At 34.6% G+C, this 144,179-nt stretch overlaps 12 protein-coding genes and 4 long non-coding RNA genes across 17 annotated transcripts in view; 3 read left to right on the top strand and 13 right to left on the bottom strand.

The window, feature by feature from the left end:
- Nucleotides 1–9,503: 9,503 nt before the first annotated feature.
- LOC130512651 (uncharacterized) lies at nucleotides 9,504–10,207 on the bottom strand. Its single transcript, XR_008946219.1, has 2 exons — nucleotides 9,944–10,207; nucleotides 9,504–9,810 (listed from the first exon to the last, which is right to left on the bottom strand). It is a non-coding gene; the product is annotated as an uncharacterized LOC130512651 (long non-coding RNA).
- Nucleotides 10,208–12,415: 2,208 nt separating this feature from the next.
- LOC108863469 (uncharacterized) lies at nucleotides 12,416–14,741 on the top strand. Its single transcript, XM_018637901.2, has 7 exons — nucleotides 12,416–12,724; nucleotides 12,803–12,913; nucleotides 12,994–13,092; nucleotides 13,188–13,298; nucleotides 13,392–13,695; nucleotides 13,764–13,903; nucleotides 13,979–14,741. Exons 1-7 carry the CDS (start codon nucleotides 12,578–12,580, stop codon nucleotides 14,513–14,515), a joined length of 1,449 nt encoding a protein of 482 aa, XP_018493403.1. The 5' UTR covers nucleotides 12,416–12,577; the 3' UTR covers nucleotides 14,516–14,741.
- Nucleotides 14,742–18,991: 4,250 nt separating this feature from the next.
- Nucleotides 18,992–19,951, bottom strand: LOC108858233 (nucleolin 1-like). The gene has a single exon (XM_018632188.2). It carries the CDS (start codon nucleotides 19,890–19,892, stop codon nucleotides 19,197–19,199), a length of 696 nt encoding a protein of 231 aa, XP_018487690.2. The 5' UTR covers nucleotides 19,893–19,951; the 3' UTR covers nucleotides 18,992–19,196.
- A 7,929-nt stretch (nucleotides 19,952–27,880) lies between these two features.
- Nucleotides 27,881–39,448, bottom strand: LOC108859835 (uncharacterized). The gene is made up of 4 exons (XR_001950540.2): nucleotides 38,837–39,448; nucleotides 30,306–30,362; nucleotides 28,289–30,082; nucleotides 27,881–28,152 (listed from the first exon to the last, which is right to left on the bottom strand). It is a non-coding gene; the product is annotated as an uncharacterized LOC108859835 (long non-coding RNA).
- Nucleotides 39,449–40,884: 1,436 nt separating this feature from the next.
- Nucleotides 40,885–43,390, bottom strand: LOC130512447 (uncharacterized). Its single transcript, XR_008945967.1, has 3 exons — nucleotides 42,412–43,390; nucleotides 42,233–42,332; nucleotides 40,885–42,038 (listed from the first exon to the last, which is right to left on the bottom strand). It is a non-coding gene; the product is annotated as an uncharacterized LOC130512447 (long non-coding RNA).
- A 10,158-nt stretch (nucleotides 43,391–53,548) lies between these two features.
- LOC130512831 (uncharacterized) lies at nucleotides 53,549–55,128 on the bottom strand. The gene is made up of 7 exons (XM_057011223.1): nucleotides 55,067–55,128; nucleotides 54,885–54,941; nucleotides 54,689–54,770; nucleotides 54,550–54,611; nucleotides 54,335–54,391; nucleotides 54,020–54,064; nucleotides 53,549–53,845 (listed from the first exon to the last, which is right to left on the bottom strand). Exons 1-7 carry the CDS (start codon nucleotides 55,069–55,071, stop codon nucleotides 53,770–53,772), a joined length of 384 nt encoding a protein of 127 aa, XP_056867203.1. The 5' UTR covers nucleotides 55,072–55,128; the 3' UTR covers nucleotides 53,549–53,769.
- Nucleotides 55,129–73,632: 18,504 nt separating this feature from the next.
- On the top strand, nucleotides 73,633–91,689 carry LOC130512351 (uncharacterized). The gene is made up of 2 exons (XM_057010232.1): nucleotides 73,633–90,910; nucleotides 90,989–91,689. The coding sequence occupies exon 1, from the start codon at nucleotides 76,750–76,752 to the stop codon at nucleotides 77,794–77,796; it is 1,047 nt and encodes a 348-aa protein (XP_056866212.1). The 5' UTR covers nucleotides 73,633–76,749; the 3' UTR covers nucleotides 77,797–90,910; nucleotides 90,989–91,689.
- An 855-nt stretch (nucleotides 91,690–92,544) lies between these two features.
- LOC108857698 (heat stress transcription factor C-1) lies at nucleotides 92,545–93,864 on the bottom strand. The gene is made up of 2 exons (XM_018631707.2): nucleotides 93,640–93,864; nucleotides 92,545–93,549 (listed from the first exon to the last, which is right to left on the bottom strand). The coding sequence occupies exons 1-2, from the start codon at nucleotides 93,862–93,864 to the stop codon at nucleotides 92,830–92,832; spliced, it is 945 nt and encodes a 314-aa protein (XP_018487209.1). The 3' UTR covers nucleotides 92,545–92,829.
- A 1,646-nt stretch (nucleotides 93,865–95,510) lies between these two features.
- Nucleotides 95,511–96,384, bottom strand: LOC130494853 (uncharacterized). Its single transcript, XM_056985671.1, has 3 exons — nucleotides 96,204–96,384; nucleotides 95,883–96,104; nucleotides 95,511–95,801 (listed from the first exon to the last, which is right to left on the bottom strand). Exons 1-3 carry the CDS (start codon nucleotides 96,366–96,368, stop codon nucleotides 95,511–95,513), a joined length of 678 nt encoding a protein of 225 aa, XP_056841651.1. The 5' UTR covers nucleotides 96,369–96,384.
- Nucleotides 96,385–96,423: 39 nt separating this feature from the next.
- Nucleotides 96,424–97,707, bottom strand: LOC130494852 (uncharacterized). The gene is made up of 4 exons (XM_056985670.1): nucleotides 97,690–97,707; nucleotides 96,872–97,149; nucleotides 96,661–96,790; nucleotides 96,424–96,576 (listed from the first exon to the last, which is right to left on the bottom strand). Exons 1-4 carry the CDS (start codon nucleotides 97,705–97,707, stop codon nucleotides 96,439–96,441), a joined length of 564 nt encoding a protein of 187 aa, XP_056841650.1. The 3' UTR covers nucleotides 96,424–96,438.
- Nucleotides 97,708–97,994: 287 nt separating this feature from the next.
- On the bottom strand, nucleotides 97,995–99,986 carry LOC130512843 (uncharacterized). The gene is made up of 4 exons (XM_057011242.1): nucleotides 99,861–99,986; nucleotides 99,686–99,785; nucleotides 99,194–99,583; nucleotides 97,995–99,129 (listed from the first exon to the last, which is right to left on the bottom strand). Exons 2-4 carry the CDS (start codon nucleotides 99,776–99,778, stop codon nucleotides 98,833–98,835), a joined length of 780 nt encoding a protein of 259 aa, XP_056867222.1. The 5' UTR covers nucleotides 99,779–99,785; nucleotides 99,861–99,986; the 3' UTR covers nucleotides 97,995–98,832.
- A 12,581-nt stretch (nucleotides 99,987–112,567) lies between these two features.
- LOC108859747 (ABC transporter A family member 3-like) lies at nucleotides 112,568–116,867 on the bottom strand. Its single transcript, XM_018633654.2, has 16 exons — nucleotides 116,772–116,867; nucleotides 116,324–116,690; nucleotides 116,142–116,221; nucleotides 115,895–116,039; nucleotides 115,649–115,768; nucleotides 115,429–115,553; nucleotides 115,181–115,339; nucleotides 114,903–115,065; nucleotides 114,699–114,824; nucleotides 114,540–114,623; nucleotides 114,093–114,439; nucleotides 113,817–114,017; nucleotides 113,623–113,732; nucleotides 113,436–113,520; nucleotides 113,243–113,371; nucleotides 112,568–113,157 (listed from the first exon to the last, which is right to left on the bottom strand). The coding sequence occupies exons 1-16, from the start codon at nucleotides 116,841–116,843 to the stop codon at nucleotides 112,663–112,665; spliced, it is 2,808 nt and encodes a 935-aa protein (XP_018489156.1). The 5' UTR covers nucleotides 116,844–116,867; the 3' UTR covers nucleotides 112,568–112,662.
- Nucleotides 116,868–125,639: 8,772 nt separating this feature from the next.
- LOC108857726 (multiprotein-bridging factor 1c) lies at nucleotides 125,640–126,312 on the bottom strand. The gene has a single exon (XM_018631736.2). The coding sequence runs from the start codon at nucleotides 126,199–126,201 to the stop codon at nucleotides 125,755–125,757; it is 447 nt and encodes a 148-aa protein (XP_018487238.1). The 5' UTR covers nucleotides 126,202–126,312; the 3' UTR covers nucleotides 125,640–125,754.
- Nucleotides 126,313–131,420: 5,108 nt separating this feature from the next.
- On the bottom strand, nucleotides 131,421–132,603 carry LOC130512807 (uncharacterized). Its single transcript, XM_057011172.1, has 2 exons — nucleotides 132,297–132,603; nucleotides 131,421–132,088 (listed from the first exon to the last, which is right to left on the bottom strand). The coding sequence occupies exons 1-2, from the start codon at nucleotides 132,324–132,326 to the stop codon at nucleotides 131,618–131,620; spliced, it is 501 nt and encodes a 166-aa protein (XP_056867152.1). The 5' UTR covers nucleotides 132,327–132,603; the 3' UTR covers nucleotides 131,421–131,617.
- A 119-nt stretch (nucleotides 132,604–132,722) lies between these two features.
- On the bottom strand, nucleotides 132,723–135,680 carry LOC108861901 (heat shock 70 kDa protein BIP2). Its single transcript, XM_057011171.1, has 6 exons — nucleotides 135,526–135,680; nucleotides 135,104–135,371; nucleotides 134,810–135,024; nucleotides 134,488–134,730; nucleotides 133,619–134,336; nucleotides 132,723–133,365 (listed from the first exon to the last, which is right to left on the bottom strand). The coding sequence occupies exons 1-6, from the start codon at nucleotides 135,578–135,580 to the stop codon at nucleotides 132,855–132,857; spliced, it is 2,010 nt and encodes a 669-aa protein (XP_056867151.1). The 5' UTR covers nucleotides 135,581–135,680; the 3' UTR covers nucleotides 132,723–132,854.
- Nucleotides 135,681–143,603: 7,923 nt separating this feature from the next.
- LOC108857168 (uncharacterized) overlaps nucleotides 143,604–144,179 on the top strand; it is a 1,613-nt gene continuing 1,037 nt past the window's right edge. Inside the window, exons 1-2 of one of the 2 annotated variants that reach the window (XR_001950319.2) lie at nucleotides 143,604–143,763; nucleotides 143,996–144,179. The exon at nucleotides 143,996–144,179 is cut by the window's right edge and continues 94 nt beyond it. This is a non-coding gene — a long non-coding RNA (uncharacterized LOC108857168). Of the gene's footprint in view, nucleotides 143,832–143,995 lie in introns of both variants that reach the window. The other variant, XR_001950318.2, reaches the window with a different exon arrangement.

Genomic DNA, 144,179 nt, shown 5'->3' with positions numbered 1-144,179 from the left:
ATAGGATTCAAGATGAATCTCTCCTCTTTCCAGAAAGCTCTATATCAGGAAAAATGGCTTTGGGATTATGAAGATATGATCCTTCCACCAAAACCGGCCAGACCAAAGGCAGCAAAGTGTTCACCACTTGAGAAACCGTTGGAGCTGCTGATTCTCAAAGAACCAAAGGAGTCTCCTCAGTCCACTTCCTGTCCAAACCAAAAGCACTGTAAGGATTATGATTTGATTGTCTCTGCTCTTCATGAAAATGTTTTGAAACCGAGAATTTCTAAGCACAAACAAGTCTTTACTTGGTTGAAAAACGTTTTGCTTAAACCTTTTCATGAATTGTTTTCATTGAGCTGTGCTTTGAAAGAGATTTGGTGTAGAAACAAGCATGCACCAAAATTGCTTAGGCCAAAGAATTCTTTTGATTTCGTTCATGATGAGAATTTTACAAATTTGGCATTATCTCATTCTTTTCCTAGCAGTTTCACACCTTGGCCTGATTTTGAATTTGATAAACCGATTTTTGGCACTCAGTTTACTTGCTTGATGCTTGCCCACGTGCTTGATGATTATCCTAAGAGCTTGGATCCTGTTTTTGATGTTTTAAGGATAGAGAAACCCTTTGATTATTTCTTTCGCAGATTTGATGTGGTTTCTCTAGTTGTTTTGAATGAACATGATAAGCATGATCAGTTTCTAAGGAGAGCAAGCAATGATGGATGCCAAAGGACTTGGAATTACTTGTGGGAAACGAGTTCAATCCACCAAGGAAGTTTCTGTCCAAACTTTTCATTCACTGATTTTTCTTTGAACTTTAATTCCTCTGAATCTGATTTATTTCCTTTTGATACAGGTACAATCGATTTGAGGACAAATCAGTTTGAAGAGGGAGGGAATGATAGACCCCGGCCCAAGGATCAGTACATAGAACCAACTCAGCATGGAGTTCAGGACGTCCAGATCAGTTCAGCCGAGGTTCATCCATCCGGCCGTACCAGACAGACAGACCGAGCCGTGTACCGGATCGACCCACGTGCACCCGGGAAGGACCTTAGGCCATATCCACGTCCGGACGATGGAATTGATCGACCCACATCACTTCTTTCTCGACCCATTCATCATTCTAGGGCCAACAGTCGAGCCAGAATCCATGATCATCGTGATCATCGTGATCAACACCCGGATCATCGTGATCATCACCCGGATCATCATGATCATCACCCGGATCATCGTGATCATCACCCGGATCATGCTGATCACGACCTTTCCGACCACTTTGATGATTTCATGATGATCGATGCTTCTAACTTCTCCAAAAGAATGTTTCTTAAGCTCTCTAAAGATTTGGGTCAAGAAAAGTTGTCATCCGTTCATGAAGATTCACTGAACAGCCCGCGGACAGCCCTTGTGATGAACTTGATCAACACATCAAGGTTCATTGAACCTGGACAGAAGAATTTGAAGGATTCAACTGCAGTCAACATGAGATTTCGTGCCTTTGACCAGATCTGGTCAATATTTATATTTTCTATGGAATATTTTCTTTTTCTAGGATTACATTTCCCATGATTATTTATGTCTTTCTTTGACTTGTAATCCTATAAATAAGGCCTATGAGCCACGAAATAAGACAGACATTTTTCTCCTTTTTATGAGTTTTAACTCTTTGTTCTTGGTTGAACATTTCTTAGTTTTTTGGTGAGGTTATCTCGAAGTCTCGATCCTTCCTTTGTTGGACCGGTGCGTCACAGCCGGCAACATTTGAAGTCTGGTAGTATCATTGGGCCTTTCCGCATCCCATTGTGTCACCAATCATCCCACCAGTTCTCTATCCTTCCGGATCAGAGTCCATATCAACCTTACCGAAAGAGTGATCCCGATTTTGGTTCTATCAGAAGGGATATCCAAAAAGTTCGTATTATCCATGATCCATTCTGTCTCAAACGGATATCTATGTTTGTGATTCGTTTTGATCCAAATTTTTTTTTAGATACTGGACTTTCGGATATCCGGAATTTTTTTAAATATTCCCTGACTATTTGATTCTATCCGCCAATTATATTAAAAAGTAATACAAAATTAAAATCATTTTTTGAAATATCATTTTTTAAATAAAAATAATCAATATCATACTAACAAATTAACATTTTTAGTAGAAATTGTAAAGAAAATTTTGAATATTAACAAGCCTAGTAAAAATGCTCATATCGTTAACAGTTGACTCAACATAAAAATTAAATTGGATATGCAATAACCTAAAACCCAAAATTTAAAACAACTTAAAGTAAAAAGAAAAGATTAACAAAATTATATCATAAACTATGTATGGATATAATATTTATATATACAATTACATTACATATTTACAAATATATAGATATCCAGCTTTCCAAAAAACTATGTATGAATATAATATCCAGCTTTCAGTTGTCCAAAAAAAAATATCCAGCTTTCCAAAATATAATAATTGTGATTTGCCTTATTTTTTACGGATATCATATTTTTCTATTTGCTTTGATTCGAAACTCTACGAATATCCAGAATTTTCCGTTCAAATCGAAACGAATAACAAATCATATCAAATTTAACAAATTTAAAAGATAATTTGCCCAACCCTAGATATGAATGTCAAACATCTCGCTAAGGACATACGTTAATTACATATAATGGTTTCACGCGAAGTTTGTGAACAAAATTTTGTGACCATGCCCTTTTGCTAGATTGGATTAGGCAACCTCACCATTAGCAATAACTGCGTGCCTAAAGCCTTCTCGTTTTCTGTTTTCTTTTCCTATAACCTCGTCCCCGATTTGGCCTTGGAATTAGATGAATTTATTTACACGTTCTATTTGCCCAAAAAAAAAAATTTACACGTTCTATATCTTGTACTTCTAATATCTATACTATTAAAGTACAAACACATTTGAATTTTTACTTTTTTTACCCCTACTAAGAAGCATTTCCTTTGTATTCATTAAGGGTATTCTGGACGTTTTACGCCAGTTTCTTCTTAATTATTTTTTGGTTTGTCATTAATCACCGGTTTCCTAATTTAATTTCGGTCTGTGATTATTTCTCTGTTTGATACTGCATCGATTATCTATATTATTAAAGTACAAGCACATTTGGATTTTTACTCTTTTTACCCCAACTAAGGAGCCTTCCTTTGTATTCATTAAGGGTATTCTGGACGTTTTACGCCAGTTTCTTCTTAATTATTTTTCGATTTGTCATTAATCACCGGTTTCCTAATTTAATTTCGGTCTGCGATTATTTCTCTGTTTGATACTGTATCGATTATTTCCATGTTTGATACTGTCATTAACCACCGGTTTTCTAATTCTAAAATTATTAATTTTGAGAACAATCATTATCATTTAAAACGATTTTGAGAAATATAAATATATTTTAAACAAATTTCCAATTTATTATCACCGAATTTGTCTTATCATTAGAAAAAAATCACAATATTAAAAATACCGGGTTACCAACCGGTAATTCGTTCAACCGCAGGTCCGAGTCGGGTTTCAAAACACTGATCAAAACTATAAAACTGTTATATTGATTTATATTTAAAATATCTAATTCAAAATAAAAAACCTAAAAATACATGTACAATATAGTTTTAACCGAACATAAACCCGGATATAAAACACATATATGAGACGGGTTATATAAATGCATATACAAAACGGATTATATAAATGTGATTATATAAAAAATTTACCAAACATAAACCCGCGCTTCTAAATCTAGTTTTTCTTTATATCACATGTTTCAAATGTTCTTACCGATGCCTTATAAAACTCGAACGTGCGGTGATATGTTCTCCCAAAACTTTAGTTATATTGTTTTAGATTTAAAATCTAGGACCCTAATACTTTACTTTTAGCAAAATATGAGACCTGAATTGTCTAAAGAAAAAGAGGATCCTGTGCAAATGTGCCTTACTGCCTTTGGCACATGGGCTAAACCGGCACTGTATGGTTCCTAGTTGGTTAGCTCGTGATTCATGAAACCAAAACATTTTTGAGTAATCATAAAAATATATAAATATAGTAGTTATCATATATATATATATATATATATATATATATACAGTGACGGATCTAGCAATTTATTTTGTATGGGGCATACAATGTAAAAAATATTAGATCAAGGACATTCTGCATAAATTTATGCTAATTACTAAAGGGAAAAAAAATTGTATGGGACAGGCGCCACAACCAAGGCCTTACTCCGTATATATATATATACATATATATATCTACTTTGTCGCTTATTTTTTTTCTTGAGAATATGATTTTTTGTCCAAATTGTTGGTTTAAAGTTGGTTTTTTAAAATTGAAGATACATATTGTAATTTAAAAGTTACCTGCTATATGAATTATAACACACAATAATGCATGACTATTTAAAAAAAAAATTACATCTAGGTTAATCCTCTAAAATGCATTTGGAGAGGAAGATGGGTTATGTTCACTCATCATCTCCTAGTTTCGAAATAATCCTCTATCCCGCACTTTGAATAAGGTTTGCTCCTGGTCTGCTCCTGGTCTATCTTTCTTATCCTATGTGGCTTTATCTTGTGAAGCAATATAATGAGGGTCAGATGTGGAGGCGTCCAGAGGAAGGTGCGTTTGATTTAGGAGTTCTCTTGGGAGTTTGTTTCTTCCCGGTGGTATGTCCTAGGTTTCTGCCTTGGCTCCGGAGTAAGGATTTGGTTATTGTCATCGTGAACATGTGGTTCAGATGAAGTCTCTGTAGTTCGGGTGTTATCATGGTGAACAGGTGGTTCAGATGAGGTTTTTGCTCTTCATGAAGTTGTCTACTGCGTTGCGTGTTATCGTGCTTAGTTCCGGCTAGTCATAGATTATTGAGTCTTTCTTATTTTATCTTTTGATGGTTTTCATTTGGGTTTTCAAAGGATTGTAGGAGTTTGGGTATGTTGTGGATGTTGGTATGATGCCCATGCGTTTGGGTTTTAGTTTCCCTCTTTTGGGTTTAGTTTCCTGGGATTTCTATGTATTCCCGCCGACTTTAGGATTTCACAGTGTATCCTTTCCAATGTTATCAATGAAAACTCTAGCAACAAAAAAAAAATCCTCTAAAATGCATTTACAAATTTCATTTAAAAGCAATTATTTAACAAATTCAATACAAATATTGATTTGTTGATCTGGTCATAAAGAAATTGTCTTTTAGTCATTAAACTTTTGCAATCTCTATTAAATTGTTATTGCTAATTTTTTTTTGAGTATTGAATAGAAAAATACATTTGATTCATTATTGTTCTAAAGCACAAAGTCGGATTCTATGAACTCAATATTGCATTCTCGTTTCTTTAGCTTGATCTGATTACACATTTGATACTTTTTGTAGTATTAATTAAAGTATACATTAGTTTCATGAAAAGCTCATTGTTCCCATTATTCAGTTTTGGCTTAATAAAATAACACAACTAAAACGATCAAAACAGAACAGAATGTCAATAAACACCTCCCTTCAGACTTAAATAACATTGTCCCTAGTGTTATACAGTCCGAGATTGGCAAAAAGAAACAAAGAAAACAGGTAGAAGCTAAGAAAGTAGAGGATGGCATGATGGACAAGTCGATTTTCGACGGCGACTCATGGGAGGGTGAGGATGTCGACTGACATTGGGTACTCTATGACACAAACCTTTTTGGATGAAAACATACCAAACAATGGGTTGCCCCACACTCAGCTCTTGTTTACAGTCATTAGGTAGACTTTGGAAACCAAATTTAATCCAAATATAAAGATTAAGAAGTAATGTCGAATATCTTCAGTTTCAGTACACTGCCCATGAAACATCTCTTGAGTGAAAATTGCTTGAACCTTTGCCAATGTCAGAGAAACTTATGTTGTGCACCTTGTACTCAATTACTCAGTCTGAGAAGTTCTCAGGAACCAGTGTCAAATGAGAATCACCATTGATCTTTTTTTCTCTTCCCCCGTACTTATGTTATTGTGTAGTAATTTTTCCATCCATGACTTCTTTGATATCACTTTAATCAATTAAACCTTTTCTGATGACCACTGCAACAACTGAAACAATAGCAGAGACACCAATTCAGTAAGCTAGATGCATACCTCTGTTTTTGAGTACAACCTTATAGTAGACATTCTCATCAATGTTGGTAAATGTTATCCTGCCTTTTTGAATATCAACAACTGTTCCTGTTGTAGGCATAAAAGCTCTTTCCAAGATGAGAGCTCTGTTTGAACCATTATCCAAATTCAACACCTTAAAGTTTTCAAAAACTATGCAATTCCCAACACTCACTCCTAGATCTTTGACAACACCTTGTGGAATAATCTGTAAAAACAAGATGAATTTTAAGAGTTTCTGTAACAAGATCTAATTTCTTAGCGATGTCTATAGATATGATGCTAACTGAAGACCATATATCACATATATGGCCAGCTCTGAGTTAAAGTCCAAGAAGTAAGAACTTTAAGCCCAAAATTTTATGATAATCTAAGAGCATTAAGATCTGTTAATATATCCATGTATCCCAAGGACTTTGAGTACTTTTCTTTCCTAAAAGACGAATCTGAATATTGCAAAAGGACATATATATATATATATTTTTTATTGGGCTTTAGACGTACAATTAGACTGAACCTAATCACATAGAGCATCAGAAAATTTAACTCATAAAAATGCATGAAATTACAAACTGTTCAAGATTTGTTAGCCTTGTCAGTTCCTTAACAGCAGTTTCCTAGCTTCTAACTTCATGTTACAGTTTTCAGTGATCGTCTATGTCAGAAGAACGTTTTAGTGGTCTTGATGTGTTATCTACTGAAAAAGTGGTTGAAAAAATGGATTATCTGAATTATGGGTTGGATTTGGATATAGGCAAGTGAAACATTGGTCTTGACCTCTAAAATAATTGGAGGTTTTTAATATAGATATCAGCCCCCAAATGTTTTTTAAATTTGTTTATTAAAATTCTTTAAAAAATGTTTCAAGCCTTCAAATTTTCAGATCCGGTCCTGCCTTAATTTGATGAATGATTTTGCTAGAGAAAATGCTAAGAGTACACGATAGTTTGTTACTATTTTTATTTTTAAAAAGTTAATGTTTTGTTATATTATAGTAATGTATTTAATTATATTTCTATAATAATCAAACGTATAGGCTCCTATTTTTCTGTAGCCACAAGTATTGCATGATAGCTATCTGGATACACATAGCTTTCATTTCAGACATAATAAACATTTTTCCATTAATAGTAGAGGCATTTGCATAGTTAATACAGTGTGGTGGCAATATTTGCGGAAATGGAAAAATAGGAGGCCCAAGCATCAGGCCCAGTTATTGTGTGGGAGAAAATACATTGCTTCCCTTACGCAGACTCTCTCTCTTTTACGTAGGAAGCTCAAAAGTTTGTAATGATTACATGCAAAGTAATGATGAGGAAAAAATGCAAAACACATATAGCTTATATGCTCTACGCCATACAGTTTCTAGTGCCGTCCAATCTGACCAATGATATTGCCTAAAAAATTAAAAACTTTTTGCAAAACACACAGACGATATGTATTTGAGTAAGAGAAATTGCAGTAAGAAAATTATTCGACTCCCTCATCTCTAACTTCCTTTGTCTTCCTCTTCATCCTGACAGAGCCACCAAAAATGTCTAGCTATGCCTCAAGCTTCTTTTTCTCCGCCGGTTATCGGACCATCTCTATTGTCTCACACTGCCGATGTGGTCATGTTCGGATTCAAGTCTCGCTGTTGTGCTTATCTTTGATGTCTCTGTCTCGTCACGGAAGAGATCGAGCAACAATGACAATTTCTTATGTTTTGTATAACACAGGCCCTCCAACCTTTAGATATTCTCAAGTTGTCCCCAATATTTCTAAGTGTACAAATAGATTTATGAATCAGCGCCAAAATTTCATATTCTACATTTCAAACTCTTTAAATATTGCCCAAATGGTCCTCATGATACTCTTGGATTTTTTCAATTTGGTCCTGAAACTTTCTAAATTGTATAAATTCAAGTAAAATCTTAGTCGGCTATTTCAAAAATTACATCAGTGATTAGTATATATTATCGGTTGACTATAATAATGTCAAGATAATTTGTATATATTACCGGCTAACTATAACAAAAAATCAAGTAAAATTTTAACTGACTATTTTACAATTTATATCATTAAAGAAAACTAAAAGTCATTTCCAATTTCAACAAAAAGTCAAGTAAAGTCTTAACCGGCTATTTCACAAATTATATCATTAATTAGTGTACATTACCGGCTAATTATAACAATGTATGAATAATTAGTATATATTACCGGCTAATTACAACAATATCTAATAAAATCTTAGCCGACGGTTTCATAAATTACATCATTAAAAAAAAAGTGAAAAACATGCTTTGAATCAGCGCCAACATAAGTGGACTTCTGGCTAGTACTTTTCCTCTTTCTTTTATTTCTTGCTAGGACTGAAACATTGGCCTCTTCTCTCATCCGCTCTCCGCCTGTCAAAATTTTTCTTTGTAAAACGGGTACCGTCTCTGGTAAGACTGACCATTTTATCTACTCTTTCGTCATGTTCCTCATCAGGAAAACATAACTCCCCTACGTCAAGCTCGAAGTCTGTGTCCAGCTGAATAATCGAAGTCACATGTAACTATCAAATAATTAATAAAAATTTGGATTAGATGGCTATTTTATAATATTTATGTTTATTTTCGCGGTTATACAGTCTCTGGAAGTTATAAATGCTACCGTGCACAAACCCTAAAATCTACCGGTCAAGAAGATCTTCAGCGTCTAAGAGGGAGATGTCCCGAAGAACCGCCATCCCCAAGAGATGTTCGTCGACACCAGAATCTTCACAGCGTCACGCAAAGATAATATAAAAATTAGCCAGCTAACATGAGTTATTAATGTTTACGTATTTGTCAGTTTAGCCGGATAACATTCGCTAAAATTAGTTAGTTTAGCGGACTAGGAAATATAGTTTCATGTAATTGAATCAAATCTTTTCACGCAGTATATTTGTTAGTTTAGCCGGCTAACATATATATATTTATCCTGATACTCTACATTTTAGATGGCGTATGATTTATATTTAATTTACCGGCTATTTGATCTGTTAAGGTTGTTATCATGTATCAATTCAGATAAACGAAAAAATTAACTCTCTAATAAATCACACAATATATGATTAGATTACAGATTCGGCTAAACATAGAATTAACTCATTAACAAATCATAATATATATGATTAAAAAGGTTATTTAGCAAGTTAAGATTTTACTTAATTGTTTTGTCATACTTAGCTGGTAATATATATTAATTATCTCGACATTGTTATAGTTAGCCGGTAATATATCCCAATTAATGGCCGGTTAACACTATAAACACAAAACAAAAGATATATTGAGTGATTAATATTGTGGTCAATTTTAAAGCCATCAAGAAACAATGTAATGTTTTGCAAATACAAGATGAGCTGGATCGCACAATTGAAAGATTTGGGATTGATTCACGAGGTTATTTCAGTAAATCTATAACATTTGAGATCAAATTGACAATAACCAGAATGTCAGGGACCTGTTGTGCAATAACATATAAAGTCACCATTGGAGAGATCAACCAGAACAATCTCCTTGTAACCACGATTTCATCTTCTTCCAGAATGTCTAGGATATGGCTATGATATGGTATCACTCTTAGCCCGACAAGTTCGTTGTTGGTAGCAAAAAAATATCGTGGTAACTCGTTGGCTCCATCTTGACTCACTGAGTTAAGTACTGAATCTCTGAAATATAACTATAAAAAAATCATGTTAGTGAGATAAAGAATTAAACTGAGAAAAAAAGTTCTTCCCCACAAACGATTTCGCTAAGAATTGAAGGACAAAGATAAAAATAAAGAGGTTATGCATGAAATTGAGGAAAGAAACCTCGGTTCATATGGTTGTGTAGCAACGGGTCCGGCGAGAATTTGAGTTCTATTAGAGAAAACAAAATACTGAGACGGAAAGAACAATGAGAAATGAGGAAATGGAAAGATTTTTCAATTTCTAGAAAATACATGTATTGGTTACTGTGCTTCTCCTGGCAATTTTTCGCGCATGATATACAAATACATAGTGTTTGTAAAGATGTAAAGATAATAGAGTGTGTGAGACATCAAATAGGGGCAGTAATGCCATTAAAAAAATACACATCAGCTAAAAAGTCTAAATTCCATCTGTGCAAATTATGAGATTATATTTGTATATGCACTGCAATTTCTCTTAATAGTATGTATGTATGCATATCTACAAGTAGTTTCAGAAATTATATTATATGTTTTAGCCCATGCTCGAAAACTCTTTAAGTGTTATTTGTGCAGTGTATATGGGCCTAACAATTTATTAGAAACGCATGAGTAAATTGGAGAGGAAATTTTTTATTTTTGATGTATAATATTTTGTATATACGTATAATACATATTTTTGTAATACATCATAAATATTTAAATTCATAATTTATAAAAAGTATCAAATTGTATGATGTTTAGGAATTTGTTTTTCGCAATTAGAGTTTAAGAAGGAAAAAAGGAGAAATGTAAGTAGAGAAAAACAAGAGAAATTTTGTTTTGTGTGTGGAAAGACGAGAGAATTTACTATTAGTTGAGCTTTGGTTTAACTTTATTGAGCTAATAGGAAAGAAATGACGAGTTGGACCAAACAAATTCATTAATAATAAAGCCACATCTACGTATTAAGAGAGAGCTCGTGACATGGCCTAGCGTAGAAAGCATCTGATTTGGCCAATTTGCCACGTTCAACCTACGGGTCACGTGTACTCGGCCGAGTAATCGGCTCCGAGGCCGACTTTTTGAACGAGGGTTTTAGCTAATGAGAGCTATAGTTCTTGTGAAAGTTCAATGAAGTAAACTAGTCAATCCGAAGGTCCAATGAGTAAAAACAATTCCCATTCATTCAACTTCAGTGTGACAAACAGAGAAATCATTAGAGTGGAAGCCTAAGGTAGATCAGATTTCCTTTCCACGACTCTGATGCATTCTGAATATAAGACATATGTGTAGAAGCCGGAAACTCGAATTGAAATAACCATAATAAATAAACGCGATGTTAAGGAAAGAAACAGAAGTAAACACGAAATGAAACCCGATAAGAAACCGTTCATGGAGTCGAGATATGATATCTCTTTCCTTAACTCTTTATATTCGCTCCGTAGTGAGACGGGACTGTACAAATATAGAGTCCCAGGATAAAACCATGGCGACGATTCACGCTTCACTCGTGAACGCCCTATCGAACTATAAAAGGTACGAAACACTCTCGAAACTAAAGACTTACGCTAAGGGATTTTTTGCTGTGATATCGATGTGAAAAGTTAGTGAAAAACGAGAGAGGAGGAGACCACTATTTAAAGAGACGGACGCGAGCCACTTTCCGCAACAGTCTCTGCACGTGGACGGAAATCTCGCGGAGATCGAGGGAAGTTGAGTTTCGAAAACTTATTCCCCAAGACTCGCTCTTCCCAATCTTATCTCGTTTAAATATCTCGAGAGGATAAACTGCATGTCGTTTTTATTTTCTAGACAACTACTTGTCGTTTCAAAATAAAATGCATGTTGTTTTTTGAGAATTAAATGGGTCAAACGTTGGGCTTAACTTGGTCCAAAAAGAATAATCTTATCGGACCGGAGGCCCTCCACCAAAACCGAAGACCGAAGACCGAAGACCGAAGACCGAAGACCGCGCCGAGCCGGACGGACGGCGGCGCGCGCGTGGGAAGTCTTCCTCTCTCTCCAAACTGTTTAAACTTTTATGTCAAGAAGACATATTTATACAACTCAACATCTCCTCATTTCCCGATGTGGGACTTTCACATATACATAATTGACTTATTTTCTGGGCTTATATCACATCTACCCCAAGCCAATTTTTATTCACATTACACATAAAGCCAATGGGCTTTATGGATCCAACAATATGAACTCAATATTACATTCTTATTTCTTTAACATGATTCTATTACATCATTTGATACTCTTTATTAAAAGGAGATTCCTTTATAAACGAGACAAGTGTCTTCACACTTGTAAGCGATGGATCATTAACCATGATACAAAAAAATCAGGGAATCTTTAGTTATTTGCATTTGATGAGGTATTGCATATTTGCATTTGATCAAAAAAACCCATTGGGCTTGAGTTATTCGTATTGGCCCAAAAAAGCAAAGCAGATTACTTTTAAATCCTTTTTGTTATACTATACTAGTTAGGACGCAAATGATTGTATCATATGATTACCACTAGTCTGATTAAGAAGCTTAGCTGTATTTAGTAAAGCGCCAGGAGGTGAGGGCAAAAACGTCATTAAAAAAATCAGAAAATGATAAAAAGGAGAAGAAGAAGAAGAAAAAAAGAAAGACTAGTTGGTGAAGAGGAAGACGCGGAGATACCTCTCCCTTAATAAAAATCTATTTCTTCCTTGTACGCAAGAAACACTCTCCGGAAGATCCTCTCCTCTTAAAACCAAATAAAAGATTCAATTTTTGAGGAATCAAGGATCGAACAAATGAAGCGACAAGTCGGCGGAGGAGTACAGCGGATGAGATCCGCAAGACCCACCACAATTCACGATTGCGCTCTCTCCGGCGATCTCATTTCGTTGCAGAAGCTTCTCAAAGACAACCCTTCTCTCCTCAACGAACGCAATCCCGTCGTAAGATTTTGTGTTTCTGAATCTAAAGATCCGATTTTTTGGTTTAGTCTCAAAATCCGATCTTGTTATGTGTGGCAGATGTATCACACGCCACTTCATGTTTCTGCTGGTAATGGCAATGTTGATATTGTTAAGTATCTCTTAGATTGGCCTGGATCCGATAAAGTTGAGTTGGAAGCCATGAACACTGTAAGTCTCTGATTCTTTTTTTTTTTTTTAATTCCAGAGGGTTTGATTTTGTATTGATCTATATATTATGTTCTTTCCAGTATGGTGAAACCCCATTGCACATGGCAGCCAAGAACGGCTGCAATGAAGCTGCTAAGCTACTCCTTGAGCGTGGTGCTTTTATCGAAGCCAAAGCCAGCGTATTTTCCTCTTTGATTTATTTATTTTAAACAAACTAACTTGTACTGATTTGGTTTGGTTTGGTTTGGTTTGGTTTGGTTTGGTTTAAATGCAGAACGGTATGACACCATTGCATCTTGCGGTTTGGTATTCTATTACCTCCAAAGACATCTCTACTGTTAAGACATTGCTGGATAATAACGCTGATTGCAGCGCTAAAGATAACGTACACGACTCTCTTAAATTCTTTTTTTTTCCATTAGGACAGGAATGAATGATCATGTTCTAAGCTGTGGGTTAATTTTTTTTCATTTTCCAGGAAGGGATGACTCCTTTGGACCATCTACCGCAAGGACAGAGCAGCGAGAAGTTGCGTGAACTGTTGCGTTGGTTTCTCCAAGAGCAGAGGAAAAAAAGTGCCCTAGAGGCTTGCGGTAAGACCAAAGCCAAGATGGATCTACTCGAGGAAGAGCTGTCCAATATCGTTGGACTAAACGAGCTCAAGACACAGCTGAGGAAATGGGCTAAAGGAATGCTTTTAGATGAGAGGCGTAGGGCCCTTGGAATGAACATTGGTACTCGAAGGCCTCCGCATATGGCGTTTCTTGGAAACCCTGGGACTGGTGAGAGAATTGAGTTTTGTATATTTTTAACATACCCATGCATGAACTGTTTGTTTTGTTTCTGACAGGTAAAACCATGGTTGCTCGAGTTCTCGGGAAGTTGCTTCACACTGTTGGAATCTTACCAACCGATAAGGTAACAGAAGTTCAGCGCACAGACTTGGTCGGTGAGTTTGTCGGTCATACAGGGCCAAAGACAAGGAGAAAGGTAATAAACAATGTTCAAACTAGTCTCACTTGTGAGTTTAGTCATCTCAAAAGATCTTTTCAATTCTCTGGACAGATCCAAGAAGCTGAGGGAGGAATCCTCTTTGTGGATGAAGCATACAGGTTGATCCCAATGCAAAAGGCAGACGACAAGGACTACGGTCTAGAAGCTCTGGAAGAAATAATGTCGGTCATGGACACGGGGAAGATCGTGGTGATATTCGCGGGATACAGCGAGCCGATGAAGCGTGTGATTGCATCTAACGAAGGGTTTTGCAGAAGGGTCACAAAGTTTTTCAACTTCAGCGACTTCAGTGCAAAGGAACTGGCGCAGATACTTCACATCAAGATGAACAGCCAGGGAGAGGACACTCTCTTCTATGGTTTCAAGCTGCACGAGTCTTGCACCCTGCAGGAGATAGCTTCAGTGATCGAGAGAGAGACGACCGAGAAGAAGAGGAAGGAGATGAACGGAGGGTTGGTGGACACGTTGCTGGTTAACGCAAGGGAGAATCTTGATCTCCGACTTAGCTTTGATTGTGTTGACACTGAAGAGATTTGTACCATCAGGTTGGAAGATTTAGAGGCTGGTCTTCGTGTTTTCTCGCAGTGAGAAGATTAGAGATTCAATATCCTGAAAAATGGCCCGAGTATTGGTTAGTATTACAAAATTGTACTGATTCAATTCTTTACATATCATATTCTTTATGTTTTGCAACTCTATAGATCTTACCGGAGGGAGAAGCTATGGTTTTTCACCTTTCATTGTCTCTGATCGATCTATTTGTGTTGTGTTGCTACATTATTTCTCATTTTAATTATACTTCTATTTTGGGTAATTAAGTTTTTTAATTTCTATGAAATTATCAGAAACATTTGGACTCCGGTCCATTCTTTTTTTTTTGATATCTCTGGTGTCTGGGCAGCCACTTTCCCAAATATCCCCCGAAGGGGTCCAGCGCCCCAGCAGTAAGGATGTTAAATCGCTGTGGCCGGGTTTCGAAGCTGGGTGGCGGACACCTCAGCCGAGGTTCCATTACCACCAGGCTACGAAGCCCGGTTTCCGGTCCATTCTTTTACATATTAATCATGAGTTTGCTTAGTGATATAAGTTAATCGTATTGTGTATTCCCAAAAATCATGGGCTGGACTCAATGTTTTGAAAACCAACCCAAACACTCAACCAGATGATAAAATAAAATATAGAAACTAAAGATAATATTCCCTCTGTTTCTGAATAAGTGTCGTTTTAGAGTTGTGCACACGGATTAAGAAATCATTAAATTTTGCATATTTTCCATACAAAAACATCATTACCCATACATCTCAACCAATAGAAAAATAAAATACAGAATAAAATTAATAAATTCTGCATTGAAATACTAAAACGACACTTATTTTGCAACGAAAAATTTTCTCTACAATAACACTTATTGAGAAACGGAGGGAGTATGTTCTAAATCAATACTACTAAAACAGAATAACTTTTTATCTACTTGCAAATGATATAGGTTGGATTATTACATTTATTAAATTTCCTAATATTTCTTTTATAACTAACTTAATTATTATTAAATATATAGTACATCTAATCAACAAAATTGAGGGTTTAATAGAATTTTTAAATAGAGTTTAACCGGATTATATATAGAGTCATCGATGTTATCGATTTAACTGCGGATCTGGACCGGGTTATAGAACACTGAATATAACATTTCATGTGTAACATTTAAAAGTATGTACACAATCAAAATTGCGGGTTTAATAGAACTTTTAAACAGAGTTTAACAAGATTACATATAGAGTCATCGATGTTATCGTTTTAACTGCGGGTCCAGACCAGGTTACAGAACATTGAATATAACACTTCATGTGTAACATTTAAAAGTATGTACGCAATCAAAAAAAAAAATATATCATTCGAAAACAATCCTGCCCTTTTAAGAACGGATCAAAATCATCAAAATGTAAACTTTTAAGATTGATTATAATCTCAAACATTTAACAAAAGTGGAAGATCAATACATAGGATGATGGAAAAAAAATGTTGTCCGCTCTTTTAAAGGGCGGGTCAAACTCTAGTGTTTTTTAAAACATAAAATAATACTTTGGATATGTATATATGTATTTTATGTTTAGAAGCATTTACTGTAAATAAAGAAGAGATAATGTTTTGATTTATGTGTTTATTCCAATTTTATTTAATACATAATAGTTACTCAATTTTCAGTTATTCAATATATTTATTATTTCATAATATATAAATAAATAAAAAATAAATAATATTATGTAAAGATAATTTGTATACATCTTCTCTATTAAAAGAGAATTACGATTTTTATCTACCATCTATACTATTAAAGTAGCTGACATTTTTGGAACTTGCCCCTGAACTTTTTTAGTAAATGCAAAACAGTTCTACTTATTTACAAAACTGCACATTTCATTAACTTTTTAATTCAAACGAAATGGGCTGCCGAATTTGTTTCAATGGGCTTCAAATGTCTACCTAACCCATTTTCGATTTTTAAACTAACCCATTTAAATTCTGACCCTATACCCTAAACTCTAATCTAACCCTAAACCCTATATACAAACCATCCAACCCTACGTTAATGCACTATTACAGTCGAAAATAATTTTATGAACCATAACTCAATTGAAATTAGTCCAATAGTAATACAAACCTATTATTTGTTAACCTATAGTCACATATTTGTTTTGTAGACCATTCAGAAAAGCATCAAAAATATTCAAACCAAACAATGTCAATGATCAATTGGAAGTTCACGGTTTTGTAATGTCAATGATCAAGCATCAAAAATACACGGTTTTGAATCCAATTGGAAGTTCGGGATATTTGTTTAAAATATAGCATTGAATATTCTCTCTAATAGTTCTATACTCTCTGTAATTGATACCAACTATTAATTATCAGAATAACACAATATAGAAACAAATATTAAAAGATCTTCCGATTTAATGTCATCAATTCAAAAGTAGCAACATAAAAACAGAAATTTATTATATTGTGGCTGCTTTACGGGATCATCACGCACAAAATCTCATATATGGTAACTAATTAATTAAATTTACCAATTTTTGAATCCTAAAAATAAATTCGATTATCAAGCAAACCCGAAAAAGATCACCGAATATACCACGAGCACAAATTAATTCTATTTTCCAAATACTAATCCTAAAATATAGTCTAACAGTAAATAATATCCCTCAACTTTCTCCCCAAGTTTCTCATAAACCTAATCACGTTACTTATTATTTAAATTAAAAAACAAAACTACAATCAGTGTAAACTACGTCATAACGGGTTAAATAAATAAAATCATATTACAGGTTAGAATTATTTAGAGTCTTCAAAATTTTATTCATATTTAAAATAACAAAAATAAGTCATATAAATAAATTTAAAATAAATTTCATAAAAATTTAAAATATATAATTTATCAAAAATCATAATTTTTATTACGTAAAATAATTTTTCCAACAAAAAGTACTGTTTCCAACAAAACATATACCCACCATATCTTTCTGAAAAATCTTTCACATTATTAATTATTTGAAAACATTTATTAAATTAAACCTCAAAATAAAATCAAGTCTAAATAAAAAATAATTAAATTAATGAAATCATAATACGGGTCTGAATTATCTCAAATCCTTAAAAAATAGTTTCATTTAAAATAAAAACTAAATCATATAAAATAAATTTAATAAAATTATAGAAAATGTTTGAAATGCACAAATGAATTTTTCAATACAAGAGTTTTGAAAATATATAAAATATTTTATTTAAATTAAAAAATCAGTGTAAGATAATTTTAACTTTGGTTTAAATAAATAAAATCATATTACGGGTTATAATTATTCAGTTCTTAGCATTTTTGAAAATTTTGTTTCCTAAATGTTTATACCATATCTTTCCAAAAAATCTTTCATGTTATTAATTATTTGAAAGCATTTATTAAATGAAACCTCAAAATAAAATCAAGTTAAAATAACAAATGATTAAATCAACAAAATCATAATACGGGTCTAAATTATCTCAACTCATTAAAAATTGTTTCATTTAAAATAAAAATGAAATCACATAAACTAAATTTAATAAAATTATAGAAAATATTTTGGAACGTACAAATGAATTTTTTTAATACAGAGAGTGTTGAAGGTATAAAATATTTTATTTAAACTAAAAAATCAGTGTAAAATAAGTTTAACTTAGGGTTAAATAAATAAAATCATATTACGGGTTAGAATTATTTAGAGTCTTCCAAAATTTAGTCATATTTAAAATAATAAAAATAAGTCATATAAGTAAATTTAAGATAAATTTAATAAAAAAAAATTAAAATATATAACTTATCAAAAATAATAATTTTTATTACGTAAGATAAATTTTCCAAATTTTTATGTCAAAACAAATTTTATGTCAAAAGTCTAATAACATGATATGAACAAATTTGTTTTGACATAAAATTACGATTCATTTAGAGTTTTGTAGAAATTAATTTTAAAAGTAACTGTACAAATTATTTTTCTGCAACTAATTGTAAGTTTAATTAGTATAGATGTAGTCCCTAATAAAAAAAAAAATTTACAATACAAACATTTTTGTATAGATTAAAACGTGTTAGACACCTAAAAAAAACTTCTAATAACAAAAAAAAATTAATACACTTGATATATATATTATGTCAAAACAAATTTGTTACAAAAAAAAATATTACGTAAAAAGGAAACATACCCGCCCTCTGAGGGCGGGTCAGGCTCTAGTAAGAAGTTATAATAGATCAATTTCATTAATTACATAATATGACATAATAAAAAATAAAATATTAATAATAAATCTATTTTAACTAAAAGTTGAATTTTATTTTGAGTTATAACAAAATTTGTTGGAAAAAATATAATAAAATCCTACTAAACTTTTTAAATATTTTTTTAAAAACAAACTATGTTTTTTGGTTAGACCATCCTATAAATCAAAATAAAAAAACAGGTGACGGCAAAGACATGAAAAATAAAGGTGAATGAGAAAAGAGGCGTTGAACCCAAAGCAAAACAAATAAAATGACTAAAAGGGTTATAATCACAAAGAACCAACAGCAGAGGTGAAAGTGTTTTAAGCTTAGCAAATTTTAAAGAAACTGAAATATTAAAACGATGCATATTACAGGCTTATTTATAGAGACTTTTTTTTTTTGTAAACTCTTCTCCAGGCTTATTTATAGAGACTTGAGAACACAAGAAAACACTCTTCTCCCCAAGGGTTTCTTCTAATCATCAGAGGTGCCTGAGAAACCACGGCCAGCTTGAAAGGGCAAGGTTTCGACGGACAGCGTGAAGCCTCCTCCGATGTCGGTTTGATGCAATTTGGCAGCTCGCTGCAGAGAGCCTAGCCCATACAGGTGGACAAGGGTATAGCTGTCTCGGACGAAGATGTCCGTGATTTCACCACACGCAGCGAAGTGCTTAAATAAAGCACTCTTGAGATCTTCTTGAGGAAGAGAAGGGTCATATCCAGTTACGCGTATGACTTCGCTCCTGTTCTTTTGGAAGTTGGCCACGTACTTAGCAGCTCGAACTGATGTAGTCAACCCATCAGTGGGCTCAACTGCTGAGAGAGTCAGGGTCCTTTCTCCAACTTTGCTACCGTTGAGAAGTAAAGCTTTCTCTTTGGCACCTTGTCCGAGAAGATTGACAAGGCAAGACCTGATGAGTTTTGACTCCGGATCTACCCTGATCTCAATGTGCTCCACTTCTCCACACGGTTCGAAGAGGTCTTTCAAGGCCCTGTAGAGCACAAGGCGATCAGAGGAAGTGTTGAATCCCTCAACCCTAATCATAGTCCTGCTCGCACAGATATCCATCCAAATCTTCATGTGTTGGACGAAATTCTCCGTGCGCTGAGCATGTGATGCTTCTGGAACCCGGCGTCTCGGCAACGATAGGGGGGATCCGTCTCCGTCCATCTCAGAAGATGTTAGGGTTTTCGAGAGCCGCGTTGATTTTTTCTATCCTTTTAAATATTTTTAGTTAAGTAATTCATTAATTAATTTCGTAATTAATAATATAATATTAATTAATTTTATTAAAAATAAGAAAAACATATGCTATTTTTTATAAGTTTATAATTATATTCTGTATTATGTTAAAATAGAAGTACTATAAAAATAAAATATGAAAATATATTAAATTAGTAAATTAACCTATTTATTTAAACAAATTTTATCCTTTAGGATTTTTAATGCCAAAACCCCTCAATTATGTTTCATCTGAATAGAAACCCCTCAATTATTAATTCAATGTAAAACCTCCCAAGTCACTTATCTTAACAACTTGACCCCTCCCGTGTAGTGACTGTTAAAAAATGTGATTTGTCGTTAAGTCTAAAACACAGTGTTTCACTTATGATAAAAAAACATCACATCATTCATATTTCTCTTCATCCCATTTAAAAGTCTCCAAATTGAAAATTTTAGGGTTCATGAAAGTTCTCTCCAATCTTCTTCTTTGTTCAGGTAAGATAAAGTAGCTATTTTGGTTCTTATGTTTTCGATTTTGGTACTCATTTTTAACTCTGTTGATTTCGTTTCCAAAATTCTTACTTTCTGTTTATTTGTAGTGGAAAGAGATTGAAGTCACAATAGATTTAGGTCGGAATACCCAGGAAGTATCATGTGAATCATTGGTCGCGGAAAAACAAGCTATGGTAGAATTGATAGACAGGTTCCTTCTATAAAAGACAAACACTTTGTTCTCACAAAAGGGGGCTCGGGAACGGACCAGAGAACAGGAGCACGAGCTCTAAAAGACCAAGGATTTTACACGTAACATTGTCTATGGTGATCCCACTTTTTCAACAAAGAATGTCACCATAATCGAGACCAAAACCTGAAACACTTTTTTACCCATGACTTTCATCCAGCGACACATCAGCCTATGTTTTCTTTACGTGATGATAATAAAAAAAGGAGAGATATGAGACAACGTAATGGGTGGAAGGAGGTGTTGGAACTATTTTTTGAGCAATGTATTCATATGCTAAAAATAGAGTTAGTGTGAATGAGAAATGGAAGTCTAATATGTGTGATTTGAGAAACTTGTATAAAGTTACAAATATATACATTAGATATTTGGATTTGGGTTTTGATTTGTTAGTTGGACTTCATGTTCATTAACTTAATCTTATAAATCAAATATATGTGATCTTTTATATTGATAAAATATAAAAAAGAAATCTATTTAAAGTATATTATTTTGTTTGAATGAGTCAAATAATAATAATTATACTCTTTAATTTCTTGGTCAAAATGTGAAATGAATTCACATAATAATGACAAGAAATAAAGACTCCATTAGTGCACCATGGGAGGTTTCATTTTATGTTGAAAAATGAAACTTGTGCTTCTCATTATTTTCTATATAAAGCCTCATGGCAATGTAGAAAAAGATACACATCTAAAACCAAAAGAAAAACCACATTCTCCCATATTGAAAAGTTATGTTAGTATTTTTTATTTCTTGAGCCTAAGAGTGCAACACAAAACTAGGGTCGATAGATTCTGTTTTTCGGTGATGGTAAACAGAAACAATGCTGTAGTTGTATCCTGGGAATCTGAGCGCTATGCAACCGTCACACTACGGGGCGTTTAAAGATTTAAGGAAAGAGATTAACCATCTCGACTCTGCAATTTTTTCTTCATTCATTTGTTTCGGTATTGTTTTTTTTTGATTTTTGTTCTTATTATTTTTATAAATATCAGTTGTCCATATCGTAATGAAATAAGGTTCCTCACTCTTAAATCTTTAAATTCTGCAATTTAATATAATCAATAATCAAACACCACAACCTGCAATTTCTTTTCCCGTTCGATTGCTAGAATTGATTGAGCACGAATAAAGCTAATAACCAATAAATCATTCAAATCACAACCGAACACATAAGTGCAGGAGAATTATTTTAAATAATTTAACCGATCCTGCAAAAAAAAATGTTAGTTCAAGAACACAAGCTTTACACAATAGCAGAATTGGTTGGAGAAAGCACAACTCCAGATTTTGTTTCAAGACTGTTGATTAACCTGTTCTTAAAAAACAGAACTTTTAACAACTATCAGTATTGTTAGTGCAAAGCATAAACAATATTTAAAGATTTAAGATAGCTTACCAAATCACAACCGAACACATAAGTGCAGGAGAATTATTTTAAATAATTTAACTGATCATGAGAAAAAAAAATGATTAAAAAGTTTCAAATATATGGTGAAACCATATTTATAAACAGAATTTTGATCTTTTGAGATCAAGTTGTATGGATGGAAATAAATTTTGTGAGTCGACGCCTCAAATTAAGTTTGGGAGAGGTCTGCCATATATAAATCATTTGCCATAAGAAATAAAATGTTTGTTGATATTGATCAAAACATTTGTATTTCGCCAATGCTTAAATGCACCTTTTAAAAAGGTTGACCATGCAAAACCAATGAGAATTTTCAGACCAATATGACTGAAATTGACATGTGTATTGTAGTTTCTAAAGTCAATATGTTTGAGAATAACCATAGAAAATTGTGGTTTTGATGGTACAAATAATATCATCTAATGATATGTATATTTGCTAGAAAGCAAAAATATATTTTGAAAAAAAAAAAATCAAAATATATACAAGTTGGATTTCGAAATCAACTTGAGAGAACTATTAAAATAGTTGTATCCAAAATGTGATTTTCCGAGAATGAAATACATTCTAAAGGAAGTTGTAGCAATTTTTGAAATTGTTTTTATTATTCATTTAAATCTAAATATGCATGGAACTCGTTTTTGACGAAATGGTTTAAGACCATTTTCCGATATGTTTCTGGACGAAGACGTTCGTCGGAATAACCGTGTTTGACACTATGAAGTAGTGTACTCGTATGTCAAAATCAGAGTTGGTTTTGAATAAGAAATGGAAGTCCAAAATGAGTTTGGCTAAATATTAAAAATTAGCAAATGTCATATATTGGATATTTGGGTTTGAATTTGTTAGTTGGATATTATGTCTATTACTTATTCATGACTATCTTTATGTTTGTATAAACATAAAATGCAAACCCAACTTAAAAGAAATATTATTTATGTTTGATTTGGTCAAATATATAATATATTCTTTATTGCTAAGTCATTAAAAATTGAGTCAAAAGGAATTAAATTTTTTTAATGACAACATTGATTTTTTGACTTTAAGACTCCATTACTCTCTTGTATGTTATGACTTCTCAAAAGTATAATGTGATGTTTTGTATTTTCTATATAAAGGCTTGTGAGCCATTTAGAAAAGAATAGAGTGAGACACACTTGAAAACCAACAACAAATACAATTCCTCCATGTTATAGTGATGTTTTTATTTTATTTATTTTTGTGTCTGAGAGTACAATACAAAACTAGTTTCGCCAGGCTTCTGATAGAGTGACGCAAATTCAGAAGATTGTTTGCAGTTGTATCATGGGACTCATTACGTTATCGAACCGTCGCACTACGGGACGTATTTTGAGTTAAGGAAAGAGATAATATCTCGCCTCTGCAGTTGTATCATCCTTTTCTTAATCTTTGGTATAATTTTATCAATTTTTATTTTACAATATTCAGTTCTCCGTAGTTTATAAAATACGGTTCTATCAGTTCGAGATCAATTGTTTAAAATACGGTATAATAGTTCTCTCAAGCTGATTTCGAAATCCAACTTGTATATATTTTGATTTTTTTTTCTTTCAAAATATATTTTTTGCTTTCTAGCAAATATACATATCATTAGATGATATTATTTGTACCATCAAAACCACAATTTTCTATGGTTATTCTCAAACATATTGACTTTAGAAACTACAATACACATGTCAATTTCAGTCATATTGGTCTGAAAATTCTCATTGGTTTTGCATGGTCAACCTTTTTAAAAGGTGCATTTAAGCATTGGCAAAATACAAATGTTTTGATCAATATCAACAAACATTTTATTTCTTATGGCAAATGATTTATATGTGGCAGACCTCTCCCAAACTTAATTTGAGGCGTCGACTCACAAAATTCATTTCCATCCATACAACTTGATCTCAAAAGATCAAAATTCTGTTTATAAATATGGTTTCACCATATATTTGAAACTTTTTAATCATTTTTTTCTCATGATCAAGCACTTAATAATTAAATTAAGCTGTTCCAGAAAAATCTGAAATCACAAAATCAAAACGTTAATCACATTCTTGATAATTAAAGCAAATAATTATCTTAACTAAGTCAAAGCATTAACATGCATTTTGACTAAAAACGTTTTATTCTAGTCACATTTTTGACTAATATTAAAAAAAAAAGATTGTAACCACTCGATCCATCAATTAGTGATTTTAATCTCCATAAAAATCATCAACAAAAATAATCTGATGGAATGAACAGATTCTTTATCACCATAAAATCTCCAATTCTTGTTTTCATGATAAAACACTTCACAAAATAATCAGTTTTCTTAGTATAATAATACAAACAAAAATTTACTAGAAAGATTATTTTGAAATAATTCTATAGGTCCGACTCCAGCATCTTTCCCCAAGATCAATCAACCTGTTCTTACAAAAAAAATACTTTTTTACAATAATCAGTCCGGTTAGTGCAAAGCAATAAACAGATATTTTGAGTTAAGACTGATAGAACCGTAGTTTATAAAATACGGTTCTAACGAAAATAGTCTTAAACCATTTCAGCTCTATACACATGACTCAAAAGAAAAAGAAAAAAAAAACTTTTGAGAGTATGAACGAAAAATCCACTGCATGATGAGTTGGTAGCAATTTTTCAGCCTTGAACCAGTCATTGTTAATAGCTATCGGATTTACTCGGCCAGGAGGTGGCCACGATGTCTTGAACCTCCCGGGCTTTGGTGTAAACCTAGACGTAGCAAAAGAAGGCTTGTTAGCATGATAGAAGGACATACACATCAAATACCAAAAGAAAAACCACAATCTCCTATTTGAATAGTCATGTTAGTATTTGTTTTTATTTCTTGTGTCTGAGAGTACAACACAAAACTAGTTTCGCCAGGCTTCTGATAGAGTGACGCAAATTCAGAAGATTGTTTGCAGTTGTATCATGGGACTCATTACGTTATCGAACCGTCGCACTACGGGACGTATTTTGAGTTAAGACTGATGGAACCGTATTTTATAAACTACGGATTACTGAATATTGTAAAGAATAAAAATGATAAAATTATATCAAAGAGAAAGAGAAACAAAAATAATATGAGGAATTGTTGAATTCTGTGAACGTGTGTCTTTCTCTACACAAATGATCTCTTATTTAAAATACAAAGAGATTAGCACACGTTATAGATTAGTGGAGGCACCAACGTTTATATTGAATAGCCACAATGAAAATTGATTCTCCATTGACTCATTCATGTTGACAAAAATAATTATTGCTTCTTGACCAAATCAATTCAAAGCCAATAAATTATTTTTTTATGGGTTTTCGTTTTTATGCTTTAAACAAAACATAAAAGATTATCACAAATAAAATTTGAATATTAAGTTAATGGACATATTGTCCAACTAACAAAATCAATTTCAAATTCAAACCCAAATATTCAAAATAATCCATTTGCTAAATATTTTATACTTAGCTAAATTTAAAGCTTTATAAACTTTGCATAACACTCATTTTGGACCTCCATTTCTCATTCAACACAACTCTGATTTTGACCAACAAATACACTAACTCATAGTGTTCACGGTGACTATTAAGTTTCGGTTTTTCCGACAGACGTCTCCGTCGAAAAACCCATCGGAAAATGGTCCATACCACTTTATCAAAAAACGAGTTCCAACAGGAGGAGAGCTCGAAAAGAGCACGAATATTACTTAAAAAGACCAATATATATATTTCCATCACCATATCATTGAATCACTACACGCACATGACGATCACTCACATTTAAAATATCAACATAAACATGAAGCTTGTTAAAAGGAAAAAGAAGAGTAACGGGGTTCTTATGACCTTAACTGGAGGTAATTTGAAACACCAAAAGAAAGTTTCAGTGACCTTAAGCCGGGACAAAATGAAACCACAAAACAGGTTCTAATGATCTGAGATAATCCTAAATTACAGCATCTAAATGTTTTCCACAGGAACAAGAGCTCAAGCAATGATGAACTACGTGATGTTATAAGTAAATGTCGTGTTGTTTTATTTAGAAATCATGTGGTTTACAAAATAATCAAAACACAGTGTTTTGTTTAAACGGTTCAGTTAACAGAGAAGCTATTACATTAACATAAGTGACTTGGGGGGGGTGGGGGGGGGGGTTATATGTTAAATAAATAATTGAGGGGTTTATACTCAAATGAAACATAATTGAGGGGGTTTGGCCTTAAAAATCCTAAAGGATAAAATTATATATTAATTGTATCAGACTAAAAAATGTAACAATAAATAATAAAGTTTAAAATACAGAAAATTACTATATATTAATAAAATAATAAGAATCCTTTTAAATAAGCTTTAATATTTATTCAATACATACCACTAAAATATAAGTTATATATTAAAAATATTATGATAGTAAAAGTTTATAAAATGAGAAAATACCCGGATTTTAAGCTGGTATTTGTTGTAAAGAAAGGAAGACTATTTGATTTTTGGAAAGATTTTAGTAAGTTGTAAAACATATCCATATATTACGAGTATTATTTTTATGTCTTTTATAATGAATTAAATATAATATTATTAACATGGATTATTAACATGGTTCTCCACGAAAAATCACTCATGAAGCATTTAGGCGATATGTAATCGTGTACGGTATACCTATGTAAAAGAAAATAAATTATGAGAGCAAAAACAAAAAATTACCATAGACAAATAGCAAAAACAGATTCACAATAAAAAGTGCTTTCGACTTGACATTCTTTTATCAATTGTATAACCCATTCATTCGGTTTGCAGGGAACATATGAAGGAAAATGATACTGTACATGAGTCACTACACGCACATGACGATCACTCACATTTAAAATAAACATAAACATGAAGCTTATAAAAAGGCAAAAGAAGAGTAACATGGTTCTTATGACCTTAACCGGAGGTAATTTGAAACACCAAAAGAAAGTTTTAGTGACCTTAAGCCGGGACAAAATGAAACCACAAAACATGGTTCTAATGATCTGAGATAATCCTAAATTACAGCATCTAAATGTTTTCCACAGGAACAAGAGCTCATGCAATGATGAACTACGTGATGTTATAAGTAAATTCCGTGTTGTTTTATTTAGAAATCATGTAGTTTACAAAATAATCAAAACACAGTGTTTTGTTTAAACGGTTCATTTGACAGAGAGGCTATTACATTTATACTCAAATGAAACATAATTGAAGGGTTTTGGCATTAAAAATCCTATATTATATAGATAGTTGATTAAGAGTCAATAAGGTTAAGTTCATTATTTCAAGCTTTAATTGTTGTGTCTATTCTGGCTGGGATAAAACCTTGTTAACACGTGCCAAAATAAAAAGTTCACTACGCTGGCGTTGCCATTACACTGAACTTTTAGCATCAAATGATAGTCTACATCTCGACAAAAACATGACTCGCAATCATTGGAGAATATATAGACAAGATTTATACGAGTTCTAAATATGTTAAATTTATAATAAAAAGAAATTGTAAGAAAATTTAACAATCAGATAGTATAGAAATTTATATAAGATTGTTAAATTTATATAATCTAACAATCAAATAAAGAAATATGTTGTAATATAATACCTTTTAGTAAATTCTTACCATTTCTATTTATTTATCAGTTAATATTAAAAAGATAAGAAATAATATAGAGACAAAAGAATGGACTCCATATCATCGCCAACTAGATATGCTTTGAGGCTAAGTAAATTTGAGGCCTCTTGTTAATTTTGACATCATTGTCATTTGAGGCTAAGAGAGTGCACTAGCTTAATTAATTTTGGGTCCAAATTTAACAATTAAACGTTTGGGGGTTATTTATGTATTTTCTTAAACTTTGGGGAGGGAGGGAGGGGGGGGGGGGGGGGGGGGGGGGGGAAGGGGGGGGGTAATTGTAATTAAACAAAACTTAGAGTCCACCATTGTTCGAAATCGTAACTAACTAACAACGCCGGCGACTCTTGGTGATTACGACAGCGAGTCTTCATGATTTCGATGGCGACCTGGATTCCGGCAGCTGCAGAAGCGACGGAAACAAAAGAAGAATAAGAAGAAGAATAAGAGAACTTCCATTGAAACATCAAAGATGATAACTTTTTCACATTCAATATCAAAAGATCAGATCTTTTCTAGAAAACAAATTTGAAGATTACCTGAAAGAAAATGACTGAACCGAAAGTGGTGGTGGTGGTGGTGACACGGCGGCGATGGTTCTGAGAATGATGGTTTTAGGCGGAGAAGCCTCCTCCATATATGAAACGGAGGCTGATCATTATCTCAATCACGACGTTGATAATCAGGAGGAACCAAACGAATCCTTGCCACTTCTTCCTGCGCTCTGCGTCAGATGGCTGCGGCGCCTTCGTGCATTCTGCGGCGGATGGCTTCCTTTTCCTCCTCTGAGGTGGATCGAGAACGTCGGTTAGAGCTGGAGCGACGGCGGCGAGCCATTGTCGAGACTTGAAGAAAGTGATTGAGCGGTGAGAGTCAACAAAACGAAAGCTTTGGTTTATATAGGCGTTGACCGGTTAAGAGGATCCACCTATAATCAATTAGCAACCTGAATAGTGGGCCTATCGCTTATTTCCACAACCGGGCCGGACATTAATAGATGTTTGCAGCCCACTCTTTAATTCTTTTAACCCAGCCATCAGTTTACATTAATTACTTTAGGACAAATTCTTCGATTTAAATAGTTTCTAATATCTATCTTATTAAAACAGAAACATTGTGACTTTTTCTAGGTAGATTTTTAAATTGGACCTACTATTAGATATGATATATTTTCTGATCCTATTAATTAACAATTAATGTTAGTAAATTATTTCCTTATTCTATGCTAACTTAATACTTTATATACATTCATTTTATCAGTTGACCGATTTTTTTTCTATTCAAAAAAAATATTTTCTTTCCCAATTGATTGCATAACCAACATGCAGTAATGTTAACTTTGAGATTTCATAATCACCATCCAATAAGTCCATGCGATGATCACCATGCAATACATTACTCCTTAACCAATTAATTTTATATAATAGTCGTACTATATGATATAGTGAAACCTCTATAAATTAATAATGTTGGGACTACACCAAACCTATAATTTTTTATTAATTTATAGAGATTATTAATTTATCGAGATACTAATTGAACCAAAAAATCAATTTGAGGCTATGTAATTATATTAATTTATAGAGATATTAATTTATAGGTTATTAATTTATATATTCAAAGTGGATTCAAATCAAACTTATTAACCCATTACCTTTTAACCAATTCAAACTTGATTATATATCTGATTACCGGGTTTACTGGCTCGACGATCTAAATTGAATTTAAAAATGTTGATTCAAACACAGTTTAATTTTTAAATTGACAAAATTCTTACATATTAAATATTTGTAACATTGTTAACAAAATTTTGAATCATAAAATATCCCGCACTTCCGAAGCGCGGGTCATGATCTAGTTAGTTAATTAAGAGTCAACAAGGTTAAGTTCATTATTTCAAGCTTTAAGATTGGATAAATAAATATGGTGAACAGCAGTCTCAAATATTGTATTTGCTTTTGTATCTATTCCTTGAAGAGTAACATGAAAATCCTTTACGATATGGTAGATTAAAACAGTTGCTTGTTTATAGAGCTAATTATCATAAAACCATAATTCAGAATTTTTTTTGAAAAAAATTACTCTGAAAGATTAAAATTTAAACAAAAACTAAAAAGAAAAGAAAACACACTATAATCATCCAGACTAGGTATGAAATTCCAGGCTCATGAGTTTTAAAACATTGGAACTGTTATGATACCTACGTACCAGCTGGTGAACAATATCACTGCATCACTAACAAGGATACCTATGACCACCATTCGCTTCAGTTTTTTTAGTTGCTTGAGTCGGTTGTATTCTATGTCGTGCTCATAAATAGGCTGTCCCCTCTCCTGCAATTTTGTTTTGTTAATGTAAATTTTTTTGAGACCCTAGACTATAATCAATAATCAGGAGTTTGAGACTAATAGCAATCAATAGAATGATTTCCTAGAGCTAATTTAGATTCAATTTGATACAAAAAAACAAAAGCTGACATAGCGTCTAATGATGGAATTAAACAAAGATGAAATATATCAAATCTTCCTCAGATAATAAAGGGGTAAATCCACTTACCATCGTTACTCACAGAGTTGCTCCGGAAATCACACGATATTAAGAATGTCTTCTTAGCTGGAAACAATACATTAAAGAAAAACAAATTAGAAATAACTTCACGAATTCTATAGCAAACAAAATCACATAATAGCGTACACGAAGATTAGGGTTTTTGAAGAAACTAGTCTCTCGCCAATAGATGTTATAAACTAAAGAGAATGTGGAGAGTGATTTGTGAGAAAGTTGTGTGTATTTTTCTGTAACGCCCCGACCGCCCACGGCTAATGGGCCACCCACGCCCGCTCTCTCGGCCCGTGGGCCCCATCCCATCCGACGGTCGATCGTTAATTTTTCTAAGGCTCAGAATCATTGTTTACTGACCCTGCAATCACCACCCGACCTTTCCCCGTGCTTTGGCCTCACTCACACGCTATCGCGAATCACTTCCCGATAGGTCACCCATCCTTCCACTACTCCAGCCCAAGCACGCTTAACTCTGGAGTTCTTTCAGGATGTGCTCCGGAAAAGGTAAGTCAACTTTGGTGACATAGGTAGCCAAATCAATTCTCTTAAGCCTTTTTCACATATCACAACTCGGGATGTTACAATTCACCCCCTCTCAAAGAACGCAACGCCCTCGTTGCGCCTCACGACAGGTCTCAAGACGCCTCTCAGGTCAGAACTGAGACGGCTAACCAGCTCTGATACCACTTGTAACGCCCCGACCGCCCACGGCTAATGGGCTACCCACGCCCGCTCTCTCGGCCCGTGGGCCCCATCCCATCCGACGGTCGATCGTTAATTTTTCTAAGGCTCAGAATCATTGTTTACTGACCCTGCAATCACCACCCGACCTTTCCCCGTGCTTTGGCCTCACTCACACGCTATCGCGAATCACTTCCCGATAGGTCACCCATCCTTCCACTACTCCAGCCCAAGCACGCTTAACTCTGGAGTTCTTTCAGGATGTGCTCCGGAAAAGGTAAGTCAACTTTGGTGACATAGGTAGCCAAATCAATTCTCTTAAGCCTTTTTCACATATCACAACTCGGGATGTTACATTTTCATTAGCCAACACCACAATATATAGTGGTTTGATACAAGGGTTTACAAATGCTTTACAAGGAATAAAATCTACACATTGATTACATTGACTACATTGATGTCATAGAGAAAACTTGGTCATGGTGATATCTCCAAGGTTGACTGAGTCTTCTGATCTCGGTCCGGTTTGTAGATGAACCGATGTAGACCGGATGTAAACCTCCTTGCACTTCCTCTTGTATATGTTGGACTTGTATAGTACTTGGTTAAGTACTTGGTTATGGTCCATCCACACAATGGATTTTATAACACTCCCCCTTGGATGCCATAACCATATGAGTTCATAATATGCTTGATGTTGCCTCATTAAAACCTTACTAGGAAAACCCATTGGGATAAAACCATAGTTAAGGAAAAATAGTACAACACATACTACTCCCCCTGATTTGAACATCACTTGCTGAATAGATGTTCATGGATTCTTACTTGAACAATCTTGTATTGTTCGGACATATCATGTCTCTTAGAATCCTGATGATACTTTAGAAAATGTACCACTTTGATATCGACCACTTAAGTACTTTAGATAAAATGTACTATTTTATATTCTGGTCGTTTGATTATGGTCTTTGACCAAATCACTTTTATATGCCTTTCCATAATATTGGTCGGCTAGTACTTTAGATCCTTTATATAACATGGATCATCATTATATCAAGTATGAGCTACTTAGCTCTTTAGGACTTATGGACATGCCTTAGCTTTATGAGTATAATATTATTTGCCATAGACAACTTTATACATAGGTCATGTCTGTTAGATCATGATCCTTATATCCATAGTTTATCTATGATCGATCTAAGTCATTTTGCAGTCTTAGTGTGCCGGCAATTCGTACACATATATATATATGGACGATTAGACTGATCTAGGCCGGACATGGTCATGACATAGAATTGATCTAATTGATCCTCAAATTTATGTCTAATGACATCCATGATCTACAGCTTTATCATGGACCAAATCTTATAATATGGTCGGACCCGTTGGGTCGCATATGGACGCATAATGCGGTCCTACACCTTTTTGTTCAAAGATGAACTTTGATCTTATAGCTTATCTTTATGATAGCTTATTCATTCATACCACAGCTTGGTTGGTTCATGCTGAGAATTTTGACCAACCATAAGTATTACCAAAATTTGGCTAATTTGTGGTGATGGTCTATAACCTTTCTAAGGTTTGATGAATAACCATTTAACCTATCTTAGGCTGGTTAGTATATCACAAGAAATTTAAAAATTCCTCTATGGACTGATTTGAATTGTTCTTATAGACCTTTTTCATTTGCTTACATGTAGCAATTTAATTCAGTCCATGGACAGCTTTAGGAAAATGCTGTTCATGAGAACTTCTTTTCTCATCTTATGATTCTGAGCTCAGTATATTTTGGTAAACCTTTTAGGTACCAATAATATTATCATCATCCAGTGAGTCATATATAACATACTACATCTTTTGAATTTCTTTCAGACATTATATGTAGTGACATATGTAGTATTATCCACCACTTTGGATTATATAGACCTCCCTTGGTCTGTCTCACGATTTTATCCTTCTTTCAGGATTTATCTATTCACTGGGCATCATATGGCGTTTACATATTCATGGCCAATTCAATACGCCTTTAATTTGTCACTTTAGAAACCCCACGTTTCTTTCTTTATTCATTATTATGAGTACTCTTGCGTGGGTTCATGATCCTCGATTCATTATTCATGTGCTACATATTCGCGCTTTTTCTTATGAATGTATTGTGTCGACACATTTATATATATATGGTTTCCTTCCAGACATCAAATAATTCATTGAGATCTCATCATTATCAATGCCTTCAGTACCATGAGGCCCGGCGTCCCGAACCCCAAGTGTTGATACTGACGGCATAGCCATTTCGGCCTTGTATGGAAAGTCTATGACCTCGGTTTCTTTTTGCACATTTCTTTAATTTCCGAGGTTCCTTTTGGAACATATATTCGGTCTTATATTAGACTCTGTAGCAACTTGGTTGTGTCTTTAAGACATCAAAACCGTGTGGTGCTAAGCTGGGATGACATAGTCATTCTTTCTCAGGTCAATGTGTCTGGCATTTTATTTTGCTATCATTGTAGCATATGGACGTCTATAAATCTTTTCTAGTCCGAGGATCTTTGCCAAGACAATGATGGTTGATACCATTCTTTACCAGCTTACTACTTCTCCTTTCAAATGTTGGATATTGGGATTCATAAACCCTATGTAATCCTTGTTCTTTGGCCTATGATTAAGTCAACCATTTTGGCTCAAGGTTTCTTTTAAACTTATGGAGAACGTATATTCATAATATATATCCAACATATATTTCCAATCCTCCTTATGAGATTCTAAGATCATATGATCTTTAGATGGCACATATATTTGTGGTGGATTCATTCATAATATCTTAATTCATAATATCTTAATATGATATATGTCTGGACTCATGACCCGTATTAGTCTGAGGTGGGAATATTTATTATCACTTATATGGCCTGATATAATATCTATGGCCTGATGCAAGTTAATCTTTTATAACTCATGATGTCCCCAAGCATATGGACTTTTAGATTTTGAACCTTATAGGTAATGGTCATATCCTCATAAATTCAACCAATATGTAATATGGTTGTGGACCATGTTTCACGGATTTTAGTATGGTCATGTATCATGGGATTTGTCCTCACTCCCCCTCATGAACATATTCTAATTCGTGGTGCTTGGGACAATAAATTCCCTTGTGCATAGATATAAATTGCACAAACGTGAGATCTTATGGGATAGCTTTTGTGCCTTTTTAAATCTTTGCATCATAATTCAGATGGCTAAGTATGGTAATGCCATCTAAGTGATAATTTTCGTGGGTCAATCAAACATGATTATGATTGCCCTGGCTATTTGCCTAATATCATATTGATCTCTAGATCAATAGAGAATGTAGTCTCGACCACTTAGGCGATTTTAATTTAGGTACTTTTATTCCTTTTTTGTCCATTGTTGGAAACCATATTTTCTTCTTAATTCAATGGGTCTTACAGGGTGAATATAATGCCTTTTAGGCAATGCCTTGGTCGGACCTCATTTCCTTTCTTTCAAGGAATGTCCAAATGAGTTCAAGAGTATTTTTATGCATCATAATAGAGCCTGGATGGCCGAGCATGTCGTGCCATATGTTATAGGCTTCTCTGAACTCTTTGGAAATTGATTTGGGGTACTTAACCCACAATCATATTTATCTTGGCTTAATGAAGGCCTATAGATATACTAGGTATAATCTCTAGGACTTTCCTTTGGCCTTGGGCATTTTCATAAATCATAAGGAATCCTTTCTTTCCTTTGCCCATAGTTTCAATATGTAGACCATTCATATGAATGTCTTTGAAACTTTGATAAATTTTACTTTGATTTATGTGGAATGTAATGCATCAGAGATTTTTAGATGCGTGCCTTTAGGCATCATGAGGTTGAACTAGCCATGACCTTGAATAAAATATTTTTTTGTCTCATAATGTAATGTGGCTTGGTCCACAATAGAGAACAAAGACAAAGTAAAATGATGTCAAAATCTAATTGGCCTCTTTAAGGCAATATGAAGTCTCGTATTCAAGCTGATCATCATTCTTATGGTCCAAATTATTCGCACCATCTAGATGGACCCAATGGGCCATAGGGTTCTATCCCTTTATGCTCTCCTGGTAGAGTTCAATAAGGTGTTTGGGAGTTTTACATTGGTTGGCCCAATGATTATTCATCCCACACTGATGGCAAGCAGATTTGGTCGAGGCCTGGGTTTTTAAAATCGGACTTATTCCCACGGACTTATACCCACGGCTAGGTTGATAACCTTGGCCTCGGCCTCGACTAATGTTGTAGGTGATATCCACGCACACCCTTGTCATCTTTCCATGGCCTTTCGCATGGCCATGGTTTGACTCTTTCATATGGCTCTGTGGCCGTATGTGCCTTAGGCAATGCCTTAAAATCCAGGAGGCCTCATTTCACTATTCCTCATGAGTAACTCATTATTTTGCTTAGCAAGCAACACACAAGAGATTAAATTTGCATATGTGGAGGAACCATTTTTTGGTATTATTGCTGAAGCAAAACATTGCTTGTGGAATGTAGAGAATTTCTTCTCTAACATGTCAGCATATGTGATAGTCTCTCCACACAGTTTCAACTATGAGACTATCATGAATTGAGCCGAGTTATACTCATCCACAGACTTATAGTCTTGGGTCTTTAGGTCCCTCAAATCATATAGGACCTTTGGTAATAGCACCGTATTATGGTGATCATTTCTGGATTTTAAGTTTTATCCAAAGGTCGAGAGGATTCTCAATAGTGAGATATTGATCATTGAGACTTTCAGTAAGGTGATGGCTTATGATTAAGAAAATCGCCTTGTATCTATCTCAAAAGTGAGAAATTTAGATATAGTCACCAAGATTTAGATTTCAAGATGATTTTCAACATCTGAATTAACATTGCTTTCAAGCATCAAGAATTTATGCAAGCAATAGAAGCCTTAATTTATATGATTTAATTTATATGATTTAATAATAATTTAATAAGGCTTCCCCCAAATCATATAATATATTTGCTTTAAGCATTTCTAGTATGACAATGATCAATTGATCACTGCATCTAGTGATCCTTTTAATTATAACTAGATCTTGACCCGCGCTTTGGAAGCGCGGAATATTTTACGATGAAAAATTTCACTAATAACGTAACAAATATTTTGTTAACTTTTAAAGAGTGTGTATTTAAAATATTTTTGTATTTAAATCAGTGTTTTTAAATTCAACCCGATTGTGATTATACCGGTTAATCCGGAGATCTAACAATTCAATTTAGTTTTTTAAAATATTTATATTAAAAAGTCACTAAAACCCGAGACTAACCGATTGAACTGATGGATGACCGATATGTAATCTAATTTGATTGAAATTGTAATATTTTCATAATTTGTAGTCTTATAATCCAAATTTTAAAATTCATTATTTTGTAATTTATGAAATTATGACGTTTCTACAAAATTTTAAAGAGAAAATGATGGATATAAAATAACTAAGATTAATTATTGTATCGTTTGGAAACATTGATAGTAGTATATAAAATATATTGTTTGGAAACATTGATAATAGTATAAAGAAATAAGTATATTGTTTGGAAACATGGATAGTAATATAAAGAAAAGAACATTAGTGATTTAATGTAGGTTTAACTATAAAGTATAAAAGTGTATTTAATTTAAAAACTTACAAAATAAATGTTAGGTCCAACATAATGTTTCTGTTTTAATAAGATAGATGATTGTGATTATACCGGTTAATCCGGAGATCTAACAATTCAATTTAGTTTTTTAAAATATTTATATTAAAAAGTCACTAAAACCCGAGACTAACCGATTGAACTGATGGATGACCGATATGTAATCTAATTTGATTGAAATTGTAATATTTTCATAATTTGTAGTCTTATAATCCAAATTTTAAAATTCATTATTTTGTAATTTATGAAATTATGACGTTTCTACAAAATTTTAAAGAGAAAATGATGGATATAAAATAACTAAGATTAATTATTGTATCGTTTGGAAACATTGATAGTAGTATATAAAATATATTGTTTGGAAACATTGATAATAGTATAAAGAAATAAGTATATTGTTTGGAAACATGGATAGTAATATAAAGAAAAGAACATTAGTGATTTAATGTAGGTTTAACTATAAAGTATAAAAGTGTATTTAATTTAAAAACTTACAAAATAAATGTTAGGTCCAACATAATGTTTCTGTTTTAATAAGATAGATTCATATTTGGATTGATTATATATATGTATATAATTTCATATAGGGTTTCCAAGCCCTTTAGAATTTTGAATAAGGATCAATCATAATTTTAAATGAGATCAAGCAATATGGATGAAAATCAATCACAATAGTCGAATGATAAATGCATGGCTCAAGAACTAATCGGATGTTCTGTCCTAAGCATTGGACCAAAAATAATATAAATGTGATTCTTAATGCATGAGGATATTTGGTTTTCAAAAAATCATAAAATAATAACCTTTTCAGGAAATGTCTAAACCAAATTCAATCAGATTTTTAAATCAATTGGTTTCAAAGAAGGTTTATATTTTAATAAAAGTAAGGATGCTTAATTCTTAATAAACTATATGACAAGAAGATGCATGGAAATGATCAGTTCATGATATGTGAATGATCTAACAATTTACTTATCCATGTTTGATCGGTTTGAACAGGTTTATAATTCCAATCAAAGCAAACATGCTAAGTTTAAAAAAAAAACCGATTTGGTTTAATTATATGCAAGCAGTGTGAATTATTTAGATGCAAGCAATATGAACCATTTTTTTAATTTATATGAACTATTATCAGGATTGTCAATGATATGCAAACATAAAATCAGTCTTAGCAATATGACAATTATGCATGGTCAGATTTTAAACAATATGACAATTGCATTAAAAGTTGGTTCAAGATGATTCAAGATGATTCAAATTTTTACTAAACTGATATATGCTTATGCAACATGATCAGTATACAATTCAATCATCAGTTTCAAGCATGGTAAAAGATCAAGATTAACTATCAACTTATGTGATCAATATTTAATATGATATGAAATCTATTCAAGGTTGGTTCAATTATTTAGCTATCAACCTATATGATCAAATGATTTCATGCATATTTATTTTATCTTATTAAAATCAAGACTATATGTTATAAATTTTTTATAAACATTTTCAGTCAAAGATATGCATTTAATAAAATCAAATATGCATTTATAAAATCAGATTTTGCATTTATAAAAATCATAAAACTTTTAACAGTTACAAAGCAAACATCAATATTCAAAGATATGCAATGATGGGATTTAATTTCGATTTATTTTTGGTTGACTGGATTCATGGTTTTGATCTTTGGATTTTCGATTTTGCTGGTTGAAAAACCAAGCAAGAGGTTTAAGGGTTTTGATGGTATTGATAAACGACTTATACAACCTGCTGGAACAGCTGGTGATGCGAATGAACAAAGGTTTGATTATTGGTTTCAATCCTTTAGACAAATCCGGATTTAAGGCCGGATCATATAGGAGAAAGGTAGAGCTGATTTATGGCTTACAAACCAAGAAGGGGATTTAGGATTTAACATTTTATTTTATAAGAATTTTATAATCAAGATTCATATAGATCTTTAAATATTTTAATCTGATTTGAGATATTTAGAACCTTTAGAGAATTACAACTTTTATGGATTCAAAATAATTCAGAATCAAGTTTCTTATGGATCAATGGATCATAGAAACAAGTTTAATATTATGGATTCATATAGATCCTTAGATTTCTTTTCAAATATAATGGTGTTCTTGGATTTTATGGATATATTAGTTTACCATTTTACACCACAAGAATCTGAATGGACCACCATGAGAGAGAGTTGATCCACAGATGAGCTGGTTGAGAGAGAGGTGGAGGAGCTGGCCGGAAAAACCATGAGTCGGCGGCGCGAATTGTATATGCTATTTACGACGCGTCAGAGATCGGATCGACAAGCCGTCTTCGGCAACGGATTCCTCTCGTCTTGGGCTTCAGTTTGATAGGTGGATCGTCGTCTGGCTCCACAGGGTTTGAGAGATACGGCGGTTTAAAGTTACACCTGAATTTAAGATTTTCTGGCCGGAAAAGATGGCCGGAAAAGAGAGCTCAGGTGGAGAGAGACTTCTCAGGTGAAGAGCACTATAGTGCTGATAACGTGTTATAAACTAAAGAGAATGTGGAGAGTGATTTGTGAGAAAGTTGTGTGTATTTCTCATTAGCCAACACCACAATATATAGAAGACTTGGTCATGGTGATATCTCCAAGTTTGACTGAGTCTTCTGATCTCGGTCCGGTTTGTAGATGAACCGATGTAGACCGGATGTAAACCTCCTTGCACTTCCTCTTGTATATGTTGGACTTGTATAGTACTTGGTTAAGTACTTGGTTATGGTCCATCCACACAAAGGATTTTATAACAATAGAACTGTAGTTTTAGTTTTCTTTTGCGTGTACTTTATATATATACGTACATATAAGTCGGCAAATATCAGAAGCAAAGCATTAACGTCATTGCTTGGGCTTACGCAACACCATTCTCAGCCCAATAGCAAATATGTTTTAGAAAGAAAAAAATATTACTTTTTAAATCAACTTTTCCTAAAGAAGAAAATATACCTAACGCCATTCGGGTCTGTATAGATCTCAGGTTTTCGAGGTCAAAAATTTCAATCTCATTCGGATATTTTTAAATTTGGTTCAAGTTTGTTTCAGATCTTTGTGTGTTCCCTAAACTATATACCTTAAACTCTAAAACATCAAATCTAAACCATAAATCATAAACCTTCAAATCTAAACCCTTCATTAAAAGTAGTGGTAAAAGTGGTTAGTGTAAACATGAAAAGTGGTACTATGAAAATGGTATTTTTGGCAATTTCTCTTTTTTAAAAGTATTATCTACTTTAATTTCCTCAAAATCTATAAAAATAATATATTACATTATGATTTTAATAACATATATCAGAATACTAAACTTAATATATAAATTGGGTTTGTTTAAATATTTGGATTGAGAATCAATATTTTTTTTTCAATTTTTTTGGTGTTTTGAGTATACTTTAACTATTTTAGATATTTATTTTTGACTATTTGTATATATTTTTAAGTATTTAAACCAACTTAAAAATATAATATATATTCTGGATGTTTTATATAAATTAAATCGTAAAATAATTAATATCTATATAAGTATATAAACCAATATTAGATACATTCGAGTACCAAAGGGGGTTTCGTGGGAGCCAAGTGACGTAGATGCACAAGAGTACTTCGCGCCATAACCATTTCTTTTTCTACGTTCTACGGACCGATGCCTGCTGCAGATTGGATTCGGTTTTGGTTTTCTAAATACCAAAATTTTGATAATATTTAATCAATTTCGATTTGAGTTTGATACTTCTTTTTTGATCGGGATCGGTTCGGTTCTCCGGATTTGAAGTTTTTTTCCATTCTTAATATTGACATGAAAAAAATAGTAACATATTTTGAAAAGATACATCAGCGCAGATGCCCGGATCAAAAACTAGTTATTTCTTAAATTAACTTTTCGTAAATAATTAATTTTTATAGAGTGTCCACGTCTGATTCTTTTTATGATTGTGGGTCCCGCATCTTTTTGGTTTAATTTGGTATGATGATTCGTTGTTTGGTCTGACTTAAACACGATTCAATTTGATAATCCAACAAGTTACTGTTTGGAGTGGGCCTCCGTTTTTTTGTTTGATCATGAAGCAAATTATTAATTGTCACGTATTGTATTTGGGACCCACAACAGTTTTTTTTTTTTTTGTCATCTAGAATTTTATAAAAGGTCTTAGTCCAAAAAGGATAAGCCCTACACTAACAACAACATACAAACTAAACAAAACCCAAAATAAACATAACATTATAATTATCCAGGCCTTAAGCCCACCCACAATCAACGTGGAATACACCATCTCCACCCACAACGAGAACTTCTGTAACGAACGGCCGTCACGAGCTTCCTCCGAAGTCGAAGAGCATGTACGCCGAATCACCTCCATCAACGAAGCCAAACTGGAGAAAGGGATTGAATCCAAAGCTTCGATCTTCCAACACGCAGAGAAGAACCAAAGATTAACTGAAACTCGGCCGGCGAAAAAAGTGTAGAGGAATCACTTCTTCCCGGAGACGAAGCCGGCAAAGATAGTGTTATGAGAACCACTTCTTCCCAGAGACAACAGCCTCAACCATGAAGAGACATAAAACAGAGCTCCTTCGATTAGCAAGAAACCAAGCAAGAGATGAACAGAACGGCCCCAAACACCAACCACAAACGACTCAAAACGACAATGACTTGACCAAATCCGATGGAAGAATTAGCAACCCACATCAGAGACGGCATCAACCAGCACCGTACACCAGAAATAATTACAGATCTGGCCAAATCTATCAAACGAGTCACCGCAGCGACGAAGAGCACAAACCACACCACATCTTACAAACTAACGAAGGATCTCCTCAACACCAAAAGAACTACACAACAGACATCTACAACAGAGAAGAAAAAAACGAAAAAAACACAAGAAGCAAAACGGATCTTAAAATAACTATGCCGAGAAGATTTATAAACATGGAAGCCGACGCTATGGAAGCCGTCGGAGCTGCAAATCTGAAGGCCTGAAAGTTTTTGGTAAAGAGAGAAGATAGAGCGTTTATGAGAGAGAGAAAAAAAAAAGGTTGGACCCACAACAGTTTCATTTGTTTAATTTATTTTACGGTTGATAAATAATATGAAAAACAAAACTACCTCTCATTGTTATAGTATATAAAATACAAAACATATAAACACGTAGAGATGGCAATTGGGTTGTACCGTCCCGCCTAGTCCCGCCCCGCCGCGGTCATGTTCAATGCGGGTCTTTGCAGTACAGGCCCGCACGGGACGCAGTCCCTAGAAGTGCTACCCAATCCCAATCCGCAGCTTGCACAAGCCTTGGCGGTACGGCCGCGGGACGCAGATCTTCTTCACATGTCACCTGCAACAAGAAAATACCAAGAGAGATGAGATTATAACATAAGTCAGTTCTATAAGCAAACGGAACATTACTTGCGTTGGGTCGTATAATTATATAAGCTTCATGTTTTAGATTTGAAACAACATCAAATTAAGACAAACTTAACAAAACAACAGAACAAGACAAGCTTAGAATCAGATTTCACAGTCCAATACCTCTACTAGACCTATACCACGTGTTGCTTCAGGCATCCTCTCTGCTGAGAACTTTAACCTCCCCCCCCCCCCCCAAATACATTATAGGCACACGAGGAACCTTCAAAATACCAACAAAAATTTTCAGCAATGGACATTTAATAAAAAGGTATTTGATGTATCATCAAACTATCTTTAACCTTTCTAATCATTCGCTTCAAGACTCTATCACAAGTAGCCACCATGAAGCACATATGCTCATATATAACAAGACAAACTATATCAAAGAAACATAAAAAAAAAGATAAAACATATACAACCAAGAACCATGAGACTAGAGCAATCCTGTGAACCTGCAAAGTGCAAACTATAACTGCCTAAGGCCAGACTCAATCATACACAGTAATACCATTTCAAATCTTCCGAGATAACCATGTACATTCACAGTCTATTAGTAACTTTATCAACTCTTCTAAAAGATTAAGAAGGCACTTAAACTACACTTGAATAAAGCTGCATTCCATATAAGGTTCCATATGTTCTCGAACATCCAAATCAGCTACCACACTTCAACCCGTTGACAATTATAATGGTCCACCAAGAAAATATAGTAAATAAAAAATAATGTTTTGAGAACTCATATTCGAGAATGATGATTAAGTTTCCAGAAAAACAACAGCAAAAAACAAGTCTTGTGTACACTTTCTTGTCGGCACCCACACTCACTTCAAAAAAAAGAAACCATTTTTCCTTAAGATGAGTTACAAAGAAAGTGAATGAGTTTGGGTCAACATTACAAAGCTTGAAGACACGATTCTTTGATTGAATACGAACCGGAAGAGGCATGGCTAAAGTGAATGAGTTCTGGTCACCGGTTTGGGGAAACGAGAAGCAAAGATGAGAAATCACCATCACCATCATGGGTCTGTTCTAAGCTTTTTGTTGGTGTCACCAAAGAGACGAAATGAAAAAAGCAAGCGGGCCACGCATTTGTCCCGCATCCCGCTTCGGTCCAACCCGCTTCGGCCCAATACTGCAGCGGTTATACCCGCGAGGCCCGCTAACAAACGGGCCGTAAAATCTGTTCCCAATCCCGCCCCGCACTGGGTCTTTACGGGCCAGGCCCGCAGGCAAGCCAAGTATAGCCCAGGAGAGAAGGAGCTAGTACTTTATTATTATTTTTTTGTCACAAAGGGAGCTAGTACTTTATATTATAGGGTTTTTAATGCTAAACCCCCTCAATTATGTTTTATATGGGTAGAAACCCCTCAATTATTGATTCAATGTAAAACTCCCCAAGTCACTTATCTTAACAACTTGACTCCTCCCGTGTAGTGACTGTTAAAAAATGTGATTTGTCATTAAGTCTAAAACACAGTGTTTCACTTAAGATAAAAAAAAACATCACAGCATTCGTATTTTTAATTCATCTCATTCAATAGTCTCCAAATTGAAAATTTTAGGGTTCATGGAAGTTCTCTCCAATCTTATTCTTTGTTCAGGTTAGATAGAGTAGCTATTTTGGTTCTTATGTTTTTGATTTTGGTACTCATTTTTAATTCTATTGATTTCGTTTCCAAAATTCCTACTTTATGTTTGTTTGTAGTGGAAAGAGATTGAAGTCATAATGGATTTAGGTTAGAATACCCAGGAAGTATCAATGTGAATCATTGGTCGCCGAAAAACAAGCTATGGTAGAATTGATAAACAAATTCCTTCTATAAAAGACAAACACTTTGTTCTCACAAAAGGGGGCTCGGGAACGGACCAGAGAACAGGAGCACGAGCTCTAAAAGACCAAGGGTTTTACACGTAACATTGTCTATGGTGATCCCACTTTTTCAACAAAGAATGTCACCATAATCGAGACCAAAACCTGAAACACTTTTTTACCCATGACTTTCATCCAGCGACACATCAGCCTATGTTTTCTTTACGTGATGATAATAAAAAAAAGAGAGATATGAGACAACATAATGGGTGAAAGGAGGAGAGCTCGAAAAGAGCACATATATTATTTAAAAAGACCAATATATATATTTCCATCACCATATCACTACACGCACATGACGATCACTCACATTTGAAATGTCAACATAAACATGAAGCTTGTTAAAAGGCAAAAGAAGAGTAACGGGGTTCTTATGACCTTAACTGGAGGTAATTTGAAACACCAAAAGAAAGTTTTAGTGTCCTTAAGCCGGGACAAAATGAAACCACAAAATATGGTTCTAATGATCTGAGATAATCCTAAATTACAGCATCTAAATGTTTTCCACAGGAACAAGAGCTCAAGCAATGATGAACTACGTGATGTTATAAGTAAATGTCGTGTTGTTTTATTTAGAAATCATGTGGTTTACAAAATAATCAAAACACAGTGTTTTGTTTAAACGGTTCAATTAACAGAGAGGCTATTACATTAACATAACTGACTTGGGGGGTTATATATTAAATCAATAATTGAGGGGGTTTATACTCAAATGAAACATAATTGAGGGGTTTTGGCATTAAAAATCCTAAAGGATAAATTTTGTTAACTATGTAATATTTTTATACCAAAATAAAGTTATTAACATATGTTGAAGTTTTATTTTTCCAGCTATATATTTTTCAAAATCATATGTTGAAGAAGATTCTTAATTTTATTATTTCAAATTATATATTAATTGTATCAGACTCAAAAATGTAACAATAAATAATAAAGTTCAAAATACAGAAAATTACTATATATTAATTAATAAAATAATAAGAAACCTAAATAAGCTTTAATAGTTATACAATACATAACACTAAAATATAAGATATATATTAAAAATATTATGATAGTAAAAGTTTATAAAATGAAAAAATACCCGCACATAGTAGTGTTTATTTCATTAACTGTATGGATTTAAAGCTGGTATTTGTTGTAAAGAAAAGAAGACTATTTGATTTTTGGAAAGACTTTAGTAAGTTGTAAAACATATCCATATATTACGAGTATTATTTTTATGTTTTGTTATAATGAATTAAATATAATATTATTAACATGGTTCTCCACGAAAAATCACTCATGAAGCATTTAGGCGATATGTAATCGTGTACGGTATACCTATGTAAAAGAACATAAATTATGAGAGCAAAAACACAAAACTACCGTTGACAAATAGCAAAAAACAGATTCACAATAAAAAAGTGCCTTTGACTTGACATTCTTTTATCAATTGTATAACCCATTCATTTGGTTTGCATGGAACATATGAAGGGAAATGATACTGTACATGACGAAGTAAAAAGATAGGATAAAAGAACAAAACAGTTTTCACTGCACTTTCCTGCACTTGGCTGTACTTCAATGCACTTGAGGATTGCACTTTCCTGCACTTGGCTGTACTTCAATGCATTTGAGGGTTAGACACATATTTGAATTCAAATCTGATATAGCTGTTGCAGATTGATACATGCTTTTGTCCATTGTGTATTTTAGTCACTCTTTCTCACTTATTTATCTATATACGTGTTTGTATGCAGAAACTAAATCTGGATCTAACTCTCTTTTTTCACTGTTCTTGAGTGTTCTTCACTTATTCATCATCTTTTCTTAGATGGTATCAGAGCCTAAAAGCTCTTGAGAACCCATTTCGCTTCCGCAAAATATTTCTAAAAATTTCTGTCAAATTTCTTTTCATAGTTTTCTTGGATACATTCTTTTATCCACTGGTCCTCAAAGGTCTTCCAAGAGGGAAGAACCTCACCAGCACTCAAGATACATGTGTATACCTTGTTTTGGAACACAAGAAAGCTTCAGCTAAGTTTAGCAAGCTCCAGTGTAGTTTACTTTCTGCAAAACCAGTGAGAACATTTTATTGTCCACTTATCCAAAAATCCTCAAGATGAAGAACACAACAGTTTAGGTGATTTCAGAAGCTTTTTCTCTATCCAAGGAAGCTGGAGGAGAGGATGGTCCATAATTTACTCTCAGTGACCCCTAATGAGCTGGAGATTCAAAAAACCAGCTCTGGTTTCTTGATAGTAAGCTAACCCTCCTACTTTAATAAGAGTTTGTGTAGTTATATCTGGTTGTGCTGAGTGGTGTGTTTGGTATACTTGGGACATATTCAAGTTGCTAGAGTTGTTGAACCTAGTTTCTATCCCATGGTACTTAAGTTGTGTGTTGTTCTGTTTTTAAATTTATTTCTAGGTTTCCTAGCATGGTTATGACTAGTTTTTAGATTAATTGTTTATGTTGTCTCTGGTTTAAGCGAGTTGTTTAGCTATTGTTTATGTCTTGTTGCACTGCTAAAGGTATATGGAAGTTTTCTCATCTTGTATTGCATTCATGTGTTAGTTAAGGTGATTAGATGAGTTGTTTTGTCATAAAATTCATAAAAATAGCCTAAATGTCTTGTAATTATTGAGTTATCATACTTGAACATTCAGTGAGTTGGTTACATGGATTTGAACTGAATGAGTTGTTTAGATTTTCTCCATTGCTTTTCTTAAACATTGGTGAGTTATCAAGAGTTAATCCTAGTGTGTGTGGTCTAATTCTTTCTGGAGTTTGAGTGATGTTTCAGGTACACAAGTGTTGTTATCTGTCCATCATCAAATCAAAACAAAGAAGAAGGCTTTGCCCATACTGTTCAGAGTCTACACATGTGTACATTCCTGTATAATCCAGAGCCTACACAGTGTGTATATTCCTGACCATGGAGAGATTGTTGGTGAGGAGTCCAGGTGGTAGTAAGTCATGGCTGAAATAAACTATGGTTGTGCTTTGAAGATACTTCAGGAAGGAGTATTGATGAAGAGGCAGACCAGTGTTTGATCAGCCACACACCAAGCTGGAGCTTCTCATGTATTGCAAGAACCAGTTGAATTAAATGCAAATCGTTTGGTTGTTGAGCTCCTGCTTCAAAAGACACACAAGGGACAATGGAGAAGAGATCAAGGGAGGAACTGGTAGACTTAAGAACAAGTGAAGAACAACTATAGAGGTGATGCGCTCCTGGTTTCAAAACTCAGTGTTGCTCACTTCCAAGCTTGGTCCTTAACTCACTTTCTCCGGATCAAGCTTGAGGAGGGGTAATCATGAGTTATCCTGAAGGTTCAAGTCTTCCAGTGCCTTGCCTCAGTTCAAAGGAGGATTCAAGTATCCAAAAGACACTCCTCATCTGTCTTATTCACTTATATGCAAGGGGAGTAACCAATTCAATCTTTGAGTTGAAGTTCGATTGGTTTATGCCTTGATAATTGATGCAAGTGTTTATGCATTGCATTATAAGTACTTGGATCTCTCTATATAGAAGAAGCTGGATGTCCCTAAACCCTTTGAAGAGGCGAGTGGTCAGAAGAAAGGGGGAGACACCAAACTGGCCTAGAGAAGTGATATGAGATGTTGGTGTGTGCAAGTTGTGGAGTTTACCCTTGCAGCACAAGTTATGCCATGATTCAGAGTCTAAAGAGTCTACCTCAAGTCATCTTAAACTCCTTAGACTCACTGGCCGATCTCTAGGCTGAGATGCTTCACTCTTTTTCCCTAAGTGTTGGTTTTATCCAATGAGGTTTTACACACTTAGGTTTTTAATGAAGCAAGTGCTCTCAGTTCCAAGCTTACCCAAGGATCCCCTATGGTCAAACTTGAGTAGGAGTATTAACATGAAGAAGTAAAAAGATAGGAAAAAAGAACAAATCAGTCTTCACTGCACTTCCCTGCACTTGGCTGCACTTCACTGTGAGGGTTAGACACATAATTGAATTCAAATCTTTAATTTTTTGAACACCTCAGATTTATGCTTAATGAAATACACCTAAACCTTCTTAGAGAAGTCATCGATGAATAATATGAAATATCTTGATTCTCCCGATAACTGTACCCGAATTGGCCCCCACACATGAGAATGAACATAGTTAATAAGACCTTTTGTTGTGTGTTATCCCATCTTAAAAGATACCATGAACTGTTTTCCCAGAAGACCCTTTCTCAGGAGTTTTTCAATCCGTGTTCCCCAATGTGATCCATACGCAGTGCCGGCTTAGATAGGGGGACAAGCGGTGCGACCGTCCCGGGTCCACTTCGTTGTCCCCCTACTTATTAGTAGATAAGGGTCCAATTTTTCAAAAAATATATATATTTTTATATTAAAAATAAAAAGAAGGGGTCCAAATTTTTTTATATGAATGTATTTTTGTTTTACCACAGTTTTTTCTTAAATACTTCTGATATTTTTTAAAAAAACACAAATATCTCTCAGATTTTTTAAAGAAAGATATTAGTTAAGAAAAAATCTTTTTTCGAATGCTGAGCTTTTTCTGATGCACAAAGATTTAATACACACAGATGCAACACAATCACAAATATATATATACTGTATCATTTTTAAAACTGATTTAAAAAATCAAAGGTTAATCTTTCCAAAACCTAATTCAATCCTTGAAAATTTTCATCAAAACAAAGAATAAGATGATGATTATTTGTGTTTTTTGTTTTTGGTTTTTGGTTTTGGTTTTTCTAAAAACCATGTTTCATCCAATCAAGTTTTAGCTTTTGGTTTTTGTTTTTGAAAAAACAATATCGGATTTTTCAATCAAGTTTTCTAACAAATAGATTTCTTAAAATTTAGGAAAACTAAAATTTAAAATTTCTACCAATTTGTGAAGAAAAGCCAAAAACCAACTTTAGTAAGTTTTCAACGGAAAAAGGAATCTTGTTTATTTGGTATAAAATACTATATTTTAATTAATTAATAAATGAACAAATTGTATTTTCATATAGATAGATTTCCCATACAATTTTTATCATATAAACATTATATCTGTAAATAAATATAGATATTTTAATATTAAATATAAACAATAAGCTATTTATTCTATAAATAAAACAATTGAATAATATTTATAATTATTAGACACACTAAACAACAACTTAAAATTACAAAAACTAAAAAAAAACTTGGCGTCTCAAAATAAAGAAAAGAAGAAAAAAAACTCATAAATTATCAAAAATGTGAATAAGATAGAGAAACTCTTAAATTGGAAACCACTGACTGGGATTTATTTTTGTTCCAAAAAAAGGAAACCACTGACTGTAAAATAAAATAAAACTATTGTAGCTCAATATATAATAGACTGAGAAGGAACTAAATCTTATTGGCATCTTCAAATACAGTCGAAACAAAAAAAACATAACAAACATATTAAAATGGGAAATTAAAATCAAATATCTAGAATATAAATAGCAAACAAATCCATGCTTACGCGCTGGTCGCGTAAATCCATGTTTATTCCAAAAATATAATTATTGGTAATTAGTTATAGTTTGCTGTTTATATCGTGAAATACATGTTTATTCGGAATGATGATCTCTCTTAGCAAACAAATCCATATGCAGATTTGTTATAGTTTCGAACCCAAACTTTCTTGTTAATAGATAGTAATTAGTAATTACTGCTATAGAAGTGAATATACATTTTTTTTTAATTTCAAAATTAGCCAATAGTAAATGTTTCTTTCTGCCACAAAAACCTTTATCAGTTCTCATCAGAATAATACTATTGCACATTCAGTATTCAAAACTTAAAAGATTTATTTCCTTTGAAAAGCTCAAGATGAGCAAAGGATTGTTTCCTTCCATAGAGCCATCAACACCCTCAACCTCTGACCTCTAATATCACTTGTATATGATTGAGCATTATAATCAATTTTCTAGGATATTGAATACATAATGCAAACACACACAGTTTGGAAAACATAACAGATATGTACGTAAGCGGAGACGAGTAAAACAAGAGTAGCAGTTATATGAGTTATTAGGAAGTGATAGTTATGACGCATATAAATGGTTTCTAGTTCGGCTGAAGACCTATCAACTAGTCGCTATTACAAAAAAAATAATGGTATATAAGTGATAAATACGCCCTCCCCCATCATTAATAAACGAAAAAAGTATCAGCATAAAAAAGTAGAAAAATTGTTACTCTTTCATAACTACATATTAGAACTAGAAATAAGGAAAAAGATGCCTCATCCTATTCTCTTTACACTTTTTGGTAGAAAGCAATTTCATTCATAGTTTCAAACCTTCGATCAATTTCTACAATATCATTTTTAGTTGATCGGTGCATGACTTTCGTATCAGAAATCTTATTTTCTCCTCTACAAGGTCGTTTTCTAACTTGCATACTGACAATAAAATGTATAACTCGTCTCTCTCAATTGATGGAGACTTATTATTGCATTCACAAAGCAATTACCTCCGGTAAATATACATCCAAACACAGTTAAAATAGCACATCCATAGAAAGAAATTCCGTTCATAATTTCAAACCCTCGATAATTTTCTACAATATCATTTTTAGTTGATTGATGCATGATTTGGTATCAGAAATCTTATTTTCTCCTCTTTTTTTTTTTTTTTTTTTTTGAGCAACTCTTATTTTCTCCTCTAAACGGTCGTTTTCTAACTTGCATATTGACAATAAAATATATAAGTTGTTTCCCTCAATGGACGGAGACTTATTATTGCATCCAAAAAGCAATTACCTCCGGTAAATACACATCCAAACACACAGTTAAAATAGCACATCCATAGCCTTTTTTCCTTATGTTTTTTTTTCCTTCTTTCTTTACTTGTGCCCTACAAAACCATCTCAAACTATTCGTAATTCATGTTCAAAAATTTGTATTAAAAGTACATTAAGGTGATGATTGTTTGAAGTAGTTTTTGGTTTTAGTTTTTGGTTTTTATATTTTTATTTTAGTTTTTAGATTTTGATTTTTGATTTTCAGCTTTTGGTTTTATTTTTTAGTTTTTAGGTTTTGGTTTTTGGTTTTTGGTTTTGCTGTGGTTTTTAGATTTGTCAAAAATAACCAACACACTAATTTTAACATAATGTTTTTTCTTATTATTTATTTATTTATTGTTTCATCAAAATTGAAATAAAAATAAATAAAACCCAAAATAGAAATAAAAGATTAAGATGTTAAAATTAAAAATATATTAATATTTTTAATTAAAATATACTAACATGTTTTAATGTTTTTAATATTATAATAATAATATCTATAAATTATAAAAAATAAATTTGAAAACAATTATCAATTTTCTTAAATAAATTATTTATTTTAAAAATTTAATGGCTATTTTTAATTTTTAAGATTAATATAATATATTTCTTTAATAAAACATATTATGTTTTATAATTTCTAGTTATTATTTGATGTGTCTATAATTATTGAAATTATTCATTAATTTTATTTATAAAAATAGAAATATATTAATATTTTTAATTAAAAATACACTAAGACGTTTAAATTTTTTAAATAGTATACTAATAATATCTATAAATTAAAAAAAAACCAATTATCAATTTTATTATATAAATTATTTATTTTTAAATTTTGAATGGCAATTTTTATTTTTTAAGATTAATCTTATATTGCTTTAACAAAACATATTATGTTTTCATAATGTTTAGTTATTATTTGATATGTATATAATTATTACAATTATTCACTAATATTATTTATAAAAAATATTAAATTTTTATGGGAAATTGCCACTAATACCATTTTCAAGATACCACTTTTTATCTTTACACTAACCAACTTTACCATTAAAATTTTAATAGGTAAAATACTATTATACCCCTAGCTAATTAAACCTAAAACTAATATCTTCTTCTCCTACATCTCACGATTAATTCAAAAACATCATCTCATATTCAAATCGTCACCGACGAATTCCGGCGGTGACGAGTTCTCCGGCGATGAGCGATGCTGAAGAGTTATCCAGCGAGATCCGTCGAAGCTATGGCGAGATCCGACGAAGCTATTGCGAGATCCGACGAAGCTACGGTGAGATCTGACGAAGCTACGACGAGATCCAATGAAGCAACAACGAGATCCAACGAAGCTACGACAAGATCCGACAAAGCTACGTCGAGATCTGACGAAGCTACGGTGAGATCCGATGACGACGAGAAGTTAAAACGTACAAGTCGACGAAAGCTTAAAAGGTATGGGATAATCAGTGATGATTGTCGTCTTTTTGTTTAGTTTTAGTGTGATTTCTCAATAAATCAGTTTCTACGAAGGAATATAATTTTTTCATGACTTTTTTTAAATCTCAAATTTATAAAACCTTATAAATATTTCTCAATGATCCAGCAGCCTCATGTGCCTTTTTCTGTTTTGATGCCTGCCAGTGATGTCCTCATTCATGCCAAAGAAGTTTGTTACTTCTTTTGTACACATTGTATTCTGGAAATCTAATTTCAACTGAGATATGTTCATGTTGTTTTGCTTATACGTTCATCCTTATGCTTCTCACTTGAGCATTTGGCTCTGAATATTAACCTTGAGGTGAAGAAAAATTTAGTTTCAGTACATCTCTCATGTTCCTGATTGCAATTGCCAGTTCTAACAAACATGAAAGATTGTCAGTGTAAAGAGACTTCACAATGTTGATTTATCATGCTCTGTTTTAATGTTTATGGCAGAGGAAGGTGCTTTGATGGAGCTTTTGAACTTTGTGTACAGAAATTCTCTAACTGTCACAACAGCATCTGCTTTGTTAGATGTGCTTATGGCTGCTGACAAGTTTGAGGTTGCTTCCTGCATAAGGTATTGCAGTAGACATCTCCACAATATGCCTATGACTCCCGATTCCGCTTTGCTCTATCTCGAGCTCTCCTCCAGTGTCTTAATGGCCGAAGCTGTTGAGCCTCTAACTGATGCAGCAAAACAGTTCCTTGCCTCCAGCTTTGTAAAGGTTTATAACTTGTTTTATAAAGATTTATAAATTAATTATAAAAATTTATAAATGTCTATACATCATTCTGTAATGATTTATAAATCAATTATAAAGATTTAAAATGAGTCTTATAAATAATTTACAAGCCTTTAAAAAAATCATAATGTTCTAGTAAGTCTTATAAATCATTTACAAGTGCTCATTGATAATTTTATAAGCGTTTACAAATATATTATAAGAGTTTGAAAAATGTTTATAATTAATTTGTAAGAGTTTATAAATTAATTATGAGAGTTTAGAATCAATCAGGAGAATCATATTAAGATGATCTTGAAAAGAAAATATACCCATGCATAGGAATAATATGTGACTGGCTGGTGTCAAGATTTTGAAGATTGACGAGATTGGCGAGCTGTTTGAAGAAGCAAGAGAGACTCTGAACAAGAACGTGGTTTGTGAGATCCAAGAAATACCGATTTATAAAGCTTTATAAAATTTGCAAAGTTAACTTCTTGACACCATCTTTTCTCTCATCTTCTTCATACATCTCTTAACAGAACATCAAAATTTTGATCCATTTAACAGAAAGACCCAAGCATAGTTATTCACCTTTGAAGAAAAAGGTAATATGACCAAATTATCAAGTGGCCATGCAATTGATGAACCACGTGCATCTTTCAATGTCTCGATTTCTTCAGACTTCCTCCAAAAGATGGCATCATCTACCATCACTGCATCAACCCACACTCTAGCTGCATTCGGACCCAATCGTACAAAATGGACATTTTGATTTGGGTCTGTTGAATCACCCGTCCTTCGGCAACTACATGTTTCTTTCCACCAATGTCCAGCAGTTTGCATTTCTGATCCACTTGTATAGTTTCAGATCCATGTTTTGGCTGTCATGTTTAAGATACACACATTCATTTCAATGTCAAACTGTAACAAGAACAATATTACTACATTTTATAAGGCATTATAAATAGTTAATTTTCCTTAGAATCATTGTTATTCACGTTAGAAAACGAAGAAGAATCTATATTTTATAAGCAGTTATAAATTGGGATAATTACCTTTTGCACAGGCTTCTCGACTTCAACATCAGCTTCTTCTTGTTCCTATTTAATCATCATATCAAAAATTGGATCAATTAAACAAAAAATACCCAATGCATTGCTGTAACAAGAACAATATTACTACATTTTATAAGACATTATAAATAGTTATTTTTCCTTAGAAGCATAAGTTATTCACGTTAGAAAACGAAGAAAAATCTATATTTTATAAGAAGTTATAACTTCTTATAACTTCTTATTTATAGGAAGATTTATAAAGTTAAAAGAATAAAAATCAATATTTTATAAGTCTTTATAAATTGAGCTAACTACCTTTTGAACAGGCTTCTGGACCTCAACTTCCTTCTGCACTTCATCTTCTTCTTGTTCCTATTTTATCATCATATAAAAAATTGGATCTATTAAACAAAACATACCCAAACCATTCTTTAAAAATATTTATAAAGACTTATAAATCTATAGAGACTTATAAAGTTAGAAGAATAAGAATCAATATTTTATAATTATTTATAAATTGAGCTTCCTACCTTTTGAACAGGCTCTCGACCTCAGCATCAACTTCCTTCTTCCCTTCATCTTCTTCTTGTTCCTATTTTATCATCATATAGAAAATTTGATCCATGGAGAATCTACATTTTATAAGTCGTTATAAATAGAGTTATTTACATTTTTCCCTCTTCCTCGTTTTTCCTTTAACTTGCTCGGGCTTCTTGACTTCAGCATCAACTTCAACATTGTTAGAATTAGTCTGTGAAATTTATAAATAACATTTCACAAATTTTTGGAATTAGTCTGTGAAATTCCAAAGACAATTTTATAAGACGTTATAAATCAGTTTATAAAGGCTTGTAAATTATCTTACCTCATTGACTTCGCCATCAGCTTCCACATGCTCGTTTTCTTCATGTTGCGGCTGCTCCTGTGTTCCAAAAAAATCAGTAACAGAAATGCTGATGTTAAGTATACATCTTTACCTTTTTCAATTTTATAAACCACTATAAAAAACTACAGGTGAAACTTATAAAGGCTTATAAATTATCTTACCTCATTGACTTCACCACCAGCTTTCACATGCTCGTCTTCTTCTTCATGTTGCAGCTGCTCCTGAAAAAATCAGTAACAGAAATGCTGATGCTAAGTATACATCTTTACCTTTTTCAATTTTATAAACCACTATAAAAAACTACAGGGGAAGCTTATATAGGGTTATAAATTATCTTACCTCATTGATTTTGCCACAACTTTCACATGCTCGTCTTCTTCTTCATGTTGCAGCTGCTCCTGGAAAAATCAGTAACATAAATGCTGATGCTAAGTAACAATCTGATGAAGAACTCTTGTATAACAAGCTTCTTTTATAAAGCTTTGTAAATCCTTGATCAGTTGTATTACAAACAAATCATGAAACTCGAATTTTTATAAGGTATTACAATTACTCAATATGCAGTGTTAACCATCGGAACATCTCTTTCCCTTAGCTGGAATGATTAAAATGACAAGTAGAAATCAACCTATTCTATAATCTCACCTCTATTGAGTAGTAGAAAGATTAACAAAAGGGACATGGTCATGACAATAAATCACTCTTTGAATACATTCAGTGAAGAAGAAGCTATCACATTTGGGTTTTTCTTGTACTCCAAATGCAATACCAATTCAAATAGAGATACCAATACCAGTTGTAACTATCTCCATCACAAACAACAACGAACTACTTCCAATAAAAATTAAAGACTAGCAAGTACGAATAGGCAATTGAAAGGAGATAGAGAAAATTGACAAAATTAAAAGGAGATATACGCATACCATCTGAGAAAATTGAACCGGAGAAGGATTCGACATTGTCAGCGTGCGAGAGAGACGACGTGTGAGAGAGAGAGGAAGTGTGAAAGAGAGACGGCGGCGGATCTTTGGCGTGTGAGAGAGAGACGAGGTGTGAGAGAGAGATGACAGCTGATCTTCGGCGTGTGAGAGAGAGACGACGTGTGAGATAGAGACGACGGCGGATCTTCGGCGTGTGAGAGAGAGGCGGCGGATCTCAGCTGATCTCCGACGAACGATGAGCTGAAGGAGAGATTAGAGAATGATATTAATGTTTGAGGAGATAAGAGAAGGTTAATTTGGTCATTTGACTATTAATGAAAAATGTATTTATAAAAATGTCTCCCTACTAAGTGCATATTTGCAAAGTGGTATTACCAAAGTGGTAGTTTTAAAATTCTCCCAATTTTTATTTAAATTTAATTAATATTATATATACATATCTTAATTTGTTTAGAGCTTCTTTCTAATATGACCTAAAATTTCAAGTCAAACACAAAAATAATGCATGTTATCTTTGAAATTTTATTTTTCCCTATTCACCCTAGAAGTTAGAGTTGTTTACGAAAACCAATACTTTTTTTTCTTTTTTTCTGAAAATGAGTCTTTTACTTTATCATCCTTATCTTCACCGAGTATTTACAATATTGTCATTTCCATCAATTCACCAACTACCATGAACAACCAATTTGAAGCTCTTAATGCACCAAAGTTTCAATTTTTACTCTTCACATCTCAATACTTATGCAAAAAATCATATCTCTTTCACATTCCCTTTAAATTCATCCAAAAACTAAGATTTTGACTCCAAACTTTTTAAGGTTCATAAACACATTGAAACTCATGATTCTTGATCATTAACGAGTTGGTACCTTTTGTAGTAAAGTTATGTGCTTAGAGAAGCTATGAAATGGTTTTTGTTTTCAGATTTGGTCTCAAAGAATTTCAGAGACTTCAGGAAGACTTTCAGAAGACTTCGCTAAATGTGTTATCTATCGAGAAGACTTCCCTAGAAGTCTTCTAAATTTCCTTTGTTAACAAAAAAAAACTGAAAATCCCAGAGAAGACTTCTCGGATAAACATATTAGTTTTGCAATTTAACAAAGTTTGTCAAAATTTTGATTTTTATAGAAGACTTCTCACGATGTCTTCTCGGGGAAGATTTCTATAGAAGTCTTTTGAAAGTCTTCCCGAAGTATTCTCATTATCCCAATAAGTTTGCGTGGGTTACTTTTGCAATTGAAAAATAATAGTAAAATATTTAATATTAGTGAGAAGACTTCTTCTCAAATTTTGTTCCGGGTTTTGGTCAAACATTTGGTTACGGGAGAAGACTTATTTCGGAAGACTTCTAAAGAAGTCTTCTATGGAAAAGTTAAATATAGCCAATTGCAAAAGTATCCCAAGTAGACTTCGAGAATACTTTCAGAAAACTTCCCAAGAAGTCTTATATAAAAAGTCAAATTTCTGACAAACTTTGGTCAATTGCAAAACTAACATGTTTATCCGAGAAAACTTCTCAGACTTCTTGAGAAATCTTCTTTGGCACTTTCGAGAATTTTTAAAGTTCAAAAGTAAGCCAATATTTACAAAGGAAGACTTCTCAAGATGTTTTTTGTAGAGTATACTTCTTAAGAAGTCTTCCTTCGTAAATTGCAATTGAAAAAAATGACCTAAATGGAAGAATTCTTAAGAAATTTTCTCCGAGAAGACTTCCAAGTCTTTATTAAACTTCAATTTTCTTCAAACTTAAAAATGAATATTTAAATATTTTCCGGTTAATTCATGTTTGTTAGTCAATAGTATGACTCATGAGTGGAATTCATAATTTAATTTTTCATAATTATGAGGTTACAAATATTCATGTTTATTATCATTTCTAGCTAATCTGAGAAGACTTCTTAAGAAATCTCCTCTCAGAAGATTTCTGGGAAGTCTTCTATATTTTTTTTGTAAAATTTATATTTTCAAGAGTGCTAAGTAACTTCAAGAAATGTATTTTTTTTCAAAAGTGTCAAGTAACTTCAAGACTTATGGAGACTTCATTTGTTCTCTCATTAATTTTTATAGAATTATCTCAAGAAGTCTTTTATTATTGATAATGTTAAAGAAAGACTTCCCATAAGAATTTTAGTGAAGTTTTCCGAAAATTCTTCTAGTGAGACTTATGTATTGTTTGATCTTTTGTGAATATGACTAAGTTTTCTTGAGAAGTATTTTCTCTTTGTTTTAGTAAATTTGACTTAATTTCTGGGTTGTTGTGTTTTGTTATGAGAGGTATAATGGTTAAAAGAACTTTTGGTATATTGTATCAATAATTTCAATAATGTTAAGTATCTTTTGGTAAAACATGAACATGTTTACCAAATTCTTTTGATTTACATCACTTCATGTTTACAAAAGCATTCACAACTAAAATAGTAAACATACAAATCATAAACAGACCATAAAGAAAACTATAACACATTGAGCAAGATATCATTCTTCAATGTAGATAAGCTTGGACTCCACTTGGCATCATCCCTTTGTACCACTTCAGACAGAAGACTTTGGAGGACTTCCTGAAGACTGGTAGGAAGTTTTCTAGTATAAAAAAAAAGAGAATTCGGCCAAAAAAACCTCAACTTTGCACGAATTGCCAAAAGGGACATAAACTTTTGGACTCACAAAAAAACACAAAACTTTCATTAACTTTAGAATTAATTAACAATGTTTTCGTTGACTTGCCAATTTAGCACGCCGTCACCAAATTTAACAGAAAAATTTGACGACGTCATTTTACATGATTGAAAACAAAAACAAGTAGACCTATGGATTCGAACTCAAGTTGGTTGGATCAAATGGCAAGGTATTTTACCATTGGGCTAGTTGCACTTTCAATGTTACAATTAACACATTTAGTTTTATTTGGTACTAATTGAAATTCCAAAAAATTGAAAATAAAGAAAATTTTTATAAAGTTAATTTTAAAAATAAAATTAAAAATAAAAATAAAATTTTATTTTTACTTTGAAAAATCAAAAATCTTCCAAAATTTTCATTTAAAAAAAAATTCCAAAATTTTCATTTAAAAAAAAAATTCCAAAATTTTGAAAAAATAAAGAATTTTTTTATAAAATTAATTTTGAAATTAAAATTTAAAAAATTATTTTTGAAATTAAAAAAGAAAAAATCTTCCAAAATTTTCATTGTTTAAAAAAATTCCAATTTTTAAAAAAATTCAAAGAAAATGCAAAAATTAAAGTTACAATTATCAGCTAAAAATTTAAATCGCACTCATAATGGGTATAATATTTATTTTAAGCATTTTAATTTAATTTCAATATGTGGGTATCTTTTTATGTGTGTATAATTACTTTCAATTTTTACTAATTTTATGCAAAAAAATAAAGTTACAATTAGTGTTTTTTAAAAAAATTTGGAAAATTTTTTTAAAGAAAAAATAAAATTTTATTTTTAATTCAATTTCAAAATTAATTTTATAAAAGTTTTTTTTCAATCTTTTAGAATTATAAAGATCTTTTTAAGTTTTCGGAGAATTTTTTTATATTCAATCAGTATCTAATAAAACGAAATATGTTAGTAATACCTTGCCATTTGACCCAAACAACCTGAGTTCGAATCCAGCAGTCTACTTGTTTTTATTTTCAAATCATGTAAAACGACGTTGTTTCACACTTAACGCCAACATTTAAGGTTTAGTTAACACTGTCTTAAATGTGGGTTCATAGTGTGTTAATATGGTTAGTCAATCTTAAGTTGTTTAATAAACTTAAAAAAACAAAAATAAAAGTTTTTTTTTGTTAGGCTCGAGTACATGTTTTTTTGGCAATTTGTGCAAAGTTCGCGTTTTTTTGTCCGAATCCTCGTATAAAAAACATTAGAAAACTTCCCAGAAGTCTTCTGAGAGTCTTCCAAGAGTCTTCTGAAAGTCTTCCAAGAGTCTTCTGAGAATTCTTCCAAAATTTGACTCATATCTGAAAATTATGCATATTCAAAAACATTCAAATGGCTCTAAAATATAAAAAAGTTCAAAAATGATTTTTTATACTTAATTAATAAACAAAACAGTCACATGAGGTTGAAACTATAAACCTTTAGAATCTAAGAGCATCATCAACGGGTAAGTCTCTCTATCACAAATTCCTAACTACTTATATTAATATTTTAGTTCAATATATTTACTGTTGAAGATAATAGCAAAATTGGATAATGATTATCCATTAGAAGAGATAAGTCTTATCTCCATTTTTGTCTTGTAACTCATAGTCGGTTTGGGGAACCGACTTCTTTTAGTATAAATAGGACTTCCCCTCTTTGTTACTTTTGTACTTGTGAAAGAGAAAGCAATAATAATATCACATTTCTACGACCAAACTCTACTCTCTCTCTTCTTGTCATTTTCCAGAAATAATATAAGAAATACAAGTGGTCCCCATTTGTCTCTCACCTCATTTTTCATAATACGTTATCAGCACGACGAGCTCTCTTATACCAACCGTTCTTAGACCAAGCAAGCGAGGTGATGTTTAAATTAATGTCTTTAAATATATTTAATTTATTTAAATTTTTATTTATTATTCCGGAGTGAGAGGCTAGGCCTTCTCCGTTTATTTTCCGGGATGATAGGCGTTGCCTTCCTCGGCTGATCGTTAAGATAGGCTAGGCCTTCACGATCAGAAAAACACGTGGTAGGTTTTACCTCCGTGAATAAAAGGTCAAAAATGGAAGGCTAAGCCTCCTCGGACCTTGATTAAAAGAAAAGGTTAATATGGTCGACTATGTCGCCTCGAACCTTTGAAAATGATCAAATATGGAAGTCTAAGACTCCTGGATCATATGGTGGGCTGGACCCCCAATTTTATTTATGCTATTTAAATTTCTGCAATTTAATTTTACGCAATTTAATTTTTGCATTTATTTTATGCTTTTAATTTCTGCATTTAAATTATGCATTTATTCTCGTCTATATTTATATTATTTTATGAATACAGTAATCATGTCGAATTTGACAAAGCTCGAAATTAATGCCCTGGATATTACGGGAAATAATTATATGACCTGGGCAGTAGGTGCAAGAATGCACCTAAGAGGTAGCGGGCTTTTGGAAACCATCGATAATACTAAAACGGTGTCGGATGAGAAAAAGGCTAAAGCCATGATATTTTTACGACACCACATACATGATGGTTTAAAAGATGAATATATTACGAAAGAGGATCCTGGGGACCTCTGGCAATCTCTTAAAGAGAGGTTTGATCACCAGAAGTATGTGATCTTACCAAAAGCCAAACACGAGTGGATCCATCTCCGGTTCCAGGACTACAAAAGTGTAAGTGAGTTTAATTCCGCTATGTTCGGAATTACTTCAAGGATGATGTTATGTGGAGAAAAAATAAGCGATTATGATATGATCGAGAAAACTCTCTCCACGTTCCATCCTGAAAATGTAGTCCTGCAGCAACAGTACCGGGTGAATGGATTTAAGCGTTATTCGGAGTTGATGCAAATCCTCCTTGTAGCGGAACAAAATAATCAACTCGTGTTGTTAAACCATCAAGCTCGTCCCACTGGATCTGCTCCATTCCCCGAAGTGAATGTTGCATCATCCAGTTATGATAATTGGAGAGGACGAGGACGTGGACGTGGTCGAGGTCGAAATCATGGTCGTGGGAGAGGACGAGGAAGAAGATTCCGTCCGTATGATGAAAGAACTAAAAAGGACTCCCAAGAGAATGAAAGGAGCCGGGATGATAAAAAGCAAACAGAAAAGGTTTGCTATAGATGTGGCATGAAAGGTCATTGGGTACGTACTTGTCGTACGCCAAGACACTTAGCCGATCTTTATAAAGAATCCCAAAAGGGAAAAGAGAAAAGTGGAGGTGAAACGAATTTCATCTCTGATGAACCCGGGACATCCTTTCATGATTTAAATGATGATACTCATCTCGACGTATCAGATTTTCTGGTTGAGCCAGAAAACATCGATGTGTGATATAAGATCGATGTGATATAAGTCTACTGTATTATAGTATCGTTATCTTTTGTTGTAAGATATATGTTATGTTTCATATTTTATGTTTAATAATATATGTTTATAAATATTTTAAATTCAGAAAGAATGCCAGACTTTGAGACTTTGGATGGAGATATGTGCTTGGCGGATAGTGCGTCAACGCACACAATAATTAAAGATAGAAAATATTTCTCCAGTCTCAAAATGAAAGATTACGCTGGAAGCGTAAGTACAATATCTGGTAATGCAAAGATTATTATGGGCTCTGGTAGAGCGAAATTTTCAATGCCAGGGGAAACAATATTTGAGATAAGTGATGCATTGTATTCCCCCGAGTCTCATAGAAACTTATTAAGTTTTAAGGATATCCGAAAGAATGGATATCATATTGAGACTATGAGTAAAGATGGCATTGAGTTTCTTTGCATTAAGTCCGAGAGGAAACATATATTGGAAGAGTTAAGAATGTTATCCTCTGGACTATATTGTACAAAAATAAACATGACTGAGTCCTATGCCGTGGTAAACATGAAGTTTACTGATACATTTAAAATCTGGCATGAGAGGCTAGGACACCCTGGTTCAGTCATGATGAGAAAGATAGTGCAAAACTCGAATGGCCATCCGTTGAAACACGGAAAAGTTTTGCAAACGGGCGAGTTTACATGTAATGCATGTTCTCAAGGAAAGTTTATAACTCGGCCATCACCAGCAAAAGTAGGCAATGAATCACCAATGTTTTTAGAAAGAATACATGGTGATATATGTGGGCCGATTCACCCACCTTGCGGGCCATTTAAGTATTTCATGGTATTGATTGACGCATCTACTAGATGGTCAAATGTGTGTCTTTTGACAACACGAAATACGGCTTTCGCAAAGTTCATTGCCCAAATAATAAAGCTGAGAACGCAGTTCTCAGAGTATGCCATAAAGAAAGTAAGGCTTGATAATGCTGGTGAATTTACATCGCAAGCCTTCGATGATTATTGTATGTCAATAGGGGATTGATGTGGAACATCCCGTTCCCCATGTGCATACACAAAATGGCATGGCCGAGTCGTTGATAAAACGGTTGCAATGGATTGCAAGACCGTTAGTCTTGAGAACAAAGCTCCCAATTTCTGTATGGGGTCATGCTATATTGCATGCAGCTGCACTAATTCGGTTGAGACCGAGTGCATATCATAAGTACTCCCCATCACAATTGGCATCTGGGCAAGAGCCAGATGTATCCCATCTCCGTGTTTTTGGGTGTGCGGTCTATGTTCCGATAGCTCCACCACAAAGAACAAAAATGGGCCCACAAAGGAGATTGGGAATATATGTGGGTTATACGTCACCAAGTATAATAAGATATCTGGAACCAGTAACTGGTGATATGTTTACGGCAAGATTCGCCGATTGCCATTTTAATGAGGATGAATTTCCAGCATTAGGGGGAGGAATTAGAGAAATTCCTAAAGAGATTACTTGGTGTACACAGTCGTTGTTACACCTTGATCCCCCTACGAATCAAAGAGAGCTGGAAGTTCAGAAAATTGTGCATTTGCATAAATTGGCAAACCAGTTACCAGATGCGTTCACAGATACGAGAAGGGTGACGAAATCATATATACCCGCTGAAAATGTTCCATCAAGAGTTGTTGTTTTTGGGGAACAAACTGATGGAAACAAAATAAGTGAACCTGGGGTTCAGTTAAAGAGGGGGAGACCAGCGGGTTCAAAAGATAAAAATCCCCGAAAGAAAAAGAAATTGGTTGAACAAAGTGAAAAGGTTCCAGAAGAACCTGATATTGAAAAATGTCTGAAAGAAGGCATAGATGAAAAGGTTCAAGAAGAACCAAATAAAGATAAGGATCCAGATGACGAGGAGAGAACAGAAAAGTATGAGATTTCCATCAACTACGCCCTTGATCAAAAGTTATTGATCAGAAATAAAATAAAAGATGTTGATGGAATGTTCTCCTTTTCTGTGTCCAAAGAAATAGATCACGAAAGTGATGACCCCGATCCAAGGTCCATTTTAGAATGTCAGAAAAGACATGATTGGGAGGAGTGGAAGAAGGCCATTCAAATTTAATTACTCTCCCTGAATAAAAGGAATGTCTTTGGACCTATCGTCACAACGCCTGAGAATATAAATCCTGTTGGGTATAAGTGGGTATTCGTGAGAAAAAGAAATGAAAAGAATGAAGTAACACGATATAAAGCCCGATTAGTAGCCCAAGGTTTTTCTCAGAGACCGGGAGTTGATTTTGAGGAAACATATTCCCCGGTAATGGATGCAATTACGTTTAGATTTTTGATGAGCCTTACGGCGTCGAAAAGTCTTGAAATGCATCTCATGGACGTTGTGACAGCTTATTTGTATGGATCGTTGGATAATGATATATATATGAGACTCCCTGAAGGATTGAAAATGCCATGGGCATTGAAAGAAAAATCCAGGGAGATATGTTCGGTCAAGTTACAGAGATCACTATACGGATTAAAGCAATCCGGACGCATGTGGTACAATCGCTTAAGTGACTATCTCTTGAGTAAAGGATATGTGAACAATGCGATATGTCCCTGCGTTTTTGTTAAGAAATCGTCATCTGGCTTTGTGATCATTGCTGTATATGTAGATGACCTGAACATGATTGGAACTCAAAAGGAGGTTAATGATGCTCGAACTCATATGAAAGAGGAGTTCGAAATGAAAGATCTCGGCAAGACAAAGTTTTGTCTTGGGCTCCAGATAGAGCATCTCCGAGAAGGGATATTTGTGCATCAATCAAATTATACGAAAAGGTTATTGAAACGCTTTCGTATGGACCAAGCGACTCCTTTGAGTACTCCAATGGTTGGTAGATCTCTCAATGTTGAGAATGATCCTTTTAGACCCTGCGAAGATAGCGAGAAGGTATTAGGTCCTGAAGTACCTTATATGAGTGCTATCGGTGGGCTATTATACCTGGCAAACTGTACCAGGCCTGATATTGCTTTTGCAACTAATCTCTTAGCAAGATATAGCTCTGCTCCTACTCACAGGCATTGGAACGGAATAAAACATTTATTCCGTTATTTACAAGGTACAGTTGATTTAGGGTTAATGTATATCAGAAAACCCGAGTTTGGTATGGTTGGTTTTGCAGATGCAGGATACTTATCAGATCCTCATAAAGCTCGATCGCAAACCGGCTACGTTTTTACAATTGGTGGAACCGCGATATCATGGCGGTCCCAAAAACAAACTCTGGTTGCAACATCTTCGAATCATGCAGAGACTATTGCGCTTCACGAAGCATGTCGAGAATGTGTGTGGTTGAGATCAATGAGTCACCACATACAAGATTCAAGCGGAATAATTAACAAGAAAGAGCCGACGAAAGTTTTTGAAGATAACTCGGCTTGCGTCGCTCAACTCAAAGAAGGTTATATTAAGAGCGACAGAACGAAGCATATCCCTCCAAGATTTTTCTCGTACATTCGGGAGCTCGAGAAAAATAAAGAAGTGGACATCGAATATGTACGGTCATGCGACAATCCGGCTGACTTGTTCACCAAGTCTCTTCCGACTACAACATTCTGGAAACACGTCGACGGTATCGGGATGCGGCGTTTGCGTGACTTATGAAGAAAAAGCTATGTCCATTACTCTCAGGGGGAGATTATGTCAGTGTACTCTTTTTCCCTTGTCGTGGTTTTTATCCCATTGGGTTTTTCCATGATTAGGTTTTTAACGAGGCACTACGTAATACAAGATGGATAATCAAGGGGGAGTGTTGAAGATAATAACAAATTTAGATAATGATTATCCACTTAAAGGATAATGCTTATCCTTTTACTTTGTCATTTTGTGGTAAGTCGGTACAACATGACCGACTCTTTTCTTCTATAAATAGTGACTTCATGTCACTTGTAATTATTATTAGAAACTGAAACAAAAAGCTCTTGTTCTCTCCTCTCCTTCACGTCATCTCTCTCTTTATTATTTTACCTTTTTAATTCCAAATATATAATACTTAAATTACAACATTTACCTCATTTTAGTTAAATCTTTAATAAAAACACTTCACCAATAGAAGAGAAACAGTTGTAGAATCAGCTCTTCTCACACGATCAAAAATTCTTCCTAAAGAAACGTACCTCACTTTTTCTGTCTTCTCTTTCTTACTTTATTATATTTTATTATTACTTTTTTGAGAAACATTTCTTCAGAAACCACAGTTATTAGTGCTTTAATATATAAAATAAAAAATACATATTCAAAACTTGCACCACTTTGGGAGAAGACTTTATAAGACTTCTAGAAAAATTCGTGAGAAGTTTTCTGAAAAGTCTTCTGAGAAGTCTTCTGAAAGTCTTTCAAGAGTCTTCCGAGAGTCTCCTGAGAACTCTTCCAAGAGTCTCTTGAGAATTCTTCCAAAGTCTGGTTCACATCTATAAAATCAGCATATTCAAAAATATCCAAATGGCTTCAAAATAGAGAAAACTTCAAAAATAAAAATTTTATGCTTAAATAATAAACAAACAGTCACTCAGATTGAATCTATAAATTTTTGAATCTAATATATAAACACACGAAATACATATCCAAAGTACCAAAGACAAACAAAAAATTATTTTTTCTTTGTGAATAGTCTTTTACAGTCTGGCTAGCTGCAAAGTGTTCGGGTATCATTGGTAGTCTTTCTTTTGTTTTAATAAAACATCAAATTGATTGGATGAATTAAAGACCATTTGCAAGATGTAGATGAGGAATAGTAAACTTTTTTGAAAAGAATAAACAGCCAGACCAAAACCAACACTAACCAAAACTTGTAAATTCGACTCGTTAAAAGAAATTAGCAATCCAAATCACACATTGGATATTACTATTGGTCCAATCCCATTTAGTATAAAAACTTTTGGATGTAACAACTAAAGAACAAATCAGTGAGGTTTAGGCCCAACGCAAATAACATCATCTAAGTGAGGGATTGAACATTTAGTGACAGATGTTTGGTTTTAGTTGAATGTCTTACCTCCAACACAGACATCTAATCTGGTTCTAGTAAATCATCTGGCGCTTGAGTGCATCTGGTCAGTCACAATATAACCATACACAGCAACCCAACGCATGAGAGTCCATAATACTATCGAGTGCCATGATAAGCAAGCGTGATGATACAATTGCACATATGATCCATATTTCTGCAAAGTCGACATTTGTTAATCCAGCTTGTACCATGCCTACAAGTGTTTCGTTCCCTACTAAGTAAATATACTGTTACCTGAAAAATTAGGCGAAGCAAGATGTAATCTACTGGTGGAATGGTAGTGTCATGTAAGATGGTGGAATGGTATCATTGGGCTATCACCAATGATACCCCAACACTTTGCAGCTAGCCAGATTGTAAAAGTATAAGGACACACAAAATGAAAATGCTCCCCAGATTCATTTATCTCCCACCAAAAAAACATATTGCTGGTCCATACCTAATCTCGTCATTTTAACACATGTGGAGAGACGATCCAAGACTGCAAGACGGGTGATAAAAGAGCTTTTAAAAAAAAAAAATACATGTAGTCTCTTCTACGTTGTTGAAATCTTCAATCCAGTCAAAATCCCAGACAAATACACTATTTTATTGTTGCCACCACCAAGAAATCCAATACCCTAATGTAAAATATACCAATTATTTTAATGTAATACATAGATAATGTAGATGGATGTGGGTCAAACGCTAACCACATGTTGGGTGCATTTTAAAAGTTTATATGGCTTCAATAGAACAACAATCTCTAGCATCAAATCATGGTCCTTAATTCGCCAGATCGTAAAGAGACAATGACATCCCCTCAAATCGGCGAGAGACGGTTCATTCCTTTTCATTTTCCAAATATTCCAATTCGATCCTTTCTTGTTTTGGTATATATCCATTTATTAATGAATCTGACGTCTTTGATTTGGACGAAATACTACTCTGATTACTAAAAATGGTTTATTATAGCTAATCCACAAGGACCACAACAATAGTTTATTGTATTAGGTAAATGATAACATAATAAATTTGGAAACTAAGGACAATAAGTTTGTCTTATTGGTTACTAGCAGGGGTAAAACCTAGATATAAATTTGTTGCATCCATAGATTTAGAACATATCAAAAACCAACCTTAAAACTTCAAATATAAGTTTTTATATACTCCAAGAACAACCTCAAAACCTCAAATTATAAGGTTTTGTACACTGAAACCTTATATTTGAGGTTTCACTGCACAAAACCTTATATTTGAGGTTTCATATTTTTTTTGGTTCTTGTATTCTTATGTCTTTTAAATAGTCTTGATAACTTTCTTATTTACCATTTTAGTCCATATAATTTTATTTCTTTTATATATTTTATATATGTTTTTATAAATTCAACTTTTGCATATAACTTTAAATAAATAAATAAGTTTTAAATGAAAAAACAAAGCAAAAATTGCTATTAAAATGGAATAGTTTATTACATAAATAATAATGATGAATAATTATATTTTCTTAGAAAATGATTTTGTTTGTAATAATCTCATATATATCTGTAATTTGCTATTACAATGTAATAGTTTATTAATAAATATTGTTTATAACATTTTATTGTATGTTTTAGTTGTTGTAAAAGTTTTGTCTTTTTATTTGTTTTTTGTCTAATGTTAAGGACTATAATATAAATATCTATAACTTTTAAGGTTTATTTTAAGGTTTATCATTGGAGAAGAGCAACGCCAAACCTCAAATATAAGGTTCATCAAACCTCAAATATAAGGTTGCTCTTGGAGATGCTCTTTGTATTCGGATCCAGATTTGTATCTTCCAGATATTCATCTAAATATACATGTGAATATCTGAATCTAGATATGTAAATAATTTTAAAATAAAAAATTACATTTAAAATAGTAAAGTTCTAAACCTAATACACAAATTAAATATTTATTCAAGAATTATAAATATATATATATGTATACAATATTATAAAATTTAAAATATAGTATATAAAAATAACTTTATGTATACAATATTATAAAATTTAAAATATATTATATAAAGATCATTTATGTATAAGTTTTAACATATCAAATATAATTATCAATAAAATTAAATTAATATATTTTAAAAATACAGATCCGAATATCCTACATTAAAAATCAAGATATCTGAATCTAGATTTCGGACATCCAGATATCACGTTTTCGAATCGAATCAGGATTCCAGATAATAAGTCTCAGACCTAGATACTAGACTGTTCATATTTAATATATTCGAATTTAGTAAAAATACCAGTGGGAGAACGTGAATATGTTAAATGTACTATTTCTCTGTTAAGCTGGATAAACAGTTGACACTTTTTTCTAGAAGAAAATTATCTATAAAACTGATTCTTTTTTTAAAAAAGTCCAAAACCTCATTAACACAGTATTTTATTATTTTACATACTCAAATTATGTATTTTACGAATATTTTTTTTTGTATTTTAGATATAATGATCTCTCTTAACATCTGAAATCAAGCATTAATTATACGTCAACATGTAAAGAAGCTAGAGCGAAAATATTTAATTCGACAAAAAGTTTCCTAAACTTTCTATTTAGAAAAGGTTAATAAACTTATCGAAATTTGAATCTCACAACTTTGAAATGTTAACGGAACAATCGTAGTTGATGATACAAATTTAACCAAAAAGAAATTGACCATACAACGACAAAACTTACTTGATGTGTCATGTGTGAATGGGTATCGTAGAGCCGGATATTGTTGTGGGACGCGCACATCTACTAAAACTTCAAACCACTATCAGGTTTCTACACGCGTCCATGTATGAGAGACATCATGTGGTCCATGCCGATCCAACTCAATCAGTCGTCGTTAATCTCTACCCCAATGAGTGTTCGAAACGTTTGGCCTGACCAAAGTTTCGGGAGCCGGCTAACTGTCACTTTCTGAAAATTTAACAACTCATCATAAATCATTTTGGTGACACTAAAAGTGGATCGTCGTGTTAGTTATAACTTATATGCTTGAATCTGAGTGGGTGCTTCGTTGACTTCTTAGCTTACTAGTACTACTCGATTAGTGTCAAACTGCATAGGCAATGTTTCTACTACTTTTTTTGTCAGCGTTTCTACTACTTTAGATCAGTTTAAGGGTAAATGAGGGCAACACAAATGGAGTAAACACGGGTGAATATTTTTTTAATCAAATGATTTGTTCTTTTTTTTCTCAGCCGAAAACTTGCTTCTATATGGTAGGTAAGTTTTTACCAATCAAAGCTTTGATAATCCCTACCCTAGACATGTGAGTTCTGCCTAGTCTATATACCATTTTGCCATTTTGAATTATTCGTAATTATGTGTTTTTATTCTCTCTGAAAGCTTTGTGCCATTGAAGATTTTTAAAAGTTTATGCAAAGGTAATGGGTTATTTTCGGAATGTGAGATAATGGCAGCACAAAGGTTGAATTTAGTGATTGGTTTGCGTTCAATTTGCTTGTTCCAAGTGGTACTGTGGTGATTGTTGTTGTTGGATGGTTCACTTTAGTAGATAGTTGAAGATTTGGATCTGAAACGACATCTAATCTATTAAAACTAAAGTACAAATTAAGACTAACTCTTAAACTTCCACAATAGTTACAGTTCTACCACTAAATTAATTAATAAATCTAATGTTAAGTATTTATTGTATTTTCCTTATTTAATTAAAATTAAAACTACTACTTACTTCCTATAATTTAGGTAACCAATAAATTTACCATATTTTGATATTCTATGCAATCAATTAAATATAAATTTTCGTTAACACAATCATTAACAAACAACCATTCACAAATAATATGACAATCCAAAGAAAATATTTCGCATGATGAAAATCGAGAATCGAGATCCTAACCTCTTCGATTTGATGTTCCTTCAGCTAAGCTAGAAACAAAGTTAATACTACTCGAATATAAATTTGTAAATATATTATTTTATTTATATTTCATATAAATAATATTCTAAGGAAAATCAAATATGTTAAATGCAGAAGAATATAAATTAAGTATATAGCACCAAATTTTAAATAGTATATATAACATTTTTGTCATGCATTTAAATTTTGGTCCATGACAAAATATATAAAGTATATTTGTCGGTTGGGCATGTCATATTTTAAAAATCTTAATGAAACAGTTGACGATTCAAAACAAAAATAAAATTACTCAATATAAATTATAAAAATATTTTATTTAAAATTTTCATAATAAAAATATTTAATAAATTTAAATTATAAAATATATATTAACATTTATATAAAATAAATATTTATTTATAAATATGTGAAAAACACATGACGTTTAAACTAAAACGCCTAAATACCACTAAAATAGTAATTTTACTCTTTTTTAATTATTCAGGTAAATATAATAATATACAGTTAGCAAAATGGTCTTTCGGATACTCATTCAAATATGAATCGTCTTTTTAGGCATTATATTTTTGAGTTTTGAAATTAGGCTTCGTTCGAGTACTGTAAATATTTTTGGTGACTTTTGAATTGGATCCTTCTGGTCCAAGTGAATACAATTCTGATGTATTGGAACCTAAAAATATCCAAATAACTAATATATGTGAAAATTTCAAATATTTTTACCAAAAATAATTATATTACCCAATTCGATTCAGATATTTTTTGTTTAAACTAAAATAACCTAAAAAATATTAAATGACCAAAAGTAATTATATTATCTGTTTTGGTTCGAATTCGATTATGATGTATAAGAACCTAAAATATTCAAATACTCAATATACATTCAGTTATATAATGACACATCTAAAATATATGATATTAATTATGAAAAACAAATATCAGTTTAAAAAAAATCAAATTAAAACCCGCACGGGTGTGCGGGTCAAGCTCTAGTTTGTCTTATTGGAATCATCAGCTTGTAGTTCTATAAATAAATAATCAAGTGGTGGTAGTCTATTGGCATTTTTTTAGGGCTTGGTGTGTACTCACATCAATTTTGAGTTCAATTTTTCCTAGAAACTAAATTAACATTACTTGATCAGTCTCGGCTTGGGATTTGGACCAAATAGTTTACATGGTGGATCGTAATAGATGATCGGTTCACCTTCTGACACTAGTCGAAAAGTATTCCAAACTCGGATCAGGTAATGTAATACTTAGTTTACTCTATAACACTAAGTGTGTTCCTTCCAGAACCGACCGGATCAACCGATAGGTTTATCAAAAAACATCTATAAATGGATGTCTTAATAATTAATATTATAAAAGTATCTGCAAGCTAGACCTACTATGACTCCAAATAGTGTATGCGGATTGTTGGGCCCAAATATGGCCCGTTAGCTGACGATAGAACCAAAACAAGTATTGGGCTGTGATAAAGCCCAACGCGTATCGTCGACCTTAGCGAAGGTTTAATACGAAGCCGGAGGCTGGAAGCTAAGGGCAATCTTCGAAGAGGTCACGGTGAAGAGGAAGCTCACATCATAACAGAACAAGCGCATGATCCGGTCAAAGGGAAGCTGTTGCGGATTCCTCAACAAACGGAGAAGATCTCGGAGATCAGTTAAAGATAATCAAGAGAAGTCCAAGGCTATTTAAAGAAAAGGTCGAGGACTAAAGAAGGGGATCCAGAATCAACCCATATTCGACCCTTATTCATTTTTCACGATCATTCATATAATCTCAAAAACACTTTGTTATCTTTGTAATCATCAAGAGTAACATCTCTTTGTAACCAATCTTTTACCAAGTTATCAATACAAAATCATAATTAATTCTACAAGTTATTACGGAATTCAGCCCACGTTATCTTTCCCTAACCTTTCCTAAACCTTAACCTGATCTAAAATCCAGGTGGTGAGTTTAATCCCTCACAATTGGCGCCGTCTGTGGGGAAGAAACAATCGAATCTCTTACTCTAACTTGAGGATGAATCCTACCGATCAGACAACGAATCTGTCTGACTTTAACCTCCCGATTCAGAGCGATGACTCACCGAACGATGGAGGCTCTAGTCTCGTAACTCCGGAGCCTCGACGTGGCAATCACCGATCTGGGAAACAGCCTCCGGCTAGTGCTCGAACGAGCCAGACTGCCACTGGAGCTACTAACCCGAGATCATGAAGTGAAACCGCCCCCGGGCTTCCAGTCACCGAGAATCCTCAGCAGCAAGCCACTCCGAATCAAATGGAGGCTCAGCTCTCTGAGATTCGTCAGATGATGATGCAATTAGTAGACAAAGCTCAGGAAAATGAGCGTACAATGCATCAGCTAGCTGTTCGGCAGCAACGATTCGAAGAGATAACTAGATCTCTAAACGCAACGATCCAACCACCGCAACGTCAAACTCCGGGGGTCACTTTCCGAGATCGATTGACCGATCCCTCGTTCCCCCGAGGACGTTTAGACTTTTCTCCTGACAGCACTGTTCCGGAAGGACGGGGATCTGCTTTCCAGACGCCTCATACTGGGACAGCTCCCGCGTTTAACCCACCTATCACCAGTGCTATGGGAAGTAACGTAGCGACAACCAGCTCTTACATAAGAGATACCCGAAAAATTAGAATTCCCAAGTATGATGGGACCTCTGACCCAAAGGCCTATTTGAGAGCCTTCTGATTGGCTATCGTGAAAGCCCATTTTACACAGGAAGAATGTGAAGCAGGTTACTGCAGGACATTCGCCGAAAACCTGGTTGGAACAGCCCTTGAGTGGTTCTCTGGTCTCGAACCAGCCTCGATAGATAGTTTCGATCAGTTAACTAATGCCTTCATGAAGCAGTACTCGACCCATATCCTGAAGCAAGCCTCTGAGGCCGACCTCTGGAAAGTCAGACAAGGAATGGGGGACTCGCTAAGAGTCTACATCGAGAAATTCAGAGCAGTAAGAACTAAGCTCTCGAATCCCAACGACCAAGTCGCCATCGAGGCCCTTAGGAGAGGTCTGTGGTATAAATCGGATTTCTGGTCGGAGCTAACACTCAATACTTCTCCAACTATCGATGATGCTCTTCATAAAGCCACTAGACATATTACTTTGGAGGAAGAGACAGTTGCACTGGATAAACTCCACAGGAAACCTCAGAATCACTCGAAAGATGAATCCTCAAAGGCAAAGGGACCTCATAAAAGGGGGAACCTCCGAAACAATCAAACTCAGGGAGAACATTCTTATGCAATCGAGGAGGATAAGGAAGAAAAACTTGTCGCCGCAGCAAACAAAACTCCCTGGTCAAAAGGCTTTGATAAAAGCAAACGTTGCTCCTATCATGATCGAGAAGGACACTCAACTGAGGAATGTTGGGACCTCCAACGACAACTGGCAGCTAAATTCGCAGCCGGAGAAATAAAGGACGTGGACCTTAAAAAGCCATCGCCCTATCAGAAAAGAGGTCCCAGAGACACCTCCCCAAAGCGCGAGAGGTCACTTGAGAAGGAGACCGATTCGCCACCTCCAGCTCCCAAGAAAAGAGTCTATATGATTCTTGGAAAATTCCCCCAAGGAAAAAGTCTACAAGTCGAAGCTCTCTTGAGCAAACCGTCCCCTCAATCGAGCCCCGACTCGAGGGTGGACTGTATCCTTGGAGGATCAGATATATGTCAAGACTCCGTTAACTCCATTAAGAATCACGTACGGAAGGCTGTGTCTAACACTGGACATCACAGGATACGAGGTGCCTAAACTCATGATAGACATAGGAAGCTCTGTCGACCTTATTTTCTACAACACCCTGAAAGGGATGGAAATAGACGACTACGAAATTATTGGCCAAAAAGCTAATCTCGTAGGCTTCTCCGGAGAAACAACTACCTCATTGGGAACTATCAAGCTCCCAATCATAGCTGGCGGAATAATGAAAATGACCAACTTAGTAGTCATCGACAGACCTTCCCCGTTCCATGCGATCCTAGGAAGACCCTGGATTCACAAGATGAAAGCAGTAGCCTCGACTTATCATCAATGCGTGAAATTCCCAACACCTGAAGGAATAACTACCGTACATGGTAGCCAGAAGATCTCCAGGATCTGCTACCTGGGAGGATTCGAAATCCTCAAAAAGTCCCCCCAATAGCAATTACAGATCCAGGAGAGTCGCGAAATGCAACAAAATATTCGAGGTCCCCCTAAAAACCTCACCGAAAAAGTTTGCATCGACGACTCAAATCCTGAAAGACAGGTGAGCATCGGATCTGAGCTACCTCTTGAGACAAAAAAGGAGCTCATTGACTTCCTGAAAAGCAATGTCAAAACCTTTGCATGGTCCACCAATGACATGAAAGGTATAGACCCGAACGTCACCACCCACAAACTGAAAGTAGACCCCACTTTCAAACTGATCAAACAAAAGCGTCGCAAGCTAGACCTCGAAAAGGCTCAAGCTGTTAACGACGAAGTTGACCGACTTACGAAAGCTGGGTCCATTCGAGAGGTACACTACCCTGACTGGTTAGCTAACCCGGTAGTTGTAAAAAAGAAAAACGAGAAATGGAGAATCTGTGTAGACTTCACCGACCTAAACAAGGCTTGCCCTAAAGACAGCTTCCCGTTACCTCACATTGACCGCCTGGTTGAAGCAACAGCTGGCCATCGACTCATATCCTTCATGGATGCCTTCTCAGGATACAACCAAATCATGATGGATCCTGAAGACCAGGAAAAAACTGCATTCATAACCGAACGAGGAACCTATTGTTACAAGGTTATGCCATTCGGGTTAAAGAACGCATGAGCTACCTATCAGAGGCTAGTAAATAAGATGTTTGCTGGGCAACTCGGAAAAACCATGGAGGTCTATATTGACGATATGCTAGTCAAATCCTCAGCTGGAGAAGACCGTATCTCCCACTTAAGAGAATGGTTCGATATCCTCAATAAGTACGATATGAAGCTCAATCCCACTAAATGTACCTTCGGGGTACTCTCAGGCGAGTTCCTAGGCTAACTCGTAACTGAAAAAGGCATTGAAGCCAACCCTCAGCAGATAGCAACCTTCTTAGAAATGCCGTCACCTAAGACAACCAGAGAGGTACAGAGATTGACTGGACGAATCGCAACATTAAATCGATTCATATCCAAGTCCACCGACAAATGCCTCCCATTCTACAAACTTCTAAGAAATAATAAGAAGTTCTTATGGGACGAGAAACGTGAGTAAACCTTCAAACAATTGAAAGCTTACCTCTCCGAACCTCCGATCCTATCCAAACCTGTAGTAGGAGAGCCACTCTACATGTACCTCGCCGTATCGACTGCTGCAGTTAGCGGTGTGCTGGTCCGAGAGGAACAAAACGAACAAAGACCTGTCTATTACACCAGCAAGAGTCTGATAGATGCCGAAAAAGGTACCCCGCAATGGAAAAATTAGCGCTAGCGGTCGTAACAGCTGCCAGGAAATTGCGACCTTACTTCCAATCGCACTCGATCGTCGTAATGACCTCGCAACCATTACGAATGATATTGCACAGCCCCAGCCAGTCAGGGCGATTGGCTAAATGGACCATAGAACTCAGCGAATACGACATTGAGTACAGACCTCGAGCAGCAGCGAAGCTCAGGTCCTTGCCGATTTTGTCATTGAGCTAGCATCCGAGCAATTAGACTCCGAAATGGAATCTCCAAAATGGAGCATGTATGTCGACGGAGCCTCATCAAAACAAGGCTCCGGTGTCGGGCTAAGGCTGACTTCCTCAGCTGGAGAAACCATCGAGCAGTCCTATAGGCTCCGATTCAGCGCCTCAAACAACGAAGCTGAATATGAAGCACTAATCGCAGGGTTGAACTCGCCCTAAGCCTCGGAATTCTAGAGCTAAACGCTTATAGTGATTCACAGTTAGTAGCTAGCCAATTTCACGGAGAATATGAAACGAGGGACGAAAGAATGGGGGCATATCTCGAAGTCGTCCAGAACCTCACTAGGCAGTTCGACAAGTTCGAGCTAACAAGGATCCCACGAGGAGAGAACTCCTCAGCAGATGCGTTGGCTGCTTTAGCCTCCACATCAGACCCCCTCGTAAAACGAATCATACCCGTAGAAGGAATCGAAAAACCGAGCATCGACATAGCTACTAAAGCTGAGATATACAGCAAGCAAAAAGAGCAAACCGAAGGTACCTGCCCTGAAATGGTAGCTACCCAAGTTCTCACAACATTCTGGTTCCCAAAAGCCAAAATACGTAGTTTTAAAAAGCATGCCTCCGGGAACACAATCCAAAACACGGAAAACAACAAAGGTATTCCCCGAAATTCAGACTCCTTGAAGCCTAATCTCACGAATACCTCCGGGGGCACCATCCAGACCTCGGACCCACTCGTCTGCAGAGTCAAAACCAGAAGTCGCCCAGCTCTCAAAAATTCATCTGGGGGCACCATCCAGACCCCGGAGAATAACGGAAAAAGTGGAGATATTCCTCAGAATTTAGACTCCCTGGAGCCTAATCCTACGAATACCTCCGGGGGCACCACGACACCAGGTCCCGAACAGGAACCTCCCTCGTCTCTTCATAACAAAGTTGTAGGGAGAGAGGATTGGAGAATACCAATCACGCAATACATCCTGGAGGGAAAGACTCCACCCAATAAATGGGAGGCTCGAAAGCTCAAAGCATTAAGCGCGAGATATTGTATAATCGAATCCGTTCTCCACAAACGAAGCATTTTCGGACCTTACCTAAAATGCGTCCTTGGCCTCGTTGCTATGAGACATATGAAGGAAATGCACGACGGCTCCTGTGGAAACCACTCCGGTGGCAGAGCTCTAGCTATCCGAATCAAAAGACAAGGCTATTTCTGGCCTACCATTATTGCAGACTGTGAGGTCTACTCTTCCTCATACGACAATTGCCAGAGGCATGCACCGATTATACACCAACCTGCGGAGAAGCTATCCAACATATCCGCCCTGTTGGGCCCAAATATGGCCCGTTAGATGACGATATAACCAAAACAAGTATTGGGCCGTGATAAAGCCCAACGCGTATCGGCGACCTTAGCTAAGGTTTAATACGAAGCCGGAGGCTGGAAGCTAAGGGCAATCTTCGAAGAGGTCACGGTGAAGAGGAAACTCACATCATAACAGAAGGAGCGCATGACCCGGTCAAAGGGAAGCTGTTGCGGATTCCTCAACAAACGGAGAAGATCTCGAAGATCAGTTAAATATAATCAAGAGAAGTCCAAGGCTATTTAAAGAGAAGGTCGAGGACTAAAGAAGGGGATCCAGAATCAACCCATATTCGACCCTTATTCATTTTTCACAATCATTCATATAATCTCAAAAACACTTTGTTATCTTTGTAATCATCAAGAGTAACATCTCTTTGTAACCAATCTTTTACCAAGTTATCAATACAAAATCATAATTCATTCTACAAGTTATTACGGAATTCAGCCCACATTATCTTTCCCTAACCTTTCCTAAACCTTAACCTGATCTAAAATCCAGGTGGTGAGTTTAATCCCTCACAATTGGCGCCGTATGTGGGGAAGAAACAATCGAATCCCTTACTCTAACTTGAGGATGAATCCTACCAATCAGACAACGAATCGGTCTGACCTTAACCTCCCGATTCAGAGCGATGACTCATCGAACGATGGAGGCTCTAGTCTCGTAACTCCGGAGCCTCGACGTGGCGATCACCGATCTGGGCAACAGCCTCCGGCTAGCGCTCGAACGAGCCAGACTGCCACTGGAGCTAATAACCCGAGATCATCAAGTGGAACCGCCCCCGGGCTTCCAGTCACCGAGAATCCTCAGCAGCAAGCCACTCCGAATCAAACGGAGGCTCAGCTCTCTGAGATTCGTCAGATGATGATGCAATTAGTAGACAAAGCTCAGAAAAATGAGCGTTCAATGCATCAGCTAGCTGTTCGGCAGCAACGATTCCAAGAGATAACTAGATTTCTAAACGCAACGACCCAACCACCGCAACGTCAAACTCCGGGGGTCACTTTCCGAGATCGATTGACCGATCCCTCGTTCCCCCGAGGACGTTTAGACTTTTCTCCTGACAGGACTGTTCCGGAAGGACGGGGATCTGCTTTCCAGACGCCTCATACTGGGACAACTCCCGCGTTTAACCCACCTATCACCAGTGCTATGGGAAGTAACGTAGCGAGAACCAGCTCCACACCCGGTCAGATTGCTGACCGGAGCACTCGCTTACGTCCTCCGCCGCCTGTTTTTAGGTCTGGAGCAGGAGTATCCTTCCCATCCGGGGGCAGAACATCATCTTCGGTTTATCAAACCAGAAGCTCAGCCCCGAATGTGGACGGGTATCAAAGGGCAGACTCCGATAACCCAAGAGCTGGTGAGTGACTTAGCCCACCAACTGTATGGAAAGATGAACCAACAAGATTCCGTCAGGAACCTGCCCATCTGATACCTAATAACGACCCAAATGTCCTTCCCTTAGAGGGACCTGAAGCTATTCATAGATATATGGAACGAACTCACGCAGCTCTCCAAAAATTAGGAGCTCAAGTCCACAAGGTAACGAGCTCAGCTCCGGAAAGCGATAGCTTGATTGAAGAAACTCGTGGAACTCCATTCACTGACAGAATTGCCAGCTCTTACATAAGAGATACCCGAAAAATTAGAATTCCCAAGTATGATGGGACCTCTGACCCAAAGGCCTATTTGAGAGCCTTCCGATTGGCTATCGTGAAAGCCCATTTTACACAGGAAGAATGTGAAGCAGGTTACTGCAGGACATTCGCCGAAAACCTGGTTGGAACAGCCCTTAAGTGGTTCTCTGGTCTCGAACCAGCCTCGATAGATAGTTTCGATCAGTTAACTAATGCCTTTATGAAGCAGTACTCGACCCATATCCTGAAGCAAGCCTCTGAGGCCGACCTCTGGAAGGTCAGACAAGGAATGGGGGACTCGCTACGAGTCCACATCGAGAAATTTAGAGCAGTAAGAACTAAGCTCTCGAATCCCAACGACCAAGTCGCCATCGAGGCCCTTAGGAGAGGTCTGTGGTATAAATCGGATTTCTGGTCGGAGCTAACACTCAATACTCCTCCAACTATCGATGATGCTCTTCATAAAGCCACTAGATATATTATTTTGGAGGAAGAGACAGCTGCACTGGATAAACTCCACAGGAAACCTTAGAATCACTCGAAAGGTGAATCCTCAGAGGCAAAGGGACCTCATAAAAGGGGGAACCTCCGAAACAATCAAACTCAGGGAGAACATTCTTATGCAATCGAGGAGGACAAGGAAGAAAAACCTGTCGCCGCAGCAAACAAAACTCCCTTGTCAAAAGGCTTTGATAAATGCAAACGTTGCTCCTATCATGATCGAGAAGGGCACTCAACTGAGGAATGTTGGGACCTCCAACGACAACTAGCAGCTAAATTCGCAGCCGGAGAAATAAAGGACTTGGACCTTAAAAATCCATCGCCCTATCAGAAAAGAGGTCCCAGAGACACCTCCCCAAAGCGCGAGAGGTCACTTGAGAAGGAGACCGATTCGCCACCTCCAGCTCCCAAGAAAAGAGTCGATATAATTCTTGGAAAATTCCCCCAAGGAAAAAGTCTACAAGTCGAAGCTCTCTTGAGCACAAACCGTCCCCTCAATCGAGCCCCGACTCGAGGGTGGACAGTATCCTTGGAGGATCAGATATATGTCAAGACTCCGTTAACTCCATTAAGAATCACGTACGGAAGGCTGTGTCTAACACTGGTCCTAAGCCTCCCAACCCCGAGTCCAATACTAAGATTTCTTTCTGGGAAAGCGAGACCTCAAACCTTGACAGACCTCACGATGATCCTCTGATTGTCACCCTGAACATCGCAGGATACGAGGTGCCTAAACTCATGAAAGACATAGGAAGCTCTGTCGACCTTATTTTCTACAACACCCTGAAAGGGATGAAAATAGACGACTACGAAATTATTGGCCAAAAAGCTAATCTCATAGGCTTCTCCGGAGAAACAACTACCTCATTGGGAACTATCAAGCTCCCAATCATAGCTGGCGGAATAATGAAAATGACCAACTTAGTAGTCATCGACAGACCTTCCCTGTTCTATGCGATCCTAGGAAGACCCTGGATTCACAAGATGAAAGCAGTAGCCTCGACTTATCATCAATGCGTGAAATTCCCAACACCTGAAGGAATAACTACCGTACATGGTAGCTAGAAGATCTCCAGGATCTGCTACCTGGGAGGATTCGAAATCCTCAAAAAGTCCCCCCAATAGCAATTACAGATCCAGGAGGGTCGCGAAATGCAACAAAATATTCGAGGTCCCCCTAAAAACCTCACCGAAAAAGTTTGCATCGACGACTCAAATCCTGAAAGACAGGTGAGCATCGGATCTGAGCTACCTCTTGAGACAAAAAAGGACCTCATTGACTTCCTGAAAAGCAATGTCAAAACCTTTGCATGGTCCACCAATGACATGAAAGATATAGACCCGAATGTCACCACCCACAAACTGAAAGTAGACCCCACTTTCAAACCGATCAAACAAAAGCGTCGTAAGCTAGGCCTCGAAAAGGCTCAAGCTGTTAACGACGAAGTTGACCGACTTACAAAAGCTGGATCCATTCGAGAGGTACACTACCCTGAATGGTTAGCTAACCCGGTAGTTGTAAAAAAGAAAAACGGTAAATGGAGAATATGTGTAGACTTCACCGACCTAAACAAGGCTTGCCCTAAAGATAGCTTCCCGTTACCTCACATCGACCGCCTGGTTGAAGCAACAGCTGGCCATCGACTCTTATCCTTCATGGATGCCTTCTTAGGATACAACCAAATCATGATGGATCCTGAAGACCAGGTAAAAACTGCATTAATAACCGAACGAGGAACCTATTGTTACAAGGTTATGCCATTCGGGTTAAAGAACGCAGGAGCTACCTATCAGAGGCTAGTAAATAAGATGTTTGCTGGGCAACTCGGAAAAACCATGGAGGTCTATATTGACGATATGCTAGTCAAATCCTCAGCTGGAGAAGACCATATCTCCCACTTAAGGGAATGCTTCGATATCCTCAATAAGTACGATATGAAGCTCAATTCCACTAAATGTACCTTGGGTACCCTCAGGCGAGTTCCTAGGTATTGGGGCTGTGTTGCAGCTTCCTATGGAGAGCTCTGGTAAGTTTACCGGACAACTTGATAGGATCCTTAATCTCTGCAAAAAGAATCAAAGGCAATTAGCACATCACGATAAGCAAAAATAAATATGCAAACACATCCCTAAAATTCTAACCAGAAATGTCAGACCAAGAGGTCCTGAGGTCTCGGCCTACAGGAACCGTCGAAGGGTCAATCTTGACATAAAAGTACTTCTTCCGCCAGTCATCATCACTGGCCGTAAATTTGAAGACGCCTAGCCCTCGACGACAGGGGAGGTAATAGGTACCGCTTCTGCCATCCTTGGAAGTACTCTCCTTTATCGAGAAGAGACTCATCAGCTCGGTCAATCCCACGATAACTCCTTCTTCCTTGGCCCTAGTGATGAATCCGTTTATCACTCGGATAACCGAGGAACAAAGTTGGGGAAGGGCCAGTTGATAATGATCCAGGAGATCTAGCAAGAGGGTGGGGAGAGGGAACCTAAGATGACACTTAGAGATATACTTCTCATGAACACAGAACCAACCCTCCGGAACGGTTTCGGGGGTTTCGTCTTCGGTACAAGCTCTAGCTAGGTCACTCTTGCCGTGAGCTTGAACAGTAAGGTTGACGACGTCTTGATTCTTTAAGAGCGACGGAAAGTGAGGTCTAGAGGAGGCGCCATTGCCACCTTTTTTCTTCATCCTCTTGACTCTTGCTCCGATCGAATCTTTAGCTTTCTTCTTCTTGGCGTCCTTCATCTTTTCTCTGGCTTCTTGTTTAACCTTCATAAGACGAGCACCGGAAGCAGAGATTTGGATTTCGCCGGAGCCTTCTTTTTGACTCATGATTAGTAAAAGGGTAAAGAGAAAGGAGGTGAAAAGGGAAGAATCGAGTTGAGTTGAGCAAGAACGGATTCTCTAGAGAACTTAGAGATGAAGAGCAAGTTCGATCAAGAAACAGAGATAAAAAAAACAAAAGAACACGCAGTAAAATAAAGGAGATGAGAGAAGTTACCTTGGAAACCGTCGGAGGCGTGGAGAAAGTGAAGAGGCAAGCAGTTAATACTCGCAGCTTTATATCCCATCACGTCTCGAAAATCGGAAACCACATTTCAAACTCTCCTTAATCTAAACAGTCGATCTAATCGAAGAAAAACTACAGCCGTCCGATTAGGCAGGAATATATATGGTTGAGATAGCCAGTAATCATTATCTCAACAAGAAGATCTAGGCTGGACGGCTAGGTCTAGCTCCAGAGAATAACAAAGTCTAATCTCGAAAGCTGGGGGCAACTGTTGGGCCCAAATATGGCCCGTTAGCTGACGATAGAACCAAAACAAGTACTAGGCCGTGATAAAGCCAATGCGTATCGGTGACCTTAGCTAGGGTTTAATACGAAGCCGGAGGCTGGAAGCTAAGGGCAATCTTCGAAGAGGTCACGGTGAAGAGGAAGCTCACATCATAACAGAAGGAGCGCAGGACCCGGTCAAAGGGAAGCTGTAGCGGATTCCTCAACAAACGGAGAAGATCTCGGAGATCAGTTAAAGATAATCAAGAGAAGTCCAAGGCTATTTAAAGAGAAGGTCGAGGACTAAAGAAGAGGATCCAGAATCAACCCATATTCGACCCTTATTCATTTTTCACGATCATTCATATAATCTCAAAAACACTTTGTTATCTTTGTAATCATCAAGTGTAACATCTCTTTGTAACCAATCTTTTACCAAGTTATCAATACAAAGTCATAATTCATTCTACAAGTTATTACGGAATTCAGCCCACGTTATCTTTCCCTAACCTTTCCTAAACCTTAACCTGATCTAAAATCCAGGTGGTGAGTTTAATCCCTCACACGCCCCTTACCCATTTATGAGGTGGTCCATGGACCTCGTAGGACCACTAGTAGCATCAGGAAGTGGAAAGAAGAAGCTACGCTTCCTTTTAGTCCTAACAGACTACTTCACGAAATGGATAGAGGCAGAAGCTTTCCAACAGGTAACCAGATTCGAGGTCGAACGATTCGTGTGGAAAGATATCGTGTGTAGACACGGCGTCCCATATGAAATCGTGACTGACAATGGAGGACAGTTCATATCCCACGACTTCAAAATATTTTGTGACAAATGGAATATCCGCCTGACCTTCTCAACACCTCAACGCCCTCAAGGAAACAGACAGGCGGAGGCTGCTAATAAATCAGTATTAGCAAACCTCAAGAAATGACTCGGAACCCAGAAGGAACTCTGGTCAGAAAAGTTACCTGAAGTACTTTGGGCATGTTAAACCACTCCACAAAAGGCTACAGAGGAAACCCATTTCTCCTTAGCCTACGGGATGGAAGCTGTCGTCCCAGCCGAAACCATTGCTGGTAGCCTCCGCCGGGAACTCTGTACGTCCGATCCTGTAGCTAATGATCAGCTCCTGACGGACAGCCTCGATCTAATCGAGGAAAGACGGGACTGGGCCCTGATTCGCATTCAAAACTATCAGCAAGCAATGGCACGACAGTACAACTCCAAAGTCAGGTCCCGACAGTTCGCTGTAGGTGACCTAGTACTTAAGAAAGTTTTCGAAGGAACCAAAGAACCAGATGCTGGGAAGTTAGGAACCAACTGGGAGGGTCCTTACCGGATCATCCATGTGGTACGACCTGGCGTTTACAAGCTCCAAAAGGTGCGAACCGGGGTACCTGAAATCAGATCGTGGAACGCCACAAATCTTAAGAGATACTATCATTAGGTACCTAAAATCCCTGAACTACGTTTGGCTTGATCCCTTGACTGGGTACGTAGGCAACTCCGTCACGAGTGCAGCCCCAACCTCATTTCAACACTCTGTTCACCACGACCAAAGGGGGCATATGTCTGATCAAAATCACATAGCCCAAGCAACAATTGTATGATTACTATGATTCCATGTATTCTATTATCAATAAAGCAATTATCTTCGATACCTCGACTTTTTAACAATTCAGGTCTCCAAGAACCTGAACCTAAGGTCTCAAAAACCTTAACAATCTCGAAGGTCTTAAAATCCTTCAAACGATATAAAAACTAATAGACTTAAGCCTAAGGTCTTAAAATCCTTAGAAACCACCAAGGTCTTAAAATCCTTCAAACAAAATCAGATCTCCACGGATCTGAACCTAAGGTCTTAAAACCCTGAAACAAAATCAGGTACCCACGGATCTGAACCTAAGGTCTCGAAATCCTTAACAAAATACAAAAGTCTTAAAATCCTTATCAAATCTCAAAAGGTCTTAAAATCCTAAGCAAGTCTAAAAGAGTCTTAAAATCCCACAAACAAATTCAGGTTCCCATGAACCACTCTCAAAAGAGAGCCCAAACCGAACTCAGGTTCCCAAAAACCTTGAGCTAACCTTGATATTCCAAGAATTCCTCTTAAGGAACTAAAGACAATCCAAGTCTTCTAGACTTATCATAAAACCCGAGACCTAACTTTGAGGATTCACTGAACCTCCTAGTTAATAACCGAAATACATTTCCTACCAAAACTCTTAACAAAGTTCGAATTCATCCAAAAATGACTAAGTCAAATCGAAAGACTTGAAACGAAACTGAAAACCAAGTTTTGATAAATAGAGGTTTAAAGGCCTCCTCAGGCCAGCAAAGGTTCAAAAGACCTTGACATAAACAAAGGTTTAAAAACATCCTCAGGCTATAATTCTTAGAAACAAATGAAACAAAAGCCCATTGGGCGGAAATCCTAGAAACGCATGAAAGAGCCTCAGCTCTTAAACCTCCTTGTCACCAGAGCTCTTCTCAGCTCCCTTGTCAACCAGATCATCCTCCTCATCAGGAACCTCTTCCTCCATTTCCTTGTCGTCATCTCCCGGGGCGGCTTCAACTGGGGCTGAGCAAGAACCCACCAATCCCAAGTTAGAACCGTACTCTCCAGAAAAGGAGAGATTAAACATATTAACCTCAAAAGTACCTGAGCTCTCAGAGAGTTGAGGAAGAGGGAGCTTGCTGATCGAGAAGTCCGAGACCTGAGCCTTCTCGTACGCAGCAACTGCCTTCGGCATCATAGCCACCAAACGAGTGTACTCGTCTTCAGCACTCTTGATCTCGTTGTCCAGCATGTCTTTCAGGAGCTCAGTATTGGCATGAAGCTCTTGAGCATAAACCAGAAGATCGACTTCATCCTTCTTCTTGGAGAACTTCTCCTTGACAGAAACCAGAATCTTGTTGTAAGCGTCAACTAACTCCCTCTTTCCTCTCCGGACGGCTAGCCTGACCTGAGCTTCCTTGTTCTGGCTGTTCTGGGATGAAGCAATCAACTCTTTGACCTGGTACTCGGCTATCTTCCGAGCAGCATCCAACTCCCTAATCTTCCTGTTCTTCACCTGGCTGTCAATCGCTTGGCTCTCGATCGTCCCTTGATGAACATCAGCCTTGGAGCCAAGTCTCTTGACCTCAGTTTGAAGTTCCGAGATCAGAGCCCAAGTCTGGTTGAGCTCAGTCTTGGTGGCCTTGACTAGATCAGTAACCTGAGCTAATTCTTCAGCGCTGGGGGCATTGTGCACAGTGTCCTCAAACTTGAACTGAGCCCTGTTAATAGCGCCAGCCAGCTACAAAAACAAAAACAATGATTTAGTGGACATCTTCCGAAAAGGATCAAGCTAAAAAGTCGAAATAAAATTCATACCTGACCCATGTAATGGGCAATCTCAACATACTCATCCTTATTCGTGAGGTTGGAGATCGAGGGGAGGGAACACCCGGTTCTCTTCATATGCCTCATCAGCGTAGCCAAACCCCACGAATCATCCAAAACTGACCCACGCTTCGAGTGAGCAAAGTTCCAGCCAACGGTTCCCCCTCTAGAAGAGGAGGAGGAAGACCTCGAAGGTCTGTCAACCTGGTCGGTCCTGGACCTCTTGTTCCTCGGAGACTCAAATTCTGGAGGATCCTACGCCATTTGAAGATCAGCTTCTGTCACCGGAACCTCGGAGGGAAGACCAACTTCCTGAACTCTGGGCTCCGAAGGACCAACATCTTTAGCAGGAGCAGAGCCTCCATCATCGAGGACTTCCTTCACGGAGCTAAGGAAGGATCCTCCTTGGTTCTTGTCGCTTCCTCGAGAGGAGCTGGCAGCCTTGGTCGATCTACCCCTGGAACGGAACGAGGGCTGAATAGGCATCTTCTGTGACTGAGTGTTTTCAGAGGTACTGGCTCCAGACGAGACTTCGAATACCGAATCACCTTCAGAGACTGAATCATGAAGAGAATCATTAATTTCACAGTACAGATTCGAATAGTGAAAACTAGAAATTAATAAAAGAAGGTTACCTTCTAAACCAGCAACCGCTACTGAGTCAGGAAAGGACGCCTTGTATCGTTCAGGGAACCTAGCTGACCCGACTCTCGTGGTAGTGTAAGCTACCCAGGTATTGGGGCTGTGCTGCAGCTTCCTATGGAGAGCTCTGGTAAGTTTACCGGACAACTTGATAGGATCCTTAATCTCTGCAAAAAGAATCAAAGGCAATTAGCACATCACGATAAGCAAAAATAAATATGCAAACACATCCCTAAAAATCCTAACCAGAAATGTCAGACCAAGAGGTCCTGAGGTCTCGGCCTAGAGGAACAGTCGAAGGGTCAATCTTGACATAAAAGTACTTCTTCCGCCAGTAATCATCACTGGCCGTAAATTTGAAGACGCCTAGCCCTGGACGAGAGGGGAGGTAGTAGATACCGCTTCCGCCAGCCTTGGAAGTACTCTCCTTTATCGAGAAGAGACTCATCAGCTCGGTCAATCCCACGATAACTCCTTCTTCCTTGGCCCTAGTGATGAATCCGTTTATCACTCGGATAACCGAGGGACAAAGTTGGGGAAGGGCCAAATGATAATGATCCAGAAGATCTAGCAAGAGGGTGGGGAGAGGGAACCTAAGATGACACTTAGAGATATACTTCTCATGAACACAGAACCAACCCTCCGGAACGGTTTCGGGGGTTTCGTCTTCGGTACAAGCTCTAGCTAGGTCACTCTTGCCGTGAACTTGAACAGTAAGGTTGACGACGTCTTGACTCTTTAAGAGCGACGGAAAGTGAGGTCCAGAGGAGGCGCCCTTGCCACTTTTTTCTTCATCCTCTTGACTCTTGCTCCGATCGAGTCTTTAGCTTTCTTCTTCTTGGCGTCCTTCATCTTTTCTCCGGCTTCTTGTTTAACCTTCATAAGACGAGCACCAGAAGCAGAGATTTGAATTTCGCCGGAGCCTTCTTTTTGACTCATGATAAGTAAAAGGGTAAAGAGAAAGGAGGTGAAAAGGGAAGAATCGAGTTGAGTTGAGCAAGAACGGATTCTCTAGAGAACTTAGAGATGAAGAGCAAGTTCGATCAAGAAACAGAGATAAAAAAAAAAAAGAACACGCAGTAAAATAAAGGAGAGGAGAGAAGTTACCTTGGAAACCGTAGGAGGCGTGGAGAAAGTGGAGAGGCAAGCAGTTAATACTCGCAGCTTTATATCCCATCACGTCTCGAAAATCGGAAACCACATTTCAAACTCTCCTTAATCTAAACCGTCGATTTAATCGAAGAAAAAATACAACCGTCCGATTAGGCAGGAATATATATGGTTGAGATAGCCAGTAATCATTATCTCAACAAGAAGATCTAGGCTGGACGGCTAGGTCTAGCTCCCGAGAATAACGAAGTCTAATCTCGAAAGCTGGGGGCAATTGTTGGGCCCAAATATGGCCCGTTAGCTGACGATAGAACCAAAACAAGTACTGGGCTGTGATAAAGCCCAACGCGTATCGGCGACCTTAGCTAAGGTTTAATACGAAGCCGGAGGCTGGAAGCTAAGGGCAATCTTCGAAGAGGTCACGGTGAAGAGGAAGCTCACATCATAACAGAAAGAGCGCAGGACCTGGTCAAAGGGAAGCTGTTGCGGATTCCTCAACAAACGGAGAAGATCTCGGAGATCAGTTAAAGATAATCAAGAGAAGTCCAAGGCTATTTAAAAAGAGAAGGTCGAGGACTAAAGAAGGGGATCCAGAATCAACCCATATTCGACCCTTATTCATTTTTCACGATCATTCATATAATCTCAAAAACACTTTGTTATCTTTGTAATCATCAAGAGTAACATCTCTTTGTAACCAATCTTTTACCAAGTTATCAATACAAAATCATAATTCATTCTACAAGTTATTACGGAATTCAGCCCACGTTATCTTTTTCTAACCTTTCCTAAACCTTAACCTGATCTAAAATCCAGGTGGTGAGTTTAATCCCTCACACGGATTGAGCGATGCAGGACAAACAGTTTAACTCCGGTGCGGTTCTAACAGTTATAAAAACGTATAGATATATGGTATATGTAGAAATTTTTGTTACTATTAACTGCAGTGCGGGGCGGGACGCCATTTACCATTTGAAGCCAGTCAGTGGTTCATCCTATGATATCAGCCATCAATTTTCTGATAAGAGAACCAAAATGATGGAATATGGAGTTACTAATAGCTATGTAAGTCAGGAGGACATCCATCGAGTCAAATGGCCATAAGTCAAACTCCTAATTGAAATGATTACTGATGAAGCTACACGAGTAATAGTATGTAGATAGTTAAATCTGGGTGGATGGTTAGAAATTTGTTTAATAAAAAGCTGAGGATATGTTTTCAATACCGAGCATTATAAAATTCCAAGTCTTTACTCGGAAGATCAAAGCCCCATCAGAAAATTCATCATCTTATATGGAAAATTCATCTCCTAACTTAACAAATATTGTCTCTTGCAGCAATATTACTCCACCTTTCATATTCCCCAACTCGAGTCATTTCATAAATATAGGCTATCTTTTCAGGCAAAAAACTGATATTGAAGACCTGAATCTGAACATAGATCTATAACCTGAGTAATATGTGAACCATCAAGTGCAGGTTCTGTGAGATTTACAACGAAAATTATACAATAACATGTTTCCTTTTCATTGTCGTTGAGGTGAGCTCGGGATACCAGCCTAAAGGCACATATATGGGTCTTATCAGATCTCCTTGAGAATTCTGAAAATTTAAATGTCTTGGTGTATCTTAGGTATGTGTTGGCTATCCAGTTTGTAAATGGAACCATCGAGTCTTTTCCATTATGCGATCTACATTGGGTGTTGAACTAGTAGACATGTGGACCCTTAAGTTAAGTTGCATTAGATTCACATTAGTTTGCTCGACATATCTCGGAAAATACTTGAGGTCAATTGATCCATGTACATTGATATGTAGTAATGGATTTGGTAGTACTTGGCCGTTGTAGGCCTGGGCATTTTACCAAGATCCGAGGATCCAGCCCCAAACCGACCTGGAGAATTCCGGTTCTGGTAGGAACCAAACCAATTTTTTCACTTTAGTGGGTCTTGTGTGGAGGACCCACGGATCTTGGACCCAAACCCGAGACCCGATGGGATACTCAAAATACCTGAAACTTCTAGTATATATTAGATATATATGGATGTTTCAGTACATTTTAGTATTATGGATAACTTTTAGAGTTTTGGATTTTATATTTTTGGGTATGGTTTTGGATTTCAGATAAAATTTTAAATTTTCAAAAATATAATATGGATAATCAGATAAAATTTCGGATAATTTTCACGTCTTCTGATCAGATTTTAGGTAAAATTTTGGATATTTTCGTGTATTTAAATATTTTAAGGTATTTTGTATGTTTGGATATTTTGGGGCTGGACCAGACAAGATCTAAACCGAACCCGATCCGGAACCAAACCGAACCCGAACAAAAAAAAATTAATTACCTTATTGGATCCAACTATATAAGACTCAAACCGACTTGTATCCGACAAGACCCGAAGCAAACCCGAACCGATAAATTCCAATTACCCTTTTGCATCTTAATATATAAGACCTTTTCCGTTAGTGGAGCTGCTTTAGTCGGATCCACGTGATTTACTAGAGGCCTATCATCTCGAGGATTAAATTTTTGAGGTGGGTTTTGTCTTGGAAAACGTGAGTTCAGTGCAAATTCTAATGCTCTGAAACCATTGTTTTCTTGTCGGTTTGTAGCCCAGTGGTGGAGGTGGAGATCACTCGTGGCGATTGACGACTCCAAACTCTAGGGTGGTCTATGGGGAAGTCACAAATGGAAGGAGGTCTGCGATGTCAACTGGTACATGACGTGATCGCCTTCAGCTGTAGCGACGTTAATTGTTGAGTCACTTTTGTCTGTCGAGGAGGCGAGCCTCGAGAGCTCGAGCAGTTGCCTCACTCCAACGTGTTTGATCCCACAAGTGTGGTGTCATCCTTAGACTTTTATTTAGATTGTTTGTTGTTTCCGGAAGTGGAGAGGTAGGCCGTTGACTTGGTCTGGCTCTGACAATAGGCGAACTATTTCTCCGATTCCATAGCCGCGAGCTAGGTTTTTCAGTGTGAAGGCTTACCGGAGGGATTTAGGAGAGAGTCGTCACGTTCACGGCTGAAGAGTTCTTTGGAGCAGATGTATGGGATCCGTCGTTGGTTGGAGTGTTGTTGGGTTCCCAAGTGGTGATATTTTATGCTGAGTCAGAATGGCATCGGTTGTTTGAATCAGTGCATCATTGCGGTTGGATTCACTAGTTATGGGATATATTTTGGTCTGGCTGATATTTGATCGATTCTTATATTAAAGATGGTTTTTTTATTATTTGGTCTGGTCTGGATATATTAACTATGTTATTACAAATTATGCTAAACATTATATCACTGATATTACAATTGACAATTTTATTTCTTCTATGAGAACTTATTTCCGATTACATTACTTTCAGCTGTCTTATGATTTTCAATTGCTCAAACTTCTTACGCAATGCTTATAATATTATGTAAAATTTTTTCTTTAATATTCTACATAATTCATTTTTTTCCGACAATTGAAACTTAGATCACATGATGAAGAATCATTAATGAATTCTTGACCAAACAAAAAGACTTCCATTTTAGATAAGTTTATATATTAAATTTTTAAAATTTACATAAAAATTTAAAGTTGGAAACACAGAAAGAGATGAGAAATTCTCTAGGATAATTTTTAAAACTTTTTTTTCACCAAAAAGTTCTCAAGAAGAAAGTGACCAACAAAATTTCATTAAAGAGTGTATATACATTTATATTTTTATGATTAACTAATTTAGACCTATGGTTTAGAAATAAATGGTAGGTGTTTTAGATGTATGGTTTAAAATCTTTTAAAAATAAAAAAAAATTATTTAAAATTAAGAATAAAATTTTTGAAATAGTTTTAAAAAGAAATTTGAATTCCGAAAAAGTTAAAAACAAAATCTGGAAAAAAATTGAAATTTTTTAAAATTCAAATTTAAAGCATAGTTCGAAGCTATACAAAAATATTTTTTTATTTATATATCTGTGAAACAAGGGATAGAAAAATCTTTTACCTCTTCAGTTAAATTATTTTAGTCATTTTGCTTCCTTGAGAACTTTTTGATTGGAAAAACTTTAAAGTTGGCTATTTAAGAGAGAATTTCCCAAAAGAAAAATAGTTCTAATACTCAAATTTCCAAAACCTCAAAACATTTTTTTCTCTTTGACATCCAATACTCAAATTCCAAATCTCCAAAACAATTAAGAAGATCAAAAATTGTTGTTATTACGAAGTGTGAATAAATTACAAATCACCTGAAAATACTTAGAAAAAAAACAAAGTCCTCATATGAATTGAACTTTTAACGATATAATCAGAAAATATATACTGTCAACTTTCTATAAAACGATAACTACTGACTCTGTCTCCCTGTAACTAACAACAATCGATCTACCTTTTCTGGTGGTTATACATTAATAAGTAAGAGAAAAGAAAAACAAAAAATAATAGATAAAGAAACACAGATCATAGATCATGTGAAGCTAAAAGACTAAAAGCCACCTCGAAACAAAGAAAACGGATAAGGCGGTGTTTGTGGATTTGACTCTACCACTCCTCCAAACGTCGCCGCTTCTATGTATCTTGTTTCTCCCTGAATACTCCCACATCCTCCGCCGCCTCCGTTCACGCTCTCCGGCAGCGACAACGTCGACGTTAAAGATGATGACGCCGACGAAGTGGAAATCAGACCAGTCTCGTTGTAACTACCAAACTTGCCCGGCTTCTGCATCGGAACAACCCATCCCATAGAATTCTCCGGCGACTGCGTCCGGTAAAGATTCTCCGGCGGAGACGGTGACGGTGAAATAATCCCAAAGACCCTCTCGTTTTCTTCCTCCTCCTCTGACTTCACCGTGACACGACGCTTCTTCTTGTCGGAGACTAGCTTTGTCCGCTCTTTCTCGAGCATCATCCTCGGGAGGAGGTCGGGATCCTCAACGACCTTGTAAAGAAACGCCATCATCTGCTCCGGCCGCTTCTCCGTAGCCTCGATCCTTTGGTTCATCCTCTGAATCTCTAACTCAAGATCTCTCTGCTCATCTTTCAACCGTTCGATCTCCCTCACGATCTCACCGTCCTCCATCTCCTGACCGTACATCAGCCCACGCGCGTGTTTCCTACGCGCTATGTTCTTGAGCAGGTGCTTCTGCCCTCTGAGAAAATGCTCGTTCGCAAACTCCCACCGGTCTGGATCCACTTTCCTAAACCCCTGAAAATTAAAAAAAAAACATAGCAGAATAATATTAACTCCGAGCATATTAGTTGGTATGGAAATCAAGAGAGGGCGTATAGTAATTACATAGGTGTTGAGTTGACGGACAAAGCTGCTGAAATTGTTGTGTTTGAAATAAGCAGGCAAGATTCGTTGAGAGAAGTCGAGAGGATCAACGACGATGAAGCTGTTGTGCGCAGGCCCCCAAGTGATGAGCCAATCGGTCGAAGGGTCGTTGACCATCTGATATGTCTTCGCAACGAAAGGTGCGATCACGTTTGTGTTGGTGTTATTATTATTGTCGTCCTCCATTTTTTTTTCCCTCTTCTCTCCTCTCTTCCTTTTTTTTTCGCTTATATGTTTGCTTTTGGTAAAGAAATTAAAAGGAAGCTTGTGGGTTTATATAAACAAGAAAATATAAGGTCAAGTGAAAATGGGAAATAGTATAGCAGTAAGAAGTGTTGAGAGTGAGACATGTGTGATGTGGCTTACTTTTGTGATAACGTGGCAAGGTCGTGTTTTGCTTTTACGGTATCACGGACAAGTGTGGGACCCATGCAGGTGCTTCCTCATAGTCTCAGGTCTTTTTTCCCCACTTTTTTATAAATGTTTCTTAGGTGACAAGTTACTTATGTGTGAAATCATTTATGCATGTTAGGAGGTGTGGGTATTACTACTATCCTTTCGTTTTCGTTCTTCTAATTTTCTTGGAAATAACATGTTGCTATTTTACAAATTTTCGTATATGTCAACATGAGAAAAAAGGATCACGGAATCATTTTTTTGTTCTATTATTCGATGTCCATCGTAGGAGCGTACGTATGTCTTTTATTTTACACAATCTGCACAAACGTGAAGATTACTATATTTCCAAATCTTAACATCAAGATTTCAATGCTTTCCATGTTGTCGTCTTTTTGTTAAAAATCGAGATTTACATTTCCTATGATTTCATAAACATCACATGCACACTTGCAATTCCTGGGATCAAAATTATTTCAGTTAAGGTAACCGTGAAAAGAGTACCTAATTCTTTGTTCAATCCCCAGAATAAGCCATATAGCTGGCTTAGGTTCTTTAACGGCAATGCATAAACCTTACTAGACTCAATTTTCATGGATGACACCAAGAATCTGGTAAACGCAAGAGTTAACTAAAGCTTTCTTTCAAAATTGCTGATGGTTGTAAAAACAGACTATATCTATGGTGGATATCTAATATGCGTAGTTGCTTACTACATGTAGTATTGTGGTCAACTGGGACATATAATCAGACTTTGGTTGAAATATATAGAGCTGAATGTTTTGGACGATGGCATTATTTAGTACCATATGCTTCTGTCACTTCCGATTGATAAATCACAGTTCCCCGCTCACTACAAGAAAATGTCCCTCGAAAAAAACTCGTCGAAATTTCATTTTCCGTCGAAATTTCCTCGAAATTTTGTGACGGAATTTCGAGGAAACATATTTCCGAGGAAATTTAGAGGACTGACCTTCGTCGAAGAGGTCCTCGGAATATATTGAGGAACAATTCCCTCGGTATATACCGAGGATTATACCGAGGGAATGACCTACGAAAATTTTCGAGGAACCTGTCCCTCGGAAAATTCCGACGAAAGGTGTTCCTCGAAAATTTTCGAGGAAAGCTGTTCGTCGAAATTTTCCGAGGGACAGGTTCCTCGAAAATTTTCGAGGGCTGCTTTCCTCGAAAATTTTCGAGGAACCCTCCCTCGGAATATACCGAGGAACGCTTCCCTCGGTATATACCGAGGACATCTGTTCCTCGGAATATTCCGAAAATTAAATTTTTTAAAAAAATTTTTTTTTTAAAAAATAATATTTTTAAATTTTAAATTCGTAAATATAAAATTAAAATTTAAATTAAAAACATATTATTTAAAATTCAAAGTCATACAAACGAAAAGAAAACATTTAGAGTTTTTGAAATAAATTAAACTACGGGGTTTGGAAGTCCGGGTCTGGCATGTTCGGGAAGTCGACGTTGGCGTTCGGGTTCATGCTCCTCATCATCGCCATCATTTGCTCGTTCAGCTTCCTCTGTGCCTCCCAGCCCGCCTCTTGACTCGCCACCATGGACTCCAGCGCAGATATGCGAGCATCCTTGTCCCTCATCTGGCTCAGAAGGACTTCTTGATCAACATAGGACGGTGGTGGTGCAGAAGCAGACGGAACCGAGGGAGACCGACGAGCCAAACCGAACAAACGGCCCTTCTTCTTTGGAACCGACTGAAAAAGAAAGTGTAAATTTAAATAATATAAAAATTTAAATAATATAAAAAAGGATTGAACTTTAAAAAATGAACTTACCGCTTCAACGATTTGGTTGATCCGAACCCGAGGCAAGCCGGTCGATCCCGTGGAATCGTCATCCTCGGTTTGAAGCTGAGACACTTCCTGTTCCATCTGACTGTCGATAAGGGTGACCACATCCCTCACAACACCATCATCAATCTCGCCGGTCTTCTTGTTGGTATACGCCGTCTTTATTAGGCGGAGATGATCAACCGGCTCCCCCTCATTTTCTTGCGCCTTGGAAAAAACATAAATTAAACAAACATTAGTAATTAAAAGAAATGCACAAAAAAATATTAGAATCTTAAATAATATAATAAAAACCGACAAGCTTACCAAGCGATCTCCCAGACTGGCTAAAGACTGAGCACCCAAGTTATGGACGTACATGCCCTTCTCCTTACGGTCGCTCTTGCGGTTGGTGGAGTTGGTGGAAGAAGTTGCTCTGACTTCGTTCTTACTCCAATGCTCACTCAACTCCCGCCAGACCGTCGGGTCCATCCCCTTTGGAATCTTTAAAAAAAAATTGTTAAATAAATAAAAAAATATTTTAAAAAATAAAAAAATTGTATCATAAATAAAAACGAACCTTGTTTATTTCCCACTTCTTCTTCCACGAGTGCATCTGCTTCCCATAGTTGTCCATAACTTTATGGACGAAGTGGTAATAGATAAACAACGTATCATCGGCATTCCAGTTGAATTGTTGCTGAAAATAAAACACAATTAGTAGAAAATTAATATTAAAGATGAAAAAAATAAGTAAAAAATAAGTAAAAAATAGAAAACTTACCGCAAACTGTTGAAACCACATATGCTGCTTCTCGAGAGGGAAGTCGGTGAAAGTCGGATGTCCATTGTCGAGGGACGAGTACATCATACTGTTGATCCATCCGCTGATCCCGTTCCCGGATCGGTCAAACCTAATAAAAAGAATTAATTATTTTAGAATTAAATATTTTAAATGAATCAAATTTTAATGAAAAAAAAATAGATTTAATTACCATGTCTGACCCTGTCCACGTGGATACTGAGTGAGATATGGAAGATGGTCACGACCCGGCTGTCGAACAAACTCCGCAACTCTCAGAAGTGCCGGATGAGCAGGAGCATGAGCAGGAGCAGGAGTGGGTGCCACACCGGGAGCGGGAGGAGAATGAGAGGGAAATGGAGAAGGAGATGTCTGGTAGGAGCTGTACGGCGATGCGGAACCCGCAATGGAGCCGCTCCCCGAACCACCACGACCACGACGCTGTCGAGAGGGGTATGTTCCTCTTGAGACCTTTATATAAATAAATTTTATTTAATATATACAATTATTTATTTAATTTGTTAATATATCAAAATTGTTTAATAATTACAAAAAATAGTTTTGATATATTAAAAATAGATTTAATATATAAAATAGTTTTAAATATTAAAAATAGTTTAATAATTACAAAAAATAGTTTTAATATATTAAAAATAGTTTTAATATATTAAAAATAGTTTAATAAATAAAAAAATAGTTTTAATATATAAAAATAGTTTTAATATATAAAAATAGTTTTAAAAATCAAAAAACGTTTTAAAAATAAAAAAAACGTTTTAAAATCAAAAAAAACGTTTTAAAAATTCAAAAAATAGTTTTAAAATCCAAAAAACGTTTTAAAAATCAAAAAAACGTTTTAAAAATAAAAAAAAACGTTTTAAAAATTCAAAAAATAGTTTTAAAATCAAAAAAACGTTTTAAAAAATCAAAAAAACGTTTTAAAAAAATCAAAAACACAAAATAAATCAAAAAAAAAATATACCAACAATCCAAACAACAATCCAAACATGCAAATCCTAAATATTCCATTCAATCCTAGAATTTTCTATCTAACAATCTAAGTTTCGAGATCTATAAAGAGAGGAAGAGAAGAGATATGAACTTACATGGGAAGAGAGGAGAGGAAGAGAGGAGAGGAAAGAGGCCGAGAGGAAGAGAGGAGAGGAGAGGAGAGGAGAGGAGATCCGTCGAGGAAGAGGAGAGGAGAAGGAGAGGAGCCGCGAGGAAGAGAGAGGAGAGGAGAAGGAGGCGGTGAGGAAGAGAGGAAAATCGAGAAGGAGAGAAATGGGGAAGAAAAGAATGAAAACCTAATTTATGAGGGGTCCGACGGACAGGGTCCGTCGAAATTTCCTCGAAATTTTTTAACATGGTCGTCGAAATTTCCTCGAAATTCTCTTGTTCGCGGCTAGGGTTTCCTGGTTAATGAAAAACAGTCCGAGGAAACCATTCCTCGAAATTTCCTCACAATATTGTGAGGAAATTTCGAGGAAATAGGGTTTGGGGTTTTGAAAACATCGATTTTTTTCCCTATGTCATTTCTTATACGAATGTAATTCATAATAATGAGGTTTCTTTGTATAGATGATCATAAATAATGAAATAACACAATTACAAAAATTATTGTAAGTATTTCCTTTAACGTTTATTAAAACGTATAAGTGTTTATCTTATGTTGTGTGGTTTTCGTCTCAATCCGCAAAACATTGTTTTCGGGTTAAAACCCTAAAGTTGGACTTTATAATCTGGCTAAGACACTTAATGAAGGTTATATACGTGTTATTCAATCCGCAAAACGTTGTTTTCGGTTTAAAACCCCCTGTTCCTCGAAATTCCGTCGAAATATTTCGACGGAATTTCGAGGAACACCAAAAAATTGGCTAGGTCCTCGAAATTCCCTCGAAATATTTCGACGGAATTTCGAGGAACACCAAAAAATTTCGAGGGTATTTCGACGAAAAAAGGTGTTTTAAATCAAACTCCTAAAATTATCTTTGTCGTCGAAATTTCCTCGGAATATTTCGAGGAAATTTCGAGGATCTAGGTAATTTTTATCAAACCCCTAAACCGTTAAGGGTAATTCCGAGGAAATTTCGAGGAAACCCTAACTTCCCTCGAAATTTCCTCGAAATTAGTAAAAAAAAAAAAAAAAAAAAACTACTCTGATTCCGACTCATCATCAGCAGATGAATCTGAATCTGGATCTTGGTGAAACTCTCCAATAACTGGTTCATCCTGTGCGTGAACGACGGCTTCCTCTGCGAAGTCGGTGAAATCTACTACAAGGCCAACTCCTGCTACGTCTTCTTCTGCACTTAAGTTACTGGATGTGATTGGTTGTAGTGGGTCTTCCAGCTCAGAACTCCCCTGAACTCGGCCTCTCGGGTTGAGTCTGGTAACAGTAACCCATGGATCATCTCTGTTCCTTATCCGGGGGTACTTGATATAACAAACCTGTAACATTTTAAAATTTTTTAGTACAAGTTTAAATTATTACACATGATGACCAATAACTTACCTGATCGGCCTGAGAAGCAAGAATGAAAGGATCATAATATTGCAGCTTTCGTCTCGAATTAACTGATGTAACACCAAATGCATCTGTTCTCACACCTCGATCTGGAGTGATGTCGTGCCAATCACAATAGAAAACAGTACAGCGCAATCCAAGCAGGCCTAAATACTTGATTTCCAAAATCTCATGTATGTGTCCGTAGTATACATCATCTCCCGATGCAGAACAAACGCCAGCATCATAGGTCGTACGCGAACGTTTCGTCTTTTCAGTTGTGAATGCATATCCTCGAGTACAAAATCTCGGATATGACTTCACAACATAGTTTGGTCCAACCACCATCTCGCGTATCCAATCGTCAAATGTTTCACCTCTGGCCAAACCAGCAGACACCTATTAATAGCACATATATATGAGTATAAATATGTGATAAATATTTTTTAAATTTCTATAAATATGTGATAAATGATTTTTTAATTTGTTTAAGGCACTCACATAAGTAAACATCCATCCAGCAAATTCTTTTTGCTTCATTTCTTCTAGTTCTGCCTCTGTAGCGTATCTATATTCGAACCGCTTTTCTGCCATGAAAATCCTGTGAAGACAAAAAATGTAATTAATTAAGATATAAATGTTAATTTGTTAAAATTTTGTAAGATAATAAACTTACCTCTCATATTGAAGAACATCTTCGCAGTTGGTGAGCAAATATGTTTGCAAATGACTGCGCTCCTGCTCAGTAAGTCGACGGTCCTTTGATTTTCCGCTAAGTCGTCCAACATCTGTGAAAATGTCAGGAACCGTAACATGGTATGTTGCCCGTTCGCCTCTATCATCATGCCGTGCAGGTCTTCTGTTTTTGGTCTGAACTTCTGCTGGAAAGTAGTACTCAGCAAAGTTTGAAATTTCTTCATTGATCATCTGTGCGACTATAGAACCTTCCACCCTACTTAGATTTTTCACCATCTTCTTCAAATGAAACATATACCGCTCATACAGATACATCCATCTATACTGCACAGGACCACCAAGTTCCAATTCTCTTGCCAGGTGAATAACAAGATGCTCCATAACATCAAAAAATGAGGGAGGAAATATCTTCTCAAGGTTGCACTGAATCACGGCTATGTTAGTCTTCAGATTTTCAATACCTTCAAGAATCACTGATCTGGCGCATAAATCGCGGAAGAAAGCACTTATCCCTGCTATTGCTTCATGAACATTTCGTGGTAATAGTTCCTTGAAAGCAAACGGAAGTAAGCGTTGCATCAACACATGACAATCGTGACTTTTTAAACCAATAAACTTTCCTTCCTTTCTGTCGATACAGTTACGCAAATTAGATGCATAACCGTCTGGAAACTCCACATCGTTTGAAATCCAATCGAAGAACGCATTTTTTCCCTCTGCATCAAGTCGGTATATGGGAAAAGGAGCCCTACCATTCCCATCAACATGAAGTTCTGAACGATCACATATATCAACTAAATCCAGTCTTGACTTCAAATTATCCTTTGTTTTACCTTGAACGTTAAGGATCGTGTTCATGAGGTTGTCAAAAAAGTTCTTCTCAATATGCATGACATCTAAATTATGCCTTAGCAAATGATCCTCCCAGTATGGCAGATCCCAGAATATACTTTTTTTGTGCCAGTTATGTAGGTTTCCAACAGCATCTACCGGAAAACGCGCATGTCCACCGATGTCTGGCGTCCTTTCTGCACCAAAATCTCTTAGTTGTGTCTTCAAACTTTGCCCACTAATTTCCGCAGGTGGACTGTCAAACACCTTCTTGTTCTTAGTAAACAAATTCCTACTCCTACGATATGGATGATCAGGTGGTAGGAATCTCCTGTGACAGTCAAACCAACACGTTTTCCTTCCGTGTTTTAGTTGGAAAGCATCAGTGTTATCTTGACAATATGGACATGATAGCCTTCCATGCGTTGTCCATCCAGATAACATACCATATGCTGGAAAATCACTTATTGTCCACATTAGTACTGCCCGCATTTGAAAGTTTTCTTTACACGAAATATCGTATGTTTCAGCACCTTGAGCCCATAGTTGTTGCAACTCATATATTAGTGGCTGAAGAAACACATCAAGTGATCTCTTAGGATGCTCTGGTCCGGGAACGAGAATGGAGAGAAACAAAAACTCTCGTCGCAAGCATAAGTTTGGGGGTAAGTTGTATGGTGTAACAATGACTGGCCATAGAGAATATTGTCTTCCACTCTTCCCATACGGGCTGAAACCATCAGTACATAATCCAAGGTAGACATTTCTTCTCTCATACGCAAAGTCGGGATACTTTGATTGGAAATGTTTCCACGCTTTTGCATCTGAAGGATGTCTAATCTCACCATCTGTTGAGTGCTCCGCATGCCATCTCATTCGTTGCGCTGTGCGTTCTGAAAGATACAACCTCTGCAACCTTTCCGTCAAAGGCAAATACCACATCCTTTTATATGGCACTGGAACTCTTCCACTAGTATCTTTATAACGAGGCTTCCCACAAAATTTGCATGTAGTCCGCTGATCATCCGCCCTCCAATAAATCATGCAGTTATCGCTGCATACATCTATTACCTGATAAGATAAACCAACCCCAGCTACGAGTTTTTGAACCTCGTAGTATGAACCTGGAGCTACATTATCCTCAGGTAGAATACCTTTAACAAAATTAGCTATCGCATCCACACAGTCTTCAGCCAAGTTATAATCTGTTTTAATGCCCATCAGTCTCATAGCAGATGATAAAGCTGAATGACCATCTCTGCAACCTTCGTACAATGGTTGCTTTCCAGCATCCAACATTTCATAAAATCTCCTAGCTTCTGCATTGGGTAAATCTTCCCTTCTAAAATGATCATTTATCATCTGCTCAGTACCTACACTATAATCTACATCCGCCCTAATTGGTTCTTCTAATCTAACCGCCGGCTGAGGTTCGCTAGTACTACCAAGTTCATAATCAGTTTCCCCATGATGATACCAAATTTTGTAACTTCGTGTAAACCCACTCAATAATAGATGAGTCCAAACATCCCACTCTTTAATAACTTTTCTATTTTTACAATTAGAGCAAGGACATCTTAACTTACCTGTTTCTGCTTCCGGTTGTTTGCGAGCTACCCTCATGAACTCGATTATACCTTGATTGTATTCTTCCGTAAGCAATCTCGTGTCCGGATCCAAATGAGGTCGATCCATCCAAGAACGAAAATAATTTGAAGAAGACATATTTTTTTGGAATCAAATTCGTGAGACTAGGAGAGAAGAAGAAAAGAAATGGAGTGAATGAAGAGGAAGAGGGGTGGCTGTATTTATAGAAGAAATCCTCCCGGCATACTGAGGAAATATCGAGGAAATTTCGAGGGAAACAGACATTTCCTCGAAATTTCCTCGAAATTGTTTAAATCCCCCAACGGCTCTCCCAACGGCTCTCTAACGGCTACAAGATGTCGTCGAAATATTAGAAATATCCGTCGATTTTTTCCGACGACCCTGGTTTCCTCGGTATCCCCTCGAAAATTACAGAGGAAGTTGGTGTTCCTCGAAATTTCCTCAAAAAATAGTGAGGAAATTTCGAGGAAACCCCATTTCTTGGTTTCCTCGGTATTTCCTCGATATTCTGTCCGAAATTTCCGAGGAACTCATTTTCCCTCGGTATTTCCCTCAGAATCTGCGTGTTTTCTTGTAGTGGCTCCAATTCCCACCACAAATGTTACCCACACAGTAGCAATAGTAGCCACAGTCCCCATTCCCACCACACTATAACCAAAATAACCAATGGCTAAAGATTACTTGGTCTCAATCAACATCACACGCATCAAAGGCATTACTATTTTATTGTTTAGGCAACCACCACGAAATCTAATTGCGATCTTTGGAAAAATTCCTAGTTAAATATTAGATAAATTAAAATGGACTTAACTAAGAGGACGTGGGTCAAATCTTAACCACACAAACGATTGTTATAATAATATTATATGGTTTGAATTAAAAAAAAACTGTTCTATTGCATCAACGCATGGTCCTTAATTCGGCACAACCTAAGAGACAATGACCTGATCGAATCAGTGAGAAACAGTGCTCCCTTTATAATTTGTAAAATGTTCTCACTTTTCTTTTTCTTTGTATATATATCATTTTTTAATCGATCTAACAACTTTTATGGAACAATAAATAATGATATGATCTATAAATGAAATTAGCCAATCAATACGCTATATTTCTGTTAGTATAATTAATAGTCTAATATCAAAAGCTAGCGAATGTATAGTTTGTATATATGTACACTGAAATATGTAAACATCTGTGATTTCAGTAGCAAATTCTAAAGAAATTTTTCTTTTAAAAGAGCGAGTTTAGTGGTATCCGAATGATCAGAAAAAGAATATAAGATGAGAATATTACTGTCGACACCACCAGTTATTATTATACTATTAGATTTACGTTTTGTCAAACTATGATAGGTCCACTTATTTATGATGATTAATAATATAATAGAAAAGTACTTAAAGCATTAAAAATTATTTGGGGACATATCTCCCCCACTTCAAATATTTGCTGTCCGTAACGAAAACAAAGGAGAGCGATCTGAGAATACTATATTTGTATAGTCTAGTCGTGTAATTAGTGATGAAGTATGATTATGTGACAACGTGGCGAGCTTCGGTTTCCCTCTAATGTGGTGCCGACGCAGGTGCGCCTAAATCCTTGTTTGGTCAATTGCTTTCCTTTGGGGCCAAGTTATTGGTCCAGCCATTGTGTGGAGATATTTTCAGACACGCGCGCGTGGATTACTGACATAGTCCGCACCGGTCACTGACGGAGAAACGAGTAATTACAAGACACGTTCTGTAGAATCTTGCTGGCGATGCACACACTCCACTACTTGAGTGTTTCTTTTTTGGGGGGGTAACTTATTCATTGCGTTGTTTAAATCAGGAGCATAAGCTTTTTGTATTCTCTAGTACTTTTTAACCCATATTATTTTTTATAAGAAAGTGATATAGTAGTAGGTACGGACCAATTAATTTTCTAGGGGATTTATACATCATTTCATACGTCACAGGTACAAAAGCGCACCCTAGAGAGAGGCAATAGATTTTTTAAAGATTATAAAAAGTCATTTCTTCAATCTGTTATTCCTTTGTCGAGACACATAGTACAAATACTACACATGTTATAAAATCTAAAAGAGAGACATATAATACATGTTAAATAGTACTCTAAATAGTATCATCATTACACCATCTCGGATTGCCATTTGCAAGGTCCGTATTTTTTCTCACAACTAGCAGTACTATAGCAATAAATTTTCATCAAAGTTTTGATAGTAACAAATATATATGTCAGCCTAAGTTATATATTTTTTTTTTTGAAACTAACCTAAGTTATATATATGTTAAGAAAAAATCATTTGAGGGTTCAACAAGTAGAAGTTTTCATTAAGAACACATGCCTACCGTCAAAGAAAGACTAATTTCGGAAGCACACTCGCAATTAGAAAACGAAAACGCTGTTTAACGCATGTGACAGGCAGCGATTTAGATTTGGTTGGTGAAGGATCAGATATGGGCATATGGATTTGATCCACAATGCGCACGAGAGTTACGTGCCGATTGGTCCTTCGTTCACGTGCATTTTGCTCTTTCTCCGATTGTTATACTATTTGTCCTTTTATTTTGGTGAATGTTATCTTTAAAAAAATTAACATTCCGTAAATTTTATTCTTACATTCCTTATTTTTATCTTTCAAGTGTTTGGAGCATAGGAAGAAGCACTCCACTAGATTGAAACACAGTCCACATAGGAAGAACCCAGATCAGAATGCGTCTAAAATGCCAACTTATGGAAAGAAGCACTCCACTCATCTAAATATCACGGTAGTGTAATATTCGGATGAGTGACTAAAACAAAAGGACAAATAGTATAACAATACAAATTCTATCAATAGGAACTCTGATCTCAAACTTATATTATTTTCAAATAATTTACTTTCAATTCAAACTTTTTTTATAAAAAAAATTTCCCAACATTTTTTTTCAAAATGTTATTTTTAATCTGAAAGCTTTTTAAACTATTTTGAAATTTTTATTGTACTTTCAAAACAATTTTTTTTTTAAATCATAAATTATGCCCCTCAAATCTAAACCGCAAGTCTAAATTAGTTAAGTCTAGAACTATAAGTGTCTATTTACTTATTTAATAAAATATTTTTGTCATTTTGACCCTTGTGTGATATATTTACTGTAAAACCTCTTTTAGTACTATCCTAAGATTTTTTCTCTGACTATTTTGTTGTGAATCAATTTAGGAGTAATTCATATAATTGTTTATGAGTAATTCATATAATTGTTTATATCTAAAATAATAATCTTATTCCTCTATATGATCCCATAATAAATATGTACATACAAATAAATACAAGTATATAAAGATTTACCAAAGGGTTTTTCCAACTAAGTGTTTATTTAAATTCATTAACTTGACTGTTAAGTGAATCAGGCAATTGGTGCTTCATCCATACGTACAATGTGTATGTCTAGAATGTCGGCTTTCGCCCAATAGTGTTTCATCATTTGTCCATTTATAATATACTTCTCGCTTGCATGCAGAGTTTCATAGGACAACATCATCATATGTTCTGACCTTTTGATAGTTAAAAGCCTTGACTAACGAGAAAGCAATTTTCAGTAAACAAAAGTTATAAAAAGTACATGATCAAGGGATTTAAATTTCTTGGAGATGATCTTTTTTTTATCATGATATTTATTTGTTATCTCCTTGTAATCTTAGATTTCTCATATGCATGATATTGATCTCATCTTACTCATACAAATGAATCAACTTCCTTTATGCAGCAGATTTGACTGTGTTCAACAACCGTTAGAAAGTGACATGCTTTCCCATAAAGCAAACGGAATGGTGTAATCCTAAGTGGTGTCTTGAATGCATTCTTGTAGGTCCATAGTGCATCATCAAACTTTGCAGACCAGTCTTTGATCTGATTATTCAAACTTCAACTTGCCCACTTGTTTGAGGATGATAAAAAGTAGCCAGATGATGATGTAAACCATGCATCTTCGATAGCTTTTCAAAGAGTTTGTTAGTAAAGTGAGAACCACCATCATTTACAAAAATCTGAGCCCCTCTAAATCGCGGAAAATGATTGTCTTGAACAACTTAAAAACTATTTCAGCATCATTCTTTGAATTAGCAATTGCTAAGACTCACTTAAATACATAGTCCACATTAACCATAATGTATTTATTCTTAAAAAATAAGGGAAAATGACCTATGAAATCAATGCCAAAGCAATCAAAAACTTTAACCTAAAGGGTGAATATTGTGGCATCTCATTTCTTCTGTTGTTATGTCCTCTCCTTCGAAACGCATCACACTGAGATATAAATGTCTGAGCATCCTAAAACATAGACCATCAAAAGCCTGCTTGAAGAACCTTGGACAGTGTTTTGAAAGTAGCAAAGTGCCCAGCATACTCAAATCCATGGCAGTGAAACAACATATTAGGAACCTCAGACTCTGTAATGCATCATTTGTACACACCATCAAAGAAGTGATTGTACAAGTAATGTTCTTCCCAGTAATACCTTCAAAGCTCCCTCAAGAAATATTTTTTGGCCTAATTCTTGTAATCATCTGGTTCAAAATCAGCATGTAGTTCGTGATGTCAGCATACCACAATATATCTGGAATCACCACAGCAGCACCTTGTATCTCAAGGCATGAAATCAGATCACTCAAATTTTTGATCCTTCTTTAGTTGGTGTCCACCGGATCGTCACTGCATCCTTGTGTTGACACCTTTTGTTGATCAATACATGATCTGGTCAATTATTTTTCCAATTCGGGTGTGGTGTCGACCGAGACCAATGGGGTAGTCGACTGACACGATGTATGTAACTGAAAAAATCAGCTCTGATTGCAGTCCAATTTTCACCATGTAGACATTCTCATCAGGCAAAAAATCATCAATAGGAATGTCCTTTTCAATCATGATCCAGGAGAGAGGATAAACAACTCCATTCTCCACTCATTTCTTGTCTCTAACCTCAAAGTTAAATTCCTGAAGAATGAGAATTCATCTCAACAGCCTTGGTTTGGCATCCTTTTCTGCATCAAGTACTTGAGAGCAGAGTAGTTTGTATGGACACACACTTTAGACCCAACCAAATAAGAAAGAAACATTTCTGAAGTAACATTACAACAAACAACTTCTTTTCAATAATTGCATAATTCTCTACGTATCATCAAGTGTTCTGTTTACATAGTAGATATCGTGAAGCTTCTTATCCTTTGTATGTTCAAGAATATCTCCCACTGCATAATCACTAGCATCAAACATCATCCTGAATGGAAAATCCTAGTTTGGAGAATGCATAATTGGAATACTCACTAAAACTTTTTTACTATTTGTTCAGTAGCGAACATAAATTTAACATCTAATAGAGCAAAGCAATTAGTGGTATAACAATCTTGCTTAAATCCTTGATGAACCTCATGTAAAATCCATCATACCCTAGAAAACTCCTCACTTACTTTACACTACCAGGTGGTTGCAGCCCGGCCATCATATCTTGGCTTTGTCAACATCAGTTCCAGCTTCTGAAACCTTGTGTCCTAACACAATGCCATCTTTGACCATAAAAATTTCACTTCTCCCAATCTGAGAACCAAATGCTTTTCTTCACATCTAACAAGCACTTCATAAAGGTTGTCAATACATTCTTTGAAAGAAGACCCATATACAGAACCTGCAGAGGAATATTTGGTTTTCTTATGCTACCCCGAAGTTCTCTGTTTTGCCATGGAAGCTGTTCATAACATACTTTCTATGGGTGATAAAATTCTGAAATGGGACTCATAAGAAAACTCTTCGTATATTCTATGCAACAATAAAGTGGATCAAACGAGACCATATACACTTTGAAAGCTCTTGTTCAGAGGAGATGTGGAAGGGATTAACTATTAAACTACTTTTTTTTTGTTGAAATTTTAAATTGATTATCAACAAAGAAAAAAATAGAGGCCACTAAGGTTTATGGTTTGAGAGATGATCATGTAAAAGAAATAAAAAACAGAGCTGAGACTTATGATGGAGTTGGCCTTGAGAGCCATCTCTGCATCATTTCGCCATAGAAGGCTGGTTTCCGGTGACGAAGAGAAGATATCCTGTTTCTGATGGTCTTATCGATGTAGCGAACCACCTGAGATGGGCTGAGAGGATCCCCCTGGTGGCGCCTGTTGTTCCTCTCGCGCCAAATGCTGTGAATCGTAGCTTGGAACGCAAGTTGAGGAGGCAAGTATCCATCTCCTTCCTGCGCGAAGAGAGGAGCGCAGTAATAGTGAGAGTCCAGTCTGGACTCACACGAGATCCTAGCAGAAAACCCGTTAGATCAATCCACACCGTAAAGGAGTATGGACAAGCAAAGAACAGATGGTCGCGAGTCTCATCCGGTTCACCACAGAGTATACATGGTTGAATGCATCCCCATGCTTTGCTTCTTGCTCCTGTCGCCAGTCTGTCAAGAAAAGCCAGCCATGTGATGAAAGAAAAACGAGGAACGCCCTGCTGAAACCAGACCACTCGTGTCCAGTTAAGTCGAGGATGATGAGATCGGAGTTGCTCCCATGTTTCCTTGCTAGAGAAGCAAGGCCTGTAGTTTCCTTCCCCGTGATGCCATAGGCGACGATCCCCCGCCGCGTCTTCCGCCGGAGCTGGAACAGAGTAGATGCAGGCCATTATCGCCCGTAGGTGATGGCCACAGCATCGTCGAATGTTCCATTGTCCCCCAGAAGCCGCTGCTGAGACCGTCGCGTATCGGGGAATTCCTAGGACTATTAAACTACTTCTCTCAAACTACTCGAACAAATGGAGCAAAATCTTGAAGATTATGGTAGATAATTAAGTCTCGCAACAAGATCAATCACTTTCTAATCCAATACGTATTTCAGGTGACTGTACACTCTTTTTGGCGAGAGCGTAATGGGAGAAAACATAGAGAAAATAATCAGAATCCAACTCAGTTGCAGAGAGCTATTGATAAAAAAGTGAAAACATGAACTACTCGATTCTAAACGATGAGGGTATGAGGAAGCTATGGGGATGTGGCTTCAAGATGATTTGTAGTCTCTGAGTTATTCTTAGATTCACCAATCAATAATATTTTGTTATTTTATATTCAATATCTTTAAAAAAGAAACAAAATATTGTCAAATTATATTATCTATTTAAAATAAAAAGGTAAAAATAAATAAAAAATAGTAATAGTTGCAAAAAATGAATTTTTAAAAAAATATTTTTAACACCGTCAGCAAAACCCTAAATCCTAAACCCTTGGGTAAATCCTAAACCTTGGATAAACCCTAAACCTTGGAAAAATCCTAAACCCTGAATCCAAAACACTATATACTAAATCTTAAAATACTCAAAATATTCAAATACTCAAAATGACTCGAATTTGACCTGAAACATGACCCGACAAACCAAAAAGTATCTAAAATTTCATCTAAATACCCAAACTATATTTTAAATTTTACTTAAAGCCTGAAATAATAACCGAAACAAAATCCAAAACCTGAAACTTAAAAAGAACCTAGTGCGAAAAATATCTGAAATACCCAGGTATATATAATATAAACAAATATTCAGATACTTTGGATATCCGATCGGATCATTCAAATTCGAACAGAGACCCGCAGATCCTAAAAATACTTAATAAGTACTTTGCTTTGGGTTTGGATCCGAACTAATATCAATACAACGTCAGTCAGTATATATCTTTTTAGTTAGAATTTAATAAAAAAAACAAAACACGCACTTTAAATGCGGATCAAATCTAGTTGAATATTAAATAATAAAATAGTATTGGTTATAGGTTCACCATTTGGATGAACCCAAGAATAACTCGTAGTCTCTCTTCAAGCTTATAATTAGATTTAAACATTTCACTTTGTTGATAGATTTCAAAACATGAGGGCCTATTGTAAAAATATTTTTGATTTGAATTAATTTTACATTTCATTAAAAAGGAATATATCTTATTATATAAAGTTTGGTTCTTCAAAGTTATTAATTAACATGATCTCGACACATGGCAATTGTAGATTTAAAATTATGACATGTGTTAAGTAATAATTTTTATATAAGTTAATTAATAGTATTTGTCCTTTTTAAGTTTTAAACAAAATATTGTAAACAAAAAATAAGTTCATACAAACAATTATTTAATGCTATTTTCCTGTTTTATGTCCAAATTATTAGTTTATTGGCGAAAAGGTTTATAGGATATGTTTAGCATTATATTAAACCATGAAAAAAATAGAATGATAATAGTTATTTAATAGTATTTTTCATTTTTTAAGTTTTAAACAAAATATTGTAAACGAAAAAGAATTTTATACTAATAATTATTTAATAGTAATTTTCTCTATTTTTTAAATAATAAACAAATAAAATGGTATAAGCTGTATGAGTATAATTTTCCTTTTAAAGGAATTCTAATTTTCCTTTTTTTTTAAATCAGGACAAAAAAGAATTATGAAAGAAAATAGTATTTTATTTTTTTAAAACAGATTATAAAAACCTGAAAATACAACTGATTATTTTATAATAAATCTAAGTATTTTTCCTTATTTCTAAGCAAAAGAGAGTTGTAAAAATAATCTTATTATTTTCCTATAATTAGTTAATTTTGGACGGAAGTCCTAGTAATTCATGTTTGATTAAGGATTAATGTTTTTACACTATGTGGTCTAGGTTTCGAGTTTCAGAGAAAGTGAATTATTAGTTTATAGGCAAAAGGTTTATAATTATAAGATATGTTCAGCATTTGGATTTTATAAAACAGCTCATGATAATGTAGTCAGACGCAGATCCTCATAAAACATGTAGAGTTGTTAAATGTAGATACGTCTATGTAATGTTTCTTATAATTTATATTAACAAAATTAATCAGCATTAACAAAAAGAGATTTTTCTTTATATTATCGATATATATTGATCAATAAATTAAAAACTAATAGTTACAAAAAAATATTTAGTTTTGTTTTCTTTATTAAAAATATTATATATGTATTATTATGTAATTAATTTGCTCTATACAGTAAATTATAATTTAGTGTTATATGCATATTTATTTTCTACATTTTTTTGTTACTATAACTACATATCCAAAATGAGAAAAACTGAATGATTATTTTTTAAACGAGACAACGAAATATATTTAATATCACATATTTGAAATGAAATTACTAAAACTTCTTAATGATTGTATCTTCTTCATGTCTATTACAACATGTACTACATATTATTTTCATAATTAGTTATTCACACAAATGGTCTTTGGCATATACATATCACAAGAATCAAAGCAGTATCAAACTGCATAAAGTATTAATAGTTTCATTACCTCTAATTGTATAATAAAAATGTTAATCCATAATGTAATCTATTGATAAAACATCAAAGATTATTTCCAATTCACCTATACATTCATACTATATTCTCTTCTAAAATAGAGAAATTATATTATAGAGATAGATTTGCTTGAATGTATGATTATACAATAGAGTTCTTTTATTTTTAGAAGAAAATATAGAGATATGGTATTTTTGTTTATAAATAAAAAGATGAAAATATCATTCCATAACATTTTTCCTTCAAATATAGAAAATCTATAGCAGAATCATACAATGGAAAGATTAACATTTATAACAGAATTTATTTTATGAGAAAATATAGAAAAATATATAGAGCTGAGAACTAGAGATATTTTAAAGATGAATAAACCATACAAACCAAAATATATAAATTATAACGAATGCAAAAAAAAAAATCAAGATCCTACGATGACAGCACAAAACATTAATAAATTGTCATGGAAGCTTTGTAATATGTTTAAACAAGAAGAATAACATAGAAAACTAATACAAACATGCATTAAATTAAGAGCTTAAGAAAGTGTATGACGTTTTCATCAATTCAATTGGCTTGATTCAATTTTTAAATTCTTTGTATTTTGCTTTATTTCGTATTTCTTTACGTTGAGTTCGATTTGAATTTTCGGGAATATCTCTTTTCTCTAACCTTATGTATAAAGTTGTTAATAGCTGACTTCACTTATGCGCCATGATTATTAAAATAGGAGTACTAACCAAAATGTATATGAGAAAAATAATTTTTATACCTTGAATAATTTTTACACAGTATATAAAAAATCATACAATGAAATTAAAATATTAGTCAAAATCCGTGCAACGCACGGATCCATATCTAGTTTAAGAATAAAATAAGGAGTATCATGTCTTATAATTATTTTACTATAAACCTATTTAAATGGAATATAAGAAGGCTTGTAGTGATTCAATTTAGCAGAGGAGAACAATTATTTACGTTTAAGTATTGAACAGAGAATAACGATAATGTTAGGAATATTTCAAGAGAAGACATTAAAGGCCTGACCACTTCTAGCAACTTTAATGAAGACATCTTCAAGAGTTGTGTCCGCAAGTCCCCAAGCAAACACCTTGAAACTGCTCTTGGCCTTCTCCACCGCCTGAAACACTTCTGTGATCCGAACTTCTTCTTTTGGGATCTCAAATTTCTGTGTCCCAGCAATGTTATATATCTTCTTGGCGTTTGGAGAAATATCTTGAACCAAAACCTCCACATCTTTCTCATGTTCTGATGCTGTCGTCATAGTTAACACATAAGATCCACCATACCTTCCCCTTAGCTCTTTTGGGTTTCCTATGCATTGTAACCTTCCATCTACAAATATTCCCAAACGGTCACAGAGAAACTCTGCCTCTTCCATAGAATGGGTCGTGAGGATTATCGCAGTGTTTGCTTTTGCGCGTTTGATGACTGTCCATAGGTTCATTCTTGAAGCAGGATCAAGTCCTGTGCTCGGCTCATCCATATAGACCACCTTTTAAGCAAAAAAATAAATAACAACCAGATAAAAATTAATATGAATAATTACAGCTTGTAAACTCAGCAAACCAAGTGCATACCTTAGGACTCCCTATAAGTGAAATGGCTACACTTAGCCGTCTTTTCATTCCTCCGCTGTATTTTCCAGCGGCTTTGTCAGCAACTCCTCCGTGCAATAGGTTTACACTCTTAAGAGATTCTTCTACAGCCTAATATGGGTGATCAATCATTAACGCTTTGATACTTTTGGACATATACTGATTGTTAACATACTTGGTCAAGATCAGAATCTTTGAGATTCTTAAGTCTCCCATAGAAGCGCAGATGCTCCCTTCCTGACAGTGTTTCCCAGAGTAAGCTGGTTTACAACAGACAATAAAGCAATGTTATAACAACAATATGATCTTTCTCTATAGTTAACATAATTTTTTTTTAAGAATGTCACTAGTAATATAATTACTCGTGTTGTGGACATACACCCATTCTTGTGTATACTCTGTCCATATCCGTGCATATGTCCAGACCTTGAACAAACGCTGAGCCTGATGTTGGTTTCACAAGACCAGTCATCTGGACAAAAAAGTACAATACTAAACTCTATTATTCAAGTCAGACGCCAACCTCAAAATATTTTCTGTCCATTTGGGTACCGACCATATTTATGAATGAGGTCTTTCCGGCACCATTGGGCCCCAACATACCGAAGCACTCTCCCGAAGGAACAGCCAGAGATAACCCTTGAACAGCCATTTTTGGCGGGTTTCCATCCCTACCTGGATACACCTTCTTCATTGTGTTGCATACAATCGCATGGCTTGTGCTCTGCTCACGCATCAGTTTCTGGACTTTTTCACTCTGATTGGAATAAAGTTTTAATGAGAGAGAACAAAAGGAACATTGAGTGTGTTATGACTTATTCTGCAAACATACCTCCTGAGCGACATCTAGTTTCTGCATTTCTACAGACACTGCAGAGACCTGCCTTTGCAAGCTAGGCCTTCGTGGAGAAAGAGATTTATTGAAAGGGTTTTTCAAGAAGAACAAAAGGTCTTTTCCTGATGAAGACATCTTATCGATGTAGTATGCTGCAATGAGTGAGAAAAACCATTCAACTATAATGATGTAGAAAACTTTATCCATTGAACTATCAGTGATATCTTTCCACTTCATTCCACGCCTCCCAGTCAAGTTCCCCTTAAAAGCATACTGAGAGAACTCATACAACCCGCGGAATAAAGAGAAGCCAGGATACAGCTCCATGACAAAAATCCAGCGTCCTAGAAAAAAAAAGATTATATTAATATTGTGGTTAATACTAAGAACAAACACAGAAACAAGTGAAACCGGAAGAGAAAACAAATGATCTTGATAACTTACTGGGAAACGATAACTCTTCAACAAGAAACTGGAAGAGAAACCAGCCCAATAGGCCAGATCCAAACACGTATATGTATGCAGAAACTACAACAGAAAGTGTTTCTTTTTAGCACCAACATGTTCATGAGCAGGTTTCTACAGTAAGTGTGACCCTAGTACCTGATGCCGTCTCAACGTTTGAAAATGCTGAGGAAGCTAGAAAGGCAAGAGAGATTTGAAGATTTATGTAGAGAAAATAGAAAACAAAATGGATGCTGTAGTCATTTAGCCGAAAGAAGTTCAGCCCTGCAAGTAAACTAGTGCTGCTATAATAATAATTCCATAGAAGATATAACTTGTTCTATAGTGGATAAGGATTAGTACCTATTGCTGACCCAAATATCATCAGGCATATAACGTATAACGTGGATATGGCGAGAAAATAGGCGTAGGTAATCATCCAATATGGACCATCTCCTAGACCGTGCATTTTCATTATAATTCTTAGCCGCTGCTGCTTCTCATATACCAGTGAGGTCAAGATCACCTGCATATTAAATTCTTGTCGTTAGGAACCACATGTCTTAAACCTTATTTTGAGAAAGAAAATTGGCAAATTATTCCAAAGAGTGTTGTAAGCAGTCCACTTGAAATGAGCTTACAGGGAACAGAAGAAGAATAACCCATGTGAAGAAAACTGCACCAATCAGAGAAGCAATGTCTAAACGAAGTTTAGTTTCTGGTTTAGGCATTTCTTTGACAAACTCAAGCAACATCCTTGTCCTTGGGCTTTTCAAATACTGAAGATAAGCATTTGACACCTGCAGATTTGTAGAGTCTTAGAATCTGTATATCAAGAAAGTACTGGTGAACACAAGGATATTGTTGAATGTATCACTTAGTTTCTTACCAAAGTAACTAAGCGGGGAACTCGGAGCAACTTTGGAGGTGTATTTTCTGAATCATCCAAGTACGTTGCGTTATACCAAATATTCACATTGAAGTTAGTCCTATTTGTGTCCAAGAGATCATATGCTAAGGCAACCAAAGCATAAAATAAACAGTCAGAAAATCTCATGTGCATAATAATCAAATCATTACAGATACATGAGAAATATAAGTATAAAAACCTGCAACAATCTCTTTTATCATCCCTTCAGAATTTCCTTTCTGATAACCTTTGAAAATATTATCATTAACCTCTTTGGAGCTATTTAACCAAAGGTTCAGCCCTTGAACGCATCTCATCTCTGGTTTACACAAACAAAAACTTACTTCTCAGATGATTAGCTTGAAATATGTGCATACAAGGGAAATGTGATCAGATATGATTTTTCCATGGAAATTGTATATATATATATATATATATATATAACCTTTGGTAAAATTGAGAGGTGATTGTCCTAATGAGAATGAGATTTTGGAGTTTGGAGTGCACCGAGATTGGATGTTGTATATGAAACGATCTGAGACAATTCCTGAATCTAGATAATTGGTGGGACTTCCTTTATATGTTGTAGCCTGATAACACCAGCTCAGAGTAAAAAAAAAAAAAAAGAAAACAAAGACGGAGATATATTCTCACAATAAATGAATATCAAATACAGATCATAGAGAACTTACCAACACGTTATCCGCTAAACTAAACAAGAGGTCAGAGTCGTTAAATGGAAAAGACCTCCTGAGAAGATTTCTAGACAAAGCTGGAGAAAACATGAAACATTATATGAGTTTTATCAAAAACAATATAATGGAGAATATGGTTGATAGAACACCAAGAGAAAAAAGAAGAAGCATATATGTACTTGCGCCAAGAGATTGATTATTGCCAGTGAAAAGAATGGTTACAGGGCAATTGTTTCTTTGCTTGCACGAGGCATTAGTGAGATTGGAGTCAACAACACGATTCCGAGAAAGCGGAATAAGAATCAAAGGAGGCCATGGTTGTGGATTTGGGATGGCACAAAAGACTGCTTGATCACGAGTAGAATATTCTACACCACAGACAGTTTGGCATGTTTCGTCTCCGGTCTTGTGAATGCATTTACAACCACATTGATTATCGAGTGAGTTGCTGACTTGTGAATCAAACAGAGCTTGAATACCAACTAAAACTAAGCAGAGATAGAAAGGGATCATGATGAGCCGAACGTTGCTCCATATGTTCCGTTTCTGCAAAAGAAAACAATAAACCCATGTGTGCATGTATATGTATGTTTATTATGGATACTAGGGTAAACGAGAACGCCGAACCTGATAGGTTAAGTTTTTTATAAGTATGGCATTGGCCTGCGTCAAGAAGCTGGCTGGATCAGAATCCGCCATTGACGAAGCTTTGGTGGAGCTTCCCTTATTTCTTCTTCATTTTACAAAACCATCGCCAGTTTACTTTAATCATTTTTTTTTGTTTGGGTCACTAATCGAATTATTTTATCAAAAATAAATACTTTTTCTTTGTGCAATATCAAAAATAAATCAACATGTCCAACAAAACAAACTTTTGTCACGCAGATGCTTACGAGTGATCCCCACGACTGTTGACTCGTCAACATGTGGGATTTGAACATATGTAATAAACTTTTATCATTGAATACTCTATTTTTTTTAATACTAGTGTCATATATAGTTATTACTATGTGTGCGTACAATCGATGTGATATACTACCATAGGATACTTGGACGATAAGAAATGCACGGTCCAACATAACAAATATATTAAAAATATCCTAGAATTTAATCTGTGCATCCATTTTCAATATGCACTAATGTTTATTTTAATAAAATAAATATAAAAAAAATTCAACAACATTAATGTGATGATTGCATAACTGTATGGATATTTGTTCAATTTGTTATATATACCTCGTGATAATTTGATGATTTTTATTTGTTTTTAATTTGTTAATTTCTCATATTATAGTTGAATATTAAACCAATCATAAAATATATTATATAACATATTATTAGGTAAATAAATAAATAAATATATATATATATATATAATACATTTTTAAAGAAGGGTAATTCATCACTTTTATTTTAATAGATATATATTTTTCGGAATAGGCTTTAGAAAAATTTCAAATATTTTTATAAGTTATCGTAGAATTTTTAAGCTGATAATATTAGGAAAAATGATTAAAAAAATTAAATCTTCCTAAGAAATAGTCCAAAATAAAAAATCACACATACAAAATTATGATTTCTATTTTAATAATATAGATATTTTGATTATATATGACGAGATATAGATACATGGTTTGTTTTAATTATTTTTCCTAGTGAACAAAAATTGGATCTAAAAGAAATTATTAATCATTGTTATGCAAAATTTGATTAATTCAAAAAAATTTGAGATATGCAAGAGATAATTTATATAAAAACTGAAGATTATTTCAGAGTTAGATGTAGGCAAGGAATTTAAAAGATGAACAAAATTGATATGCAAACCAAAATTACAAATAATATGAATTAAAAAAATAACATAATACTGTAGTTGGAAAACAACTAGACTCGAGCACAAGTCGAGGTGAAGATCTCTTTCTTTAGGGTCTGACTGATATGTAATCACAGTGGTTTCGATGCGGTTGCGGACGTTTGTAGATGCAGATGATTGCTATTTTAAGCGTTATTAAGATATTTATACGACTAGTACATCGGTTAGAAATTAGTGTGTTTGCGGGATAGTTATAACTTGTTAACGACCAAATGCAGCAATGATTAAATAACAAAAATTGAAAAATTTACATTTTACATAATTATAATTATAAAATATTAAAATCATATTTATATAATAAATATAAAACTATATTTAAAAAATTATACTATTAAAGTTTTTAACAAATTATAGAAATTATTTTTTTAAGTTTTATAAAATAAATTAAAAGTAATATATATTTTAGTATTTCTATATTTCAATATTGAATTTAACAGAGTAGTTTTTTATTTTTCTATTTATATAGTTTTTTCTTAAAATAAATTTTTACATTTCCGCAACAACAAAGACTAACTGGAACTACCTTTTGAATTTTAGAGGTTCTAACTAGAAATTTAAAAATTCTCTATGGAAAATAAAATTCTCTATGGAAAGATCTAGCCGTTCTAATTAGAAAGTCAGAAATTCGATTATGCGCTCATGGAATATAAGAAATTTTGAAGTTCGGAAAGCATATCTGCGAAGTCTCAATCTTCTTCCATTCTGTTGTAAAGCTTGGCCAAGCATAAAATTTCTTAATCATGACAATCAAATTCTTACACTATGAACTATACTTATGCTATACTTTTAGACACCAAAAAAATAAATATGAGATTTTTTCTTGTTTTTATTAGATGTCTGTCTATAGAATGAAAAGAACATGGCTTTTTTTTAGCTCCAGTCGTAACGTCATTATCAACGTAGGCAATAAAGATGGAGATTGAGAATTATTCTCATCATAATTACATTGATGTGCAATTAGCAGTAGCTCACAACATCAGAACAAATTTTGCATTATACGTCCACTAGTTCACTTTGACCAATTTAATCAGCAAGGATATTTTTTCTTCATTTTATTCCAACTTTATTAACCATAAAATTTTGAAATAAGGACAAATAAATTAAGAAAGAAAACTAGACTAACAAGGCTAACTCTTTATTAATTTCTTGACCTATTTGCTAAATTTTAAAACCTCAAATTTAGGTTTGATCCAAATATCTTTGGTTTCCAATATAAAAAAGTTTAAAATTTTACTTTATTTTCTCTATTTTATACACAAGAAACATTTTACAATAATTCTATATAAAACTTTCATTTCTCATTCAAAAGAACTTCGTTTTAACATATGATTACACTATATTGTAGTGTTCATAACAAAAAATTCATAGATTCTATGATCCAGTCATTCCGACAATCAAATTACCCGAAAAAGCCACTAGAATATTGGCCATAGCCATTAATCAAAAAAAAAAACAGTTCCAACATTAGATATATTAATCATTTGTATCAATAAGAAAATTAATTTTCAATATAAATCTAAAAATATATTTACAATTATATTTGGTATTAATCCGTTATATAAAGACTTTCTTTGTTTTATAATTATTTTGTTAAAATATAATGTAAACTTAGACAAAAAGTAAATTGTAAACGTCATAATTTTTTTTAAAAATGTTCTTTACCAATCATAAATTATTATTTATGATTTAATAGTATATAATCTCTATTCCTTAATAATCATAAATAAAGAAGTTAATATATATTATTATTGTTCCATTTGCTAAAATTTATTACATAAAATATTTTAATAATTTGAGACTTACAGTTAGCATATTTAGAAGATCCTAAGTATAATGTATTTTTAATTGTGGTGCATTAATTAATTTTAAAATTTATTATGAATTTTTTGTTTATTCGTTTAAGGAAATGTTTTATTAAATTTGTAAAAGATACAGATACCTAAAATTAGGTTATTAATTACTTCAATGGTACTAATTTATAAATAAATGGTAGTTTTAAGGATGAATTTACATTTGTACTTCTACTTTAATAAAATAGATGTGATAATAATTGAAATTTTAATATGATTAACACGATTTTTTTGGTTTTCTATTTTGTATTATTTTTTAGTTCTAATCTCATATAAACTTGTCAAACACTCAAACTCAAAGTGTTCTTTGCATAAATTTTAATTACAAAAGTCAGAATTTCCTATTAAATGAAAAATATATCATGTGACATGTCCCTTGATTAATGGTAATTTTTATTTATTTATTTTTAAATCATATAAATAATTCATAAGTCATATATAAATTATTTTATTGAAATGTCAGATAAAGTTAATTTTTATCTTCATTTGAAATGAAAATCTATTTCATCTTTACAAAAATAGTTTAGTGAAAATTATTTTTAATATAAACTATTTATTTTAAAATTAATTATTTTACATTATATGTATTTTAACTAAGTTATCACATGTTATATAGAAGGTTTGGTTGGCTTGAAAATAAAATACTAATTAAAAATGAATGGCTAATATTTTTAATAAATTTGGCCTAAAATAATAAGGAGATGAACATTTTGGGATAATTTATTAATTTTTTTAAAAAAAACTATAATGAAGTGTAAAATCTGTAGAGAACCTAACAAGAGAAAACGTATATGTTATATATACTAGAAATTTATCTGAAATTAACGCGATTTTTTGTTTGTGTTTTTAAATTTATTATTTGATCATAATTTTTACTTCTGTTCATCCAAGTGTTGTTGAAGTGGCTGCCAAAAATATAAAATAAGAGAATGAGTGTTTGACCAAATTGTATGACATGAACCTAGTCGACAAAAAAAAGAATGACATGAACCTGTCACCCATTTAGGCTTACAGTTCTCAGAAAAACAAATATAATATTGTAGCACTTTAATATTGACTGCTGGTATAATATACAAACATACGAAGATTCCTTTTTTTTTAAAGTCAAAAGGCAATTATGTTTTCTAAAATTGAGTTTATTTGAAAATTTGAACCTGAATAAAACATCTAACAAAATATTGTTTTGGTTTATTTGATTCAAGATGTCTACCACTACACTATCCATATGTGATTATTTTATTAAGTTATGGTTTCGTATGAACTTGCCAAACATTCAAAGTATTCTTTGCATAAATTTCAATAACAAAAGGTCAGAATCTCTTGTTAAATGAAAAATATATCGAGTGACATATTCCATGATCGATGGTAGTTGTTTTATTTATTTTTAATTTTGTAAAGCATATATAACATTTTAGATAAAATAATTCGTAAGTCCAAATATAACTGATTTTATTGGTATGTCAGATAAAGTTATAAAACTAAATTAGATTTTAGTCTGTGTTTCGAAAATGCAAAATTATCTTTTTCTTACAAAAATCTTTAATGAAATTATAATTTTTAATATAACTTATTTTTAAAAAAATTATGTTGATTTTACATTATATTATATATTTTTACTACATTATCAATTTTGACAAAAACTAATGTCAACTTTTTTGTTGAATTGATTATGAAATACTAATTGGAAATAATAGATTTATCAGATTTAGCCTAAAATAATAAGAACATACTATTGGTGATTTATCATTTTTTTAAATGTCAAACTATAGAAAACCTATTGATGAGGTATAAACCTAACGAATAAAAATTCTACTTTATATATAACAGAAATTTATCCACAGTTCACATGATTTTTTTTTATTTTTCTTCTAAAATTTATTATATGATCTCCACTATGCTCATCCCAAGTATTGTTGAAGTAGCCACCCAAAATATGAAATAAGAGAATGAACTAACTTAAGTATTGTTGTGGGTAAAGTTCAGTATGGAAGTAATAAATCTGCTCTAACTCAAGTAATGCTACAATGGAAGCTGATCAAATTTCCAAAGCCAATCAGAACTGAGTATAAGGTTGTGCCGGACAGATAAACCTGCAAATTTCTTCATCTCTCTGAACTATCATTCTTTATGATTGGCATTTTTGGAAAAATAAACTATTGAAGACGGCTTGAATGTGGCAGAATTGGTTTCGCTGGTTACAATCTGCCATTCCCCAATTTAGACAGTCTGGTCTTTAGACAGTCTGGTTAGATTTTCCATGGTTACAAAGTGTTATGAACAAATGCGAATTAAGTTAGAAGAAAGCAAAAGAGCAAAACGAATTGAGGCAAATAATCGTTGAAAATTTTTTATTATTGTGTAAATGTATAATTTTACAAATTCTTAGACCCATATTTATAGCAGTTTCAAAACTCCATTTCATTTTCCCTATAGTAATACATATTTATCTAAAAAAAGTAAATTTTCATAGTCCAAAAAATGTTGAGCTTTTAATGGTGCACAGAGAGTTAAGACACATCCAGATGCAACACAAGGGCACTGGTTGATACACCATGGTCTGTTTATATTGTGTTTTCGGGATGATTCAAGACTGGTTAGCCAGGAATACTAAGAATGCAGCAGCTAGCACGAGTTGTTCTTGTTTCAGCTACCGAGGTGGGAATTTCCTATGAGAGTACTTGGGGGTGTTGACTACATTTCTTAAGAATTCTTTGGTTTCTAAAAGAATTGCAAACAGCCTTAATTTCTTGCGGATGTTTATTGGTTTTGCGTGTCCACTATGTGTGGAAATGAATTCTGAACATGCTTCATAGGACACATGTAAAATGACTTGAACGAAGCCCATACAGCTTCTGGTTAACTACAAATCTGTTGTAACAAATATCCGTGGATTATAAAGTCTTTAAAACAAGAATGAAGAATTTTTGTTCTGCTTTGGCATGCTGGAAAACAGGGACTGCGTCCCGACCAAGTCAAATTGCTTTTCACTATCGATTGGACATATTCAACATGGAAACTCTGGCGCTCACAGCACAATGACCATCAAAGTACATGAGGGTTTGGTTGGTCCATGTGGCCGCGTTTCACTTATTTTCATGCTTGAGTACAAGCTGCATTTCAAAGCAGTAGGTGATACGTACATAAGTAGCTTGTATTCTGATGAAACCAGAAAAGTCAGTTCTTTGGTTGACTGAAACTGACGTGGCTACGCAAAGAAAGGTAAAGACACGAATGTCTAGAGAGTCTTTGTCGTTCAGATCATCTCCCTTGCCCCTCTTTTTTTCAAATATAGCAATGGCTTGTTTTTCAGTCTCTATGCTGAATATGTTGAATCTAGCTCTGTCACCATTAGACATTTAGTGGATCGTTTTTCGTGTAGCATATCTTTTCTGTTGCATATCTTTGTTTTTTTTTTTTTGTAATTTTTATCGGAGTGTGGTTTCAATAAGATCAGGGTTCATCTCTCTTGTTTGTGGGTCTTGAGTGTGTTTGAGAAACAGAGGGATCGTGACGTGTAGGTGAGGGAGTTCGAGTTACAATCTTCTCAGTTTGGTAAATGGTTCGGCTCTTTAACGTTGGCAAATTTGAAATAAAGTTTTGAACTTGTACTTATCAAATTGAGTATTCTTTCTGGTTACTTATCGTTGAATTTAGTGATGTAACTAAAAAATCCAACATGTTACAAATACTGATATGTATCTAGTTTGGACTCCCGCTTAGAAACAAAGGATGCTTCATCGAACCAAGTCCAACTATACTTGCAGATGTCACGCTAACATTTACACATTTCTTGGTTCATTTCTAAATTTATATGATAACCAAGAAGTTCCGAGTCATAAACCCATTAGACCTATAAGGCCAAGTCCAGAGGTGTTAAAACACCGCCTGTTTTATAATGATTTAAAAAAAAAAAATTGTTGATTACAGGAATACATGCAAAGAAGAAAGGGAAAATTGCCAATAGAGAACAAAAAAACATGGGTGTTGTCCCTTTAGTATAAATTCCTTTTTGTCCAATTTTTCTCATTTTTACCCTTTGCATTTCTGAAAACTAATGAAATAAATACTTTTGTGAATCAAAAAAAAAAATATAAAGAATTAATAAAACACCTATATACACATGCTGGTATTTTTATTTTTTTTCAAAAAGTTGACAAATAAAAATTTGAAAATATGTTCTACTAAAGGTAGAATGTGCCTTCTGCGGAAAATGGTATAGTAGAAAGTAATTTCTAAAATAAACACGTTCATCTACTATTTTTAGAATGTACATTCTACTATTTACTAATTTTCTAAGAAAGTAGAATGCACATTCTACTAATCCTAAAGCTATCTACTTTTCGTCCGGAAACATCTTCTACTTTTATTAAGTATTCTAAATTTCGCGGAATGTGTTTTCTAAAATGTACTATCCCGTCTACTAAAAGTAGAAAGCATGTTCTAGATTTTTGTCAATGTTCTAAACTTTTAGAAAGCACCTTCTACGGATAAGATTACCTGATTTTTGCGAAAATTAATGAAAAATTCAGTTAAGGAAATATTCTAAAAATCTCCTAAAAATATTCTAACTTCCTAAAACGTGTTATTTTCGATTTTACTTGTCAAATTTTTTTATAAAATGATTCTCCCTTGTCTTCTTCATTAATCTATGGTTTTTCCATAGTTTTTCTTTTGATTTTTTTTCACAAACTCTTATTCTCTATAATACATATCTATACAACATGTGGTGTTTTGAAATTAGGTGCAATTTTTTGTAAAGTTTAATTTTTATTTTATAAAGTTTACAAATTTATTTTTATTAAAAGTTTTATTAAAAACATTTTTAAAAGTTTTATTTTTATTAAAAAGTTCGATAAAATTCAAAAGGTTACAAACATTTTAAATTTTTTATAAAAATAAAACTTTGTAAAAAATATTTTTATAAAGTTAGTTTAAAGTTTTTATTAAAATTTTTTGTAAATTTTATTTTTATAAAGTTTAAATTTTTTATTTAGTTAAAGTTTTATTAAAAACTTTTTAAACTTTTTATAAAAATAAAACTTTGTAAATGTTTTTTAATAAGTTTATTTAACGTTTTATTAAAAAAATTGTAAATTATTTTTATTTTTACAAAGTTTATTTTTATTAAAAAACTAAAAGTTTTATTTTATTTTCCCTTTTTAAAACATTTTTAATTATTATTTTTTAAAATTCTTTTAGTTTATTGTGTTTAATAAAAACTTTAAACAAAATTTATAAAATTTGTAAAATTTAAACAAACTTTAGAAAAATACATTTTAATTTATTTTTTTTTTATGAAAAATTTTGATAAAATTAAAAAGTTTACAAACATTATAAACTTCTTATAAAAAATAAAACTTTGTAAATTGTTCTTTATTAAAAATATTGTAAATTATTTTTATTTTTATTTTATTAAGTTTTAAAAAGTTTATTTTTATTAAAAAATTTAAAAATTGTAAATTATTTTTATTTTTATTTTATTAAGTTTTAAAAAGTTTATTTTTATTAAAAAATTTAAAGTTTTTTTTATTTTCCCTTTTTAAACGTTTTTAATTATTATTATTTTAAATTCTATTAATTTAATGTGTTTAATTAGATTAATCAAGAGTTAGTTTTGGAATTATGAAAAAAATTATATTAAAAGGACAACTAAATGATGGTTTTATACTATAAGGACAACCATACTGAATTTTTGTTCCGTTTTGGCAATTTTCCCAAGAAGAAATATGTTGATCAGCTCATGTATGAAGAAAAGCGTTTGCGAGACACGTGTCGTTTAAAATTCAAATGAAAAGCGTTCTTAATTATTTTCACAAAATGAGAGAATACGAAACTAGATGGTAGATACGCACCAAAAAAAAGAAAAACAGATACGGTATCGTTTTTTGCATTATTTAACATGTTTACCCCTGAGTTTAACACCCAGAACCTTCTCCATCTTGGCAAGCACGGCCTGGTTAGGAACAGCTTTCCCGTTTTCGTATTCTTGAACCACCTGTGTCCGCTCGTTGATCTGTTTCGCTAGATCCGCTTGTGACATCTTCTTCTCCAACCGAGCTTTCTGTATCGCTAGCCTCACCTCCGCTTTCACACGATCCATCGCCGACGGTTCCGTCTCTTCCTCCAACTTCTTCGTGTTGATCACAGGCACCGCCGTCGACTTCCCCTTCTTGTTAGAACCGGCGTCGAATTTCTTCACCGTCTGAACCGCTAAACCACTTCTGAGAGCCGCGTTAACCGCCTTGGGATCACGGAGGTCTTGGCTCTTTGGCTTGGTTTTGTGGAGCACCACTGGCTCCCAGTCTTGTGTCACGGCTCCTGGGTATCTGCTCGGCATCGTCGCTGTTTGTTTAAATCTTTGATATCTCAGAGATGGTGATGAGTTTCTGAAAATGAGAAACGATGAAGGCGTAGCTGAGAGGAGAGGTGTTTATATAGGGAGATGAGTTTCTGGAGAGTTCGATCATCTTTTTGACACCATTTTTGTTCTGGACAGTTCTTAGGATGGTGACGTGGCGTTACTACATATTTTATCTAAATGAACTCGTCTTATATCCAACGGTAGACAGCAATAGAAGAAAATCGGACGGTCATTAAGGGCCTGACTCGAAAAATGCAACGCCGAGATCGATTTTGTACAACCATATCCCTGAGTCGCCGGCGACGGGACAAAATCGATGTCTGGTGTTGCATTTTCTGTCTCGGCTCCCTGTACATTAGGACGTTTTCCGTATGTTCTGTGGAACCGAATGTATCGAAAGTTGGTTCCGCGTCGTGTCTTTCTGTCCAGCTTCATGGTGGCGGGAGGTTTATGCTTGAGTCGATTCACATCCTATTAACAAGTCACTAGTTGTTGAAGATTGTGTATGCTGATTCAGAAAAAGAAAGATTGTGTATGTTGATTTTCCAAGAGTCCTTCGAATGAGGTTTTTGGCTTTCTAAAAAAAATTTAAACCTTCAAATTTAAAGTTTTACTATTCAAACCCTCATAACATTAATTATTTTTTAATTTGATATCTATAATTTATAATTTATATGTAATTGTATTAGTATTATTTCCTTTATCACTTTATCTTATAATTATATTTCACTTAAGTATTCAACTAAATGTTATATATATTATTAATACATAAAATAGAATATATGTTAAATAAAAATAAAAACTAATATAAAATATATAATTATTTTTCCAACATAAGTTATATTACATTGATCAGTATCTTACAAACTTAAAAATTAAAAATGCAAGAAAAATATTTTACAAGAGAAAATTACACACATAAAAATTACTCATATTACAATCCATAAACCGATATCAATAATCAGGTAGATTTGGTCTTGAGCCTCCAAGATCATCAAAAAATTGTCCATAAAAATTTGGCATAATAGGAGACTGTTGTTGCTCTTTTTCTTTTCTATGATTTTTACTTATTCAGATCATATAAACTTAGGTGTATTACCATCATCGATAGAGCTTTAACTCTTTAGCAATAGTTTATTTTCTTATTCCATTTCTTTTAGAGCTAATTTTTAGCTTGATTTTGTATACGCAACTGAGCATCTCACACTACAAGAAAACACGCAGATATTGAGGGACTTTTTCCTCAGTATGTCGTCGGAATAACCGTATTTCGACGACATACCGAGGAAAAAGGTCCTCGAAAAAAACTCCTCGAAATTTCATTTTCCCTCGAAATTTTCTCAAAATTTTCTGACGGAATTTCGAGGAACAGTAATTCCGAGAAAACTGTGAGGACGAGAGTTCGTCACAAAAGTCCTCAAAATTTTCCTACGGAAGTGGTCGTCGAAATATTCTGAGGGAACCCTTTCCTCGGAATTTTCAAAAAAATAAATAAAAAATATATTAATTTTTTTAATGAAATTCGAAAATATAAAATATAAAATAAAAATTGAAATTGAAAATACATTAGATAATATTATTCAAAATTGTACAAATTAAAATATATTAAAAATTAGTTTTAATAAATAAAAATTTTAAAAATCCAAAATAGTTTTTAATCAAAAAATATAAATATATAAAAAAATAGTTTAATAATTACTATATATAGTTTTTAGTATACATGATTTATATATATATATATATATTTATATTTATAAAAAATTACAAATCGTTTATAAATATAGAAAAAGGTTTTTAAATATTTTTAAAATTTATAAAAAACGTTTTATTATTACTGTAAACTTTAAAAAACGTTTTAATATATATAAAAATAGTTTAATAATTACAAAAATAATTTAAATATATAAAAAGAGTTTAAATATATAAAAAATAGTTTAGTAATTACAAAAAACGTTTTAAAAAATCATATACGCATTTTTAAAAATCAAAAACGTTTTAAAACACAAAAACGTTTTGAATTTTAACCAAAACACAAAATAAATCGAAAAAAAAAAAACAACAATTTCATAATTACAAAAAAAGTTTTAATATATATATAATAGTTTAATAATTACAAAAATATTTTTAATATATAAAAAATAGTTTTAATATATAAAAAATAGTTTTAATATATATAAAATAGTTTAATAAGTACAAAAATAGTTTTAATATATAAAAATAGTTTTAGAAAATCAAAAAACGTTTTAAAAATTCAAAAACGTTTTAAAAATCATATACACATTTTTAAAAATAAAAAAAACGTTTTAAAAAAACAAAAAACGTTTTAAAAAATCATATACACATTTTTAAAAATCAAAAAACGTTTTAAAAAATCAAAAAACGTTTTAAAACATGAAAAACGTTTTGAATTTTACCCAAAACACAAAAGAACTAAAAAATATATATAACAACAATCCAAACAACAATCCAAACTTGAAAATCCTAAGCTATCCATTCAATCCTAGAATTTCCTTCCTAACAACCTAAATTTCGAGATCTAACATCCAAAGAATCGATCTATGAAGAGAGGAAGAGAAGAGAGATGAACTTACATGATAGGAAGAGAGGAGAGGAAGAGAGGAGATTTGCCGTGCAGAGGAAGAGAGGAGAGGAAGGAGGCCGCGTAAGAGAGGAGAGGAAGAGAGGAGAGGCAGAGAGAAATGGGGAAGAGAAGAACGTAAAACCTAATTTATGAGACGTCCGACGGACACTGTCCGTCGGAATTTCCTCACAAAATTTAATAAGGTTCCTCGAAATTTCCTCGAAATCTTCTAATCTAATTTTCGCGAAACGTTTGGCGGCTAGGGTTGCCGGGTTAATGAAAAATATTCCGAGGAAAGCAGGTTCCTCGAAATTTCCTCACAATAGTGTGAGGAAATTTCGAGGAAACAGGGTTTGGGGTTTTGAAAACATCGATTTTTTTCCTCTATGTCATTTCTTATACAAATGTAATTCATACTAATGAGTTTTCTTTGTATAGATGATCATAAACAATGAAATAACACAATTACAAAAATAATTGTAAGTATTCCCACAAAAATGAAAATAATGAAATAACACAATTACAAAAATGACGTCAAACATAAGGGTTTTAAACCGAAAATAATGTTTTGCGGATTGAACGGAAACCACACAACATAAGAGAAACACTTATACATTTTAATAAACGTTAAAGGAAATAATTACAATTATTTTTGTAATTGTATTATTTCATTGTTTATGATCATCTACACAAAGAAACCTCATTAGTATGAATTACATTTGTATAAGAAATGACATAGAGGAAAAAAATCGATGTTTTCAAAACCTCGAACCCTGTTTCCTCGAAATTTCCTCACAATATTGTGAGGAAAGTTCGAGGAAACAGGGTTTGGGGTTTTGAAAACATCGATTTTTTTCTTCTATGTCATTTCTTATACAAATGTAATTCATACTAATGAGGTTTCTTTGTATAGATGATCATAAACAATGAAATAGCACAATTACAAAAATAATTGTAAGTATTCCCTTTAACGTTTATTAAAATGTATAAGTGTTTCTCTTATGTTGTGTGGTTTCCGTTCAATCCGCAAAACATTATTTTCGGTTTAAAACCCTAAAGTTTGACTTCATAATCTGCCTAAGACACTTAATGAAGGTTATATACGTGTTATTCAATCCGCAAAACGTTGTTTTCGGTTTAAAACCCCTTATTCCTCGAAATTTCCTCGGAATATTGTAAGGGAATTTCGAGGAAATACCGAAAATCATTTGTTTCGTCAAAATTTCCTCGAAATATTTCGAGGGTATTTCGACGAACAAGGGGTTTTAAATCAAACCCCTCAACCGTGAAGGGACATTCCGAGGAAATTTCGAGGAAACCCTATTATCCCTGGGTATTCCCTCGAAAAATACAGAGGAAATGTGTCTTCCTCGCAATTTCCTCGAAATTTTTCGAGGAAATGTGTCTTCCTCGCAATTTCCTCGAAATTTTTCTTGGTTTCCTCGGTATTTCCTCGATTTTTCGTCAGAAAATTCCGAGGAACTCATTTTTCCTCGGTATGTCCCTCAGAATACCGATGTTTTCTTGTAGTGTCATAAACTTTTTCTTTAGTTGTTGCACTTTCTTGTAAGAAACTAAGAATTTGCTCATTTGATGAAACCAAGGTAAATGTAGATGAGTTATTACCTTCATAAAGTTTTCTTTTGAGTTTTGCTTTCTTCAATTCTATGGGACGTTGTGATAAATTTGATCCACCATCATCACTGCTTAAACTGATAGAAAATGAAGAAAGCTCCAGAGATTGTGATGCTGGAGAACCGATAGTTTCACCTTCATTATTTGAAATTCCGACTTTAACATTGTTGGAAAACTTTGGAATATCTTTCATCAAAATCCACACATGATCAAATTTGAAACTTTTTTTTAGTTTTGGATCTTGCACCAATAACTTTTTTTGCTTTTTCCATCTCAATTTTATTAGCAAGGAATTGTTAAATTCATAACAAATATCATATAGATAAATAACATAAAATTAACAAAATATATACTTACAAGGTCATGTTAAGACGTACCGCTTAGATGCATATTCTCTACTTGGATAACACAACTCTTCAAATTTCTAACAGCATACAAAATTATACCCATCCTATCTTAAAGAGATCTACTACTTCTAATTTCCCAACTCTCATGTTTTGTTTCATTGTACCTTTGCTCTACTTCTTTCCATAATTGTTTGAGAACTTGGTTATTGCTAACAATTGAATTTTGTGATATATATAAATACACACAACATAACAGTTCATCTTCTTGTTGGTTGAATGACGAACTTCTATTTTCTCCATATTTTAAAAAAGAGAAAGATATTGGTTGAAGTATGTTTTTTTTTCATTGGCTGGAGAGACTATTATTTATAGACAATTATAAATGGATAAGAATTCAAATGAATGGTCATAAATTGATTTCAATTTTTTTATATATTATCGATGTATTTTTGATATAAATAAGATAATAACAAAGAATCTCAATCCAATGGTTGATATAAAAAAAATCTATTGAACTGTATGGATTAAATTATGAGAATTTCTTATCTTCTCTATAAGATATGCAAAATATATGGATAGGAATATGACAAAATTTCAAACAAACATTGATGTGAAAGAGAATCTATGGAAAAGTATGAATAAAATTGTGAGGATTTTTTATCTTGTCTATTGGATATCTTAGATATGTGACAAGAAAATAACAAAATTTAATCTATCATTGATCCTATAACCCACAACTGGAAGACATGAACCCAAACAACGAGTGACTTGAACCCAAACAAAGGGTAACACTTGATAAAACTACAAGAATCACAAGAAGACACTAGACTCATATAACCAAAGCTAAAGACAATCCTCGACAAGGGATAACAATATTGATCCTTCTACGCTTTGAACAGCCGGAACTCTTGACGAGAGAGGAAGCGATGCAGTTGCCATAACAACGAAACATAACTAAAATTACCTGAATCTCTTGTTTACGGTACCGAGCAAGAACCAATAAGAAAAACATCAGAAACCAACCAGAGAAAAACAACAACTGGGGCCAAGCTCCCTCCTCAAACAAACCTTCATCAGAAAGCTTAATACCCTTAACCTCATTATAATATGCTTCAACCAGTCGAAGCCACCGAGGAACCCGAGAGCAAAAGACCAACCGGACAATACACCTATTCGAAGGCCGCGAGAATGACTCTTTCCTAGAGCGGGACAAGGCAACCTGAAACTTCTCAGAGATGTTAAAACATGTTCTGTTCCCCACACACCACCACGCCACCATTCCACACCGCTTACACCGAAGCTTAAGCAAAGGTAAAATACGATAAACACTAAAATCCAATCAAATACTCCTCAGATTCAGCCTTTCTGAAACCATAAACATATCTGACACGAGTAGAGATCTCAATACATAGCATGAGTTGATGGATTTGTTTCCGGACAACAAGATCTTAACACGAGCTAAGTATAAAAACAGAAAAGAAGACGTGTGCAGGTGAACTGTTCCGTACCTCTACCAGATCTGGCGTCTTCTTCGTCATAATCAATTAGATCTGTTAACTTTGATTGGAGTTCTAACCGAAAAACCTCTTCCACCGCAACCACACAACTATCCATAAAAAATCTCTGACAAAAAATGAGGAAACCAACACTAAAAGAAAGCTAAGGAAAAGATAAAGACCGACGTCGTGGCTGTGTAAGCCCACACACGCCGATCTTAACCAGATCTGAAAAGAAGAGTTGAGTTCTTAGTGAGATGAAGGAGCTTTTTCTCTCTGGCTGCCGTCGTGACAACAAGACTTAAAATAGTTTAGATAGTTTATTTGAAAGAAAATATTAATCTAAGATGAAATAGGTAACAAAGTTCAAATAGGAAAATAGATGTTAAAATTGACCCTTTATGTCGGCTTTTCAAAAGCGGAGATACGAGATGGGAATGAAAAGAGACCAGGTTACTATCCATAAATACCAAAACAAAAGAAAACAAAAGAGTTATCATTCTTCTTTATCCCTCAAAACTTCACCAAGAGGTCTGTCTAAGAAATTAACAATAAAAAAAAAGGCACAACTTAGAGCTCATCGTGAGACTCATCCTCCTCCTCGTTCGCTGATTCACCTCCAGCACCTCCTGGTGCACCACCTGTCCTCTGATACACAGCCGTGATGATTGGGTTACACACTGCCTCTACTTCCTTCAACTTCTCGTCGTACTCTTCTTTCTCTGAGTTTTGGTTCTCGTCAAGCCACTCCAAGGCTTCTTTGGTCGCTGCTTCTATCTTCTCCTTCTCATCCGCCTCCAGTTTGTCTGCAAGCTTGTCCTTGTCGCTAACTTGGTTCTTCATGTTGTACACGTATGTCTCCAGGCTGTTCCTCGCGTCGATTCTCTCCTTCACCTTCTTGTCCTCCTCTGCAAACTCCTCTGCCTCCTTAACCATCCGGTCAATCTCTTCCTGGCTCAGACGTCCCTTCTCGTTTGTGATTGTGATCTTCTCTGATTTACCAGAGGCCTTGTCCTCTGCTTTCACGTTCAGGATACCGTTGGCGTCCACTTCAAACGTGACTTCGATTTGAGGTGTTCCTCTGCCAAAAAACAAAATGTGTGATGATTGATCATAATGATTAATTTTCAGTGTTCTAAAAATCGTCCGCCTAGTCGGCAAACTGGATATCAGCGAAACGATTTTTTCAATCCGATTTTCTTAAAAATCGGTCTAGGCATTCAAAAAATCGGCCTATGCGCCCGTCTAAACAATAATTCTCGGTTAGACACCTAACCACCGCCTAGCGATTTTTAAAACATTGTTAATTTTTATTAGAAAAGAAGAAGACAAACCTTGGGGCCGGTGGGATTCCAGTGAGGTCGAACTTCCCGAGCAGCCTGCAGTCCTTGGTAAGACTTCGCTCACCTTCAAAGACCTGAATGGAGACGGTGGTCTGCTGGTCTTGGTACGTCGTGAAAACCTGCGACTTCTTTGTCGGAATGACTGTGTTTCTTGGGATCAGTTTCGTCATCACTCCTCCCACTGTCTCAATACCCAAAGTGAGTGGCGCAACGTCAAGAAGAAGGATATCTTTGGTCTCATCACCGCCTTCTCCGCTCAAAATACCACCCTGGACAGCCGCACCATAAGCAACAGCTTCGTCCGGGTTCACACCCTTGTTGGGCTCTTTCCCTTCGAAGAAGTCCTTCAACAGCTGCTGAACCTTTGGGATCCTGGTGCTTCCACCAACGAGGACAATCTCATCGATCTGACTCTTCTGTAGACCAGCATCGTCCATGGCCTTCTTCACGGGTCCCATGGTCTTCCTGAACAAGTCATTGTTAAGCTCCTCGAAACGAGCTCTGGTGAGAGGCTCCGAGAAATCAAGACCGTCATAGAGAGACTCAATCTCCACACGGACTTGGTGCTGGCTACTAAGAGCTCTCTTGGCCCTCTCACATTCCCTGCGGAGCTTACCAAGAGCCTTGTTGTCTTTGCTGATGTCCTTTTGGTGCTTCTTCTTGATCAACTTGATAAAGTAATCCATGATCCTGTGGTCAAAGTCCTCACCTGCGCAAGACAGAAGAGGGTTAGCAACATCATCGTACGAATATTCACGCCAAAGTAATAACACAGAACATCAATTTGTTATGAATAGGGTTTAGCATCATCATTGTATGGCCGTATGAATGAGATGATGTAACTTGCAAGTATAATTTACCTCCCAAGTGAGTGTCACCATTAGTGGAGAGAACCTCGAACACTCCGTTATCAATGGTCAAGACACTGACATCAAAGGTACCACCACCAAGGTCAAAGACAAGGATGTTCTTCTCACCACCCTTCTTGTCAAGACCGTAGGCAATAGCAGCAGCAGTGGGTTCGTTGATGATTCTGGCAACATTGAGACCAGCAATAACACCAGCGTCCTTTGTAGCCTGCCTCTGGGCATCATTGAAGTAAGCTGCACATACAATAAAAGAAAATCAATAAACAGTGTGTGTGTGTATGAATAAAAAACAGAGAGAAAAAAAAGGCCAAACCTGGAACAGTGACAACAGCATCCTTGATTTTCTTGCCAAGGTAAGCTTCAGCAGTCTCCTTCATCTTAGTCAAGATCATGGCACTGACCTCCTCAGGAGAGAAGACCTTGGTCTCACCATCCTTGATCTTGACTTGAATGTATGGTTTGCCATCCTTGTTCACAATCTGGTAAGGCACAAGCTTCCTGTCCTTCTGGACCTCTTTATCCTCGAATCTGCCAAAAAAGAAACAATAATTTTAAGCAACAGAAAGAATCAAAGCAAAAAAAAAAAAGGGAATGCATTAATTCTTACTTTCTTCCGATCAATCTCTTGACGTCGAAGACGGTCCTCTCAGGATTAAGAGGAGCTTGGTTCTTAGCAGCCTCACCGATGAGCCTCTCGGAGTCGGTGAAAGCAACCCAAGAAGGAGTAATACGGTTACCTTGGTCATTGGCAATGATTTCAACATGACCGTTCTTGTAAACACCAACACAAGAGTAGGTGGTACCAAGATCTATCCCTATCACTGTTCCCAACTTCGTGGCCTCTTCTTTAGCCGTTGAAAACGCAATTAAACATCCTGAAAAAAAAACATTCCAACCTCTAACTAATCAGACACGCAAAATCTCCTTATACAGTAAATCCAACATATATCTTAAGATCAAACATCAATGCAGAGAGGCCAATGTTTATTGATTTGAGCAAAAAAAAAAAGATATTTCGAAGGTACTCACCGAAAAATATGATCGCGAGCACAACCGTGCCGTTTGCTCCGAATGAGCGAGCCATATCGAATACTCTCGTCTTTTTCTCTTTAGATCTCTCTCTCTTCTTTGCTTGTTTCTTATTTAATTTTAGTTACTTTGGGGGAGCTTTTTAAAACAGAGCTCGCTTTTAGTTCCCCTAGGCCAGGAAATGTAAACTTCATGTCATCGAAGATGACGTGGACCAATGATCTTGCGGCGATCTATAGCAAGAAATGCAAACTTATGTCATCGCGATGATGTGGACCAATGATATTGCGACGATCTACCGCACTCAGCCAATCAGATCGGGTCTTGTGTTGGAGTAATCCTGGCCGTTGGTTACTTACTTCTTAAATCTAGATAATGGGCTTTCTTTCCTTTTCCGTCCAGGCCTAGTCTTGAGTCTTCTTCTATTGCTGTCACGTCAAGCCCATCTTCTGAAATAGATGCTCATGTAGTTCGTTCATAAACATCATGAACTAACAACGAATGAATTTCATTAATTAGCTAAAGATTTTTTGGACATTAATTTACTGCTTGTATTTTTTTTTTTTTGGGTGCAATTTACTGCTTGTATTTGAATGTTCTTTTTGACTAATTTATTAACTTTGTCCTTAATGATTCTGTGCAAAAAGCGAGAGATCACTTTTTGTCATATATATATGCTTAATCGAATTATAATGATCGAAATCGAAAACTTGCTTGTATTTGAATGTTGTGACAGCAATATATAGGCTAAATAAGAAGATTATATACCCAAAATGAATAAAATATCTAATCTGTCAAAAGAGAATTACAATTAGTTTTTTCCTAATACTTACAATCAAATGCTATTGGTATCTGAACTATTAAGGCTGAAGTACAAAAATGAATTAAACCTTATAGTTACACAAATATTACATATCCATGCCACTGGACTAAAACACGTCTTTTAACACATTACCAACCCATGTATTCCCTTTTCTCCCAAATTCTCGAAGACCAAATCCCTAATTCCCTAATTGATTTGTATGAGCTGATTTATTCATCTTCTTCCATCTGTCTTTTAATCTTTCATCTGAAATTTTGTATCCGTTTATTCGTCTGATTGAATTTAATTCGTTTTCACTTTTCGATTGAGAATCTATGTCTGTTTGAGTTTAGAAACTAAAATATGTAGATCTTTCCCGCTGAGATGAGTTTCTGTCAATTTCCGTTAGATATTTGATTTGTATAAGGCTTCAAACATATATATCTGTGGGATGAATTTAGTGCTTGATTTTCTTAATTTTTGATTGTATTTTCCATATTTAATTGAGCTGAAGATGGCAGAATCTTTGAGTATGTCTCTTGATTCTTGATGATATGGTTAAGAGGAGTCTCCCGCTGTGGAGCAATAGGTTTAACCGGAACTGAAAGAGGAGCTGCTGGACATATTCGCAGAGGTCCTTTTGCTGTGAAATCTAGGCCATGCTCCTTCTCCAACAAGGCAAGCTTACGAATTTGGGCTCTGTGTATGATTAGAATTCTGAGTTTACTTGTGACACCAGATTACAAAGCATACTGATTGACACACCGGTCTCTAGAGTTTCTTAAGTTGTTAGAGAAGCATTTTTCCATCAGCTTTGTTTCACTTCGTCTTGTGCAAGCTGGTCTGAGAATGAATGGCGGAGGCTACATGTTAATTATTTTCATTCCACCAGAGCTTTTGATCCAGCGACGAATTATCTCATGAGCTCACTGACAAAGGCGGTTACTTCATCTTCTGTAAGCTAGCCAGTCGATTTGTTAATATACTTTCGGGATTGTAGAAATGAGGAGGCTAATTTGTTGCTAATGGAGTCTAAATTACTTTGAAATCGCTATTAGTGGTAAAAACATAACCTTTGTTGATAAATATATGAACTTTCATTCCTAAACAGTATTGATGCTTATTTATCTTCTGAAAGTATTTTTTTGTTGCCGGGTCAGCCTTAGTCTAGTGGCTAAGTGGCATCCAAGGCACCGGGGTTCGACTCCACCTTCAGGGGTTCCTGGGTGTGAGATTTCCCCAAGTGGCAAAAAAAAAAAGTATTTTTTTGTTCATCTTTTGATGCACCTCTCACGTATGGTAGTAAAGGTTATTAACCTCTACAAATAAAGAAGTTTTTGATGTTGTTTTTCTTTCTTTTGTGGTTAGTCACAGTTTTATCTTTTATGGATTTTATAGATGTTTGGGTCACAATGATATCTAAATTATTCTACTAAGTGTTTGACATAAATAAAACTTTATGTATCCTTTGAGGTACGTCAGATTCCCGGTTTATTTAAATAAAGGTGATGGAGGTTGACTTTTGTACACAAGCAATGAAATACACAGGAGGTAGGAGAATGGGTTGAGAATAACATAAATGGCAGCAAAAGGGAAATTTCACAGCTGTTTGGGAATTTCTCGCGGAAAAAGATACGGCAAAAACAAAGAGATCGGTTCAAGAAACATAACTTTCTACGGGAACAAAAAAAAATGTTGTAGAAGACAACCATGTTTCTGTTTTTTTTTGGGAAAAAAATAATATATGGGCTTCTGTTCAAGGTCCACTATAATTTTTGTTAAATTTGATATACATATAAATAATTCATAACAAAATGGCTCAATTAAACTCACTAACTTGGGCTTTCTATATATAATTGCTTGAGATCTGTATTTTTAAAATGTTTCTTTGGTTACTTTTCCAATAGTTTATATTCTTACCGTCTAAATAATTTTTTAAATAAATATTATAATTAAAAAATTAAATCACTAAATTTATAGTATAATTTTGTAAAACTCACAAAGTCTCAACAAAATACTCCAATATTTTATATTTTAATCTTATGTTACCAAGTAAAACATAGAAAAAGTACAATAAAAAAGTATACAACCTCATAGTTAAAAATAGACACTAAAAAATAACAAGATACACCAACGTCAAAGCTCAAGACCATTCCAAAAAATGCTAATAATTTTACAACCTATATAAAAACATTAATAATTTTACAACAAACAAAACATATAATTATATAGAAGATACACCCGCGCAGGCGCGCGGGTCAAAAGCTAGTTACTATTAATTCTAAACATTCACTAATATTTTTTTTTTGAAACTAATGTTTTGGAAAGGCTTTACAGCCAAATGACAAAACGATCGGGCACATTAATCCTCTGACCCATATTTCGTGAATTTTTAAATCTCTAATCATAAAATGAAATTCATCTTTGTATCTCACTATCTGTTTGACAAAACTGGACCATACCAACATACCAATGCTTATTTTTGGTCAGAACTATACCATGCTCAAACCAAGAAACAATTAAATTAAATAAAAAAAAAAAAAAAAAAAAAAAAAAGAAACAATTAAATTACCATATGTTGCAATTAATCTATTTTTGTAACAATTGAGTGTCAAAATTAATTGATAAATCAACAATCTCGAACAATACAAACCAATAAATACAACCATATTAATAAATAATTATAAAAATCAACAGGTCTATTAAAACCAATAAATACAAACGTATTGATAAATAATGGACCGAAACTTGATTGTCTCGTCCGAGTTATCCAACTCTAAACCGGATTAAGAACTCCAATTTAAAACCAGTTTATTAGTAAGTTCCTGCCGGGTCAAAACTTATATATGACAAATACAAAGCATTTAAACTAAGATCACATGTCTATAGTTCACGTAAGTTTTGTGGAGGTTAATAACTGTATTGCCATATCTTTTTCATCATCTCTATAAAAAAAGTACAAAATAATCTAGTGTACAAAAGTCATATTGGATCATTTTATTAATTATTTAATATGACATATTTGACTATAACTTTACTTATATTTTCAGTTATAATAAAATATGTTGAGAAAAAATATAACAAGATCTTACCAAAAGTTTAAATATTTTTATAAAATAATGGGTTAATTATTTTCAATTGTTAGAAATATAATATTATTATAAATTATATTAATTTAAAATAAAATAATATGCTATATTTTATAAATTTATAATTATATTATATAATATATTAAACTATATTAAATTGATAAGGTAGCCTATTTTATTTTTACACTGCTTTTATTTAGATAAATAAATATACTTACTGTTAAAATAGGTTAAAATTTGTAAATCATGTAATATTTCCTTATCTAAAAGTAATTATATATTATTATTTTATTTATTCTAAACTTCCAACATATTATCTAAAAGTAATTATATACAAATATAAATTATATAACTATCCTTTAATTCATATGTAATTTAAAGAATTTTCTATTAGAAAACTTTGAGATTGTAACATTCATTATATTAACAACAAATAAATTTTAACAATAAATTTATTGTTTATTTACAGTTGTATATATTTTTATAAAAGATTTTATTAATTTATTGTTTATTTACAGTTGAAAATTACCAAAAATTCAAATATATATTTTTATAAAAGATTTTATTAATTTAGAAACAAAAAGATTCAAAGTCATATAATCTTCCAAACTCAAAAAATAATTATGTGATTTTCCAAATTTCTCTTGACTAAATACACAACTTTGAAAATAAATATTCCATACTCATTTTGTTTTGTGGTCGACTTTTACAAACTCATATAGACTCTGTAAAAATATTCCATACTCATAATGATAGTATTCCAAGTTTTACACACAATAAAATAATAGGTTCTAAAGTATACTTTTTTGAAATGCAAAACAAAAAAAAAAGAAAATATTGTGTAAAAAATAAATAGTATAATATTTTGAAATTAATAACAAAAAATCAGAAATTAATACCATAACATCAAAAATTTATAAAATTTTAAAAAATAATTTTGTAGATACTGCTATGTATAAAACTGACTAAATTATTAGGATAGAACTATTAAACATAATAATGTATTTACTCATAAGATAATGCAATATACTAAAATATTAGATGCTTAAGTATATTTTTAAAATACAATATTAAAACATATATTATTCTAAACAAGTATCATTTCAACAGTATAACTAAATATATTTTTAAAAATGTATTGTATGGAACTGTCCAAATTGAAAAAAAAACATATATATTGTATGTGATTCTATATTTGATGATTTCAAATTATGAATTTATTGTACCAAACTGGAAAATATATTAGTATATAACAATAACTAATAACAAATTTTAATGTATACAGAAAATCATTATATATTAATAATGCCAAATAAGAAACTTAAAACAATGAAATTATAAAGTTATACAATATATAAAAATTAAAATGTAAAACTTATATATAAAATGTTTAGTTATACATTTATAAAATGAAAAGAAATACTCGCACGGACATGCGGGTCAAAATCTAGTTAGTTATTTAAGGTGGAATTCTCTGACTTATGTTGAAGCGAAATAATAGTTATTTTCCTACTTTTTGTGTTAACAAAGTTATTTTTCTTTTTGGAATTGATCTTGCTTAATTCCACTAAAAGAATCTTCATTATATTATCCCATTTTTACTTTAAAATAATGCAACACCAAAATGGAGTTATATATTGTTCCAATATGTTCCTCCATTTATTACTCCAAAAAGGAATATTTGAAAATAATTCTACTTTTATTTAATTAATAATTCTTTATAATACCTTCTAACTATAAAAGAAATATCAATTAATCCCAACTTTTTTATGTTTACAAAACATCCATAAAATATACTTTTTTATAAATTAAACATTTACTATTAAAAATTATATAGTCCATATTCGCGTGTGCAATCCTAAGAACCGATTGAAGCCTTTCTTTCTCAGTCTTCAGGGCAGATAACTCGATCTTGTCAACAAGTACCTCTAGTTTGGCTTGAATACGATTGATGGCTCAATTTCCTCATCATGCTTGGCAACAATAGCATTCATTTGGTCCATGTATATTTCGAGAATTGCCCTATAATACTCTTGAGTTTCCGTTTTCCCCAATCTGAAAGCTTCTGTAGTTGTTTTGAAGAGTTTGTTGTCTGCCATCTTCACTTATTTTCCTTCATGTTCATTATCAAAATTTCGTTTAAAACAAGAGAAATACTTGGGTTCACCCCTAGAGTGAACATTTAGGTTCACCCAACCAATAGGATTTCGTTATTTCATATTCAGTATTTTTTAAAAAAGGAAACAAAATACTGTCAAGTTTTATTATGTTTTTAAAATAAAAATAAATATAAAATAATAGTGGTCGCAAAAAAAGATTTTATATTTAAAATACCGTCAGCAAAACACTAAACCCTAAATCATAAACCTTAAATCCATGGTAAACCTTTGGATAAATCTTAAATCTTTGGATTTTTTTAAAAAATATTTTGAACACAATCAGCAAAACACTAAACCCTAAACCCTAAATACTAAACCCTAAACCCTTGGGTAAATCATAAATACTAAATCATAAACCCTTGGATAAACCCTAAACCCTAAATCTTAAACCCTAAACCCTTGGGTAACCCTTAAACCCCTGGGTAAACCCTAAACCCTTGGGTAAATCATCAACCCTTGGGTTTATGATTTACCCAAGGGTTTAGGGTTTACCCAGGGGTTTAGGGTTTACTCAGGGATTTATGGTTTAAGATTTAGGATTTAGGGTTTAGTGTTTGGCTGACGGTACTAAAAATATATTTTTCTAAAACGTATTTTTGTTTGCAATTAATATTAATTTTTATTAGTTTTATTTTTTAGTTTAAAAATATTAATATAATTTGACAATATTTTGTTTTCTTTTTTAAAAGATACTGAATATGAAATAACGAAATCCTATTGGTTGGGTGAACCTAAAGGTTCACTCTAGGGGTGAACCCAAGAATTTCTCTTAAAACAAGAAGATAAGATGAATGAACTACACGTGAGAATACTTCCTTCATAGTTAAGGTTTACATATAAACATAATCTAACAATAAATAAGTTTCCATTAATTAGATCATCTACAATCTCACAAAATCTATTAGACCTAATGTTCTACAAAATATAAGCATAGAAAATAAACTTCCAACGAACTAAGATCTAACCGCATTCTTCATGATCTTCTTCTATTGTTCAAGAAAATACAAAAAAAACAACTTACGCCAATGTAATTTGGAGAGATTAAAATGAAGAAGAAGATAGATATTCGGATTTGTAGAAAAAGTATCAATGAAGCATCTAATTTATAAACAATCTTATATAATTTTTTCGTTTCAGTTGAACAATAAAGATTCTTACTACTCGTATATTTTATTTGGGCCATAATATATTAGTATATTCGTATGAGAAAACTTAACGACTATATTTTGGGCTTTATGTTTTCTTAAATATTTTTTAAAAAAGTCCGAGAAAAGCCCATATTACATAAATTAACCAATATGTAATAAAAAAATCTAACTTAAAAAGGTGTTATATTTATATTTCTTTTAATTTTTATAATACTTTATAACTTATATTATCATATCTTGTGGACTTGAAATTCCTTTGGTTGTTAGTGCGATATTGATTATATGTGTGTTGTTTTGGTACTTTATAGATAAAGAATTCAACTATTTAAACATATAGCATATATGTAGCAATCAATTAAATTCAATAACTTAGTTCTCAAAGCGGATTCAATGAAGAAAAAATTAATCCCAAAAACGTATAATAGCCAAAAGTTCAAAACCAAAACCAAAATAAAAATGAACTTGACATTTCGCTTGACTTATACTCCGGCTAGTTCATCTTCTCCAAACAGAACTTGTTTTGAGCACATTGATGAAGAAGATATGTCAGGTGACCATCATTGAGGTGTAAAGCACTCCATGAAATTAAAAACATATGTAAAGTATCGTTTAAGCATTCCATTTGTAAATGTGGATGGCGTAGACATTACCTCTTCCTCGCTTGTAAATGTCAAGCCCTTTTTTAGAGCGATTCTGTTTGAGGGGCTCCATCGTTTAAGGAATCCATTATCTATTTATATAAAATACAGTTTAATCACTCCTGGACGCGCCACGTCAGCATCCATCCTGGAAACTCGCGCGTTCTAAAGCTGACACGTGGCATCGTTAATGAAACGATGCGTAATGAGTTTTTGTCACTTCTGGGGGCTTCGCTTGGGCTTCGTCATACACTCTGTTTGTGGCCCTTTGTTGTGCGGCCCAGACACAACTTGACTTGACGACAAACCGTAATCCGTGTGTTCATCCCCTTTGTGTTCTTCGTTTCACTTTGATCAGCGGAGACGATCAGTTTCTGTAACTGAATTCGTTGTTATTGCTAGGTATTTAATCCACCGTATTTAATCTTATTCAATTTCTCTGTTCCGTCGGTGTTATCATGTATAAATAGGTTGGTAATCTTCCATCAACACATACTCCTTCTTGATTCTAATGTTATTTCGTTCTTAATGATTTTGGGAAGCAATAAATTTCTCTCCCTCTCTTTGTTTGTCTGTTGAATCATTTTTTTAGAAAGGGCGTTTGTTGAATCGTTTTAATGATGGTGATTTACAGGAAACAGGGCCAGAGCCATAACCATGAGCTCCTTCAGATCTTACTCTGTCGGACAGATCTGCCAAGCATCTCACCGTTGCGGAGATCCTTGATTGGCTTAACAACGGCATCAGTGAAGATGGTGGTTCTTGGTTGGCTCAACGGCGAGAGTTGGAGTATGGTGAATGAAGGGTGATTCAGGCAG

Source organism: Raphanus sativus, chromosome 5 (genome assembly GCF_000801105.2).
Source record: "Raphanus sativus cultivar WK10039 chromosome 5, ASM80110v3, whole genome shotgun sequence".
NCBI lineage: Eukaryota > Viridiplantae > Streptophyta > Magnoliopsida > Brassicales > Brassicaceae > Raphanus > Raphanus sativus.
This window is presented reverse-complemented; position numbering and strand designations above follow the sequence as displayed.

Bases quoted from the DNA above. Each gene is read 5' to 3' on its own strand.
- LOC108863469 (XM_018637901.2), top strand. From the start codon at position 12,578: ATGAAGCGACAAGTCGGCGGAGGAGTACAGCGGATGAGATCCGCAAGA. The intron at 13,093-13,187 runs GTATTTTCCTCT...GTTTAAATGCAG, and splicing joins TTATCGAAGCCAAAGCCAGC to AACGGTATGACACCATTGCA. The intron at 13,904-13,978 runs GTAATAAACAAT...TTCTCTGGACAG, and splicing joins GGCCAAAGACAAGGAGAAAG to ATCCAAGAAGCTGAGGGAGG.
- LOC108858233 (XM_018632188.2), bottom strand. From the start codon at position 19,892: ATGGACGGAGACGGATCCCCCCTATCGTTGCCGAGACGCCGGGTTCCA.
- LOC130512831 (XM_057011223.1), bottom strand. The intron at 54,612-54,688 runs GTAAATAACTCT...ATGATAAAATAG, and splicing joins AACGAGGAAGAGGGAAAAAT to GAACAAGAAGAAGATGAAGG. The intron at 53,846-54,019 runs GTAATTATCCCA...TAAACATGACAG, and splicing joins TCGAGAAGCCTGTGCAAAAG to CCAAAACATGGATCTGAAAC.
- LOC130512351 (XM_057010232.1), top strand. From the start codon at position 76,750: ATGGGGGCATATCTCGAAGTCGTCCAGAACCTCACTAGGCAGTTCGAC.
- LOC108857698 (XM_018631707.2), bottom strand. From the start codon at position 93,864: ATGGAGGACGACAATAATAATAACACCAACACAAACGTGATCGCACCT. The intron at 93,550-93,639 runs GTAATTACTATA...TTTAATTTTCAG, and splicing joins TCCGTCAACTCAACACCTAT to GGGTTTAGGAAAGTGGATCC.
- LOC130494853 (XM_056985671.1), bottom strand. From the start codon at position 96,368: ATGGACCCGACGGTCTGGCGGGAGTTGAGTGAGCATTGGAGTAAGAAC. The intron at 96,105-96,203 runs GTAAGCTTGTCG...GTTTTTTCCAAG, and splicing joins CCAGTCTGGGAGATCGCTTG to GCGCAAGAAAATGAGGGGGA. The intron at 95,802-95,882 runs GTAAGTTCATTT...TTTCTTTTTCAG, and splicing joins TCAACCAAATCGTTGAAGCG to TCGGTTCCAAAGAAGAAGGG.
- LOC130494852 (XM_056985670.1), bottom strand. The intron at 96,791-96,871 runs GTAATTAAATCT...TCTTTTTATTAG, and splicing joins CGTGGACAGGGTCAGACATG to GTTTGACCGATCCGGGAACG. The intron at 96,577-96,660 runs GTAAGTTTTCTA...TTTTATTTTCAG, and splicing joins TGTGGTTTCAACAGTTTGCG to CAACAATTCAACTGGAATGC.
- LOC130512843 (XM_057011242.1), bottom strand. From the start codon at position 99,778: ATGGCAGAAAAGCGGTTCGAATATAGATACGCTACAGAGGCAGAACTA. The intron at 99,584-99,685 runs GTGAGTGCCTTA...TGCTATTAATAG, and splicing joins CTGGATGGATGTTTACTTAT to GTGTCTGCTGGTTTGGCCAG. The intron at 99,130-99,193 runs GTAAGTTATTGG...AAAATGTTACAG, and splicing joins TTGCTTCTCAGGCCGATCAG to GTTTGTTATATCAAGTACCC.
- LOC108859747 (XM_018633654.2), bottom strand. From the start codon at position 116,843: ATGGCGGATTCTGATCCAGCCAGCTTCTTGACGCAGGCCAATGCCATA. The intron at 116,040-116,141 runs GTAAGTTCTCTA...TGGTGTTATCAG, and splicing joins GTTTAGCGGATAACGTGTTG to GCTACAACATATAAAGGAAG. The intron at 113,158-113,242 runs GTATGCACTTGG...TTTGCTTAAAAG, and splicing joins CACTTATAGGGAGTCCTAAG to GTGGTCTATATGGATGAGCC.
- LOC108857726 (XM_018631736.2), bottom strand. From the start codon at position 126,201: ATGCCGAGCAGATACCCAGGAGCCGTGACACAAGACTGGGAGCCAGTG.
- LOC130512807 (XM_057011172.1), bottom strand. From the start codon at position 132,326: ATGACGAAGAAGACGCCAGATCTGGTAGAG. The intron at 132,089-132,296 runs GTACGGAACAGT...CCTTTGCTTAAG, and splicing joins AGACGCCAGATCTGGTAGAG to CTTCGGTGTAAGCGGTGTGG.
- LOC108861901 (XM_057011171.1), bottom strand. From the start codon at position 135,580: ATGGCTCGCTCATTCGGAGCAAACGGCACGGTTGTGCTCGCGATCATA. The intron at 135,025-135,103 runs GTAAGAATTAAT...CTTTTTTGGCAG, and splicing joins AAGAGATTGATCGGAAGAAA to ATTCGAGGATAAAGAGGTCC. The intron at 134,731-134,809 runs GTTTGGCCTTTT...TTGTATGTGCAG, and splicing joins TGCTGTTGTCACTGTTCCAG to CTTACTTCAATGATGCCCAG.